We start from the raw sequence: 104,777 nt of genomic DNA on the forward strand, positions 1-104,777 counted from the left end.
GCTCCTCTGGGTCTACTCTAACATGGGTTTAAAAGGCTAAGGCCAAGGTTTCAGAAGGATCCGTTAATTTTGGGTGCCTCATCTTGAGATGTTCTAGATCCTAATTTCTAGAGTTGCTGAAGACCCCCTGCTCCATACTTTCTCAACACCTCTTGAAGTCAAAGCGAGGTGTGTCAAATTGGGCTCCTAAAAACGAAGGCCTTCTGTACCCCCAAATGAACGGCCAGTTTTGAAACTGTCGGCCTTAAAATGTGGATGACTGCTCTTCGCTGGGTGACAGTCACCCAGGTAAGCTCTCACTGAAGCTGGGATGAGAGCTTTCTGCCGTTTTGATTCCAGATATGTCCCCCTTGCGATTTTAAAGTTTAGCATAAACATCGGGAAAAACAAGAGAGAGACAATAGTGTGTGAATTAGTAATGAGGGGGGAGGGATTATACTGAAAGAAACAAGACAGGGACTTATGGTATCATTATTGTTGTTATTTATTTGCACTATGTAGTAGGGTGACCAGATGTCCCGATTTTATAGGGACAGTCCTGATTTTTGGGTCTTTTTCTTATATAGGCTCCTATGACCCCCCACCTGCTGTCCCGATTTTTCACACTTGCTGGCTGGTCACCCTAGTAGTGATCAGGATGGGGGTCATATAGTGTCAAGTACTGTACAGACAGACAGTAAAGAAAAGACAATCCCTTGTCCCAAAGAGCTTACCATCTAAAGAGACAAACAAACTGACCACAAGTAACTGGCCCAAAGTCACAGGGAGTCTGGCAGAACCAGGTCTGAGCCTAGATCTTCTGAATACAGCTGTGCAAAAAACTGATTTTTTTTGGTTCCCTGGCCAATCTGAAATAGTGAAAAGAAAAAAAAAAAAGAATGAAATGTTTTGCTCAACCCAAAATGAAATGTTTGGTTTCCTTTTTGAGTTTTTTAATTGGTTAAAAAATAAAATAGAAGCAAATTTTGAAATGGTAAGTTGTTTTGAATAGCAACATTAAAACGTTTTGACTTGTTTAGAATGATTGTTGGTTGGTTTCTTTTTCAACCAAAACAAGTCAGCCAATTCGATATGACATTGCAAAATGTTTTGATTGACCCAAATCTGCATTTTTCAGTGGACAAAAAGTTCCGGCCAAAAAATGTCAGCCTGCTCTAGTCCTGAGTCCTGGCCAGTGCTTTCACCACTAGGCCCTCCTTCCTCTCCATTCCTCCCTTGTCTTTTTTAAAAACATGATTTTTGAAGGGAATGGGACAGTCAAAGCATCTACAATTTTCCATAATATAAACATATTTAGAAATGATTAAATGGTTTTCCATTCTCCCGGGAAGAAGTGAGCACAGTGGGAGCATGAGGAATGTATTACTTGAGTTTTTATTAAATAAAAGAAAATATAAAAACAACCAACATGGAGTAGGGGAGGCAAAAAGTGTTTTATTGAAATTGATCATGAAGGGAGATACTGAAAAATTAGCCTCATTCAACATTACCCTCTGCCACAAGGCAGGAGGGCCCTCTAAGGGAATTGGGTTTCATCTCCACCCCTTTTGCAATTGACTAGCTGCCTCCCAAGTGATGAGTTTGTGTCCAGTGAGGGTAGGTCTTTGCTGCAATAAAAGACCAGCAGCAGCTGGCTCAGGTCAGTGAGGACAGCGGATCTCAGAGTCCAGGCTCCAGCCTGAACCTGACTGTCTACATTGCTATGTTTAGCCCTGCAACCCAAGCCCCATGAGCCCAGGTCAGCTGACCTGGGCTCTGAGACTTGGTGCCCTGGGTTTCTTATTGCAGTGTAGACGTAACCTGAGAGGCTGCCGGTCAGCTGGCCCTTAGATAAGAGTGATACCTGCAGGAAGCAGGAAGGCTCCAGCAGGAGGCAGGGCCTGATTTACCTGTTTGATTTATGTAGCGCTGAACTGTTTTGATTTTAGAGAAATAAAACTCAACCCTGAAGAGAAAGGCATGAACTATTGCTGGTGGTGGGGGTGATTTTTGATGCGCTCTCCAGTCAGGTGGCTTATAGTCTCCGTACCCCTCAACTTCCCGGTACCCAAGTGAGGGAGACAATCACTGGGCCAGATCCTCAGCTGATGTAAACTGGTGTAACTCCTTGTATGTCAGAGGAGCTCTGCCGATTCACACCTGCTGACCCAGCGTGTGACAACCCCTCAAAACGAGGGAGATAAAAATTATTCATGTGAGGAGACTTCCAGATGCTGTGCGGATTTGTTTGTTTAGGGTGAGCAACTCTCTCTGTAACGTCAGTTTCATGATTCCTTCTGATGTAAATTTCTTCTCCGCAATAAAAGTGAAGAAGAGGCTGCTTTGGGGTGGAGTGCAGGCAGTTCTGACATGAAAAGAAATGACATCCCTCAGGAGCAGGCACGCTTGAGAGGTTATGCTGCCCGGTCATCCTTGGGCTTCATGGGTTATTTGGTAAGTGGCCTGTGGTGTTAGCTGTATGGGGATGTGATTTCACAACAAAACATGGTTATTGTTAACAAAATAACTTACCAAAATCAAAACCGACTGGTGGGAGTGCTGAGAGCTATGGTAATAGACCAGACTTGACTCTGACTTATACATCCTCAGTCTGCTTAGTCCACATCCACAGGGCCTGAGCTCCTTTTTGCTGCATCCTGTTTTCCAGGCTCTTTGCCTGTTTAGGGCCCAGATCTCATCATACTTACACTGGGGTAAATCCAAAGTAACTCCATCAATGTCAGGAGAATTATACCTGTGGAAAACCACCAGCGCCAGGGAGATTGGAATCAGGCCCCTTATCGATGCTTGGCTGTAAAGTGCCATGCAGGCTATGGATATCGCCCAGCACAGTACTAATAACAACTGCTGCAGTTCATGGCTATTGCATAGCTGCAAGACACTGCAGTTCTTCCCTGGGGTCTGTTCCCAGCCTTGCTGCTGCGTCACTCTGTTCTTTGGGACTGATCACTGACCGTTCCTCATGCGTAAAATGGGGGTGATTGGACTGACCTGTGTTGCAGGAGTGCCATATCCGTAAAGCAGTTTGAGATCCAGAAAAAGTGCTCTCTATGGGCACAGTACTGATAAGCAGAACAACTGAGAACTGAGCACTCCACTCCTTTCCAAGTTGTGTAACACAGTACCTGGGGCTCTTACAGATTTACAACCTTCCCCAATTAGTCCTCACAATGCTCCTGTGGGGGAGGTAAGAACGCACCAAAATAGCTGAGAGTTTATATGGATTAATTTGCTGGAATAGCCTTTAATTTCTGTTTTCAGCTGTTTGTTCCCTGCCAAATCCTCTCTATCTGAGAATAAGCCTTCGGGGAGTGCTTGGGGTACTCTCCAACCCTCTTGAAACATTACAATAACCACTACAGTTATGGGAACAAAATAAACACAAGGGACTTAATAATATTGCTGTGTGCTGGAGGGTGCCAAGAAGAGCAGACTTATATGGGAGGCATGATCCTGCTTCCGTTGAAGTCAGTGAAAGTTTTACCTTTGATGGGAGCAAAGTTGGGCTTGTACAGCCTGAGCTTGCAAACCCAGCCATGACGTTAATAAAATTATTCGTAGGAGGCTCGATCTCTTGTGCCCTTGCCTGGAGCACCACAGGGCCTAGAACCAGCGTTCACTGAGGGTCTGCGCAGGTGCAGGGGGCCACCTGCGTGGTTCACAATACGGGACTGAGTTTGTAAGTTGCTTGGAGGCGAGATTGTGTCTTTCATTTGTCTGTAAAATGCTAGGCTGCAGTATGTAAATGCTGTTATGACGGGACTTACCAGGTGAAGCTGGGAAACATAGGGAAACATAGTCTTGCAAGTTCTTAGTGTTGGCGCACTGATCGGGTTCTGAAGACATGCTTGCGTTGTTGTCAGTTTTGTGATTTTGTTTCTTTTGGGGAGCTGTGGCAAGCAGCTGGGAAGTTTGATCTCTGCCTTAAACTCTTTAGAGTCAATTCTTGCTCCCTGGAAACTGGGCATCAGTGTTATGGCTGGGATTCTTGAAAGAGGGCATTGCCTACATGCTGTTTGTGACCATCCCTGTTCAAGGACTGCTGTATGCAGTCTAAAACAAGTTGTTCTAAGAATACACCCAGATTGTGTGTCACTGATTTCTCCTCCAATGAAGAGACAACCTACCGTGCTCCAAAATCTGCTACTGCTCAGCAGAGGGGTGACAAGATAATTAATAAGCTGAAGGACTTGCCATTTTATTGTACACCTATGGTGCACGAGGTTAAAATGAATAATGCTCTAGGAAGAAAAATTAAGCCTTGTTAATCGGATGAATCTGACTGGGGAAGAGGCTTTCCGTGATCACCAGGGAAAAAAGGAACAAAAAATAATGAAAATTGGGGGGAAATCCTTTTAATACAAATATTAAAATACTTGTACAAATGAATAAAACCGGAAATACATTCCAATCCTCTCTTAGGAATAATAACACCCTCGCACACCCCCAGCACTTTGCATCCTTGAGTAATTAACTTCTTCACAGGCCTCAGTGTCAGTCAAGGAGGGTTCTCCCCCTTTTTGCTGCTGGGGAAACTGAGGCACGGGTTGTACCAAGTAGAGGCTGACCTCCGCCATGTGACGTGGGGGCCACGTTTTGTACCCCTGCCTCATGACATGTGACTGGAACTAAACATTGATCTTTTGTAGCCCTCCTGTGCTTCCTTACACAGAGGTTATGTGATGCCAGAGGCAGTACAGGGAATCAAGATCAGAAGGTAGGAACACCTAGGTCCCGGGTCTCTGCTCAGACCCCTTCTCCACATGTCTCCCTATGAGCTCAGTGCTGAAAATGCACATGAGTCAATGGGACTAAATAAAATCACGCATGTGCCTGTTTGTAGGATCAGGAACTGTAACCAGAACTGTACATTGCAATTCACGGAGGCCCAGATCCTCAAAGGCATTTCGGTGCCTAACTCCTTGGAAAGACAGAGGGAGCTCATTCTGGTTATGTTATCTACAGAATTCGAACGTGTCTGAGTTCACAGTGGGGCTGGGCCTGTGAAGTGTCGAGCACCCTCCACTCCCAACATCAGACTTGTACGGAAAATCCATCTTCTCATAGCAGAGATTTCAAACCCCTTTTCACCAACGAAAGCAGCCCTGGCCTCACTCTCCAAATGTCTGGGATGGCCAAATGCCGACTGGCAGACATTAAACTGCCTGCACAGACTGTGCAGTTCTCTTTAAACTCAAAGCATATGCCTGGAGATAATTTAAGGACAGATCACAGTGCTGTGATTGCACTGACTGTAAGTCAGGAATAAACTACTTAGCAGGGATTCCTGAAATACCGCTGCCATTTTCCCTCATTAGAAGGAGGTAGGGACAGCACTAGCCAAAAAGCGTCAAGAATAAATCAGATGTGCCGTTCCAAAATTAAGCCCTTACGCTGCCGCTCCTTTGTACAACGCTGCGTTTTATTGGCCGCTTTTGTGCCCATTCGCATTGAACCCTGTAATTAAACACCTTTTTTTATTAGGGCTGGGTAGGTTTGGAAAATCCCGCCCAGGGAATGAGCCCTCTGTTTCTCCATAAAACTCAGCAAAGCTGCCAACCTGCAGCGAACCAGCAGTGGCCCCAGCTCCTGCTTCCATTGAAGTCAATGGCAGAACACCCACCAATTTCAATGGGAACCAGGCCCAGAGACTTTAAATATGCCTGGTTTCATTGCTAGGGCCTTTGCCATAAAGATTCATCTGGTATATGGCCCACAGAGCAGTTATTCTCTGCCCACCTTTCTCAACATCAGACGGGTGTCTATATGTTATAGCTACCTACCCACATCAGAGTGTGTTAGACCCTCATTAAAAATCACATGCACATATTTTAAAACTTCCTTATCTGTGTGTTGATAGGTACCTTTTAAACTGCAAGAGTTTTCAGAATCTGATTTCCTTGTCATTTTTAATGTAGTTTATTTTCTTTTTGCATCTACACCTCTACCCCGATATAACGCTGTTCTTGGGAGCCAAAAAATCTTACCGCGTTATAGGTGAAACCGCGTTATATTGAACTTGCTTTGATCCGCCAGAGTGCGCAGCCCCGCCCCCCCCCCCCCCCCCCCCCCGGAGCACTGCTTTACCGCATTATATCGGAATTCGTGTTATGTCGGGTCGCGTTATATCGGGGTAGAGGTGTAGTTTGGACAATGAAGCTGGATCAATAGGTTTCACTTTTCTGCTTGTTGTCAGTTGCACGTTTCTCTTTCTTGTCAGTTTCACCTTCCTGGTTCTCCTGTAGTACAGCTTGATGCTGCCATGTTTAGGCTGCAAACATCAGAAGGGACTGTTTAATCTGTTTTCTTTTAAATTGTTTTAATTGAAACTGTGTTTTGAAAAAATGTCGGGTAGACATTTGGAAGGATGGACTCAGTCATGCCTCTCAACCTGCTAAAATCGAAATGAAAGGTACAGTCTCTGCGCCTGATTGTTAGCGGGTGCAAATCGGCAAAACTCTTGTTTAAGTCAATGAAGCTGAACCAATTCACGCCAGATGAGACTCTAACCCCATGTGTGACAAAGCCCCAGAATGAGGGACACTAAAAAAATTATTCATACAAGAAACTTCAGCTGCCGTGGGAATGCCTTCATGTCACATAAATGGCTTGTTCTGAAATCTCAGTTTCATGCGTCTTTATTTCTGATGCAAATTATTTTCAGTGACAAAAGTGAAGGGATGCCACAACCGTGTGGAACTTTGGGATGAAAATTAGTGATGTCTCTTGAAAGGAGGGACCCTGGAGAGGAATGGGCCCACTCCTGCAACCCTTACAGGAATGTTCCTTTCTTGCATGACTGAAGTTAATGGAACAACTCGTTTGAGTGAAAGTTTTTCAGGCTCAGTCCCAAATATGGTAATTTTTTGAAATCAAAACCTATATGTTGTGTTTAAACTCCCCTACCTTAATCCCTCTAATATCAGTTCTAGAGGTGCTCAAGGATCATCTCTGTTCATTCTGAAAGAACATTATAGAACATCAGTATAATGCATAAATGCTGTTTGAATTCATTAGAAGGGGATTAGGATTTTATGGCTAGACCACAAACTTTCTCATGTGTACGTTCTGAAGCAACCTAGCAGTCAGCTGAAAAATGCAAAAGCTGCCTTTGAGAGCAAAGCTCCCAGCCCAGCTTTCAAAAAATCTCTTATTCTCCACTTCAAACAGAGCAAGAATTTGCTTTCCCGACGGCTGCTCGTGGGTGGGTGTTGATCTGGTACAGGGGCCTCTTCTCGACTGGCAATTTTTTCCCAGCCCAGCTATAAGTGGCCACACATTGGTGTAGCTGGACCAGTGCAAACCTCTAACGTAGACCAGGAACACTGTGAACTTCAGTGATGGAGCTCACCCCAGTTTTGAGCAGGGTTGCAAATCATGGCTTACCTTGTCTTCATTGTGCACTGGGCCAGCTACGTCAGTGTCTGGAACTGGGGCTAATCCCTAGTGTAGACAAGACCTAGATTTTCCTGTGATTTGACCTGCTGCCAGAGCTTGTCTGGTTTGGCCTCAGCCTGATGACAATCAGAGATGGGCTTAAGCCTTAAAAATCTAGAGCCACATTTCCATCACCCCAATGCTTGGTGGTGTTTAGATCTGGGGGATGAGGAGAGGGGGATGGTTGGGACCCCTTTCAAGTTAGGGAGCCCTCTGCAGAATTTGAATCTAGATCTGGGTTCCGATTTTGAACACCCACAAATATTGGAGGTGTTTGGATCCGCAGTTTTGGTTCAGACCAGTGTCTAGGTGGCTCAGAGCAGTGAATTCAATGAACCTAATGCAGGGATTGGTTAGACAAAATGCAAGGCTGCCCCCATACATGGTGCACTCAGCAATAGCTCGTGTGCCGCCTGGAACATTGCAACTGGCTTTACTGGAGGAGGAATATTGGTCAGGACCCTAGGGTGATCCCCTATTCATTTTGAAAAGCATTCTGGGATTTCTGTTTTCCACCTGGACAGCCAGCGGATATTACAGAATCATAGCAAGGTAGGACTGGAAGACACAAGAGGTCCCAAGTCCATCCCCCAGCACTGAGGCAGGATTAAGTATTCCTAGACCATCCCTGATAGGTGTTTGTCAGAAGACCGCTTGGTTTAATCTGAAGGATGGCACCTCCAACAATACTGCACCATGGGTTTGACACCGAATATGTCATTTTTCACAAGGGTGGGGATGTTAACTCAGGTGTCCTGGCCAAATTCTATACATTGGGAATTACGTTCTGTCTTTCTAAACTCCCCCCAGTGGCTTCAGTAGAATCTGACCTGTAGCCGCTGTGGTTCGAATGAGGGGGGCTGCTTTTCAGCGGTGTGCAAAGCGATTCCTGTCTATTTATAGATACAGGGCCTGATCCTGTGAGAATCTAGGAAACTCAAATTCCCACTGACCGAAGTGGAAGTGGAAGTGAAGTTCAGCATCTGGCAGAGATGGCTCTGAAATGTTTTAGTTTCATCATCCCGGGAATTGAAATGTCAAGAATGTGAGCATGGCCTATCTTGAACACTGGAAAGTTCTATGAACCTAGTGCCCAGAGGCCCCCACTGAGATCAGGGCTCCATTGTACACCCAGTAGTGTGGGAAGTAACTTGAGGGGGGAACACTCAAATGAATTCTGTAGTGTGGACACACCCTAAACTGTCCTTGCTTTGAAGAGCTTGCAGCAATCAATAGACAAAAGAAATATTGTCCTCGCGGCTTTACAGAGGGGGAATTGAGGCACAGACCTTGGGAAGTCTATGGAAGAGCTGTGAATTGGACCCAGACTGCCCGAGTCCCTAGGTGTGTTGAGACTGCAGGCCGGAAGCGTGACAGCAGCATGTGGAGACGTATGCAAGCCAGCTTTGATCCAGTGTGCATAACAATAGCGATGATATTGGAGCAGCACAGGGGGCTGCACAGACTAGCCCACCTGGCCAGGACCTGGAGTACATACTTGAGTGGCTGCTTCACTGCTCTGGTTACTAGAACTAGCTAGTTACACTAGGTCCGGGGTGTCTACATGTGCTGCAATCACGTCTCCCGACTGCAGTGTGGACATAACCTCTGCCAGTTTCTTCACCTTCCTCACAAGGAGCCCCCCCCCTTCTGTTTTAGTAGAAAATCTCAAAATATTCTCAAAAACCACATTATCTCTTCCAGTTTTTGAGGTTCAGACGAGAACTTCAGACAGATACAAAACTGTGCTTGAGAACCCAGGAACCAGCTGAGGCTGCATGTTACAGATAAGATGCAAACTCTTACCGCAGCGTCAGAGTGCTCACGCTAGACCAAAAAAGCCACTACCATTTTGTCTGGACAAGTTCTCCATTTCTATCCGTTCCAGCCCTAACCTGTTTCTGAACTGCATTATTTGCTCTCTCCCTGTCTAGGTTGAGGCTGGGAGTCTGAGTTTTAGCCGTCGTCTCAGACAGCTGACCAAGGCAGACAGACGCCTCCTGTTTGCACACAAACTTTGTGAGAAACTTCTGCAAAATGAGTTCATCCAATGAGATGATCACATGGCTTGGGAAGTTTGAATGAAACAGGGAGACCTGAAACTCTCTTTACACTATTAGTTAGAGCTGGGTGAACAGCAACAAAATTGATTAATGAATGTTCACTAAATAGCTGTGCATTTGATTTGTCTGTGTTCAAAGCCACCACGATCCAGCAAAACACTTATTCGCATGCATAACTTCAAGCATGTGAGGCTGAAGTCAATGGAAACATTGATGTGCGTCAATTGATGCATACGTGCTGTGTTAGATAGTAGCCTGAGTCCCCTGTGCAATTGCTTGCCACAAATATTTTAGAGCAACCAATCTTGCTGGCATGGGTGTTTGCTGAACCAGCTCTATTTAGGGAGCATTTAGAGCATAACAACTTTTGAATGGTAAATGTGAGCATTTGTACCGGTAACCTGATACTAAGAAATACATTCATCCAGTCAGGGATCGGAAGCAACACCATGTGACCTCTGCCTAGTCAAAACGCAAGACGCTGCTCCAACTTCGAATACCGGTAAAAAATCTGCAAGCCAAGAATTATTCATAGAAATGAAGCTGGTCAATAATTCCAAATAACAAATCAATCGAAAAATCCGAAGCAGCGGGAAGACAATTTACAACCAGAAAAAGAGGCTACTTTTGTCAAATAAATTCCCTGGGAGCTCCTTCACTGAGCTCTTTTAGGAGTTAAAGATCATTCCATGTGTCATTGGAAAGGTAATTTATTATTATTTCTGTGTATTAGGCTAGTGTCTGGAGAACCCAGACGAGATTGGGGACCCAGGGTGCTAGGTGCTGTACATATGCATAGCAAGAAATGGTCTTTGCCTGAAGATCTTACAATCTAAATAAGCAAGACAGACAGAAGATAGCAGGGAAACAGTGACAGGAAGTAACTTGCACAAGGTCACCCAGCAGGTCAGTGGCACAGCCAGGAATAAAACCCAGGTCTCCTGGATCCCAGACAAGTGTTCTAGCCGCTAGACCACACTGCCTTTCCCTAGGGGCTATGCCTAATTGTTGAATTTTTATCTGGAAAAGGGTGTTTCCAGGGCAGAGATGATTCATTCACAAGCAAACATGCTAGAAGGAGCAAAACAGTGGCAGCGCTCACAGAGCAAGGCTGTACTCAGGTTGAGCAAGGATGTCAGAATCTGGCCCTTTGAGGTCCCCAGAGAGGTGATGCTAGAGAAGAGCAAAGTGTCAGCAATAGAAATCCCTTCTGAAAAAGTTTTTTCCCCATGTGGTTTAAAAGGGGGAGGATGGATGGACTGAGTCAGACATCTGGGGAGAGCTCCGTCAACTAGCAGCTGCCACAGCAACTTGGTGTGCTCAGGACAAACTTACTTCTGGCAGCTTGCGCTAGGTTTTCGTGTGAAACTGAAACCGCTCGACCTCTGCGTGACGTTTTTACAAAAGGGATCTCTGCTGCTCCTGTCAATGCAAACTGCTGGACAGCAGTGGCCTATAAATAACTAGTCATTTCAAAAGTTGCATGTGGAACATGCTGGCTAAGTGTGTCATATTCCCCTCTACTGGCTGATGCACACAGAGACTAAGAGCCTACTACTGCTACCAGGCAGCTAATGGAGTTGCTCCTCTAACTTGAGTGGGAGGGGGCAGCTTGTTGTGCTGAAGATTCCAGGGGCTATCCTTGCTGGCAACCAAGGGGGACTTGTTATGTAACTATTTTACCTGGCGTGCACTGTCCCTCAGCAATACAATGACTGAGAGTCACAGGGGGTTTAGCACCACAAAGGAAGAGGCCCCAAATGACTGCTTTTCCAATGTGCCTTGCTCCTGACCTGGAGAAGCCATCTTCTGGGGTGAGACGGTCTGCCTGGCCCAGTCATTTTGGGGCCATTCTGTGTGGGTTGCCAACATTTGGTTCCAGTTGCGCTGATGTCTGTAGCGTGGGCACTGTGAACTGGCCTGACCCCCACCAAACACACTTCACAAAGGCCTTGTGATGGTAACAATTCGGGGTCACTATTGACTAGGGCTGGATTTGAGCAGGCCACCTAACCAAGAGACTCCCTGTCCCCTGAGCCATCCACGTCACCCAACCTCCTACGTTATTTTTTCCTAGAGTTTAAGGCCGGAAGAGACCGTTAGATCCTCTCGTCTGACCTCCTGTCCAGCACAGGCCATTACGCTTCACCCAGATACCCCTGTATGGATCCTAATGGCTTTACTTAAAGTATTTCAGTCTTCAGGAGATAACATTGTTGTATGCCACAGGCAGAAAACAATAGACACCGAGGGGCCACCAGTGCCTGAGGGTAGCCGCTGCAATGGCAGGGAACTGATTAGGTGAGCTATGCACACACCTATCGCACACACCTATTGCACACACCTGCGCACACCTATTGCACACACCTGCGCACACCTATTGCACACACCTGCAGGTTTTGGCTTGTACACCTGGGTAAGGATTCAAATTATGCCCATTGGAAACTTGGTCTGTTTTGTTTCAAAGCAAAGCCGAACCTTGTTTTTGCACAAATCTTTGTTTTATTTATGCCTACATCCGTGAAACGTGTTTGGTAACACATTGCCTGTTAGCCAGCCATGCGCTAGTCATTGTTAAGGTCCTGATTAACCACGGCCTTGAGCTGCGACGTTGCGATCGGTTCATCGAAATCAGCTATTTGGCCAGGAACTCTATGCGCAAAGGGAAATTAAACAGGACTCCTGACCAGAACAGGCTTTTTTAAAGAAATGGCGATTTTATTTTTAAGTGTGAAAAAGGAACAATCAGTTACACTAAGTGACACGCCGGCAGTGGAATCTACTGTGGTTAGAAGGCCGGGGTGTTGGAAAATGGTTTTCCAGACGGTCCTAATTAATGACTTTATTTAGCTCTTTCTGCCTTGTGCTTTTAGGCCGAGTTAATGAGCTGTGTTTGCTGGCGATTTCATGGTTTAATTTGTAACTTGTGTGATCACTCTGGAACAGTGGTTGAGTGCCTGGAAGAAAACAGTGAGTCTCGGTGCACATGCAGTCTGCTCATGCGCTGGGACACGGAACCAGATGCAGGTTCCTGATCGCTTTCCTCACATGTGTAGCTACTGATCTGAGACACGGGTAGGCCAGAAACTTCCATCTTGACTCACACTGAGTAGTAGCTCTCGGCGGCTAGTCCCGCTGCTTTCAATGAGGAGTAAGCTACTTACTAATCAGTGTAAGATAAGGGCCCATTGCAGTTAGTGTTGTTGAAGACCTGTTCAGCCCACTGATCACTGATCCCACAAGCCAGCTACCCTGCCAGTGACCCCTCAATAATGCAGCTAGCCAATTGCACAGTGCTATACATGGGGCCACAGATTCCTTCCAGGCGCCGGTGGCAATAAGTTTACACCCAAAGTAGGAAGTCTGGTTACCCTGCTAGAAGGCGCCGATTTTCAACAGAGAGGGCGATTTACCATTGGAACAACTTCCAAAGGGCTGGGGTGGATTCTCCGTCACTGTCAGGTTTAAAATCGAGATTGGATGGGGTTTGTCTTTTTTGAAGACCTGCTCTCGTTCAAACAGGAATTCATCCAGGGATTGACCTGGACCGGGTTATACGGGTTCGCAACGGGTCCGTCTGGCCTTAGAATCTTAAATGCAGGAACCCCGTCCAGGACCAGCGCGAGTGGGAAATGTTGGCGAAGGGGAATTTAGAGGAACCCTTTGGGCCCTGGGGAGTTTTATGGCCACATGTTGCCCTTCTATAAAAATGCAGCTGACTTCAATGGCATCAAGTGGGAATGATGCTGTCTGTGAGTCAGGCAGCGTGTCCAGCCCCGACTGGAGCTAGGTTAGATGTACCCTGCGTTCTGAGCGTACAGTAAAGGCAGGCTATCCTGTTGAAACCGGGCAAGACTTCTGCATCAGAAGCCCGGCCCGTCTCCCTTCCTGTCTGCCCCAAAGGCCTGATCCAAAGCTCGTTAAAGTCAACTGGAGGCTTTCCATAGATCTCAGTGTGCTTTGCGGCCGGCTGCCTAGTATCTCTTTCCATTTTGCCACACACAGTAGAGTGCTGGACACCCCGTGCGACTCCCTCCCGGAGGCTTTGCTCTGGCCTCTACCGGTGCTGCCTTTCCTTCCATTGTGGGTGCTGATCCCATGGCATAGTGACCAAGAATAAAATCCCACCTTTATTCCTACACCTGGAGCATGTGTGTAAGCATCAGATACTGACGACAAATGGGCCTGGTGGGTTAAAAAACCAAGGAAGGCCAGTTAGAATTGTCCATGATCCAAGCTGCAACACTCTCTTCTGTCAAGTCTCTGTCCATTCAGGACCGCCCCATTCTCCCGTGCTGTGCTGAGTTCTCTCTCTCTCCCTTTTCTTTTCCTTTCTTTTCCCATTCTCTCATTCATTTCTCTTTTGGAGGAACCTGTGCGGTCTTTTCTGCGTCTCGGTTTCTCGTTCTTCCTCTGCCTTATTTCCCTCCTCTCTTATCCTGCCCACAGCACGGCCAGCCCCCATATCTGAATGTGGACTCATTAAACTTCCTCTTGGTTAATTATGGCTCCCGGCTACTCACTGCCTTTTTGCAATCTGCACTTGAATGGGCTACACAGTCTGGGGCACTTCGAGTGGCTGCCCCCAGGAGATGAAGGAGGGGGTTCCATTAACATCTGGGAACAGTGCATAGAATTGGGATGCAGGCACATGTCCTTTCACAGTGACTATATTTGTCAAAGTGGGGCAATGCCCTAGATTCCCTTGGATACAAACTCCACTGATGTTACCCCTCTTGGCCCCGGCTTTGTCTTCGTCTCCTCTCCTTGGTTCTCTACCTTTTCACCTTCCTTATTCCAGTCCCTTTCCCCACATCCCCCTTCTGTTTAGATCAACTTCCCCACCCCATCCTACTCACCGGCTCTCACATTAAATATCACAGGGATCAATGACACGTACACAACAGCTGCTCTCATGGTACTTTTTCAGTAGAAAGTGCCCCCCCCCCTTCACACAAACACACACACAAACACACACACACTCTCTCTCTCTCTCTCCTGGCCCAGTGACCCATTCCTTGCTCCAGCAGAATGACCCAGAGATCTGTGCAGCAACCTGAACCGAGTGCATTTGAAATGCTCTCTATTAAAGCCATCCCAAGCATCCAGTCTTGAGTTTCCTAATTTCCCCAGGGTTGCTTTTGGAGTCAGTCGGTCGTTTTACATTCTACCTTTTGGTTCTGTGCTTGTATCGCACCTAGGCTGGGTCTCTGAGAGAAGTGACTAAGCACTATCGCAGTGCGAAGGAGAAGATCTTGCCCTAAATGGCTAGTTTTGGTCCTGCAGCTTGGCTTGTTCTCGTGCCATTTTCTCGCCATTCTTTCTCTTCCTCCTTTCTAGGATGAACCAGAGCACAGATTTTTGCCTGTAAATGTCATTTTGCAAGTTCTCTACCTGTCCTTCCTCTGCAGAAGAAATACCAGCTGACCCGAAATCCCTGTTGCCTTGCAAACTTTATCTGAATTTAAAGGAAATGCTGAAAAACCTCCCACAGATCAGTGCTCATAGGCTGGGCGATGTGACAAACCACATATACCAATAATAAACTCATTGTTATTTATACAGCACCCCTTCCATCCCCTCCCTTCCCCCCCGCCCATCCTCGCCGAGGCGCTCAGGGTTCTGCACGACAGTTCAAAGGCACTAAAACAACATAACCATGTTAACGGAAACCACCCTCTGTAAACAACAGAGATTAATCCAGTGGAGTCCAATGCAGGGGGGAAGGGGATGGGAGTGGAAGGAGATAAATATGGGGGCCTGTAGCCCCAAAATCATGGGAGTAGAAGGGGTGGTTTTAATGTGGGGAGAGTTGATGTCAAGAGGGAGTGGTTGACTCGCCCCTGGGCCAGCAAGAGCTTGATTGACTGCTGTCTTTGGGTCTTGAGGGGTACAACACTAGTTGGCTTCACCACCTCAGCTCCCAGGACCATGGCCCAGACCCTCAAAGATACTTAGGAATCAATGGGAGTTAGGTGCCTAAATACCATAGAGAAACTGGGTCCACGTCCTGAAGACACATTGGTGGGATTCTTAAAGGGCAAGCAGTATATGGGCAAAAATACACATCAGGGATGTCAAGGGCAAAACTCCCATTAACTTCAGCGGGGCCAGCGTTTCGCCCAAGGTCCTTGGCCTCTCAATAAGCAGGTGTGGCAGCCTCTTCTCTTGGCCTTCGCACCCGGGATTGATTGAACCAAAGACCTCCAAGCAGGAGCTTTTCCTGCTTGGGCTGCAGAGCCAGCCTCTGGCACATCCGGGGTCAATATCATTCAGCAATGCCCACAGGGGAGAGACCGATCTTGCAGAATCCACAGGGCAAGAGATGCCTAGTTCTCTATAGGCTTCTTATGCTGTGCTCATCATCAGCGCATTGAGAAAACTTTACTGCTCTAGCAGTGATCTCCCACTTCTGGCTCTGCACTGGCCCCTGTTCGGCGCAGGGCCCATGCGCTAAGCCTCTGCCTCCCAGTCACACATTACAGCAATTGGCAATGGGTCTCTGTGTCGTCCATGTTAAGAGGTGCTGTACAGAGCTGCAAGAGGTAGCAACTTAAGTGCCCAACAAGTTTTATTGATCCTGCTAAGCTAGGGTGACCAGATAGCAAGTGTGAAGAATCAGGACAGGGGGTGGGGGGTAATAGGCATCTATATAAGAAAAATCCCTGAATATCGGGACTGTCCCTATAAAATCAGGACATCTGGTCACCCTATGCTAAGCCCAGGAACTGTGCTACACAGACTTGAAAACCAGCTACCGAGACCTTATCTATTAACAAACTATTTACAGCTATACAGGAACAGAGCACTCCTCTAACGATTAGTGCGAGCTAGTGAGCTTCCTCTCGCTCGCTCTCTCTCTCTCTCTCTCTGTATCCATCTAGCGGCTCTAGCTTCAATCACTATATGCATAATGGTTAGAGGTGAGCAAAACTTTTGTAATGAAACCTGAAACTTTGCTTGGTCCAAGGTTTTGTTACAGACCCAACGCTGGGCTGCACTAGGCTGAAAAGCTTGTGAATGTTTGTGGCAGCTGATGGGGGGCTGAGTAGCTAGGCCTCCATTTAGGAAAGCACTTAAGCACATGCTCACGTCCACCCCACTCCAGAAAAGCACTGACACACATGTTGAACTTTAAACACCTGCTTGAATCCCATTGACTTCAATGGGACTTAAGCACATGCTAAACATTGAACACTTGCTTAAGTGGTTTCCTGAATTGGGGCCCATGTGATTCTGGACCTGATCCTGGGTGGTATCTGTTCCAATTTAGGGTTTGGGGGAAAAATCCATATGATCCTTTGCTGAAAGGGGCAATATAAATTCAAAATAATCTTAGTATTCAACTGTGGTTTTACCTGAATCCCACACTTAAAGCAAAACTTAAGAGATGTGAATCCCTATGGAGTAATAAATAATACTTACAATTGGCACATTCCAATTGTAGATCTCAAAGTGCCTACGAAAGAGTGAAAAATATTCTTGTCCTCATTTTATGGATGGGGAAACTGAGGCACTGCAAGGTTAACTGATTTGCCCAAAATCACACAGCAGGTTGGTGGTGGAGCCGGGAATAAAACATTCTTCTTCTGATTCCTTACCCTGTGCCTATGCTAATGGACCCTGATGCTTTCCTTCTTAGGAGTCCAAAATGGCTGAGTTTCACACAGCTTCACTTTTAGCACCCACATGGCTTAGAAGGTGATGACTGTTTCTGACTATAGGGGTGTTTTGACGACTGGCAGGAAGGTTGGACGTATTGACATTCACTCGTCTGCTACCCACTGATACTGCAGTCATTCTTTCCCCTGAAATCCCATCTCTCTTCTCCCCACCAAGACTTCTGATTTGTAGCATCGGATCCAATTACTGTCGGATCCTAAAATGCCTTTCCCAGAAGCATCCTTGCCCAGATCTGGGATTATAGTGTCCCCTTTTGATAGATGATTTACCCAGGTGGAGGTTCTAAGTAATCTGAGAATACCTGTAATTTAGGACACTTCTTTCCTGTCTCCTCTCTCCTCAAAATTTCAAACATCTAGATTAGAATGCTGGGGACTGAATTTTTGTTAACTTGCATATCAAAGATTTTTATATGATATTGCCAGAGCAAGGTATGGCTTTTGTTTCCTCATTTTTGGCTCTGATGGTGTGTTGGCGGCTGCATGATTTTAGCTGAACCCATCAGAGGTTGGTTTGGAAGTTTGCTGAAACATTTCTTGGGTGGTTCTAACTTTTAAGTGTCCTGTCATCCACAGACTAGTTATATGACTATGGTGTATTCACACATGGTTGCATAGCTGGTTTTGTTGGTTCTGTGCTGTACAGCTACCACAATGAAGAGGCCACAACATATGTTCGAGATGCCGTATTAAACTATAACATCATGAGTTATTTGAGCTTCCTGTTCGATACTAATAACTACAGCAGGTTACCACAAACCCTAGCCAAAATTTTCAAAAGTAGCTAGTGATTTCAGAAGCCTCCGTTGTGGGGTGACCCACTTGAAACACCTCAAAGGAGCCTGATTTTTCAGAAGATGGGTGCTTAACATTTACTGAAATTCAGGCTCCTTTTCAGGTATGTCAAGTTAGGAACCCCAAGCCTAAGCCACACAAGAACACTAGTTGCATCTCAAAATCTTGGTCATACTGATGGTTGCATAGGAGCCTAGGTGATTGCACTGGTATTTACTTTCTCGCCATGCACGAATGACTCTCTCAGAGTTCATTGTCTGGTCAGGATGAATGTGAAATCAATGCATCTATAGGGAGCAGACGGTGTTCTGTGATGCAATCCCAGACTTGTCCTGTGACCTTGATGAGAATGAGTCATTGGTAGACATTGAAGCATTGTATCTCTCTAGTGCTGGTTTCCTTAGTCCTTCCACATTCTCGTCCCTTGATCTGTCAGCTCAGTGATGTTACTATGAATGAAGAACAATGTATTCTGTTACTATACGTGTTGATAATTTGGTCAAGAGGACCTTCCATCCCAAAGGGCTTTACAAGCTTCACACTGCCCACAGGGGTCCCTCCCTACGCCACTGCAGTGCAGCCACCTCTGCGATGAAATATGGCAACTAGTTAGTAGGCAGGAACACCACGCACAGGGCCGGCGCTTCCATTTAGGCGACCTAGGCGGTTGCCTAGGGCACCAGGATTTGGGGGGGCAGCTTTTTGCCACCGTTGGCAGCAATTCGGCAGCAGGGGGTCCTTCCGCGCTCTGGGTCTTCGGCGGCAATTCTGCGGCGGGTCCTTCACTCGCTCCAGGACCCGCCGCCGAAGTGCCCCAAAGACCGGGAGTGCGGAAGGACCCCCCCGCCACAGAATTTCCGACGACGACTGGGAGCGCGGAAGGACCCCCACCTAGGACGCCAAAAACCCTGGTGCCGCTCCTGACCACATAACAGCATAGGTACTGGAACTAAGGGTTCTGGGGGTGCTGGATGATTTAGTTGGGGATTGGTCCTGCTTTGAGCAGGGGGTTGGACTAGATGACCTCCTGAGGTCCCTTCCAACCCTGAGATTCTATGATTCTATGCTGCACCCCCTAGTTTAAAGTGGTTTCCATCACATACAGGCTTTACAGATGGTTCAATGTCTCTCAGCACCCCCCGCTCTACAAATTGTTCCTGTGCAACGGTTGAGAGATGGCTGTAAAGAACGCTATGTCCCGTGGAAACTGCGCGGTGGATTTAGGGCGGCAGAATAGGATTATTCAATTGGAATCTGGCCGGAACACTGGGATTATCTCCCATTGCTCTTGAGGAAAGTGCCACCGAGTGTGCAATGACCTCACACAGGCAGGAGCCTGGTTTTTTACCTCCCATTACGGACATAACTTGGCAGGATTGTCTGGTGATTAGAGCTGGGGATTGGGAATTGGGAATGGAGGCTGCCATTAATTTGTTGTACAATCCTGGGTAAATCCCTGAAGTTTGCTGAGCTTCTGTTTCCCTAATGTGGCAGATGAGGATAATAGCACTGGTGTAGCTTTGTGTGGCTATGGGAGATCTTCTGACGAAAGGTGATATGTATGTGCAAATTACTGTTACAGCTGAAAGATGGCGTCTGCCACAGCCCCGTGTGCATCCTGGGGCACTGGCTGAGTGCAGAATCCCAGGGGAAGGCACCACCTACTGAATGACCAACTATCGTCATAGCAGCACCTTGGTGTTCCTTGAGGGTCACCTGACTAAGTAATGACCCAGCTCAATCCTGCCTGACTTGTGCCATCTGACGAGATCACAGTCTGTTGGAGATGGCTGCAGACTGCGCGGGTAGCGGATGTTCTGCTGGTGGATAGCATCCAAGGCCACTGTGCCAGGGCAGTTTCCTGAAAGCCATAGCAACCGGCTTGTACAAGAATTAGCTTTCTGTGTCCTTTCTGTGTCCAAGATTATTACCGTTATTTATTCGTATTAGCGTAGCCCCCAGGAATCCTAGGTATAGGCCAGGACCTCATTGTGTTCGGACAACAGATTTCCACACCAGCCTCAAATGGTGTCCTGAGATCCTACCCCTCTGCTGCACTGGATGCCAGGGGGGCACAGACTTTTTGATCTATGTTTCTATGACACCTGCCACAATGGGATCCTCATACACGATGGGAGCTCCTACGTGCTACCGGATTATAAATAATAAACTATAACTCGGTTTGTTTTGACTGCGCTGTACTTTTTCGTTGCCATGTGACTTTCACTTCCCTTTCTCTTATCCAGACATTTCCTCTTTTTCTTTCCTTTGGAATTTTTCTTTCTTGCTCTTTTTGGAGGGCTCAGCATATTGCCTTTGCAGCATCACAGGTCCTCGTCTACAGTGCGGATTTTAGGGACATCTCCCAGTGTTGCTTTACCCCCAGTGCTAACAACACTGGAAGTACTAATATAGCCTGGCTGCTGGTGATTTGACTATTGGGTCGACCACACCTGCTGTGAACAGAGCGAGACATCATCGGGTTCCAAATGCCAGTGGCTGGTTGACACTAACATCCTACAAAGCGACTGTAAGGGCGGGGGATTTGATACAATCTTGACTGCATCCAGAGTCAATGAGACTCAGATGTATCTGAGAGTCAGACATATCACCGTGTGGATTTCAAGGACTCTGGACTTACGCCAGTGTACCTGAGAGAAAAATCTGGCACAGCAGGTGCAAATGCATTTCAAGTTAGAATGTGGTGTTATTTATGATACACCTTTGAGGCTAATGGAGTCTCCACCCAACCATGAAATTCACCGCTTTCACGTAGGGCCCAGCTCAAGACCTTATGCACCAGTTAAATTCCACTTAAATCCATAGGGAAAGACACCCATTGACTTCAATGGGCTTTGGATCAGCCCCTAAATTCCCATTTCCATTAGCAATCCTTGATCGCTTTTGAAGGGGCTGGTCTGTCTTTAGGTGCTTTATAACCCTTCAACACAAATAGTTCATTTTCTTTTCATAAGCACATTCCTAAAAGAAAGTTGGGATTTCATTCTTTCATTATTTGAATGGCCTTACCCCTGTGCTCACTTGTTTAAATCAAGCATAAAGCTCGAACTGTTCTCTGAATATTTATGACTAGTTTTTATCTCATGCCATGCATACAAAACATACTTGATTCCTTTCCTAAAAGTTTTTTCAAGTGCAAAATTTTAAAAACATGTGGCTTTTATTGCAGGCAGGAATGGATAACAGCATTCCACACGTAACCACATTAAATGGAACAGTAATATTCATGTGCGTAAGGGCAAAAGCTGCCTTGTTTCCTATTTGCAATTGAACTCTGAAATTAATTAAGAACTAAAAAGGGACTGACAGTCATTAGGGTCTTTTTAAAAAGAGGGGAAGAAGCAGATGGGACCCACACTCAAAAAACCCCTCGACCTCACTGTCAATTGCACACAGAACGTGTACACGGAGCAAGTGTAACCTTCATTGTTATGTAGTGAAGGGGGAGGGTAGTTCTGATGACGGGGGCCTAACTGACTTAAAAGCACAAGTCTCAAGAAGTGGAACTGAGGCTTCTAAGTCACTTAGATACTTTTGAAAATCCCGCCAAAACAATCATCCATTTTGATTGGGTTTCAGATCATCTTAAACATTCATTCTAGGGCAAAAGGCAGAATGCTCACGCACTGTGACTGCTGTGAAGAAAGTAGCACCTTCTGGGCCCGATTCTCTTCGCCCTTATGCTCTTTACACATCGCCTGCCTTCTGTGGAGTTACGCCTGATTTATACCAGTGTCTGTGAGTAAAGAATTGGGTCCCAAATAGGCACGTGTGTGTATGTGTACCTGATTCTGCTGTTGCTGCCGTGGGTGTAAATCAGCAGTAGCGCCACTGAAATCCATGGAATTACACTGGTGTAAATGGGAGGAGAACTTGGCCCAAGGACACTGAGCCAGTGTATAAGCACAGTAAAGAATAGAAGGTGATTCTTCTGGCTCCCAGACACACATTTTAACCACTAGACCAAAGAAGATCTACTGGCCTTGCAAACACCTACGGTGAAATTCTGGCTCCACTGAAGTCAATGGAAATTTTGCCATTTACTTTTGGGGCCAGGATTTCACCCCTAGGATCTTAAGCTCCAGCTGGAGGGAGTCCTCCTACTTCTCACACTGCTGCTAATTACACCTCTACCCCGATATAACGCTGTCCTTGGGAGCCAAAAAATCTTACCGCGTTATTGGTGAAACCGCGTTATATTGAACTTGCTTTGATCCGCCGGAGTGCACAGCCCCGCCCCCCCCGGAGCGCTGCTTTACTACGTTATATCTGAATTCGTGTTATATCGGGTCGCGTTACATCGGGGTAGACGTGTATAAACATCCTTCAATTGGAGCCTGGCTGATGAGTCTGTTGACGACGCACCCAGCAAAATGGAACGGAGTCCCCTCTCTCAGAGGCCTACTGGCTTCTGAAGGGCTAATGGGAGCAAAGGCTTGGTGTTGATGGTCAGAAAAGCAGCTCTGAGAAGGGAGGCGGGCCCGTTGCATGAAAAAAGGACCATTCCCATGTCAGCCTGTTTTCTGGTGTAATCAATCACACAAACACTCCCGTTCAAGCCGATAAAGACTCTTTGGGACAAATGCATCGCTGCAGTTTCGGAGCACCATGCAAGTTCACTCAGTCAGTGGAGTTGTACATGGCGCTCCCAGCCCAGGAGCTGATTTCTTATTGTTTGCCTTGCCTAGACAAACTCCCATTGACTTTTGCTGGGTGCAAGGACTGTCTTTTAAGTCTGTGTTTGGGTAGCCCCTGGCACAGTATGGTTCTGATCCATCCCTGGAGCTCTTAGGCACTACCACAATTCAAATATTAACACTATCTGATCTTTCAAAGGTGGAGGCACTCTGGGGTTATAAAATGTCACAGCCTGTTCCCCATTGGGCCCCGCCTCTGTTGTTTGATTTATGAATGAATGGCACGTCCCTTTCCCCACATGCTGCTCTCAGTTCCCGTCCCTTAACTGCAAAACAGATCCAGACACCCGAATGGCCCTGCTGAGAGATGTTTGCTCCTGAGAGCTTTGGGACACAGTTTGCAATGAATTTTTAATAGAAAGCTTCCTATAGACCATGCATTTACTTCCTTGATGTTAAAGCAAATGGATCTGCTGCTAAATACCAGCTCAATTGAATTAAAAACTACAGAGGATATTGTAAGTGAAGTAATCCCAGCAAGCCGTGATTTAAGGGCTTGCTGACCTCCCTGACACAGGAACAGTAGCTTTAAAGTATTAAGTATTTTAGAAGCGGCACATGCAAATCCTAGGGCTTATTCACTATTAACCTTTTCTAAAATGCACTCGCTGCCAAGGGGGGAAAGCGTAACTAGTAAGAGCTCTAAAACCTATTTCCCACATGTCGATACTTACTGATTTGTGAAGGAATCAAGAATATGCTGAGAGGAGAGTGAAGATCAGAGACTAAACGAGGTCTGTCTGTAGCTCCATTCTTGCCATTTCCACCGCAGCCTCAAGAACGAGAGCTTGGAAAATTCAGTTTTCCCTTACAAAAGGCAGGAGTAGGCTGAGTTTACGAAAGATGCGTAAATTTCTCCCCACTGTAAAACACACATGGGGCCCGATTTCCCTCCCGCTTCCACTGGTATACATTGGGAGGAACTCCACTGACAAGAATGAGGACGTGCTCTTGTGAGTGAAAAGGGAATCAGGCCTGTAAGCGTCTTCTGGTGCTGAGGGTCTGTTGGGCCAGGGATATTCTCTGCGTTGGGGGTTTGCTTTGCATCCCCTTTGCAAAAGGAGCCACCAGGCTACCATGAATTGGGCACTGCGTGTCTCAGGATGGGCACCCGGATCCACTGGCCACCTTGTTGACCGCTGGGCCTGATCCTGCACGGCTTTGCACTTTGTGTCATTCAGACCATGGCAACCTGTGTGTAAAAGGCTCCCAGATCGGAGCCGGAGCAGTTGGCACCCTGGTGCACTCACTTGGCATGGGTGCAAATCAAGACATAAGGTGCAGGGCAATGGTGAATTAGGCTCCTGGGACCCAAGTCTACCCTCAGTTACACAGGTGCAAATCAAATGTCACCAGTGCATCTGAGTGCAGAATTGAGTCCAGAGGGTCTCAGGGAAAAGGATCAAAAGCCACTGATTTGAAATAGCTTGAATTTGCTGCCTTTCTAGGCAGGCTGCATAGCTCATCTTTTCCCCCCAGGCAGTTGAAAACAAGGGGGAGAAGGGACAGCAAACCAGAGCGGGGAATTGTTGGAGTGGGAGGAGGATTTATAAATAAAATAAAGGAGATGTCTTATCTCCTAGAAGTGGAAGGGACCTTGAAAGGTTATCAAGTCCAGCCCCCTGCCTTCACTAGCAGGACCAAGTACTGATTTTGCCCCAGATCCCTAAGTGGCCCCCCTTAAGGATTGAATTCACAACCCTGGGTTTAGTAGACCAATGCTCAAACCACTGAGCTATCCCTCACCCCCAGTGTTTTGAGTTGCATGTCTTGCTAGCACTGGGTTATGTTAAATTGTTCTGTCGCCCTTAGGGTATATTTGGGACGTATTTACAAGTTGCGTTCGGAACACCTAGAGCATATGTTAGATGCCCTTTTTAGCATGTGCAGAAAGCTAAATCAATAAAGTACCAATATGCTTCCAATGAAAACCCTATGATTGTTTATTATGAATATGGTGGCAGCACCTATGACGCTCAGTCATGGACCATGACACCCATTGGTCTAGGTGTTGAACAAATGCAGGACAGAGAATTTACCATCTAAACATCTACTGCATCCCCTCTGTAAATATGGACAGAAGGTAACCCATTGCCCTACAGCCCGTAGGCATAACTCCCATTTCTTTCTGTGGTAGATTGGTCTGTGGGATCACCTCGTCCAAAGTTAGGAATCTGGAGGCGATTTTCAAGGTGCTTCTCTTCTTTCATTTTGCAGGTTTCCCTTTAATCTCCTTACAGAAGCCACCTTGCCTTTCCACTTGCTCTCTGAGCTCCTACTTCCTTAATTCTGCATGTGCCCATGAAACCTGATAAACAGCTCTGTTCATCACACTTGTTACATGTGTGTTCTCAACAATGTGGTCATTGTCATGCAAAATGAATGGTCCTGTCACTTGTAGTTTCTATAAACAGGAAAACAGAACTGGTCACCTTTCTGTTAATAGTTTATGTCTTCTGGGGTGGACTGGTTAGTAGATGTTGTTTGTTTGTTTGTTTGTTTGTTTGTTTGTTTGTTTGTTTGTTTTGGCTTTTTGTGTGTGTCACATTTTAGGAATAACCCCTTAAAATTATGAGCAGAAACTGGCCTTTAAAGAAAACAGAAGGGAATTTAAAACAATCAAATAAACCTCAAATATCAGGATTTTACTTTTGAATCAGATAAACAGACACCTTTTAAAATTCTAACCTACTAATTTTTCTTCTGGAAATGCTGAAAAGGCTTTAATGGTCGGGTTTTCAGACACCCACAATAGAAGACAGATTATCAAATGTGCTCAGCACTCAACTTCCCCACAAGGTGTTCTGGTCTTTTGAAAATCTAACCACTTGTTTAGAGGCCTAAATGTGAGCTAAGCTCCTTTATAGATGGACTCTAAATGCTGTATTTTTTTTCTTTAGCTTTACCATTCACCCAACACAATCCAATTATATCTCTGATGATGTCCTTAAAGTTTTAAAATAGACCTTCGTTCTTAAAGGTAAATATTACTTTAAAACTAGATGATACAGTATTTGACAGTGCACACTCAACCTTCATTCTCATATAGTGATCACCGTTGAAATCACTGATAAAGGGCAACTAATATTTTTTAAATAACTTATTTAACTTGGCTGGCTAAATGGGATTTGTAGCTGCATGATTTTACCTTAGCACAACTTCTCTTATCCTGTTCTCCGTCAAGTCGTGGTCCTTTTGCCATTAACTTCAATGGGACTGGTATCTTCTGATCAAACTTTGAGCATCTTTCAAAGCTTCACAGTGGAAGCATGCAGCCTGACAAAGCAATACAAACCTGACTCCAGTGTGGAAGCAATTATTTAAGGCATTTAAACCAAACACCAACTGCCATGTACAATATCAGAGAGAAAAGATGCGGGTGGTAATATCTTTTATTGGGCCACCTTCTGTTGGTGAAAGAGACAATCTACCCAGAGTTCTTCTTCAGGTCAGTATCAAACAGTCCAGAGGCAGCCCCTTCTTGGCTATTTTGGGGTTTGATCTATGAGGTTCAGTGTTAAAATAAGGGTTTGTAAATTACACACAATAAAACAAATCTGTTTCTCTAATAGGATCATGCACAGAGGTTTCCTAAAGCTCGGGGAATTGCACCTTTCAGGTGACTGTCTATCTATCCTGAACTTAATCAGCTCTCTCTGAGTTACTCTCCCTGAGATATGACAGGCTGGAGGCTTTCAAAAAACAGCCAATGAAAAGGCCCAGAGACACAGACAGCTTCCATCTCCTGTCAGCCAGCCCTCCACCCCCGACCCTAAAGCAGGACACACCCTCTTCGTAGAGTGTGTTACCCAGTGTCTCTTCATGGGGATGGAGAGTGGGGTTTGTGCATTGGGCAGAAAATGCCTGAATAATCTTTCAGCTCCCCAATGTAACTGAACCAACCACTGGAAAAGACTCTTTCAGACAGATCAGAACCTACAGCCCTTGATGGGTTTAGCTAAAATCAGTGATTTCATCTAAATACCTTCCCAACTATAAAACCCATCCGGCTCCCAGCCACCCACCTTCTAGCAATTTACCCACAGAGAGAGGTTTTTTTTTAACTGTTTAGACTATAAAGGAGCATCGAAATATGTTAACACCTAAATCGCTCCTTACCTGAAAATAAAATCCATCTAGTACATTCCTCTATAGCCAAAGCAACAGGACCGATTCAACCAAAGGAAACTCCCGATGGGTCTAATTCCGAACTGCACCGAATAACGTATACACAGGTAATTCGGTTTAATCGAACATGTGTGTATATAATGCCTGCACGAAACAGGTAGAGCTGGCCTGGAAGAGGCTAATGAGGCGCGTGATTTAAATGCTCAATAAATTCAAGAATTTCCCTTGACACGAGTATTAAAATTATGGCAAATATGTTGATTTCTGTTGCAGAATAAGTCAACCTCTATTTTAAAACATAATAATGCATTCGGTATGCAGCAACTTGTTACTGAAGAGAAAATTGTTTTCGTGCTCGATTTATTCTTTGGGGGGGTTCTGATTTGTATTACATTATTTCCCCATAAATACATGCTGGCTAAGGAACGCATTGCCCGTAGGAGTTGGGGGTATAATAGGCGATCAAACCATAAAAGATTAACCCTCCCCTGTTTGCAGGATGCAAACAGGATCGCCACACCAAGCACGGCAGGTCGGCGAAAGAAAACGATGCACATGGCCCGGGGAGCTCCAGGGTTAGAAATGAAAACAGAAGGGGTGGGCGAAAAGTGTGTCTATTGCAGGGCGCATTGGAAATTGCATTGGCTTTTGCTAGGGTAAGGGACTGAAGGTGGTTTCATTCCATAGGGCATTTCTTCTCAAAACACCCCGGGCACGTACTGGGTTTAGCAGCGTGGCTCCTGCGGAGATGAAAAGAGAGCAAAGGCAGTTGGAGCGGTAGATTTCAAAGAATATTTGCTCCCCAAGCAGAAAGGGGATCGGAATTGCAATGGGGGGGGGGATATTTTAGTAAAAGCCTCCGTTACTCAGGAGAAACCTGTAGAGCAACTGAGAAATAAGGCAACTAGCGGAATCGCTGGAAAATGTGCTCCCTGCAACTGACTTTCTGCATGGTTTGCCATGTTGTATGTAAGAGCAGTCTGCCCTGTTTTGTATACAGTGCAGTCTGTAGCACTCTGTGTGTGTACACACACGCACCATATTGTGTATGTATTAGAGGGAGAGAGAAAACCAGCATTTATCTCTGGCTTCTCCAATAAACCCACTCAGGTGCATTAAACCCCTGGTGAAATTCTCGTGAGCTGCAGCGTATAGAAAATATTAGACCCGAGGGTCTGGGATATCTTATATTATTTATTTATTTATTTTAGGCGTGGAGTTAAAGTGCAGCGAAGCGTTTGAGGGGGTTAATTGGGGAATGCCCCGGGGCTGGCACTGGGAAAGTTTAGCTGTGAGCTTCGGCGAAGTCAATCACCTGGCAAATTTTATTTGCTCAGATTAGCAGATCAGAGCCGTTCACAATCAGTGAAAATATCAGCGATCGTTGGTGATTCACACCACTTAGATCTGGATCCTTCGAATCCGTTTCCACTGACGGGACGTTCCCAGCTGGTACCGACCATTTTAAACCGCTTCCTTTTGAGTTTAAGTAGCCTGCAGGGTTCGATCACTGGAAAGAGATTGAAAAATTAGACATTTCTTTTCTGCTTTAATCTCTAAAAACCAGGTGCTCCACAGAACTCGGCTTCTATTTAGGCTGCTAAATAAACCAGCCAGATTCTCCCCTGGCAGCTGCTGAGTGAGATTTTGACAATCTGGCAATTTCTGGGAGGTCAAATCGTGTATAAAACCTGCCCTGATCAAAACGTTCCTGTTAGAAAAGCAACTGAAGCTCACTGGAAAGAGACCCCCATCTCTTTCTCATCATATTAACCGGGAATAAATCGAGGGGGGGGGGGAATAAATGTATCTAGTTTAACTTAAAAACAAACAAATCCAGACAAATCGAGTTTAAATGTCAAAATAAATTCTGAAAGCCAGAGGAATGTTCCTGTATCCCCCCCTCCCGTGTGGTTGATCCCAAAGATTGCGGCAAATGAGCCTGTAACACAAAGTTTCCCTTTCGGGGGGGAAGTCTATGGAAGCTTTCACCGGGCAGATGAAAGAGACGGTGTCTGTGTCTCTCCAGTGGGGAGAGAAGGGTCGGTAACAGACTTTCCCGGGGCGCAGCGCCGGATCTTTGGGGAGCACGTGGGTCTGATTGGACAAAACTGGCGGGGCACAATGGGAACCTCCTGGCTGCAGAATGTAACAACCATCCTGCGGCTAGTATGGGACTCATCGAGGGAGCCAGGTTTGGGGGGCCGGGAAGGGGGATTGTTGGGGAGGCGTGGTGGGGGGCACACGGGGTGCGGTGGGTCTTTGATTCGGCACAGGATAGAAAACGGAGCCGCCCAGAGCTGGCAAAGCTGCTCCCAGCGGCCCGGGTCCCTTTGCTCTTAGGGCGGTTCAGAGACGTGGCTAAAGCGCCAACTAGCGGCTGAGTCGAAGAACTTCACTTCCTCCGCCGTTCAGCTTGGGTGTGGCTAACCCGCCCTTCCAGGTTTTCCAACGCGCAAACGTGGGTGGGGGTGACAACCCCCCCCCCACTCAACATCTGTGAGCCCCTTCCCCGCCCCCTCCCCCCAAACCACGCCCTTTAAATGGAGCCATGGAGGAACTTGGCTTCGTTTGAAGATACCCCTTCTAAAAAAAAATCTTTGGAAGAGACAGATCATTTGGGTCACATCTATCCACCCCCTGCTGCCAGGGCTGTATTCAAATCTCTCCCCCGTTACTGGGTTTATAAGTATAACCAGACATTGGTGCTTTCTGTGGAACATGGCTATGCCGATCTCTTTTGTTGTGGAAAAGAACAGGGATGAATCTACGGACCTTAGATTTTCACCTAAAAAGGGAAGGATTGCAGCATTGTTAAGAGTTGATTAGACACACACGTCAATTAAAATCACAGCTGTGAGACAAATAGAAATCTGTTCGTCTGGATTTCTCCCTTTGTGATTTCAGCCAGCCGTCCCTCCCCCCCTCCGCACCCCCATTCAATTTTCCACGATTGTGTTTCAAGATGGTCTACGTTTGAGGTTTCTTTTCATTTAATGTTCATTACGGAGAAGTCTAAACACACACACACACACGCACAGAAAAGCAACTTTCAACATGAGCATGTTTGGATCCGTTTTAATATATAACCAAACCATTCACAGAGATTTGGTTATTGAAAAATCATAAATCGGCTTGGAAAGCACAAGGAAAAAAATGTTAAGCTTAGTGAAATTGACATGGGGTTCTTCTGTTTAACAAACACTGCAATGTTGGCTCCTTAGTCAATTTTCTAGATTAGAATTCTGTAGGAAAGGATCAAAGTAAACAATCGTATGAAATGATATCGAGAAAAGGTTCCAGGGAATGGATAGAAATTGGAGGGATTTGGAAGACAAAAGCCCCTAATCGAGTTCAATGTGTCGGTGCTGCCGCAGCCTCAAACCTTCTTTCAGTATCTACGACCTCAAAAGAAAAGTGGCTCATAACCAGTGTTTATTTATGATGGGGGGTGGTTTTTTTTTTTTTACATAGTCCAACGAACAGTTTACCCAGCCCAGAATCTAAACAGTTTCTGATCTGGTGTAGACTGAATGGCTTGCTACAGAGAACATGCCATGTCCCATAAAGGAATTTGTAAAACCGACCAGCGAAGCTGTTGAAGTAAAGCAATCGATTCACCTCCCTGGACATGATGGTGCAGAAAAATAACGTCCTTTTAGAAATAAGTCAGCAGTTAAACTGTGTGTGATGGTGCTTTCATTTCCATTGGACACATTAGTAATATTTGTGTTCAAATGCGACAAAAACACTATTTTATAGACTATTCTGCGGTGCATTTCGTTGTAGCGGTTTTATATTTTATTAGAAAGACGACACATCTGTAAAAAAAACTGTATGCAAATATGAAACAAAAACTACAAACGATCAATTAATTTTATTCTCACAGAATCAGTATCATTTTGCCCCCTACAGATTTTCTTGTTAAAATTCCATTTTGAAAACATGTATTTCCCTGGTTTTAAATCCAAACAAATGCATTGGGAATGATCATGATTATTACTGTTTTAAGAGTTGCTAAAATAGACATTTTAAAAAAAAGGATAATGGTAAATAGGATTTTGTCCTGAAACGATCCGCTTTTCTATCTGTGCCTGTGTCAATTTCATTTTGGGAAAGTAAGATAGCGGAGGAAGCATGTTCATAAAATAAAAGCCCCCAAACTCCTTTGCACAATGTATTCTTAGGTCCAGATGTCAATGTCCGTCTGGAAATGCATTTCACACTGGCTAAAGCTATCCGACCTGTTGCGGGTATCAGACTGATCATGAGGGCTGTCGGTTGTGTCCTTTTGATGTTACATACACAGCAGTGAGTTGATAATTAGTAAATAATCTCTAGATCTTTTTCCTTTGGGGTTGGACCATTTTAAAAACGCCTAGCAAATCGGTCAGTCTCGCTGCCAGCTCGCTAGCGCTTTGCGAAAGCAGGCACCGCTCTGCGGTTTCTTGGAGAGGTCAATTCTCACTCGTTTCTTATTTTGACCCTTTATTTTGGAAATGGCTGGACGCTGTTTGGGGCGGCAGGGCTGCGTCTGGGCTTCAGACACGTTTCGCTGCTGGAGTTTGCAGGGTAGGATGCAGACGGGCATCTAGACGGACTCTGGGGTTAAGAGCCACGTGTCTCTGCAGCGTGTGAAAGTTTGGGGCGACTCAGAGACAATTGCCGCAGCGGGTGGCGTCCTTGTTGGCTCATTTGCTCCGTCCCGCAATAGGTGAGGCTATAAAGCAACGTTTTAATTGGCTCCGGCCTCTTAATGAAGCGCCGCTGAATGGAGCGCTCTGTCTAGGCGTGTTTTAATGTGCCACCGGTCCGCTAGGTGCGTGCTCCTTCCAGGCTGGGGCTTGGGGGGGCGGGGCTTCCCGCAGAGATCCCGCCCCCTCGCCTCCTCGCTCCGCCCCCTCCTCCCCTTGCTTCTATCGCTTTCCCAGGCAACGTGTGCAAATGGGGGTTCCCAGCCCTTCCTCTCCATTGGCGCTCCTCCCCGTCAGTCAGCGAGCCGCTCCGCCCCCTGGCTGCGTGGAGTAAATAGGGTATCTCAGAGTCTGCCTGCGGACACTTTGGGCTGGTTTCAGAGCTCTGAAGGGCTCTCTGGTGAAAGGGGGGCAGCGTCAAAAAACCAGCCCCCACCTGCGAGCCATAGAAGTGGGGGCGGGGGAGCCCAGGTGTTCAGGACTGGGGCCCCACACCCAGTGAGGAACGGGCAGGAGAGGACGGTGGAGCTGTTTCTGGGACGTCCCTGGCATCCCTTCTGGGGGTTGGCGGGGGCGCGTCTCCTCCCAGGCTCGCTGACTGGTGGCTGGGCCCTCGGGGGTCAACTCCCGCAGCGCTGCACCTTCGGGGGGCAGAAGTTTGGCTGGAGGAAAGGCCCCAGCGACCGCGCACCGGTTTGCAAAGCGGCTTCAGCACCAGAGAGGAAGGAAACCTCCCGGGACCGAGCGTGGGCTCCGGCCAGCTCCCCGGCAGAGCGCCCGGAGACCTGCCCCCGTGCCAAGGGACCCCGGGCGCGCCCAGGCTCCGTGGGCAGAATCGCCCAGATCCGGCAAAGAGGGGGACTCGCTGCCTGACTCCAGGGCCGGCTGCTGCGGGCAGGGAGGGAGGAGAGAGCCCAGGAGCTCGCCACCCGAGCCCTGTCTCCACGCGACGCCAGCCCGGCGCCGGAGCCCACGGGTGACCCTCAGGATCCGGGGTCCCCCTTCGCCCCAGCTGTGACTCGACCTTTCCCCCGGCTCCTTTGGCCTGAGGAGGAGGCGAAGGGCGCTGCGAGTCCCAGCCCCTGACACGGCGGAGGCGCGTTTCCTGAGCGCAGGTCACACCCCGACTCCCTCGGCCGCTTCTTCTTTTCCTGCTCTCTATAAAGCGCTGCCCCGAGAAGCTGCATCGGACCCGGCCGGCCCCTGGTTTGGAGAGGGCAGCTGCGCGCTCCGGGCGCCTCTCCCCAGCTCCCCCGGCCCGCCAGCCCCTCGCCCCCCGCGCCCCTCGCTCGCCGGCTCTCTAACGCCCGCTGTTGTGATGCGTATTCCCGTAGACCCCAGCACCAGCCGGCGCTTCACACCTCCCTCCACGGCCTTCCCCTGCGGTAAGATGGGAGAGAACAGCGGGGCGCTGAGCGCGCCGGCGCCGGGCTCCCGAAGTCGGCCCGAGGTGCGCTCGGTGGTGGACGTGCTGGCGGACCACGCGGGCGAGCTGGTGCGGACAGACAGCCCCAACTTCTTGTGCTCGGTGCTGCCTTCACACTGGAGGTGCAACAAGACCCTGCCGGTGGCCTTCAAGGTAAGCCAAGGGGCGGGGAGGGGGAGGCAGATGTTTCCAGACCAGCCAGATGTGGCTTCTTCCAAAGGGATGGGCTAAAACCCTGTCCGATCCCCCGGAGCAATGGCTGGGGACGGGAGGAGAAGGATGAGAGGCTTTTTTAGGGGCGAGGATACGTGGGGAGAATCTTACCTACGAAAATCAACCTTAATATTTACACTCCAGCTCCCGCCCCCCTTTCATTTTAAATCAATTCTGCCTTCACTTTCGGGGCGCGTATTTATTTTTAATCAAGCTTTCGCGTTGCCCTGCGGTTATAATATCTCCGATATTGCATAGGGTTAGGAGCTCTCAGGGAACTTTGAAGTTTAATGAGAGTCGAGGCTAATTACCTAAGTGGGAGGGGGAAGATCTGCTCTGAAATAATAAAGGGAAGAAGTGAACTGCAGAGACAACTGGGCTTCATTAAAGGGCAGCTTCTTTCCTTTCCATGTTGCTTCGTCGTTGCTTTTGTCCCAGTTGTAATTCACTCAGTCAGTTGGCTCCTATGGGATAGTTAAACATTAAAAATCGACCGGGTTTCTGTTTCTGGATGTATAGACTGAAGGGGGGGGGGAGAACTATGCGAGGAAGAAAGATAGCAGACATATGTGACAGTCACCTTACACAGACCCAGATCTTTCACCACGGATCCCAACTAAGAGACCACAAAAGTCTTTATTCTGGATTCATGATCAGGCCAAACAATAAAGGCGAAAATAAATCTTTCGCAGTCAACTTGAACGCAGATCCCTTAAGGATTTATGGAGTTTCTCTTCAGTTTCTTAGGAAGAATGGGAGGGTATTAAAATATAGACTTGGGGGGAAAAAACAAACAAACCAGAAACTGAGGGCTGGAGTTAATAAAGGACGAAAACCTTTCAGAGCACTGTTTTAGAGCGGTTATAGGCTAGCTAAGGAAAGGCTACAGAGAAAAGGTTCTTTATGGAGGACATGTAATTTTTTTGGCTATTGCAAAAAGTAATTATATGTGTGCGTTAGGGAGATGTGACTAGAAAATGTATCTGATCTGAATGTATGGGAAAAGGAGTTAATATAAAAACGATATAAAGAAACTGAAAACCAAACCCAACAAATTCAAAACTGTGTTGTCGTGTTTTGGGGGCGGAGGGAAGTGATGAATGATCTTTTAAAACTTGAGTTTAATTTCTTTGACTCAAATGATAGACCGACAAGAAAGCAGACTGAGCAATAGCAAGAGAGAAAACCAAAGGGGCTTGACATCATTGGTGCAGATAATATTTTAAGAGCACAAACGTTTAGCAAATAAGCCTGGGGAAATGATCAAAGTCAGAAGATACATTTCAACTCTCGGAGTGTAAATATAACGTTTGAATGTTGTCTCCCCTCTCAAATCAAGAAAAGGCTGAAAAAGAAAAAAATAATCCCTGCTTAAAAAACCGATGATCTTAAATAATATGGAGATCTCTCGCTACACGAGAGATATTGAAAGTCGATGGAAAAATATGAGTTCCTTTATTTCTGAGAGTCTGAGTTTTCCAAAATTCTAAAGCTTAACAGAGCTACATCCAACTGAAATCAAAGAAGAAACCTGGTAGGTTTCGATCCAAGGTAGTTAGAGGGAAACTGTCCTTTTGCATAATAGCAAAAATGATGTCGCAGCCCCTAAATTACGTGGCTTTTAAAATATTCTTCAGCTCCAGCGGTTTATTTGAATCCTTTTACAAATAGGTATTTATATAAACTAGCGTGGGGCAGAAAAACTCCCTTTAGCAATTATTTTAAAACGAATACAGGCTCGGCTGTATTTTATAGGACTGAAAGAGGATATTTTGTGTCGGCTGCCATAGCTGTTTAGAATAACAGATGCACCTGGCCCTTTTAAAGAATGAAATCTTGACAATATTTGGAATGATTCTGTGGAATTTTCTGTTAAAACTGCGTGTGTTGTGGCGTGTGTAATAGACAGCTTAGCTTCTGAAGTGGAAATTAAAGATGAAATCCTAGAGTATGTAACTGAGTTACATACAATGGAATTCTTGACATGTAATTCTCTTCCATACTTGGATAGTGCTATTAGCGATCATCGCAGGCCGATTATATAGAGATATATTTCTTACAAGAGAAATCCGACTGTTTTCACTCAGGCAAAATTTTCACTGAAAATTGTTTGCATTTTAACAATATTTTGACTCTGACTTTAAAAAAAAAAACAACCCAGGAATTTCAAAATATACAAATCCACCTATTAAGAAAACAGGGGGATCATTCAGCTATCAGGACATAATTTGCCAGTTTTATTTGATGAAAGGAACTTGAATTCTTTTGAATTTTCCCCCAAAGAAATATATTTCAGTTTTAATTAAAAAAAAAAATCAATACTTTTTTCTACTCAGAATGACAATTCCTCCTGTCTGGTTACAGAATGATGAGCCTGCTTTGATCAGCTTAATAATAATAATAATAATGAATAGTATCAAATAACTTTGTTGCACTGATCTTTAGGTGGTAGCCCTTGGAGATGTACCTGATGGGACTGTAGTCACAGTCATGGCTGGAAATGATGAGAATTATTCTGCAGAGCTCAGAAATGCCTCCGCGGTCATGAAAAATCAAGTGGCAAGGTTTAATGACCTCAGATTTGTTGGGCGAAGTGGCAGAGGTAGGTAACGGTCTCCTACGTAACTCTACAAGGCTTTGATTTTAAAGCAGCTGCAAATCAGCATGGAGATGTCTTTGTAGCTGTGGAATGGCCTTCTAAAGTGTGGGGAGGAGGGGAAATCATTTATAACTATATGTGATTTCATGAGAGGCACCAGAATTGCCAGCTTTGGAAATGAGCGATGCGGGACTTAATCATGCTCCCCATGAAGTCAATGGAGGTTTTGCCACTGCTTTCAATGGAATCAGAATTGGGCCCATTCAATTATTATTAGGGTCAGTATACGCTGGATTCCACTGTTTTGCATTGCATTATTCTTTTGGGCTTTACCTACATTTATGCACAAAAGTCATACGTCAAGAGGGAAAGCAATCTATTTTTAACATACGAAGCTGTTGATTATTGTAACCTAAATCTACTCGCTTTCGTTTCTCACCCTTCCACACTAAAATTGCACAAAAAGACACGTATCCATTTTTCCAGACTGCAGGCCTGATGCAAAGCCCATTAAAATCTATGAAAAGATTCCCATTGGATTAGTCCATAAATGGATAGCAGCGTAAAGGTCCAAATGGCTCTTCGGTACCACTTTAAACACAGTCACTTATGCTGCGTCTGTTCAGGATTTATAAGAAGGGAAGTAAATATTTGCAGTGACTAGACATAGTCAACACAAGCTTATAATTATTATTAGAGCTTGTAGATGGAGAGTTTGAAGTGTGACTAATACTATTCCCCTACCCTACCCTCACCCCTCAAAGAAAAGGAAGTTATTGGTAAAATATATTGTTGAATATTATAATCAATTTACGGTCCTTCCAGGTTCAATGCTAAACTTATTAGAAGACGAGTTAAACAAACAAACAAAAAGATTTGAAACTCTTGTGAGAAGAAATTCCAGAGTGCAGTATATACCCTGACATAGTGTCATATTCTAAAGGTATGAGACTAACCTAATTTGTTAAATTTAATAGTTATAGGACGTTAAAGCAAGACAAGTTCAAATTAGAAATAAGGCACAACTTTTTAACAGGAAGAGTGATTTACCATTGGAACAAACTACCAAGGGAAGTCTTCAGAGCAAGACTGCATAGAAGATATACTTTAGTCAAGCATGTTATTAGTCTTAATGCCGGACTAACTGGATAAAATTCTATGGCCTGTGATATACAAGAGGTCAAACTAGATGATCTAATGATCCCTTCTGGTCTTAAAAAGCTATGACACTATAATTTAACCTTAAACTAATCATAATGCATAATTTTTAAAAACAACCATCAATGAAATGACATTGTGCTATATCACTAACTACAATTCTAAACTATACAGCAGGCCAGACAACTTTTGAAGGCAAGTATTATATCCCTTACTGTCATGCATTATTCATTGCAGCCATATTTGACATAGAAATTTAAAATTTCATCACCAGTAAACACTGCAGATTTAAGCAGTTCGTTCTTCTCAAAAAGTTAAACCCAATATTTTAATGGCCATATGGCAGTGTTTTCTCTAACTTTTCAAATGTATACATACAAATGTCAAAGATATTTTGACTTCTCGGCATTAATTAAAACCAGCGATGTTAAAAATTATTTGCATGTAATAATTGTTTACTTGTTACTCTTTATGAAACTGGAATAGTTTACATTCTTTCAGACATTTCCGTTTTCCTGTTGGCTCCTTTTCCAAGTTGCAGATTTTCTTTAAAACTCTCCACTTAACTGGTTGCAGGTTGATGGATGGAAAATGTTTTTCTTTTATGAATTCAGCTTTCATTTCTGTAGTCAATTATTCTCTTAGGCTCTCTCTTTTGTTCATCTTTCTTACACACATTTCCAACCCGAATGAGTAAATGATGGATTCTTTGTAACTTGACGTTTTAAAACCAAGATTTGAGGACTTCAGTAACTCAGCCAGAGGGTAGGGGCCTATTACAGGAGTGGGTAGGTGAGCTTATGTGGCCTGGGATGTGCAGGAGGTCAGTCAAGAGGATCCTTCTTGCCCTATGAATCTAACCCAATCTCAGCCTGACTCTTGAATTCATTATTAATTTTCCTCCCCTGGGTTCCCATGTTCATGCCCTGAAACAACAGGAGTTCACTGTCTCTTGAAAGCACTTACATGTACAGTCTGTCTCCCAAACCATGGACCTGATCAAAGCCCATGAAAATCAGTGGAAAGACACCCATTGGCTTCAATGGGCTTTGGATCAGGCCCTAGGTGCACTTATGACTTAGACGCATATGTCAAGACTAGACCCTAACATGTTCATCTTGTGCTGACTAATGGGGACAGTCCTGCTTTCCTTGAGCAGCAAGGAAGTCAATAGGAGTTTGGGGAGGGTAGAAGCAAGAATGCACAACCTGGGCCCAATGGGCCAAATTCTTCTCCCTTCGATCTAAAATAACTCAACTGACCTCAGTGGAGTTACTTGGAATCTGCACTGGAATGTGTGTCCATTTTCTAATTTATCTATACCTCCCTTATCTATATGGTATGTGAAAGTACCTACGTACATGCTTAACTTAGAATCATAGAATCATAGAAGATCAGGGTTGGAAGGGACCTCAGGAGGTCATCTAGTCCAACCCCCTGCTCAAAGCAGGACCTAATCCCAACTAAATCAAAACTTCAAGCATGTGCCTACAATTGAACACCATGCTTAAGTGCTTTCCCGAATAACGAGGCTGAAAGCAGAATTTGGCCAAATATCTTTAAAAAAAATTAGTGATAGAAATGATTTCTGTCAGGTTTCTGCTTTCTCTGTCACACGTTGCTTCCTCCTGTTTGAGCTTTTAAATCTTTAAGAGGGCCAGATTCTGCGCTTGTCTACACCAACAGAAATCTGGAGTGTTGTATGCGAGCCGAATTTGGGCCTCTGATTCATGTATGTTTCCATATCAGCTATGAGAGAGATGCATGAACTATATGTGTAAAACGTGATTAGACAGAATCTACTCCAAGATCTCATCATACCAGATTCTGGTATATCATTATTATTATTATTATTATTATTATTAAGGTAACACTGATAGGCACCAACTGAGATCGGTACCCCATTATTCCATGAGCTGCACAAACATATAGCAAGAAAAAATCCCTGCCCCAAAGAGTTTACAATCATAGACAAGACGAACAGTGGGGGGAAAGAAAAATATTCTTACTCCCATTTTACAGATGGAGAACAGAGGTACAGAGAGATTGAATGACTTGCACAAAGACCCATTGAACATTATCTTGCTCTGGGAGTAGCCCCATTGAAATCAGTGGAACTCCTTATGGAGCAAGGTACTACTCAATGTGAGTAAGGACATTTGGAATCTGGCCCATAATTAGCAATTTGCCCGAAGTAGGAAGCTTGGAACGTGAATTGAGGCCTTCTTATGCAGTCAGACTGCCTAGAATGATTGATGTTGTGCATAATGGTGTGTCTGGGGAGGGAGATGGGTTGAAATTGCTCAAGTTGTACTTGTTCTAGTCTGTCACCAAAGAAGGATGGGAATGAGTAAATTGATTCTGAGTAATAATAATAATAATTTGCGCTATATAATGCAATTCATCTGAGGAGCTCTACAGTGCTTTAGAAACACTAAGCATCACATGTTGCTATCAGATGAATACAGGTTGCTCCCACTGAAGCCAATGCCCCCAGGGAGGGAGGAAAGTGTTATTATGAACCCTATGTTACAGAGGGTGAAACTGAAATTCAGGGAAGTCAAGTCATTTCTGTAAAATAGGCAGAGCTGGGAAGAGAATCCAGGGTTTAAATCTCCTAAATGTCTGGGCTAGGCATTAGACCAGACTGATAATCTGAACGTTATTGTTCATGTATTTGTGCTAAGCGTCGTACCAAATAATTTACTGGAAGGCTTTTGCCTCCTGTTCTAAATAAAATAAATTAATGGATATATTCCATCTCTTAGAACTGGAAGGGGATCTTGAAAAGTCATTGAGTCCAGCCCTCTGCCTTCACTAGCAGGACCAAGTACTGATTTTGCCCCAGATCCCTAAGTGGCCCCCTCAAGGATTGAACTCATAACCCTGGGTTTAGCAGGCCAATGCTCAAACCACTGAGCTATCCCTCCCCCCTCTGTTTGTGAATTGCACGTGAGCAGACAGAAATTGTCTCTAATCTTATTGCCTATCGTTGAACTTGCTCCATGAATAAATTCTGCTAATAATTCCTGATCTGTGAGTTGTTTCACTGAGAGTATTTTGCTATGGGATGGTCTCACTGTGCTGGCTAGTTCTGATTGGATGCAAAGGTCACGTCATGTTCTTTGTGTTTCCTACCTTGCATAAGTGGAACTCTTCAGCATAGGTTGTGAGTGCAAATACTTGCATTTGATACTGAAATTTACTTTGGGGGAAATTCACCTCTATGCAGAAAGCCAGTACAAGGTGTTTGCACCCTTTAAGTCCTAATCTGAGGTCTTAAGTGATACCTGCGCTCTGTGCTGGCTCTCTGCATCAGGGTGAATTTCACCCTCTAGTATCCACTTAAAATTAGCCATTTTCCATGAACAATCCTGCAAGGAAATATTTTCAGTAGAATAGATGTGAGACGTTAACCCACAGGGAGAGACTCCATCTTTTTAAAATTCAATTTGATTTTAGACGAATAAATCATTTAATTGCAATGTTTGTTTTTGTCACTGGTGTCTGGGGTGTGTGGAGTATTTGGATAGAGCATCCCTTTTAAATTATTGTAGATATCTAAAAAATGATATTGGAGCGAATGATTTTTTTTTTTTTTTTGCTGTACAGTGTTTGCTCAGCTATAGTGAAAACGTGTGTGTGTTTGTGTGTGTGTGTAATGAATGCACAAGGACCTAAGGGCAGTAAAATGGGATTTGTCCAGACGAGATATATGGTAGCAAAAGTGCTTTGTGGCTGGTAGTCAAGGTGAAACAGCTACAAGCTCATCCCGCAAACAGTCCTGAGAGCTGGCAAGAGTAGAGTCCATTATAACAATGGTTTTGTTAAATCCTGCATTCTGGCTGTGAGTCTGGTGATAATATCAGTGAGCTTCCACCGGTGCTGAGCGTAGTCCAATCCAGAAGGGCAGCTGTGATCTAATGGTTCGGGCATAGGGCCTGGAATCAGGACTTCTGGTTCGGCTGGTTTTCTCTTCCAAGCTCTGAGTATAGTCTAGCAGTCAGAGAAGGCAGTCGGGAGGCAGGATTCTTGGAGACAGATCTTCAGCTGGTGTCAACTATGGCAGTTCCCACCAGCTGAGGATCTGTCCCTTGGGTTGCAGCCTTGGTTATGGCAAAGAGTATTGTCTAGTGGTTGGAATGGTGGGGGAGGAGTTTGGAGACCTTGTTTCCATTCCTGGCTCTGCTGTCGTTGAGTCACCCAGTGACCTTGGCCAAGTCATTTAGCTTCTCTGTGTCTCTGTTTCCCCCTCGGTAAGACAAAGATAACGATAGCTCACCCCTTGGCAAAGTGCTTTCAGAGCTCTGGGTGAAACAAAGTGTGTCTATATCAGTGCAAAATATTGCTACTTCATTATTAACAAAGACACACGTTCCCCGAGCCGTTTGACAACATTATCCCGATTTAAAAATAAACGCTATTAACTTGAAAAATGTAATTTAATCCCTCATCCCTAAGACTGGTATTTTAAATCATTTTTCTGTCAGCCTGTCTCCTGATCTAGATCCCTCACCGCAGTACACCTTAGTGCTCTATAGACAAGTAAGCAAATGAGTACGAGCCCACAATCATCAGAGCCTCAAACCCTCCCTGGTCTGCTTTTGGTTTTGCAAAACTGAAAGCAAGGGGGATTGGTTTGTCTCCTGTTTCCTTTTTATCTTTGCCCCCAAAGTTCGGGGCCGTTCAGATGCAAGGTTCAGCTCTTACGGCTCCTGTCTCCAGATAATGAAGTGAAGAGCAGCAACAGAACAAAGAACCGAGGGAGGGTGGGGAAGAGCGGAAAGCAAGAGGCAAGAGAGGTCTGCTGAGAGAAGGACGTTCATTTAATTTCAGAAAGGGGAACTGTGCAAAAATGAGGAGGTTAGTTAAACAGAAATTAAAAGCTAGAGTGAAATCCCTGCAAGCTGCATGGACACTTTTCAAAGACACCATAATAGAGGCCCAACTTAAATGTATACCCCAAATTAAAAAACACAGTCAAAGAACTAAAAAAGAGCCACCGTGGCTTAACAACCATGTAAAAGAAGCAGTGAGAGATAAAAAGCATCTTTTAAAAAGTGGAAGTCAAATCCTAGTGTGGTAAATAGAAAGGAGCATAAACACTGCCAAATTAAGTGTAAAAATGTAATAAGAAAAGCCAAAGAGGAGTTTGAAGAACAGCTAGCCAAAAACTCGAAAGATAACAACAAAATGTTTTTTAAGTACATCAGAACCAGGAAGCCTGCTAAACAACCAGTGGGGCCCCTGGACGATCAAGATACAAAAGGAACACTTAAAGACGATAAAGTCATTGCGGAGAAGCTGAATGAATTCTTTGCTTCAGTCTTCACTGCTGAGGATGTTAGGGAGATTCCCAAACCTGAGTCGTCTTTTGTAGGTGACAAATCTGAGGAATCGTCACAGATTGAAGTGTCACTAGAGGAGGTTTTGAAATTAATTGATAAACTTAACAGTAACAAGTCACCGGAACCAGATGACATTCACCCAAGAGTTCTGAAAGAACTCAAATGTGAAGTTGCGGAACTATTAACTATGGTTTGTAACCTGTCCTTTAAATCGGCTTCTGTACCCAATGACTGGAAGATAGCTAATGTAATGCCAATATTTAAAAAGGGCTCTAGAGGTGATCCCGGCAATTACAGACCAGTAAGTCTAACATCAAAAAGTACCGGGCAAATTAATTGAAACAATAGTAAAGAATAAAATTGTCAGACACATAGAAGAACATAAATTATTGGGCAAAAGTCAACATGGTTTCTGTAAAGGGAAATCATGTCTTACTAATCTATTAGAGTTTTTTGAAGGGGTCAACAAACATGTGGACAAGGGGGATCCAGTGGACATAGTGTACTTAGATTTCCAGAAAGCCTTTGACAAGGTCCCTCACCAAAGGCTCTTATGTAAATTAAGTTGTCATGGGATAAAAGGGAAGGTCCTTTCATGTATTGAGAACTGGTTAAAAGACAGGGAACAAAGGGTAGGAATAAATGGTAAATTTTCAGAATGGAGAGGGATAACTAGTGGTGTTCCCCAAGGGTCAGTCCTAGGACCAATCCTATTCAACTTATTCATAAATGATCTGGAGAAAGGGGTAAACAGCGAGGTGGCAAAGTTTGCAGATGATACTAAATTGCTCAAGATAGTTAAGACCAAAGCAGACTGTGAAGAACTTCAAAAAGATCTCACAAAACTAAGTGATTGGGCAACAAAATGGCAAATGAAATTTAATGTGGATAAATGTAAAGTAATGCACATTGGAAAAAATAACTCCAACTATACATACAATATGATGGGGGCTAATTTAGCTACGACTAATCAGGAAAGAGATCTTGGAGTCATCGTGGATAGTTCTCTGAAGACATCCACGCAGTGTGCAGCAGCAGTCAAAAAAGCAAACAGGATGTTAGGAATCATTCAAAAAGGGATAGAGAATAAGATGGAGAATAACTTATTGCCCTTATATAAATTGATGGTACACCCACATCTTGAATACTGTGTACAGATGTGGTCTCCTCATCTCAAAAAAGCTATACTGGTATTAGAAAAGGTTCAGAGAAGGGCAACTAAAATGATTAGGGGTTTGGAACGGGTCCCATATGAGGAGAGATTAAAGAGGCTAGGACTTTTCAGCTTGGAAAAGAGGAGACTAAGGGGGGATATGATAGAGGTCTATACAATCATGAGTGGTGTGGAGAAAGTGAATAAGGAAAAGTTATTTACTTGTTCCCATAATATAAGAACTAGGGGCCACCAAATGAAATTAATGGGCAGCAGGTTTAAAACAAATAAAAGGAAGTTCTTCTTCACAAAGCACACAGTCAACCTGTGGAACTCCTTGTCTGAGGAGGTTGTGAAGGCTAGGACTATAACAGGGTTTAAAAGAGAACTAAATAAATTCATGGAGGTTAAGTCCATTTATGGCTGTTAGCCAGGATGGGTAAGGAATGGTGTCCCTAGCCTCTGTTTGTCAGAGGGTGGAGATGGATGGCAGGAGAGAGATCACTTGATCATTACCTGTTAGGTTCACTCCCTCTGGGGCACCTGGCATTGGTCACTGTTGGAAGACAGGATACTGGGCTGGATGGACCTTTGGTCTGACCCAGTACGGCCTTTCTTATGTTCTTATGTTCATGACAGTAAATTCAAAAAAATCAGGGCTTTGTCATGCAGCTATTGACTACTGGGTACAGTGCCAATGAAGTTAATAGAATTGCACATGGTAGTAAGTACTACTCTTGGTAGTAAATGTTTGCACAATCAGGCCTTTACTTTCTATCTATCTATCTATCTATCTATCTATCTATCTATCCTTATTGTCCAAATGTATGTCTCTATCATTTTAAAAATACTTTATTTTGATGGGCCCAATTCTGGAATCCTGACTCATGCTGAGAAGTTTGCTCAGGCCCTGAGCTCTCTCTGGGACCAGTGGCACAAACAGTGGTTGCACAATCGGGCCCTCGGTGCCCAGGTGCTGGGGAGCAGAGAGCTCCAGGTCTGAGAGTAATGACGGGAAGTGAGTTGACAGCACTGGGTTTCGAGGATGGATTTGCATGGGGAGGAGGAAATGCCCTGGCACATGAGAAGAAGGAAGCTGTTCTAGGTAGAAGGGAAAAATAATCCTGGCTGTTATAATGTATCAAAAAGGGTTCTGGCTTTGATTCTGAAATGGGCCCAGTTCTCTCAGTGGGAGGTTTGCCATTGACTCCAGTGGGACCAGGTCCAATTTCTTGGTACCTGCCAGCAACAAAAAGTGCCCCACAAATTTAAATATATGAATCAGATGCTCCCTTAGTTTCATTTGTACAGCAGCATTTGTGGCTTCATGATCATTTCCGAAATCTGGGCCTAAGCGTTCCAAGCCTCAGAATGCACTCTGCTTACTGAAGAAATCAACCCATGTGCATTTCCTCTCCTCTTTTTCTCTCTCCCCCTTTAGGAAAAAGCTTTACATTGACAATCACAGTGTTCACAAACCCCACACAAGTCGCTACCTATCACCGAGCCATTAAAGTGACTGTGGATGGACCCCGGGAACCAAGAAGTAAGTTATGTATTTTATTTGGAAGCGGGTGAGTAGGAGCGGGTGTGTGGAGCAGGCTGACGTTACCACATATATGTGTGTGAAAGATGCTTCCATGCCAGTGCGCAGCCCAGTCAGGTGGTTACGGTGCAGGTTGTCACAAAGCATTGGCCTTTTTATTGTGTTAAAGTGCATGCCAGTGCTGGCATGTCATGAGAGCGCTCGGAAGAGTCTGATTTGCAGCATGTGCAGGGTTTCTTTGGGACGGTGAACGTTGTAAGCACGCACTGAATATGTGTGTTGAAAGCTGCCTGTGTGCTTGGAACCCTGTGTGCTTACACAAATAGCACTATGAAGATGATTGATGGGATATGGTTTTACTGCTCCGTCCCTTATAGCCCTCGGGATGCAGACAAATGCTGTTGGCTTAAAAAATAACCACTGGCTCAAATCCTGAGCATTGCAGAGCACCTGCCAGTCTCATTGAAGCCAATGGTGCCCAGCGCCCCTTAGTAGACGGACCCTAAGCAAGCCCATTTCTTTACGTGTTTTTCTTAGATTATTAAAACAAAAAGGGCTTTAAAAGTCCCGTTTTCTTTTCATGGCTCATTTTCTCTATGCATTTCTCTCCATCAGAGTCATGCAAAGCGCTGAAGCCAGTTGCCCTCTTTCATTTATAGTCAGTTTCGCTTTCAGGTTCCCAGCACTGCGGCGTTCGGCTGGCGTGTGCTATTCATTTGTTTCAAAAACTCTCCGCACTGTTCAGCCATGGAAACACCTTTGTGGCTCTTAGGTTTTGTTTTGATCAAATGTAAATTCTGGACAAAGCTGAGTTGAGGGCATCTCAAATCTGCCTGCCCCATGTGACTTGAACCGAGCTGGTTTGGGCCTTCCTAGATTTGCATGGTTGCTCCATTGAATTTAGGAGCACTGCATTAATCAGATGGAAGAATTCTTCCAGCATTATTATTTATTCGTACTGCAGTAGCACCAAGGAGCCCCAGTCATGAACGGTGTGTGCAAAGGTGATGTGTGTGTGTGTGTGTGGGGGGGGGGGGGTGTCATGTGGGGTCCTGTGCCTCCCCACCCCCGATTTGTTAGTTGACTTGTAGTGAGCATGCTCACATGGACTGAGCTTGCTTAGTAACATCTGCTGAAGCCACTGCCCTCACTCTGCCAGGGGTCGTCTCTGGCTGAATGACACTATATGGGAGCATAACCCCCCCACCCCCGTTTACTTTGCATCACTTCTCGTATTTGCAGATCAAGCCCTTTCTTCCGCTCCTTAGCTCCCAGTGGCTGCCTTGCTGCTTTCTGCCTGGCATTGAACAGGAATGCTCTGCCCAGACCTTACATTCCTTTATTGAGGATTACGCAGTGCGACCCTCCTGGACTATAAGGCGGAATTTGTTCTCTTTGGCTGGAGAGCCGTCAGTGTCAAGACTAAAGGGGAACATTTTGATCCTTCTAAGTCTGCTTTAGAAAATATTTTCTGTTGATGCTGTGGCCATATGCTCCCCTGAATGCCAGACCAGGATCAGAGTGTAACAAGCGTCAGGGCTCCGTGTGAAATGGTTTGATTTGGTTTAGTTTTTGTGGGGGGGGTTGGGGGGGGAAGGGGTTGGTGGTGTTTTTTAAATTTTGGACAAAAGCGCAGAGGTTTCGAATGTCACCCATCGGGGCTGGCTTGATGTGGTAGTGATTGTTTGAAATGGTCAGAGTCCAGGTGATGCCCTTTTCTTAAGCAACAATGGTTTTTTTCCCTATTACAGTAGTGTTCTAACTGAAGCGTCTGGCGATGTACATACACATAGTAAGAAACAGCCCCGCCTGAACAATTTGGAATATAAATAGACAAAAGATGGGAGAGGCCTTTGGCTAAGGTCACCATCCGGTTCAGAACTTAGGTCTTCTGACAATCCAGCCCATGCCCAATCCACTAGGCCACGCTGCCTCTCTCGCAAAAGCTTTCATAGTTAATATTTTTACAATTTGGTTTTCTTTGATTGACCTCCAATAATCGGCACTTGCCAACAGTCAAACTGAATCATTTCCACTCTTCCTTTGAATTTCAGTATGGGGATTAAATTAAAGATTCTTAATGGTCTGAAGGTCACTTTGTGGTGTGTGGGCTAAGACTTCCTAACTGGCTGGGTTACTGTGGGCTTCAGCCAGAGGCAATCTCTCTCCTTGTTTTGTTTGTGTGCGTACATTGCAGTTACTTTGTTGTCAAACTCATGGCTTGTTATCATCCTCCTCCTCCTCTATGGGAGGTGGTGACTAGTGGGCAGAATCCTGGATTGGGACTCCTGAGTTCTATTCCTGGTTTCGATGCTGGGTGACCTTGGGCAAGTCACTTCACCTCTTTATGCCTCAGTTTCCCCCTCTATAGAATGGGGATAATGATACTGACCTCCTTTGTGAAGCAGTTTGAGATGTATTGATTAGAGCTTAATATTCTTATTATTAATCCCCTGTTTCTGGCCATTAGCTGATCACTGCAAGGGTAGCAATGGTCTCCCCTCACCCGCCCCATCTCCAGCATTGTACAGTTGGCAGAACGCTTTGTGTTTGTTCCTTCTCTTGCAGCACCAGGCGTCGGCCGGTGCTGGAAGCGGGGATACAGGGCTGGGAAGGCCACTGGGCCAGCCGGGTATGGAAAGAAAGCCATCTTTAGTACTAAAAGAATCAGCCATTTATATCAGTAGCCTGGGAAGTCCCAGGGTATCATCTTCTGAGATGGAGAGAGTTCTGCATTTTGTAGGGTTTTCAACCAGAAATACGCCCCAGCCCCTGTACACAATATCATCAGCAGCCTGCAGGAATGGGTGTGGAGTCTCCCATATAGGCTGGGACTGAGGATTTGATTTTTTCTTTATCCCCAGCCCCCATGTCTTTTGAACACTGAGCTTTGTCCTGGGTTTGGCTCTCTGCACCTGTATCCTCAAGCATATCTTTTAACTAGAGATGTGGTCAGACCCCAACCCCAGATCAGAACATCCCTGAATTTTAAGGAGAAGAATCTGCATCCAGGGGATTTCATGAGAAATTTTGAAAGTTTTTTGTTCCAGTTTGGAATGTAAACAAGTTTTGAAATGTCAGAATTTCCTGCAGAACTGAAATGCTGAGTTTCAGCCAGCTCTAAACCTATATCTACATTAGGTTAGACTAAAACCCAGGAGCTGCGGGTTGGGCTGGAAGTTGAAAGCTGGCCTGTGGGGTGACTGTTGCAGGGGAGGTGTCACAAATAACACGAGAATGTAGTAGCTGATCTAATGAGTTGCAGCCGTGAAGTTGGATTTGGGCATTTCTCTCATTTGCACCGTGCAGTTTTCCCCAGCAATCCGTCCTGTGTGCAAAACTGCTTGCGGGAAATGGGAGAGGGTTGGTTTTGAAAAAGAGGCCATTCAACGAACCTGATGGGAGCTTTTACAGCATGTATCCTCCCTCAATGTACCAGATCCTGTACTGTTTGCACCGGGAACGAGTTACTCTGAAGTGCCGCGGTTGTTTTCTTTTTCATTTATTTCTTGGATTATTGCGCTAAAATTTGTTGTGGGTTAGATCTGGAAATAACATTTTTCAAGCTGACACCTTAAGTTCTAAACAAATTGCACTTCAAGTGCCAAGTGTTGACATGCTTGTTCAAACAGGAAGTAATAAAATATTTGAACTTCCTGTGGAATTTCCTTTTTTTTCTTTTCTTTGCAAGCTCTTTATTTAGAGAGAGCCCAAACTTCGATAAACTGCAGTTTTTGTGCAGAACTTGGAATATCCACAGCAGCTAACAACGTAACCCACGGGAGGCAGAAAACGGAAAAATCAGTAGTCTGAATTCAGTAACATCGAATTCAACCCTGGAGTAAATTGGTACATCTACTATTGACAGTCCTGTTAACTGTACCTGCTTAAATCGGTGCTAAATTTGGCCCATAATATTGTTCTTAAAACAATCACTTTGAAATCTTTCTGGGACTGGACATTGATAGTGATGGTAATGGTATAAAAACCTGGAGAGATGTTAAGATTAGAAAGTGAGACAGGCAGCGAATTGTTTAATTTACCCTGCAAAACATAATGCTGAAGTATGGAAGCTGCCGTTACCCTGAATTTTGCAAACGAGTGTCTGAAATTTACCAGGGCAGTTCCTCATTCTTCATGTGCCATTCATGGCACTGTTTAACTGGCCTGTAAACTATTTCAGGCTGGGGGAAATGTCGCCAGATCGCAACCTGAGGTCACAACATGACATTTTTTTGCATTGTGTGATCACATTGTGTCATGAAGAGTCATGACTGGGCAGAAAAAATGTCCAGTTTAGATTAATTTTTTTTCGGATGAAAATTCTATTTTTAGGGAAACTCCTTCCTCCTGGTATGAGTTAGACAACCCATGTGTCATTGACTTTTTTTGTTTGTGTTTGTTTGGGAGCAGCTGAGATGTTTGACATTTTTTTACTTTTGTAAAATGTCATCAGAATTGCCAACCGCCACCCAAACACTCCAAGTCGGGAGGGCGGGTCACATTAAGAACAGTTCACACCGCAGCAGGAGGCTGGAACAAACTCCCCCCAAAAGCCACCAGCTGATCCCACTTCTGAGCAACCAAAACCCTCCCTCCTCACCTGGCACAGCTCCCTTCAGCATCCACTGCCAGCCCCACAGATGTTCAACATCTGTAGGTCAGCTCTTCTCCAAGAGGCAAGCAAACTTGGTTCCTTAGGGCCGGGTATGTGCAAGAGCCTTGTGAATGAATATTTGATTTTCCTTTTGGGGATATGGAGAAGATTAAGCCCCGCCCTCTTTCCTTATTGTCTTATAGTGTGAGACACTGGCCTTCAGAGTGGATTCAGCAATGTGAGGGTACCCCCTAATCCCACTCCAGCCAAGACATGACCTTCAGTCATCGGCCGGAAGCAAAGGCCATAGGTGGAGCTTTCCATACACCGAGTGCTCACGCTGTCCCCTGTGTAACCCACTTCAATTCGCCAGGGTTACATGGCTATAACTGAAGGCAGAAAAGGGGCTCACTATCTACTTAATCCTCACAGCTTGCCCTCTGTGGTAGATGAATACCATCACCCCCCTTTTAGGGGGGCAGAAATTGAGAACAAAGTTCCTGCTCTTAGTTACACATGCTCAACCCCAACTGACTTCAGTGGGCATGCACATGCGTCACCAAGGATTTGGCCTGGTGACGTTAAGTGATTTGCTCAAGGTCACCCAGCAAGTCGGTTTCGGAGCAGGATTAGAGTCTAGGTGCTTAAGTCTCCCAGTTGCCTGTCCACTAGCCTCCACTGTTCTTGAGAACTCTGCCGCCTGAGCCATAAGAGTTGGTGCAACCTTTCCACAGCACCGTAGTTGGTGGTGGTTATTTTTTACCAACACTGCGGTAGTGCCTACAGCCCTGTCCAAAGTCAGGGCCCAATTGTACATACACAGGGTAAGCAACAGTTCCTGCCCGGAAGCGTTTACAATCTAAATAGACAGGGCAGAGAAAGGAGGGGAGAAAGTAAGTGTTGTTATTCCCATTTTACAGGTCAGGCACTGTGGTGCAGAGAGAGATTAAATGACTTGCCCTGGGTCACAAAGAAACCAAGAATTTAACCACTAGAGCTGGCTGAAAAATGGAAATTCCGTTCGGCAGGAAATGCCGACATTTCAAAATCTGTTTTTGTTCCGAGTCGGAGCAAAGAGCTGACATTTCCTGTGGAATGAAAGTTTAAAAGAAAATCAATTTGGACCTTTTTTTACTAATGGCAAATCATTTAGATCACGCTGAATCATTCTAATATTAAATATAGTACATGTAAATATCCTATCATCTTAATATTGGGATATAATTTAAAAGTCTAAACAAAATGAGAAACAAAATGCTTTGACTTTATATTTAAAAAGTGTCAACGTTATCGAACCAGGAAAGCTGTAATGAGTCATTTTGACCTTTTCCCATCAAAAATTTCATTTTCTGACAGTAAACCGTTCCCCTGAAAATTTTTCAGCTCTATTTCTATTTCTATTTCTATTTCTATTTCTATGAAATTCAATAAGGACAAATGCACTCCACTTAGGAAGGAACAATCAGTTGCACACATACAAACTGGGAAATGACTGCCGAGGAAGGAGTACTGCGGAAAGGGATCTGGGGGTCATAGTGGATCACAAGCTAAATATGAGTCAACAGTGTAACGCTGTTGAAAAAAAAGGCAAACATTCTGAGATGTATTAGCAGGAATATTGTAAGCAAGACACGAGAAGTCATTCTTCTGCTCTACTCTGCGCTGATTAGGCCTCAACTGGAGTATTTCAGGAAAGATGTGGACAAATTGAAGAAAGTCCAGAGATGAGCAACAAAAATGATTAAAGGTCTAGAAAACATGACCTATGAGCGAAGATTGAAAAAAAACTGGGTTTGTTTAGTCTGGAGAAGAGAAGACTGAGAGGGGACATAATAACATTTTTCAAGTACATAAAGTTGTTACAAAGAGGAGGGAGAAAAATTGTTCTTCTTAAACTCCGAGGATAGGACAAGAAGCAATGGGCTTAAATTGCAGCAACGGCAGTTTAGGTTGAACATTAGGAAAAACTTCCTAACTGTCAGGGTGGTTAAGCACTGGAATAAATTGCCTAGGGAGGTTGTGGAATCACCATCATGGGGGATTTTTAAGAGCAGGTTGGACAAACACCTGCCAGGGATGGTCTAGATAATTAGTCCTGCCATGAGTGCAGGGGACTGGACTAGATGACCTCTCAAGGTCCCTTCCAGTCCTATGATTCTATATGATTTACCATGGTTAGGTAGCTGCCCGTCACGCTGATCAACATTGTCTCATTGTTTCCGTGTGCTTCCCCATCCGTGAGTATCCACCTTTTGTCTCCTGCCTTATATTTTGGTTGTGGGCGGTTTGGGGCAGAGCCTGTCTTTGTGTTCTTTGTCTGTACAGCGCCTAGCACCATGCAGTCCTGTTCCATGACGGGCTCCTAGGCAATACGATCATACGAATGAATGCTAATCATAAGCATTAATGGAGCCCATTGAACCCAGCTCTCCCCAGAGACCGGCCCGGTGTCTTATCACAAGACCATCCTTCCTCCCAAAAGGGGCTGGTAAAGAAACCCCGAGGAAGATTGACTCTTCCAGCCCTGAAAGGAGAATTGAACAGGGACAAAGGGATTTGCCAAAGGTTTCTTCTGGGAAGTGGAAATGCCGTGCAGCCGGTGCCTGTGAGATCTGATCGTTGCTGCAGAGGAACAGGAGCAGGCAATGTTCAAAGCCTTCCCTATTTGCATCGCGAGGGCTAAGACAGCTCCAAGCGTCAAGCCTGTTTCTAATGTTTACAGTCACAGTTGGAAAACCTGTTTAAAATAGATGTTCTCCCTCCAGCCAAAAACCCGAGTAGACAAGCAAGCAGGCTACTGTAATGAGAAATGCACAAAAATGGCCCAGCCTGCGTATTTATCCCAGGGAAGATTCTGCGTGATCCATTGCTCCTTCTATGCTAATGTCGGCTGAGTGGCCATAATGTTATTTTAATGTATGACGTTCATTTCTTTTCATTTAGTGGTTTGCTTTTCTGTTATTTATTAATGCTGGCCCAAAGGTAAAGGATTAAATGATATAAGAGGAAAATATAAAATCCTTCCAGCTCAGAATTCAGCTCCTGTAGAAGAATCTTTCCTCTAACAGCAGGTCTGTTGTAAAGTCCACAGATCACAACAGTATTTATACCTACTGCGTTGCTATTAATAATCAGACATGTTGAAAGATGAAATGATTTCTGTCTATGTTGCAATACGTTTCCTTTGCAAATTCAATATTCATGATGACTTAATGAATGAATTAATATTGTGCCATTCTCCTTGTCCACTGAAACAGTGGCAGGAATGAACTCTCCCTTATTATGAACAAATTAATGCATAGTAATGGCTATTTGCGTAAAATGGGCCTGATTCAATGATGATATTGTGCAGCTCCCACTGATTTAATATGTGCATGTAATACACCGACTTAGTGCTTGTGGTCATGTTTCTGTTAATGACTTGTGATGGCCACTCTAATAGCCTGAGTCTTACAGCACGTGCAGCTCCTGGCATACAGGCCTGTGTAACATGTTGGGTTTTTAAGTCATGACATGATCTATGGAAGAGCTATTTTTAGACGTTTGTGCAATTATTATTAGTTTCTCCCTTCTTCCACTAGTATGTTTGGATTCAGGTGGCTTAAGGCACTCTCTGTGGGTCAAGTTTTAGGACACTGTGAGGGGATTACAGAGCTATTCTGCTGACTCACCCTGGCAGCCGGATTAGATGGGTCACTTTAGCTCTGACTCAGGGCTATAAAAGGCAGGGAGGAACTCTGAGAGAGAGCTACAGGGATAGGAAATCCAGCTGGGAAAAGCCCCTTTATGTTTGTGAATCAGTCCTGATTAGGACTTCGTTACTTCAATACCTATCTGTATGGCGGGAGGGGAAGGGATCGGAATGGGAACTTTGCTTAGTCATGGCAGTCTAGCACTGCAGATGGAGGGATATAGCACATAGCACCATAAACTTCTTAAATACCTTAAATATCAGCACTCACTTGGGATGATCTACAGAACTAGTTTGTGGCTTTGCCATCCCAAACCTATGCCGATTAAAACCTTTTATATCGCACCACCCCATCCCGCAGTATATTTATATCAAAGGCAGACACGCCTCATTTCTTGCTGCCCACGCGCTCTGTATCTTATCTTATCTATCTCGGTTCTCATACCACACCCATTGTCATGAAATCTGAACACCTCACTGAGGTTTCTAGCGCCTTCTCCTTTGCCCATTCTTGCACATCGAAGGGCAGAATCTAGCCTGATCCCGAAGGAGATTCGGGAACTGGTGTAAAGGTCTCTTTTTAAAAAGCGCTATTGAAAGGTGTTGAAATGCTTTTTCTTTAAAAATTCTGTATGGCCCAGACTGTCTGAGTGGGAAGCCCAGCCCTTAAAGGCACCGTCCCCAAAATCACATGGCCATTCCACTTTTCTAAAGAATATTCTTATCTGAGTCTTATACAACAGTGATCCTCCGTGAGCCACATTAGGAGGGGGAACCATCCTGGGATTTAGCATACCCCACTATCCTTTGTGGCTGCAAAGGGTTCTGGGATTTGGGTCACAGAAAGAAAGACTTGGGAGATTTTTGGGTGCCGGAAGGTGGGGAATGGGGGTCGTATTGTACACAGCTGATTGAAACAGTCCTTGTGTACTGTACCGCACCCACTGTGAGGTTAACTACACGCATATGTGAGAGGAAAAGCTTCAAAGCACAAATTCACCTGACTTAATACAGCATATAGAACGTTCCGGAGTGGGGGGGATATTTAGAGCCAGAGGGGCCGGTTGGTCGTTTGAATAGAGATGAACCACGGAGTTTAGGGATGTTTGTATCCTGTTTTGGTTCCAGCTACAAATGAAGCATTGCATAAAGATCCATGTTGGTGTAAATCAGGCTAGCATTGTTGGCCTCATTAGATTTACACCAGCTGAGGAACTGGCCCGTAGAAGTGAGGTGAGAAGTTTGGACTTGGAGGTGCCTGGGGGGTGGGAGTGGTTGCAGAAGAGCTTCATCTCCCTAAGTACTTGGTAGATCCTTAAAACCAATACAAGGCACTGAGCTTTGATAGTGATGCACAGAACTATCAGTTTTCTTGATCATGGGTGTCCACCCAGCACCCACTAATCTCCTGCTCCAGGATGCACGGGGTTCAGCATGAAACCTGGGAGAATTTTTCTGGGAGGCCCTAACCCCTCAATGCAGGTTCTTAAGCCATGCCCATTGGCCTGCTGCAATTTTCTCAGCTTCGCTGTCTCTTTGTGCAGGATTAGCACCCAGGATGTTTGCAGCTCTAGGCTAGGCTGGCAGGCCACCCGCCCTTCTTTGAGTCCCCACAATTCCAGGTCAGGTCCTGGGCGGGCTGTGTCCCCAGAATGTTACAGAGTGTTCTCATTTCTTTTTTAAACAAAGAAGGGTTGTATGTTTTTTCACTCTATCCTCAGAGAGTTTTTAAAAAATAATCCCTCACCCGCCCCCCCCTTTCCCAATCTATTAGCCCGTCTCACAAACGTTCCACCACATTGACAGGAAATGCTGAACGGAGACCAGGGCCATTGTTTTCTCCAGACCTTTCATCTCAATTTTGTTTTCTGAATCTGAGCTCCGCACTGATTCATTCCTGCTTGGTGTCTTTCGCGAGAGCACTTGATCCACAGCCCCTGGATGCGCTCTCCGTCGATTTCAGTGGGCTTTGGCTCAGTCAGTTTCACACCATGTGGTTTTACCTTTGCTTTTGGTTACACTGGGAGAGCAAATGCCCTCCACCGTGTCACATGGCACCCGTTCGCCAAGCTCTGGTAGTATTTCTAGCAGAGCCAGAGTTCATCTTGGGGAGGTTATTAAAAGGCTCAGGCCTCGCAAAATCATTCTTTGACCAGCTTCATATTTTCATGCCTTAATGGCTTAAACACCATAACACATATGAAATGACTTGTTTAATAAACTGTAGGGTTGGTTGTTTCTTTGCCAGCTTTGGGCTTGGTTTTTTTTCCTTTCTTTCAAGAAACGACAACAATTATCAAGTCTGGCCAAATTTCTGACTCCTCGGTAATGACTAGTAACAAAGAGTACCTTTTTAGGGCTTCCTTTATTTGCACTGTGTAAAAAAAAAAAAAAAAAAGGTTCCAATTACCTCTCAGAAATATGACTGCATGGGGGTCAAACGATTAAATTAAATGGTGCATGAATGTACTCATTACATCCCCCCCCCTCTGTAAACTGCACTTCATTCAAGGCAAATTGCTAGCAGTTTTGAGAAACTAAGACCTCAGAGCCACACAATAGGTAGAGAAAATTTCTCAATGGGGCTGTTTACAGAACTCACAGTGCTTTAAGGAAGCTGTTCATTATTAGAATAGTTCTGCACTGTTTTCCACCATAGTATCAAACCTCCTCACATTGAATGAATGAAGTCTTGCCATACCCCTGGGAGGTAGATTATTTCTCCCCCTCCACCAGTTTACAGTGGGGAAACTGAGGCACGGAACCCATGGCAGACGTGGGATTGGACCTGAGTTAGCAGCCACTGCCCTAACTGCAAGGCCACTTCTCCACGCATGATGTTGCAGCTCTGATTAAGAACAACTGTGTTTTTTCCTCTCTTGATCCCATGTTAGACTTAATGGGCCGGATCCTCGGGTGATGTAAATCAATGTAGCCCCATTGGAGTCAATGCAGCTCCACTGACTTACGTGGAGGTCGGGGTGATGATTGACTCACTGTGGCAATCTTTAAATCATTAAACCAAACCAGGCCAGGTACAAAATCTATCCACCCCGGGTTGTCTGGGATGATGACAATCTAATGATATTTTGCTTGCCCGTCAGCCCAGGCGAAGCAAGCAAGTAGTATTTTAGGAAGGGTGATTGAAGGATATTTTTATCACATTGACATGCATTGAGGGCAGATTTGCATAAATCCACAGCACACTTCCTCCTCAAGGAAAACGGAATAATTTGTATAGTGATGTTATTACAGTTTGAAGCAACTTTAGAACAGACATGGAGCTGAATGCAGGGGACTGGACTAGATGACCTCTCGAGGTCCCTTCCAGTCCTACGATTCTATGATTCGATCTCTGTAGCATCTGGGCTCAATACAGGGTAAATAGCTGCAATTCATGGCCTGTCTTATACCGCATGTCCGACTAGATGATCCAATGGCTCCTTCTGGCCATAAATTCTATGATATAAAAAAATCTCTAGACATCCCTGGGATGTGGGGAAAGTAACGTGGCTTATGAATGAACAGCTGAAAGTAGCTGCGTGGAGAATAAGAGGATTGTAGTAAAGAATCTAGGCCTGGGGGTCTGGGCAAGGGTTACTGGTTTGGGGAGAAGGGCTGGATTAACTCTCCTGTGGGCCCGGGGTTACTAGATTTTGTGGGGCCCCTGTATACAAGTCTTTTTCCCGGGAGGGAGTTTGGGTGCAGGAAGGGGCTGGGGCAGGGGATTGGGGTGCAGGAGGGAGTGCAGGGTCTGGGAGGGGGGTTGGGGCAGGGGATTGGGATGCAGGAGGGAGTGCGGGGGCTGGGAGGGAGTTTGGTGCAGAAGGGGTCTGGGGCAGCGGATTGGGGTGCGGGGTCTGGGAGGGAGTTTGGGTGCAGGAAGGGGATTCTGATCTGGGGCACGGGGTTGGAGTGGAGGAGGGGGTGCAAGGTGCAGGCTCCAGTCGGGAGGTGCTTACCACCGGCGGCTCCCGGCTGGTGGTGCAGCCGGGCTCAGGCCTGCCTGCCTGCCTGCCATAGCCCCACGCTGCTCCCGGAAGCGGATGGCTCCTAGCACGTCTTTGCGGCCTCTGCGGGGAGGGGAACAGTATGTCTCCGGGAGCTGCCCGCACCCGCAAGCGCCGCCCCCGTAGCTCCTATTGGCCGGTTTCCGGCCAATGGGAGCTGTGAGGATGGTGCTGAGAACGGGGGCAGTGGGCAGAGCAGCCTCCCCCCAGCCACCAGGGGCCACAGAGACATGCTAGCAGTCAGCCGCTTCCGGGAGCGGCGTGGGGCAGCCTGCCTGAGCACCCCGCTGCACCACGGGACTTCTAGCAGCCCAGAGTTGGAGATCGCTGCCTGTAATTTATTTTTGCAGGGCTCCCCTTAAGCCAGGGCCCTGGGCTGCAGCTCCTAATGCCCCTGCATTAATCCGTCCCTGTTGGGAAGAGCAAGAACTTCCCTGAAGCTTCACTTGTGTTTAAACTGAACCTTGTTCTGAGATGCTCTTGTTTGTTTGTTTTTCCCACTCCTGATTTCTGGCTTAGGATAGGTAGTAGAATACTGTGGGATAGACTGTCCCCACTGTAATATTTTTGCATATAGCATATTATTCAATCACTAGATTTCTCTATATGCTGTATGGAGTTCCAGACAGGGTATGGTCCCTGGTAAACAAGGGAGACAAAGCTGGAACTCAAGCCATGTGGAAGAAGCCTGCTTTGTGGTTTCTGTCTATTTTCTTTAATAATAGCCTCCTGTTTAGGGTAGACTGTGATCCCATGTATTGTGTTATGCATGAGCTTGCCAGCCTCGCTTTTCCAGCCAAAGGGATCCTAGTCTGAAAGCTTATTCCGAACCAAGCTGGAGTCTGTGGAAAGGCCAGGAACTCACTCACAGTTTTCTGCAAATTGTCCCCCCATCACACCCCACACAGGAGTAGGGAGGGAATGGGACCTACAAAACCTGTGGGTGTCCTGAGATCAATGGGGGAATCCAATGGTGTCCTAGGGCCTTCGCTCTACTCTATGGACCTATCACCTCCCCTGTCAACAGAAGCATGGTTCCTCCTGCAGCTTTACTGCCACTCCCCCCGGCCCCAGCTACTGCTCCATCACCCCTCTCTGGGAGCAGGGGTTGTTATCAATGTGCTGAGTGTGATTTTGTGAAAGATGATGCTGATAAGAGCCGCCTTGCTTTTCCACAAGGAAATACCTGCTTGTTTGAAGGTAGAGGGGGCCACAGAGAACAGTCATTGCCCAGCCCAGCCATGCATACCCTTGATCTGTGCAGCCCCAGATCCACGGACTGGGGGTGCATCTGGAGGAAGGAGAGATGATGCTGTAGTGCCCCTCCTTCCCTGGTTGCTTTCTGCCCGGTTTAACGCCTCCCTGTTAGTGTCAGTGGCGGGGCGAAGCTGGGTCTTTCTGCTGAACATACCCAACTGTTTGTGTTATGCCCATAATCCATGTACAGCGTAGAACCCTAGAGTGATAACCAGGAGCATTTGCTGCCGCTTTGACCCGAGGAAATTTTACGCCACGTTGGTACCGTACCAGAAGACGGGATAATTAATACTGGAGGGGGGGCTGCTTCTCGGAAGCCTGATTTCAGACTCAGGATACAGGATGTATTGTGCCAATGCAGTACATTTCAAGATCTTTATCTTGGCAAAAAATAGTTTCTCAGGGGGATGAATTAAACTTGAACTTGAGATGTTTATGTATAATGGAGAGCAGGCGAGTTGCTGAAATGCTCCCCCAGGGTTGCAGTTTGGGATATTTTTAGGGGTTTTCTTTTTCTTCGTACCCTGAGCCAGATAAAAACATTTCCCAATTTGAACGGGAATTGTGAAAAACGGGAAAGCAGGGGAGGGGGAAAATCAAACAAACAAAATGAAATTGAATGAAATGACTGAACGCATTTCGCAGAGGGCTGTGTGTGGATAGAAAATTGCTACAATTGGTTCTACTTTAAAGTATGTAGAGTATTTAAAAATATGCCGATTTATCATTTGTTGGGACCCATCCTCTTCTCAGGGGTGGATGAAAAGGAAGCCTTGAATAACAGATGCTAGCTTCCCTGTTAATTCTTAGCTCTGGGAGGTTCTCAGCTACGCTGGTGAAGGGTATTAGAAGACAACACCGTGATTCTCATTTCTTACCCAGGCAAAGCAACTGTTGAAGATTGCTGGGCATGAAGTAGTTTTCCCGTCTTGCAAGATTTTTTGAGATTTGGAATTTTTTCCCCCATCTCAAATCAGAACAAAAAGCTGAAACCTTGAAAATTTTCTCCAACTGACAAGCCAAAAAAAAAAAAAATTCATTTGGGCCAATCAAAACGTTTCATTTAGAATTCGATGTTTCATTTCTTAGTTCAAACTTTTCCTTTTTAACCATTTTTTGAGGCTAAATTTACTAACATTTCTAAGCAAAAAGTCCTTTCTCACTCCAACCCTCCACACAAACTTTTCCTTTAGAAAGGACATTTTGACAATTATGAAACTTTTTCCCAGAAATGCTTGGAGCTGGGACATTTGTCAGAACTGACCCTGTTCCACAAACAAGTTTTGGATTTGACGATTTGGCATTTTTCAGCAAAAAAGAAACACTTCTCCAGAAAAATTCCTGACCAGCTATACTACTGAAGTCCCGCTGTTTACTGTGATCTCTTTGTCCGCCACTGAAATGCGGTCACCTCTGGGGTGTAACACAGCAATGGCTCAACAGTTCATAGCAGTACTACACCACTGTGTGGGACAGAGGAATAATTTGTCAAAATGGCAGGGAGAGTTTAGAGTAGTTGAATCTAAAAATGTAGATTGAAATTTCGCTAGGGGCTTTTTCACATGGTCAGCAGCTCAGTTTGACGGGTCTCCTGAATGACGGGACCCCAGCAGCATAGTGCCCCCTAGCGTCCTACTGGGGCACTGATCTCAGACTGACTGTAAGGTGGCCGAAGAGTGAAGGGGCATACGAATGTTTAGCATATCTGACATGTAAATACCTTGCAACACCGGCTACAAAAGTGCCATGCGAACGCCTGTTCTCACTTTCAGGTGACATTGTAAATAAGAAGTGGGCAACATTATCTCCCGTAAATGTAAACAAAGTTGTATGTCTTAGCAGTTGGTTGAACAAGAAGTAGGACTGAGTGGACTTGTAGGCTCTAAAGTTTTCCAATGTTTTGTTTTTGAGTGCAGTTAAGTAACAAAAAAAATCTACATTTGTAAATTGCACTTTCACTAAAGAGATTTCACTACAGGACTTGTACGAGGGGAATTGAAAAATACTATTTCTTCTGTTTAATCTTTTTACAGTGCAAATATTTGTAATCAAAAATAATAATAGCAAGTGAGCACTGTACACTTTGTATTCTGTGTTGCAATTGAAATCAATATATTTGAAAACATAGAAAAACATCCACAAATATTTATAATAAATTCCAATTGATATTATATTATTAACAGTGAGATTAATTGCGATTAATTTTATTTTAATTGAGTTAATTTGTTTTGAGTTAATCTCTTGAGTTAACAGCTATTCATTGACAGCCCTAATAATAACACCCCTTTCTTATGAAAGCGCTAAAATTTCCATGAAAAATGTTCAACAAAAATGGTGGATTTTTTGCAGTGGACATTTTTCATGGAAACTCTTCTTATCAGTTTTCCGACTAACTCTAGTCAGAAGGCATGAAGTTCATGGAATGCCTGAAGAAAGGGGGAAGGTCTTTCTTGCCTAGTGACTGCATTTGACAGCCAAATCGTCTGCCTCAAAATGTCTTTACTTAGAAGTCGTGCTTCTTCTGGATGGAGGCCTGGAAGTTCCTTCCTCACTTCCCTGTCCTGTTTGCTCTTTTAATGAAGACAAATTACAGGCAAAGAGAACGCGTGGACTGAGCTTTGCTGCCTTCTCCTCATGGTGTTTGCATGAGATGCTGTGGGGTTGATGAGCTGCGTAGGAAACTTAAATAAAGAAACCCACAAAGGCCAAATCTGCTATCATGACACTCCCTAGCCACTAAATCTGCCCTGCTTTAGGCCCTGATCCAGCAGGGTACTTAAGCACGGGCTTAAATTTGAGCATGTGTATAGTCCTATTTACTCCATTTGCTTAAATGAGTCATGCTGAAGTGTTTTGTTGAATAGGGGGTAGCCGCTGTGACCATCTTGTGCATAGCAACCTAAATGGGCCCTATCTACAACAGAGCTATGCTGATGTACACAGCTGAGGATCTGCCATTTGCATTGTTGTTGACCTCCGTTATGGAATAAAGGTAGAGGCCTGGTTCTCCTCTTGAAATGGTGTAAATCAGGAGTAACTGAAGTCAGAGGAGACTCTAGCTTAGGTTTCGGGAGCTTCCAGGTTAGCACAAAAGTTCTTGCAAATCAGTACTTGCTGGAAAGGACCATTCCTGTATTTGTATTCCCATTGCTCCTGTGTTTCGATCCCAGCGGGTGGGAATCAACCTTCCGTGCATGGCTGGCCTGGACCGTGCATTGTATTCCCACAGAAGTAATTTAGGTCTGTTGTTGATACATGTAACTGGAGAAGTTCTGTTAGCTGACATGAGCCTTCCATTTCTTCTCTTCCTGAGTCCAGGCTCCATGCACATATATTCATTTAACCCATATGGGCCTGACGCTGCATGGTGCTGAGTTCCCTCCAGTTCTACGGGAAGTTGAGGACAATAACCTCAAGAAATGAGCCCTAAGTAACAAAACCCGAAGAGAAGTAGAGAGTCATGGAGTTTAAGGCCAGAAGGGACCCCTTGATCATTCAGACTGACCTCCTGTACGTCACAGGCCACCAGCACTACCCAGCACCTGCACACTACACCCAGCAATCGAAATTACAGCCACAGGAGACTAAATTATTATATGGCACAAGCAGATAATAAGGAGGTACCGACATTTATAAACTGCACCAGTGCCCAAGGCCCCTGCAATGGCAGGGAACTGATTAAGTGAGATATACTCAGATAATCCTGGCAAGTGACCCACGCCCACATGCTGCAGAGGAAGGTGAAACCCCCCAAGGTCACTGCCGATCTGACCTAGGGGAAAATTCCTTCCTGATCCCACACATGGTGAGCAGTGAGACCCTGAGCATCTGAGCAAGAACCAGGCAACTAAGTGCATGAGAGAGAGAAAGCTGGGTGTGACCTCAGAGCACGGGCTCACTGGGTCCCGTATCCCAGCTTCAGCTGTGGCCAGGATAAGCTGGGGGAGAAAATATCCCTTCCTGACCTCTGCAGGTGACCAGCTGTAGCCCTGAAGCATGAGATTTTAGGAACATCAGACCTAAACCAGAAGAGACTGTCAGAGCTGCTCATCACCATGAGCAACGCTGTCATACAATCCCACTCATAAATTTGTCCAGCTCTCTCTTAAAACTAATTACGTTATTTGCCCCCAAAGCTCCTTTTGGGAGTCTGTTTTAGCACCTCATGCCTCTGATGGTTAGAAACCTTCTTCTAATTTCCAGCCTAAACGTGTTTATACCCATTTGTTTATGTGCCAACATTATCTTTTAACATAAATAACATTTCACCCAGCCTGGGGTTTGCCCCCTGATGTATTTATAAAAAGCAATTAGCTTCCCCTCTCAGCCTTTCTTTTGGCTAAACGAGCCAAGCTCTTTTAATTTCTTTTCATAAGACAGGCCCTCCAGTCCCCAGTCGTCCTAGGAGCTTGTCTCTGGACCGGTTCCACTTGGAATTCCTCTTTCATGGATGACCAGAATGGTACACAGTATTCCAAATGAGGTCTTACCAGTGTCTCGTACAATGGCATTAATACGCCCCTCTCTTCCCTGGAAATACCTTCGCTCATACATCTGAGGAGCCCATTTGCCCTTTTTGGAGGTGCATTGCATTGAGAGAAGTGCAGTCTAGTGTTTAGGGCCCTTGATTAAGTGTTAGGACTCTTCGGTTCTGTTCCCAGCTCTACCATTGACTGGTTATGTGACCATGGGCCTCAGCTTCTCCACCTGCTAAATGGGTATAATAATATTTGCCTACCTCAGTTAAGTTAGTTTTTGGTAGTGTGCTTTGAGATCTTTGTGTGAAAGGAGCTATATAGGTACAAAGGTTTATTATTTCTGAGCCTCTTCTGGAGGTGTATTGTACTGGTGTGCTATAATTCCAGGGTGTAATCTCAGCTTTAACAGAAATATTGAAAGACCATGATACGGGCTCCAGCGATTTCACCCCTCTAGCTATTTCATTTGCTGCATGGAGTTCACGTAGCAAATCCCAGCTTCCCTTTTATAATCACCAGCATATAACTAAAATGATTTCACTTAAAATTACCATCCTAAGCATCACCATACAATAGAACGAGCGAGCAGAACCGGTGTCGCTTGCGCAGTACGAAACCATCTTTCTATAGAATCCATCTGATTGCAACACTTCCTGCTTGAAAGCCTTTTGGAAACCCACAGCCAAGATCCTCAACCGGCATCAATTGGCACAGTCCAGCAGAGAATCTGTCCTAATATTCTGTTAAGGAGGGATTTAAAGGAACACAAGGTGGTGACTGCACTAGCGCTTTTGTCAGTAAAACTTTTGTCGGTCAGGGGGTGTGAACCCCCCCCCCCCCGACCAACAAAAGTTTCACCCACAAAAGCACCAGTGTGGACAGCTCTGTGTCAGCGGGAGACACTCTCCTGCCGACATAGCTACCGCTGCTCGTTAGGGATGGTTTAATTATGCCGGCAGGAGAGCTCTGTGCCGCTGTCAAGTCCATAGGGTAGACTTAGCCTTTGATGAGAAGATTTTCCCATGCCCGGGGGAAAGCGCAGAGGTACTTGAGGGAGAAGCCTACAAGCAAGACTGATGTCACTGATGAGCGAAGAGCGGGGTCGACGGTTCAATAAGACCAGGTCCGAATTTGACCCAACGTCTCCGTGCCTCGGTTTACCCATCAGGGTCAAATAGTATTTACTTACCTACGTCACAGAGGGTGTTGTGAATGTGCCTGAAGCACCGGGTGGCCCCCAACATGAAGGCTGGTGTAGAATTGAAGGGAATTGTTCAGGCCTATTTGGGAACGTATCTCCTAAGATACTAATAAGGTTATCCCGGCTTATGTTTGGCAGGATTAGCAAATCTAAGAGGATAATGCGAGAGCTGCGGAAAAAAAAACAGTCGATGCTAAAAGCAAGGTTTCATTTTGGGGAATACAACAGCTCAAGCGCCTGAGCTATCAAACAAAACCACAAGAGTGCCACAGATCTCAGGGCCAGGCCGGGTCCCTTGCTCTTCGAAGAGCGCAGCGGTTTGGCCAATAACTTCAAATGCTGTGGCAGAGAAAGGAAGAGAATTTGAGTCAGAGTGCGATTAAGTTGTTCCCAGGGCCCTGCTTTCCCACTGCAGGATACCAGAGGTTCCCTTTGAAATCAACGGGAGATAAATTGTATTCGGTGGAGGAAGGGGCTGAAAAATGATTTTGTGTTATTTTGTCTTCCTCTTTCCCATGAATCAATATCACGCAGAGAGGGGTGCAGCTAAGGGGTCAAATCCCTGGGGCTCCCCACCTGCCTCTCGTCTTCGTCCCATAAAGACCAAAATCAATGAATCACAGGGTTAGGAAGCAAAGATGCTGGAGACGCCGCCTGCAGGTTCCGATGGCACAGCAGGGGTATGGCCAGCGGGTCTGTGAACTGCACTGATCCACTGGAGCCCAGCCTCCTACGTGGGAGTGCACCTCTAAGGCAGCCTCTGGGCTGCTGGAGCGACTGAGCAGGTGTTCTGTGCTCTGCCCAGACTGAAGGTGGAGGTGCCCATTCATCACACCACCGACACAGTTCCCCATGCAAAGCGCTTTTATTCTGACTTGCATCATCAAGTGGGACTGAGACTCTTAAGTACCTAAATCCCTTCCGAACATGGAATGTAGGCTCCCAAGTCACTTCGGCCCTTTTGAAAATAGCACCCTAGGTGGACACGTAGACACCTGCAGCGGTGACCTGTTTTCTCAGGGTATTAAATAGGTTTTTTGGATCTGAGGCTATAGCACAAAACCAGCCAGAAGAGTCTACTCCATAAACAGCCACATCAGTCAGCAACGGCGGGGGTGGGGATGGCTGGAAGGAGCAGAGAAAGAGTTAAAGGGCTTCCCAACAGTTAAAGGCGAGTAAGGGGGCTACGGACCAGTCGGCTGGTTTTAAATTCAGCTAATCAGCACCAGGCTGTGTATAATGAACATCTCTCCCACTGTTCTCAGTTCAGACAGTAAAGACCTACTGTAAATGCAACATATCTCTCTCTGCTCCCTGCCAGCTGGCCTGGAGCCAACCTATTTCCTTCAAAAAGGGATATTTATTTTCATCCCTTTATAGGCAGCCATTCATCACAGACCACCACCGGCTAAAAAATCTTTATAAATTATCATCAACCTCTCCCGCCCGCCCTTCAATATTATTTTCCTTTGGTTGTTAAAGTCAGTGTAAATCTTCCGACAGAACAGGCGGGCTGACGGGTGTTGCGACACTTTGCTCTCTCTTTCAAGGCTGGAGAAAGACAGTAGCGGCAGTGTCTTGCGAAGCCAGGAAGAAGCCAAAGCAAAGACTCGGCGTGACTGATTCTCTTTCCAAGTGGCGTAAGCAAGCCAACTTCAAACATGTGCATAATGAGTTATCTGGGGTGGACTTTGTTGGGCCGGCGAAAAGACGGGACCGTCTCTTCCCCCTCCCTTGAACTTCTGGGCTTCACTTTAGTAAGCCAGCCAAAACAACACTGGCGCTTGCCATTTGCCATCCTGCGCAGATAGACTGATCTGCAGATGTGTGGACGGTGTATTTGTGCTCCTTCCAGCAGCAGAAGCTACGGTGAAGGCTGAGTTCCAATTTCGATTCTTTCCCTCCCGCATCTCTTTCAGTTGCTCATAACTTTCTCAACCCAAGTCCTCGTAGCGTGGCATCTCCCATGCTTCGTCTCAGCCCACAGGTGGATTTTTCTGAGTAAAAATCAGCAGCACCATTTTTAATTTCCGGGAGCGTGCAGATAAACCCCCTTTCCCCATCTGTTCTGATTGAGAATGTGGAGATCACATAACTCAGGCTCTACGGAGGCTACTCATTTCAAATAGAGCTTGTGTCTACACAGGTTTCAGAGTAGCAGCCGTGTTAGTCTGTATCCGCAAAGAGAACAGGAGTAGTCTCTACTCTCAGGTGCCACAAGTACTCCTGTTCTTTTTGTGTCTACACAGGACACCTGATTGTACAACCGGTGCTCAGATCGAGGTGAAGTTCACACCATGCAGAGGGCCAGCGCAACAGCTGTGTCCCACTGACGTGCCTATTTCGAGGTGTTAAGTGGGACGTAAGCTGGGTTTAGTCCTTGCACTGGCCCTCTGCACAGGAATGAATTTCATCCATTGGTGACCATTTACCACGTGTAATAACGCCGTTGAAATCAACAGAATGTCTCATAGAGCAAGGAACTAACCATTAGACTTTGCTGTTGGTATCTTAACAATGCCTTTGTTTAAGGGCATCTCCGATGAGAACACCTCTGATGGGGGTTCTTTTGGCGAAGTCTCCATTTAAGGATGGATGAATTAAGAACTTATCCACTGATGATGCCTCAGTTAAAGCCACTTCAGTTGAGGACAAGCTAGTTAAGGGGGCCTTGCAAGTTAGCAGGATATTTTACTTACCTCCCCACCCCCTTCTTCTTAGCGGAAACCAGGGGAACGAAATGCAAAAGCCACGCGTGCCCCCTCCCTTTCCTGAAAAAGCCCAACAATTTTAAAAGTTTGCACTGACCGACTTCAGCCGTGACAAGTCTTGGGGTAGAAAAACCATCTCCCCCTGACCACCAACACCCTGCCAGGGCCAGTGCTGATGGGGAGGTCACACTAAACGACCGTGACATCTGAATTCCAAAGTCACCGAGAGAAAGAATGTGTCGGGCAGTTCCCTTGCCCTTCACAGTGATACTGTTCGACATGGGTGTGGGCCCAAACCCCTGAGCTGAGCACCCAACCTTGGGGCTGCATAGCCATATTTTGCACATGGCTCCTCTCTTACTAATGGGTCAAACCAAAAACCGCAGAGCTGAACTTTGGAAGCGTTCAAAACCCGGATGGAGATTTTGAACCCGGGGTCTCTATTTCAACCTTTGGTCTAACACAGAATCAAGTGCTAGCTGTGCTCTGCAGTAGCGCAGACACGTTCAAAACGATGGTGATTTGGCTCCTTAGCTATCTAGGAAAACGAGATGCTTGTGTAGAACCCTGGGGAGACCCCCCCTACAGGCACATGAAAAGTTCCAATCAGGGAGTTTCTGAAGTCTTGTCAGTTTCCAAAGTTCTAACAGAAAGAGAAGGGCCTATTTTGCCTTTGAAATGTTTTAATGCAGAAAGCATGTCTTGAAAGCACAGCTTTAAGGGCTACAGTTTCATGGCTTGCATACAGTATTTCACTGTCGCCATTCCAAGGAAACACCCAGAACTTCCAACGTGCTTTTTATTATTGATCAGAGTGTCAGATTCACATCGATTCTTTCATATGGAAAATATTCAATGGAGTTGTTTTTGTTTGATGTAGTGATGCCGATCTTGTTACATCAGTGATATAAGGTGACCTGTCATGGTTAATATCATGCTGGATAGCAAAGTTACCTGACTGGGAAACTGCATCTTTGCGTCTTTAAAAACGTCTTCCTTGTTGACAAGAGGCAGACCAAGTCAGTAGCTGTCTGTGTTTTGTTACATCAGGACTTAACATTTCCATAAAGACATGAGTCACCATTTACTTGTATTTGTTTCAGAATGTGACTGCTAGGCTGGAGGAGAGACAGCTGGGTGACATCTGAGAGCAAAATGATATAACCTTGCGGGTTATCTGGTGGCAAAAATACACCCCAGCAGTGCAGTGATGGGTTCCGTATGCAAAAGACTCAACACCTCTTGGGATTGGGTTCTTGGGACTTGAGCCAGGCTCTTTGAAATCAATGGAAGGACTCTCACTGATTTCAATGGGCTTCAGGCGAAGGCCGGGGTTTGCAGAGCTTGGAAACTACCCACCTTTTCTGGGTGCAGCACTCATGTTAATTTGTCCGTGTGGGTTTCCTCTGTGTGTTGAGTGTGGTTTGATGGCGAAGGGCTTTAATAAAATGAGCCTCTGCAGAAATCAAAAGCCGAGGACGTTCTCATGAAAGGAGAACATTAATAGTGACTCCGCTCTTGCATGACACAGTCTGACGTTGCCAGCTCTAGCGAAAAGCGACAGGAAGTCTCAGCAGCACAGGGTGTGCAAAAATCTGCTTGTTATTTGTGGAGGCTGGGGTTGGGTTTTTTTTTAACTCGGGTGCTTCTTTCTTCAAATTGTTTTGCACAGTTGGGCCCTGCCTATAGGAATGGAGCTAAGCCACCTTTCAAACCCTAGCTAGAGGGTCAAAAGGCCAAAAACCAGTATAACAGAGTTGGCTTCCAACCATGCTTTAACATTGTCAGTTTCATCGGGTAGATGGGCCCTTGGCTTACATTTTTCAAAAGTGACTACTGATTTTAGGTGCCTCCTTTTGGGGGTGGGTGGGCTCAGCTCAAGACACCTTAAAGAGGCCAGATTTTCACTGCATGCGCCACCCGTCAGGAGGATGAGAGACCAAACGGGACAGATGTCAGTCATGTTGCTTAATGCACAACTGGAAGGTTGTATTTCGGTGATGAGCACAGTATAAGGCCCTGTAAAGACTAGAATAGACCTTTTTTCACTTCCACAGAGCTTGGAATCCATTTTTAACCATTTTTGCTTTCTGGTTCCCATTACTAGCCTGGTGTTGGGGCTGCAACACATCAGGAGAATGAGGGGGCAGAGAAAGAGGAGTGATTTAACATTGATTTAAAAAATGGCAATATTTTTATTCCTCTTGTTGTTATTTTGTTCCTTTCCCTGATATTGTTAAAACACCCAGATGTCCCTTTTATGACAAATCTAAGGAGGGAATTCTGCCTTTCAATAGATTGGTGCCACTCCCACTGATTTCAGAGGAAGTTGTGGCCATTTATTCATTGGCTGAATTTGGAGCTTTAAAGTGTCCCTTGAAACACGAGGTTTGAGTTTAATAACTATGATGAGCAATAAGAGATGTAAGACTATACATTTACAAGGAGCTTTTCAAAGTGAGGCTCAGATCCCGCACTCAGATCCCAGCAGCATCCTTCTCTCACCTACATGCTTGTGGAGTTCCATGCACAAAGCGACCGCAGAATGCAGACCTGAGTGAAATGAGACGAACCAATGCAAGATAGTGATTCAGTGGGCAAAAGATCTGTAAAGGGGAAGTGTGGGAACTACTTTCATTCGACTTGGCTGTAAATTGTAACTTGAGATACTATAACCATATGTGGGGGAGGGGGAGCAAATATGGAGCAGTTAATTTGGGGTCTTTAAGAGCTGAGAGTGTCCCTTTTTAAAAGCCAACTGAAGTTGCATTTCAGTCCCTGTATGTTACGTTATTTGGTTGCATCAGATAACGTGCAGCTGTGGTCTGCTGTGAGGCAGAAATCCTGGGTTCTGTTCCCAGCTCCGCTACTAACTCCTCGTCTTGCCTCGTCTTGAAACGGGGATAACGTGTTACCCATCTTTGCAAAGTGCTTTGAGATCCTTGGATGACAGGTGCTGCAGACGTGCAAAGTCTCGGTCCGTCCGGCGGACTCGTATACTTCAGCCCGAGAGCGTGCTGAGCAGGGGCCAGAGCCTGAGCTCAGTTACGCTGATGTCAATCTGAAACAACGCTGCTGGTTTCCCTGGAGTCACTCCAGGTGTGCGCGGGTGTAACTGAGATTGGAATCTGGCCCAGAGAGAGAGACGACGTTTCATGTTGACTAACACAGTCAAATGTGAAAATGGTGTGTCAAGTGCATTCCATGCTCCCTTTGCTTTGGCGTCAATTAAATGATTATCCCCCTGCTCTGGCAGCTTCTGCCTGAGGATTTCAGAGTACTTTACAAGCATTCCTTGCTCCGTGCAGTACCTCGCTGAAGCAGGTGAACATTCTCCCCATTTTACAGATGAGAAAACTGAGGCTGAGAGCAGCAAAGTGGATTCCCAAGGTCGCGCACACAGTGGCTGTCAAAGCCAGTTCTCCTGACTCCCACTGCTGTGGCTTAGCCATGCCATCTTTCCTTCCTAGTTCTCTGGGCACAGTTTGACTCCTGGAGACTGCAGTGAACTACCTCTGTCGTTTGTGCAATGAGCAAACACAACGAAGATGGTTTTAATTCAGCTTGTCCTTTACTTATTTCCCAGTCGTGCCAAGAAATGGCGTTTAAAATCATTTGCAGCTGTTTCCATTTCTTTTCCCGAATTAATTAAGAGCCGTGGTGAGGCCTGGTGACTAGGGCAACATGGAGGGCATCAGGACTCAGGAGACCTGGCTTCCTGTCCTCGCCCGGGCAGTGGGGGAGCTGGGTTTTGCAACCAGGAAGGCTGGGGTGAGAACTGGTTAAGACAAAAGGGAAAATGGAGAGCAGGATCCTGGAAGGTTAGGAGCAGAGGGGGTGAAGGTAGGGCTTTGGGACACAGAGGGGCAGGAGCACTAGGGCAAGGAGCAGATGGGGGCCACTTACCTGCTTGCTGCCTAGCTGCACAAGGGGGCCCCTTTTCTCGCGCTCGTCCAGCGAGAGGCCTCCTGGGGCTGGGCCAGGCTGTGGGCTCCTGCTGGGCCGGGCTCTCCAGCAGCATGGTCCATGCCGAGGCCTCTGCGCGCACTGTCTGCATTCTGCTGACACGTATTAGCCATTTGTTAACGTGCTTTGATCTGGTCCCATTTCAAAAACTGCCTAAGTTGCCTATGCCTAGAGCGGCCTCTGTGTATCATGTGCTGGAAAAGGCACCACACATACCACTAAAGGGGGCAGTCACCCCCTCCCCAGTCCCCTATTAGCTCCACCACTGACTGCTGGGGTGACCTTGGGCAAGTCACTTCCTCCCCCCTCTGTGCCTCAGTTTCCCCTTTCACTCTTGCTGTTTAGATTGTAAACTCTTTGGGACAGGGACTGTCTCTTACTATGTGTCTGTACAGCGCCTAACACAACAGGACCTGATCTCAGTTGGGGGCCTCTACATGCTACCGCAATACAAGTAATACGACCAAACTGTAAATTGTTGTACCAGTCTCACTTTTTATTGACAAGGGCTCTCTAGCCAAAGGGTGATTGATTAAATCTCGGATTTTCTCACAATGTTGCAGGGCACAGACAAAAGCTAGAAGACCAAGCCAAGCCCTACACAGACCGCTATAGCGAACTGGAACGTCTGCGCCAGTCTATGAGAGTTACCCCAACAACTCCCAACCCCCGAGGATCCCTGACCGCCCCAGGCCACTTTGGGTCACAGACTCAGACTCCAATACAAGGTAACCGGGTTGGGTTCATTAGCACTCACCTGCCTTGACACTTGAGTCCCTGACAGGGCCGGCTCCAGCATTTCTGCCGCCCCAAGCAAAAAAAAAAAATATAAAGCCGCGATTGCAATCGCGACCGGCGGCGGCAATGGGGGGGGGGGGAAAAAAGCCGCGATCGGCGGCGGCAGTTCGGCGGCAGGTCCTTCGCTCCTAGAGGGAGTGAGGGACCTGCCGCCCCCAAATTGCTGCACGTGCCGCCCCTCTCCCTTGGCCGCCCCAAGCACCTGCTTGTTAAGCTGGTGCCTGGAGCCGGCCCTGGTCCCTGAGGCCGACTTGAACAATGTGTCCCAGATTCTGCCGGGAATCTTCCTTGCGCAGTTCATGAGAGGTGGAATTCTCTCTCTCTTCCCAACCTTGAGCGTGCTGCCAGATGATGTATTAACTCTGCCCCCCATGTGGGAGGGGCCTAAGGTCCCCATGTGGGCGGGGTTAAACTGCTGCTGGGGAGATGGCAGGACTGAGAGTTCAGAAAGGAGCCAGCAGGGGTCAAAGGAGGTTGAAACAGGAGGGGATCTCTCTCACTGCACCAGCCAAGTCAGAGGGGGAGCGTTCCCCTTTAAATCCCGGAGCCCCGTGCCCTCTCATGATGGGAGGTCACATTAAATGAGAGAGGGCCCCCCGTGCTGGGAGCTGCACCCTAGCACTCCCTAGGTTTAATTCAGTGTGGTCATTAACAATCACGGGAAGAATGCATTTGCCTTCTTAGGCAGCAGCTCTGTGGGGGAGCTCTAGGCATGTACTTTAAACTGAGTAACTTTTTTAACATGAATGCACCTGTGTGTTTAGGCTGTTAAGCATGGACCAGAAAGAGTATATTGTACACTACATGATAATCAGAACGGTGTCTTGTCTGCTTGCATTGTGCTAATGCCAAGTCTGTAGACGGACTAACCCAACAAAAACAACTCCCCACCCAATACACACACAGAGTTTTCTGCAACCCTCATTAATGAGCAACACAGACAGACCTCAAGGTGTTGCACATGAATTTGCATCCAAGGTGTTTGCAAGTGAAAATGCACAAATCGCTACTTATGCCTATAGATAATTCACCTGGAGATGTCAGTGTGTTTATCCTAGCATGCACCGATTTCGGATTTCATCGCTAGATTGGGCTAAGCATTTGAAAATAGACTGTCCTGCATTGCAGCTACCCATCCCCGGAGACTTGCTTGTTTAATGTTCTACTGTGAGAGGGTTTTTTCTCCCACCTCTTACTTCTGTGATTTATAATCACATCATTTTCTCCCAGTGGAAATTAAATATAAAGTAATAAAAGGGTTGAATGAAAAACAAAATTACATTTTTAGCTAACATTTTGTTACTTTTTTTTCAAAATTCAAATTTTTGACGAAAAATTTGAAATTTCAAATTTTCTTTTGCTGGGGTAAATTTTTAAAAAGTGCCTAAGTCCCATTTCCAAAAGTGACTTAAGTGCTTAGGCCCAGACTCTAAAAATTATTTAGGTGCCAAACTCCCTTAGAAACCAATGGGAGTTAGGAGCCTACATATCTTTCAGGATCAGGGCCTACATCATTGACAGTCAATGAAACTTAGGTGGCTAAATCACTTAAGCACTTTTGAAAATTATACCCCAGCTCCAAAGCAGGTAAATAAATAAAACTAAAATTCAGTGAAAATTTTATTTAGATTCTTTTAATTGAAATTCTATTTTATTTTTTTTGACGAGCTCTCCTTGGAAATTTAATTAAGATTAATATCTCCTATTAAAGGGACTCCACCAACTTGTTTTAGAACCATTGTTTAAGTTTTGTTTAAAGGGGGGAAGTTTTAGAGACCTCATCGCTATAGTGCTCTTTCATGATTAAAAAAGATTCACTGTATGCATATATATGTATTTAAAAAACTGACGTTCCCCTGCTGAAAACCCATACATAACGGTTTCAGGCAAGTGCCTGAGAATCAGGTAGTGAGACTGACTCAAAATCAAAGTGAAACTGGCCAGGATAATTTCATTGAAATTCAAAAGGTCAAGCAACAGCAGAAATGGTGAAAAACAAATTAGGTGTATAACATTCTTTCCTTTTTGATAATCTAAGGTATCAGGAACTTTAACAAAATACACGGGGGCAAATTCTGTGCCCAGTTACATGGGTGTCAATTTGGAGTTACTGCATTAAAGTTAACAGAGTTACTCTGTATTTGCCCCAGGGTAAGCAGGAGCTAAATCTGTTTTATAACATTTTATCTTGAGAGTGTCCTTTCGACTTAACACAAACTACAACCAATAATAATAATAAAACCCCCTCACAGACACACGTGTGATTCACAACTATCATAATTTTTGCCCAAGCCATTAGAACTCAGCCTTGCCAAGAATAATACAAGAGTTAACAGGCCTGTAATTTTTCTCATGTCTGGGCACGTTCTTAGGTAACACGTATAAGAAGACGATTAGCTCTGAAGTATAAAGAGATGACACTTGGTGGGAGGGGCAAGAGGGAGATGCCAGAATCTATCTATGGTATTTAGACAGCTCCCATTATCGTAGCAGCTCACAATCTTGAAAGTAGACTCACAACACTGCTGTGTGGTAGGGCAGGGCCGTTATTCCCATTGGCTAGATGGGAAACAGAGGCACAGAGAGACTAAATGAGTTGCCCAAGGTTATACAGAGAATCAGTGGCAGAGCCAGCACTTGAAGCCAGGTCTTCCCAGTCCTAGGCGAGCATCCTGACCACTGGGAAATCCTTCTTCTCTGGGATATGATTTGGCTACCCAGGTGTGTTGCTGCAGATTGTCACTGGGGATTGAGTGAATCTTCTTTTTGGACCATAAATAGTTAATGGGCGCCTAGGTGCTATGACCCTATTCTGGGAAATGTGGGGCAAGTTGTGTGACTGTCACCAACAAAAGAAAATGGGCTAGAAGAGCAGCATTCGACTGTAACCTGAGTGGCCCTACACACAATCCCCTGGGGTGGGCTATGCCTGCTTGGAGTTGCACGGGGGACTTTTGAGCCGTGACTATCACTTGCTCTAGTCACTGGAGGATCAGAGTTCTGGGCCTGCCTGTGTCAGCCCCAACCCTTTCCCTCATTCACCCGGCCTTGCTCAAAGCGAGACAGAGCCAGTGCCATCTTAGGCCATGTTGAAAAACCCTCCCACCCAACTCCCACCGCTCCACGCTGCCTGCCACCGCCGAGGCATCTGCTCCTGTCTGTAAATTGCATAGAAAATGAACATACTGGTCCAGACCCTACTCTCCAGCTGAGGTTGATGGAGTGACTCTGGAGTTAACGCTGGGGTAATTTAGAGCAGAATCTGACCCTCTGCACAAGCCTTTCACTGAGGCAGCCCCTGGCGTTTATAAATAGCACCCCCTCCCCCGCCCCCGGTAAAACGATCATCCTGAGGTTAAATGGTCTAATCTCAAAATGAAAAACCTCCCAGGAAGAGAAAAACCTGATCATTTCTGGTGGGCTGGTGAAGAAGCACAGAAGGAAAGTTTGCCCACACCCGAGTTCAGAGCGGCTGATTTTCTTCTCACTTACGCCGGTTTCACACCATTAAATGCCATTCATTTCAGTGGGGTCAGTCCTGGTCTACACCAGCATTAGTGAGAAGAGAATTGGGCCCTTCATATATCTGCATACAACTGCAGTTTACTTCTGTTAACATCCCTCGTCAGGCCACGGTCTGCAGGGCCGCAGGGCTGCACTGTCTGCAGGGCCGGCTTTAGGCCGATTCCCCCGATTCCCTGGAATCGGGCCCCGTGGGTAAGAGGGCCCCGCGCCTTAGGCTCACCCGGCGGCGGTCCACTCTGGCGGCATTTCGGCGGTGGGGGGGTCCTTCAGTGCCGCGGAGCAGACCCCCCACCGCCAAAGTGCCGCCGAAGAATCAGCCCCCGCAAGTCCTAAAGCCGGCCCTGACAGTCTGCTTTCACTTGGCACCAGTGTAAATGCTACTGGAGACAAAGGGGTTGCTCTGGATTTACACCAGAGTAACTGAGATCAGAATCCGGCTCTGCAGTGTGTTAAATAAGAGAGGCAAGATCAGCAGCTCTGGAACATAAATCAGCATAGCGCCATTGACTTCAGCAGAGCGGAGTTCATTCTCCTCAGCTCAGTGGAAGATCTGGCCCGATATTTCTCGAGTGAGCCCTGTGAAATCTGAGGTTTTAAAATCCTGGCTCTCCCATGCACTGTGAAATGCCAAGCTATCATTAGAACGGTTTGAAAATTTTCCCTTATTATGGGGCATGCACAGACACGGCTCCGTGCTGCTAAATTTCCCATCTTTGTTTCTTTTTTCTTTTCTATTTGTTTTAGGTCCTTACCTTGCGGGCTTTGTCTCTTAGCTAGAATAGTTGATCAGCCTCCAAAAATGAAACGCTATGTTAAAGGAACATATGTCAGACTCCCTGAGGCTGTTCCGAGGTCACGTTGTTCAGTGAAGGCAGTCTGAATGGTAGCAAATATCTGTGGTACTAGGAAAAAATGTAACTGTCCTAATAGCTGACTAGCTTTCCTCGGGAGTCTTTCTTTCTCTCTGTCCAAAAGAAGGGCCTGGTTCTGCTCTACTGAAGTCAGTGGGAACGTTACCAATGAGTCAACAGGAGCAGGGCAGGGCCTGAGATACTACACAACCCAGCATTCTAGAGTACTAAGGGCTTGTCTACATGGAGAGTTATTCTGGAGCAGCTATGCCTGATTAACTGTGTGTGTGGACGCTCTTAGTCCAGAATGTGAGTGCCTTAATCCCTGGGTTAAGATCATTCAGAAGAAGGCACTCTTATTCCTGAACAAGAGCATCTACACACGGAGTTAATCAGGAATAGTTAATCTGCTTAAGGGCACGTCTTCACTACCCGCCGGATCAGCGGGTAGCAATCGGTCTATTGGAGATCGACTTATCGCGTCTAGTGAAGACGCGATAAAATCGATCCCTGATCACTCTGCCGTTGACTCCGGAAATCCATCGCGGCAAGAGGGAGCAGCGGATTCGACGGCAGCGCAGCAGCGGTCGACTTGCCGCCGTCCTCACAGCCAGGTAAGTCGACCTAAAATACGCAACTTCAGCTATGCTATTCACGTAGCTGAAGTTGCGTATCTTAGGTCGACCCCCCCGCCGTAGTGTAGACCTAGCCTTAAATTCATACTTTACTTTATTCTGGATTAATTTTCATGTGTGGACAAGCCTGAAGTAACACAAAACAGACTCAAAGCCAGTGGAGCCAGATGTGAGGCTTACGCTGAGGAGAAAGGACATCTCAGCACCTGTGCAATCCCTGGCTGCAGGACCAGGTCTTGGGAACCAGATCAGCACAGAATCAGCCCTGGTACTGGGGCACAAACGTCCCCCCACCTCCACCTAGCCACACCTTGGGGGCAGCTGAGAACAGGACAGCATGTTTTTATAGCAGACCACCCCAAAATGGGGGCTTTTAAAAATAATGATGCGTACGTGAGCGACGGATGTCACAAATCCAAACTCTTCCAGCCATGGCGGAACACAAGTGGATGGGGCGGCGTGCCTCTCGCCTGGCAGAATTTGGTTTTCCCATGTGGAATTTTCCAACCTTTTTAGAATTGAGACAAGACGCATCCTTACTGCAAACTGCCAAGCTGACCCGAACCCAGACCAAACCTCAAGCGCCCTTCCCCTCGTGCCAAAGACAGTGACAAAGCAAAGTGTGACATGATTTATACATGCACTTGCAACACGTTTCCTCTGGCTGCAGTCGGGGCCCCTGGGCTGTAGGGGCTTCATGAATGACTCACTGCCATATAACTGACATGGTTCTCGCTAGTATCAGTTGTTGCGGAGGTGGGGGGGAGGGGGAAGGCAGGGAGGCTCCTTTGAAAACAAGAAACGTTGTCACCTTCCTGTTGGGTGTTTCAAAATTGTTTCCCTGAACCCAAATGCGGAAGAACCTGACCCGGCTCTCATCCCATGGTTGCTAATGGGAAACTTTCCATTGACTTTGGTGGGTGTGGGCTCCGGCCATATGCCAGTGGTATTCCACAGAATGCTGGGGCGTGTTTTTTACAGGCACCGAGCAGTCCCCAGCTCCAGCTGATGTCAGTGGAAGCCGCTGAGCACCTGTGAGAATCCGGTTCGCGGCACCTAGCTCTTGACGTTTAAGAAGGCCTCTAAACCCCATCAATCCTTATAAGCAGCCCTGTGAGCTCATTATATTAATGGCTTGTGCTGGGTAGGAATTCAGGGTAGATAATTAGAGTGGTCCCTCCAAGTATTAATAGCCTGATTTTATAGCGGGGGAAACTGAGGCACAGAGCAATGTAGCGATTTGCCCAAGGTCACCCAGTAAGTCGGTGATAGAGCCAGGACTAGAAGCCAGGTCTCCTGAGCCCTAGGACTATGTTTAATCCATAAGGCAGTTCTTCCCCAAGACCAGGCTACTGCAGGTAACCCAGTGGGATTGGTTTGGGGATGGCTTATAAGCCAAGAAGTTAGCCTGGTTAGAAATGAATCCTGGGCAAGCCCTGTATCCAACTGCAGCTCACGAGCCCTACATTACATAGCAGGGACCCCTGGATTAAGTATCACAACCCCCTGCAACCCCATTTATCGGGGTGTGCCCGCCCTGCCTATCCAGTACAATCACAGCAGGGCCCCCTGTTATTTTTTTATGTTGATATTCAATTCAATGTATTTAATGTGCCCCCCCACCTCACCCCACCCCATCCACACACACCCCACATTTGCAGGGTGCTGCAGAGTTTGGCATTGACAAGGCATGACTGCCTCGTAGAAGCTGCTCGGAGGAAGGAGGATGGTTTGCAGGGGGGCTTAGGGTTTTCGATCCCTTGGGGAGTCCATTTTGGTATCCTGGGGACCATGAGACAAGGGAGGCTTTTGGGACACGGGGGATGGGGATGCATCTTCCCCGGTTTGGGTGGGGAATGGAGGCGACTTTAAATATGGTGCAGGGGAGTTTGAATTCCTCACGCCCCATCCCAAAACCTCTCAGGAGCTGCGTTACATCCCACCCCACCCCAACGCAGGCCAGTGCATCCAACAATAGTTCAGTAGCTGGCCAGTTCTCCTCAAATGGCCAGCAATGGAATAATTAACAAGGGTGACTTTTAAACAAGCCAAATTAGGGTTCAGCGTCAGGACCCCCGAGAGGATCCTGGAGGTAGCTCACACCTCTCCAAGTTATTGTTTCAAACTGCCTGCAGACTCAGGCAGACAGCGGTAGCAGCCAAAGGCTCCAGTCGAGATCGGGGACCCAGTTGTGCAAGGTGCTGTTCAAACACATAAAAGGAGACAGCCCCCACCCTGAAGAGTTCACAGTACAGTGTAAAGACAAGGTTCCATCAGGGAGGGCGAATATCACGCCTGCAGCAGGGCATGTGATGATACCAGTCAGAGGGACATGTGGTGATATAGACTAGCTGTGTGCACAAATAGGATGCGTTTTAAGGATCCCAAATAAAAATGAAATATAAGTCACCTCTCTTGCAAATCCCCTGGAAAGGACCAGGGAGACTCGAGTCTTTGCTACATTAGAACAATTGCACTGGTTTAACGAAATTGATCTAGTTAGAACCAGGGCAGCACCTTGTGTAAATGCACTTCAACTAGTTGAACCCCCAACTTAAATGGGTCTGGCTTATTTGGGCAATTTGCAAACCTAACTTTGCTGCCATTGAAGCCTAGTGGCCACTGACTTCAGTGGAAAGAGGGTGAGGCCAATGCTGAGCGCTTTTGAGAATCCCGTTCTCGGTGCAGCTACGTTAGGGATTCAAACCAGGTTGATTTTAAATCGATTTAGTTAAACCCAGGACAATTTTTCAAGTACAGATTAGGCCACAGAATCATAGACTATCAGGATTGGAAGGGACCTCAGGAGGTATCTAGTCCAACCCCCTGCTCAAAGCAGGACCAATTCCCAACTAAATCATCCCAGCCAGGGCTTTGTCAAGCCTGACCTTAAAAACCTCCAAGGAAGGAGATTCCACCACCTCCCTAGGTAACCCATTCCAGTGCTTCACCACCCTCCTAGTGAAGACTAGAAGACTGCTTTACCATATGCACTTAAAGAAAATCTTCCTTCCCCTTTTTTTATGTTTGTAAAGTACTGTATTCCTTTTAATAGGTCTCTTGGCATAGCCCGCTCGTACCCCAGTGTTTCAGGCGTGGTCTACGCTTCAAAATTAGGTTGACCTAGCTACATTGCTCAGGGCTATGAAAAATGTTGCATCCTGAATGGTGTAATGAGGTCAACCTAACCCTCTCCCCGCCCCAAGTGTAGAGGGGCTAGGTCAACTGACGAATTCTTCCATTGACCTAGCTCCCGCCTCTCAGAAAGATGGATTAACTACATCGACGGGAAAACCTCCTTCTGGCGATGTAGCAAGTGTCTACATTACGGCCCTGCAGCATCACAGCTGCTGGGCCATAGCTGGGCCATTGTAATGACTGTAGTGTTGACCCAGCCTCAGAAATGCAACGTGGCTGTTTTGAGGTTAAATTCTAAATTATAGACCTAGCCAATACATTTCATTTCTCCTCCCTTGTCCTCCAAGAGCCCATCCAGATTGACTTATAGTCTCTTTAAAATAGCTGTTTCTTAATGATTAAAAACATTCGACCCTAAGCAGCTACTAAATTGTTTCCAAAGGAAGTTAAGCAAGCATTAGTGGGAAGAAAATACAGTGTGGGCTAAAACTTTCGCCTCAAAGGAAGGAACACACCAAGATGGGTTTCCTGGCGTCTTTCTATCTCTGAGTATTCCTCTGTCTTTAAACTGCTCTTCTGAGCCAGTGAATTAGATTTGCACATTGGACAATATTCCCCGAAATGAATCGAGTTTCAAACGTTTAAAGATGGACTATAACCTAGTAAAGAAATGCAGCATCACGCTGAGCCACAATAATAGCACTTAAGCACTTTATTTCATAAAGAGTAGGCGGAGCAATCACTCACCTACCACTGATGTGCAGCCACCGCTGGATTAGAGCCTGGCAGCTGTTTACCAGCAACAGTTTATGAAGTGAAATAAAACACCTTCTTCCTTTGCAGCTGTGTAAGATCGAATGGAACTAGCCCACCTGGAATTTGGTTTTGACACTAGGGTTAACAGCTCTCCTCTTGCGGGTGGGCCGTGAGATCTTGAGTGGTCAGGATCTTGGTTTTGCTTCAGTCCACAACGACTTAGCTCTTGATGCTTCACTGACATCGTCTAGCACAGACCCCCTGGAAGAAGAGAATTGCACTGAAGTCGGTAGGATTCTGCCTTGTTGCACAGGCGGGTTTGGGGACCGTAGAGCAAACTAAGTGCTGCCTACTGATCACACTGACGTTCCTTAAGGGGTCTCCCCCTCCAAGTATTGACCTGACACACCGCTCGTGAGGTAGTCGGGCTGCAGGCTGTCAATCTCACCGAATACCAGCCAATCAGGGCTTTTGCTCCTCTTTGCAATACAGGTGCAGAGTGAAATGTGAGCTAGAATGCTGATAGCCTAGGCCCAGATTCACAAAGACACCTGGGTATCTCACTCCCATGGGAGATCCATGGGAGTGAGGCACCTAAATACCTTTGGGAATGTGAGCTCCAGTGCCCAGCAAAGCTGAGGTGTGTCAATGGAATGATATTTAAGGCCCTGGGAACAAAGAAGCGGGTTTGGGTGGATTTTGGTGAGTAGATCGGAGGGCTCTGTGTATGTTCATATCGCTCTAAATTTCAAGACATTTATAAAAACAGAAGGTTTCAAGTCGTAAATGTTCTTTACCCGCTAGAGCAAGTGCCCCTGAGATGCTCAGATAAGCTGTATGGTATTTCAGTCACAGCAGAGGAAGTAATCACATGTAGTTCATGAGTTAGTTATATCAGATACAGAACAACCGCTTTGCTGGTTGTTGCAACGGACGCTGTTCACACCTTGGCTTTTCAATGCCCCGAAATAAACTCTGTTCTGTTTTCTTTCCAGAAACATTCACCTTTTTTTTTTCTCACCTTCTTCTTTGTCGACTCTGACTTGAAAGTAAATGAACTCGCTCACAGATGTGAGAGGTGACAAGTATTAGCCATGAGAACTGGCATTTAAGGGAGGGTTTGGAATCCTCTCTAGAAAGCGGGTGGATTTGCTATTCTAGAGAACACACTGTCTCTCTCTGTGGACCACCTACTGCCCGTACTCCCAGGTGGACCAGGCATTAGAAGTACAAAAGAGCAGGGAGAGAAGCAAGCGAGAATAAAAACTAGAAGGGAAGGGGGGGGGAATCAGAGGCACAGAGAGATGTAGAGAAGCAGTTTTCTCCCCCACTACTCGCTGTCTTTCACAGACACAATTGTATACAGAAGTGTAAAATATCATTAGTGTTTACATTGTCATCAATCATCATGCCATATGGCAGGAAAGTAGATTTCCCCCCACCCCCCGGGCTGGATTTTTCATGTCAATTTTGCAAGGTATGTACATACACACATCACACGGCTAGAGTGAAGCTGAAAAAAATGTGTGGGCCTATAAACACACACACATACACACACACAGCGCTTTGCTGCTGACTTACTTGGGGAAGACATGTTACCTGTCTGTGCCTCTGTTTCGCCATCTATAAAATGAGGCTCATGACACTTTATGGTGGGCAAAATTTTCAAAAGCACCAAAGGGCGGGATTCACAAAAGGATTTAAGGCACTTAATGCCCACTGGTTCAGTAGGAGTTAGGCACTTAAAGACCCTTGTGAATGCCACTCTATGTGCCTAATTCACTCTTGAAAATGAGACTTGGGCTTACCAATCACTCTATGGCGAAGCTGATAGTTTTACCCGGTACCTTTGATGACGGGCAGTGCAAAGCATCGCTGCTTTCCCATTGGCTATTAGCCTTCACGGTAAGCCGTGTTTCCTAGTGGTCAGCCTACATTTTCTCTGCCCCCCCTTCATCCTCTGTACTCCTAGATTATTTATACCCAGGGACTTCCCATGGCCCCAAAATAATTCCTTCCTCCTTGTAACCTAAACCAGTCACATGTTCATCAGTGGCTTCCCTGTCCCCCCATGTGCCCTGAGCTATGGCTCCGCTTCAGTCAAAGGTCTGACTGGAGCATGTGCAGATGTCCCCGAGCTAGCTAGCACCAAGAACAATGGCAGGGAAGCCGCTGCAGCAGCGTGGGTATGTACTTGAGTGGCTAGCCAACGCTGCTGCGGCCTGAGCTGCCGTGGCTTCACCGCACTGCTACTCACTGTTGGTTTCGGCTCTCGCTAGATCCAAGCTAGCGCTGGTATATTGACACGTGCTGCAGTCACATCTCCCCAGTGAAGGCCGGCTCCCGTGTCCCAGAATGTTCCTGCTCGGCAGGGGATCAGGTCCGGTGGGAATGGTGCAGGCCCCGAAAGGCAGCGAGTTTGGGTTGCCCAGCCCTCCTGGGACAGATAGCGGCTCTTCGGTGAGGATGCAGAACTTTCCTCCCCGCACCAGAGACGCGCCTCCCTCCTGCTGCATGACACAAAGCAGCCCCGTGTTTGCTCCTCGCGAGCCGGCAGCTCCCACTGCTGACCTCCTAGGGCTTTGCTGCCATTAATAAGCAGGTATTTGGTACCGCGCTTGTCCTTTCTCTCCTCAACTCCAGCAAAGGCCTATATTGGCTCCCAAGCTGGTGGGACACTGTCACTTGGGCTCAGTTGCTTTAGCTGGAGAAGTGCTACACGGCTTTGAAAACTGGTTTGTCTGAAGCTTGGCAAAAGCAGGGGGGTTGGGGGGCTTTAAGACGTGCATATTGCATTGGCACAATTAACTAACAGGGTGTATTGCTGGCCTGCTCCTCCACACCATCCCGATGCCAGAACGAGCCCAACTACGAGACAGTGCCATTAGCAATCAGGGCTTTGACCTCTCCATGGCTTTTAGTTAATACACATTCCACGCTTCCCCAATCTCCCATCCAAAACACTGACATTTCCGCTGGGCGATTGGGTCAGATTTTGGAGTAGTTGGGCACTCGGTTCAATCTTACAATGGTTAAATTCTTACATCTAAATGGGCTTATTCAGTTAGTGCAGCAGCTGGTGTGATTTCGAGAAGAAAATAAACATTTCCTTCAAATATTTTGATTGGCAACTGGACAACTGAAATACTCAAGCTCAAATTGCCAGAGTCTAAAAAGCAAAGGGGCTGGACGGCTAGAAACCAAGTCAAGCCATCGTAAATTTGCAGATGCAAAGCGTTGCAGATGCGTGTTTTAGATGCAGTGGATTGTGTGTGTGTGTGTGTTAGATGCAGTCGATTGTGTGTCGGTGTGGGTGGGTGTGAGAGAGAGTTTAAAAAGCAGCTCTGATTTCAAACGGAGTGAAGGGCTGGTGAGGAGACTGTAACTACATGGTACTAACTCTGACTTTCCTGGCATGCGCCTAGCTGGTTGTGCAAATGGTATGTTCACTCGAGATTGCCCCTTGATCGCTTGTCTGATGTGACAGAAGGTTCCTTTGCTGTTGCAATAGGTGGTTATGGAACACGTTAATACAGCTGTTTTATTTGGAACTTGCCAAGGCTGTTATGATTCAGAACGTCAGGGGTGATTCTTCTGAGAGCAGACTAGGAACTCAGGCAAGATGAACATCCTTCCAAATTCCATTAGAGGACAATGATGCCCAGCAAATATGTAGGGAAAATTTTTAGCTTGGTGACGAATTACAGTTAATCGTTTGCTAACTAATTGTGCTTATTAATTGTGTAAAACTTCAGGCTGTTGTTGTTTGGTTTGTTCTTTTGGGATAGAGTTGGTTGAATGCTGCAGGAACACAGGTTCATCATTATACATATGACAGCAGTGCCTAGAGACCGCAACTGAGAGCGGGTCCCTGTTGTGCTAGGCGCTGTCCATACACATACTTGGAGAGCGTTCCCGCCACACAGAGCTCACAGTCTAAACAGGCGAGACCGACTCTGGATGGGGGAAATAAAATATTATTCTTATCTCCATTTTACGGGGGAAACTGAGGCAGAGGGGGACTAAGTAATGTGTTCACAGTGACGCAAAGAGGCGCTAGCAGAGTTGGGAACTGAATCCAGAGCTCTTGGACGGTGTCTTTGCCACAAGACCATCTTTTGTCGCCACTTGCAACCTGTATGTCATTGTGTAAAGTGTCTGGAATGGGGTCTGTGTGCACCACTGCCCTCTAGTGGACAGAATGTCAGGTCTCGTCCAGGTGTTGATCACTTTGCAGTGATATTGTCATCTGAGGCCTGATATAAAAGCGCCTATTGCTTCACAAGGAGATGTTCACCCAGCCTGGGAGAGCTGCAGTTTTGTAGCTGAGGGTCCTTTGGTCAAGTCCAAGTGGGGCCAGATTCTAGCTTTCCAATGTGAAAATAGGAACATTCTCCCCCAAATGGCCCAAACATACACCTCAACATCGCAGTAACTGACAGCTGAGTGCTGCGTGGCATCGGTCCACAGGGCTGCCTGTGCAAAGGAGATCTGGCGCCAAACGCTGCAGCGTGGGAAGAGCATCTAGGCACTGGACTGATTCAGTCTCAGGGTGGGCTCTGGGTGCTATCCACAGGGCTGTCTAGCCACATGATGCATGCCAGGCTTATGGGCTGGCTCTGACCTTGGCTAACACGCCACGGGTTGAACAGGAGCCTGGCGGGACGAATGGTAGGAGCTGCTACATCTGACGCTCCAGAGGCAAGGTTCCCTAGGCAGGGGCCGGAACGTACCAGCTCATATTATCCGGGGAACCTGTCGCACGCGGTCACCAGTGTGTTCCACCGGCATTGCGTTAGCTTCACTAAACAACCCCCACTTCTGTCGCTCATTCAGCAGCTGCAGTTTTGATGTCCTGGGGCAGGGTTTGGCTATCACTGTGGGGCAGTGAGCTGTAGGTACTATAGACACATGTCTCTCGGTGAGGGACAAAAAGCTTCAATCATTAAGGCCTGGCGGGTAATGCCTTTCCCCTCGGAAAACCTGAGCTTAAAGCCCTTCGGTGCCCCACCTTCCACTCAGCGTTTGTATTAACGCCTTGTTGGAATGAGTGCTATCACAGCCGGAAAGGCCCGACGATATCTAGTTGTACGTGTGGCTATGCAAAGCGGGGCCTTGCCCGTTCCGGGCGTGTAGGCTGCGGGCTCCCAAGCAGTCGGGGATATTCCGTGGGAGTGCTAATCCGCAGCACACCCGTTCTGATCCCTGGGAGGTTGTTCTACAACCCAACTGTGGCTATAAATAGAACTAACACTGTTATTCAGCACACCAGGAAACTTTTACCCGTCCCTCCAGCCTGTCAACCTCCCCCGTCTGCCCTAAGGAGATTTCCCACTTTCCCGTTGGCTTCGAGGCTGTGTAAAGTGGCTACAGTTCCAGGATGGAGCCATTTCTCTGCCTTTCTATTAGACAGGTGGGTGGGATGAGGGGAGTGGGGACTCAGAACACAAAGGCTGCCATTATACGGAGAGGTGGTGTGGTGTTCCGTGGCCACTGTTTGGATTTTCCTGGCGGGACAAAGCCCCCAGAGATGAAGGATGAGAATTGAAAAACAAACAATCAGGGCAAGTTTTACTGCTGCTCTGTAAAAGCTGAAACCTTTTTCCAGATAAGATGTTAAACCCAGGGCCTGCCCACTGTTTGCAAGCGTGATGTTAGCACAGGTCTCTTGGCTAACTTCCAGCGTGGGGAGTTAGGTCCAGCCCCTCCTGTTCCTCCCATAGTTTCAGATGGCCAAGATATTCATCTTCACTTCCTGCCTTTAAACCGCTCTGCGCTGTGGCACGCCAGCACTGAGGTGGCTGTATTTCGGTGGTCAGAGGTACATAGATATAGACTATTAGAGGCGTAGGTGTGTTGCAGCGAACCTGCAATGTGTACACTGTAGTTTAAGTTGACTCAGGATGAGACTCATACCACTACTTAACATGCAAAGACTCAACACTACTGAGCCTGCATTCTGTAAAGAGGGCAGCATACTGCTCCTGGTTTAATACCATTGCATCTGGCTCAGGGCCGGTGCAAGGAAGTTTCGCGCCCTAGGCACCCCCCCACGGTACCTTAATGATAGCACCGGCCCTGATCTGGCTCATTATCTCTGTGTCACTGGCTTGTTCTGAGGTGTAAGCGCTGACACCTGGAAAGCTAGCCGGATTCGCATGCCGCAGAAGGAGTTTCCATAGACCTAGCCATGTCCTTTTGCACAGAGCTCCCTGCACAGGGCCTGTAATTAACACTTTGATACTGTTGCGTCTAAATAGTAGCAAGTGTGGATTGCCAAGTGTTGCAAGTACAGACCAATAAAAAGTTGGCTTAAAAATAACCCCCTTTTGAGTGTATGATAGAGGCAAAGGGAAATGTGCCCTGAGAACTTACGTTTTATTTCAATTTGCTTTTTATGGAATGTTATTTATGGGCATATGAAACATAATGAAGGAAAGTAATTGCCTCTTGGCTCAGCTGTTGGGCCGTAGCTTGGTGCGGTCTGCTCACCATTTAATGTGAGATAGTCATCATCTGAATTGACCCATCGTGTGAAGCTGAATTCCCAGGGATGGCCTAACCCTGGGAGAAATGTAGCAAATTTGGAGGCTGCTTCCCTGAGAACGTGACAAAAGAGCCCAAAGATTACAAATGACATTGCATGTGCAGGAAGCAATGAGGGGACCGGGCTGTGATTCAATAGGTGGTGCTCTTCACCTTATCACGGAACGGCTCTGTTCCTTTTATGCAGCCATGCCATCTTCTTGTGTTGGGAACTTATCAGGTGTCAAAAGCTAAGCAGGTCTAGACAGCCCAAAGTTTGGATGGGAGATCTCCAAGCAACGCCTAGGCACATGAGGAAGGGCTGTTGGTGCTTCACGTCTCTTTTGTGGATTCATGGCTTCCTGGGAGGATATTGTGCTGCTAGAGATCCTGCCTGTAGGATGAGATGTAAAGTGAAGGTCTTTCTGTCATTTGCAATGGTTAACAATCGGACAGTGCCTCTCCCAGCAGCATAAGGGGATATAGCAGCAGGAGATACCGGACAAATTCCAACATGAGTCATTCCTTTCTTCTGCCCTAAGATCCCATTGCATTCATGGTAGGACAGGGCCCTCTTCTTCACTTCCTGTCCCAAACTGCTGAGTAACATTGCCGGGCTGTATTTTGGTGGTGGATGGACGGATTTTGTTCTGCTTTACAATATATACATATAATTTGTAAAGCATTTTGGGTTGAAAAAGCACCATCTGGGTTGGGCTTTATTTATTAGCCTCACATCTAAGAAAAAGGCAGTGTAACTACACTGCACCTCACATCCACCCCTGGGGAGCCTAATCTATTTCCCCGCCTTTAAAATAAGTCTCCACTCCTACCCACTTGCAAGGATCTCACTGTTATAATTCTTCTTCTGATATAAAGCTACAGGCCAGCTCTGATTGTGGTCTGTAGCTTTAGACCAGCTACTTAGACCAGTATAAATCAGGAGTGAAGCCTTAAAAGTCAGTAGAGTCACACCAGTGTAAGGAAGATCAGAAACACAGCTTCTAACTGTATTATTTCCCTCTGCCTAATCCAGTGACATGTCATTCTTTGGCATTCAGGAAGCTCATGTCTTAGGGATACAGTGCAACCTACAAAGCGCCCTCCCTGTACAGCCATGTATGGAGAAGGATCCCACCACTTGTATTTTGTCATTACAGAAAAAAGCTACCGTAAAAAACTACAGTATTCTGGTCTTGGGACTGACAAAGAGCAGCCAGGGTTGACCCGATGGGCCAGATTCAGAGCCGGTGTAAGGGGGTGCCACTCCATTGAAATCAATGGTGCTAGTCAGCCTGTGGCTCGGGCTGGGACTCTAAGGTCACGTTGCGTGGAGACCATGGATCTGAGGAGAGCTGCTCTGCACCGTAGTCTCACGCGAAGGTGGTGTTTTGAATGGGGCTGAGGGAAGCCCCTTTCTTGTACCTCCTTTGGCCGGCTCCATTCTCCTGCTGCTGCTTGGTTAGATCAGGAATAGTCCAAGGGCCCAGAAGTGGAGATGCTGGGAAGACGTCTTGCCCACTGTACAGCATGACCCGCCGGCAGGGACTGGGAGGTTGTAACTGGCCCACCAGCAGCTTTCACAGTTGGGTCAAGAACCATGAGGCTAAATCTTGCCCTCCCCCGCAATGAACTGCAGGAAGGTCAACATAGGGTGGGCAACGCTAGGCCCTTGAGCTCGTGGGCTTTGCAGTGACTCATACCACCTAGGGGTATAGGCTCATCTTTGCTTTGTAGCAGGTCCCCCATGCCCAGAGATGTGCTGGAATCCAGGGGGAAATGACACAGAACTTAAGGCAGCTGCCGAAGTCTGGTACATTCATGAGAAGGCTCAGTGCTCCCCTGGGAAACATGCCACCTTGGACTCCCTTTCCTAGCTTGGTCTGCCTGGGAAATCCTTTGGGTTTGCAGTGGTGAAGGGTGGCTCCATATCTCCTTGATCTCCCCCCAAACAGACGGGGGCTGCCCCAATGTCTGAGGGCATTAGAGAGGACGCCACTTTATATCGGCCTCACTGCCCCTCCATCTGACTTTTGGCCAGAAGAACCAAGTTTTCCACTCTTTATCCCAACAGAGGCAAAAAGCAGCAGGGACGTGGTGGCTCAGCTTGGGAGCTTTCAGCTGTGTGTTTATCAGCTCCATCCCCTGATGCTATCAGCATGGACAGGCCACCCACACGAAGGCTTAACGACCTGGCCTAGACTCCGGCTTTCCCTCCCTGGCTCTGTTTGTGCGTGTGTGTACACCAAGGGGGCCTGACTGACTGGCTCGGGGACTGGCTGTCTGGGGCCCTGTGCCGGTTTATTTGCTACACAGCCCACGCAATGGCTAAACAATTTTTTTGTGTTTATAACTTCTTTTTTTTTCTGCTGGAGACGGATAAACCGCTAGAGAAATAAGCTGATCCCCGTTCTTTCGTGGATAAGAAACAACAGCTTTTAGGGCAGGAAACCGGACTGGCCTAAACAAATGACTTTAGGACTTTTTTTAGCTTCCACAACTCTCCTTAACTGCAGATTTAGAATGTGCCTCTTACTGCGAATTTTTTTTCTTGTGCTGGAGACACAAGTACTACTGCACCAACACCAGGCTGTGTACCATGCTGTAGAGTACTATACAGTGCTGTGCAAAGATACCTCACCCATAGAACTCAAAGAGCTTTTACCAAGCACATTATCCCCATTTTATAGATAGGGACACTGAGGCACAGGGAGCTGAAGTAACGTGCACACAATCACTCGGCAGACCAGTGGCAGAGGCAGGCATAGAACCCAGATTTCCTAAGCCAGTGGCCAATGCTCTAGCCACTAGGTAACACTACTTTGTTACACAACTGCTGATTGGTGTTAGATCCCTACTTTGTGTTTTGTTGTTCACACTCCTAAATCGTTTATTTATGGGGCATAGGTTAGAATTTCTTCAGTTTCACGGACTGATTTGAGTAAAGGCTGCACTCCTTTTGCCATCTAGAAAGGCTAGCGACAGACCTAATGCTGGCTGCGAGGGCTGGTCTGCAGCCAGTTTTTGTATCACTTTTGTACCCGGTTTAGAAACCAATACCGTTAAGTCCGTGCTGTCCCTCAGTGTGGATGCAATCCCTTTATGGAGTCAGCGCAGCCCCATGGTGTGGATGCAGTTCTACCTGTATAAAGGTGTTTAGATCAGTGTGGCTTTTTTCCTGTTGCAGAGGCAGGAATAGACCTTTGGACTTGTTGTTCACAGGACCCTGTTTGGACAAATCACTCCCTCTGCGCGTGAAGCGTCAGCCCCAAGTACACCCTAAAGCCGCGCCCGTCAGCTGTGGGCTTCGTTTTCCAGCAGGCAAAGCCTAACCAGACAATGTTCTTTTTTCTTGCAAACAGGCACGTCGGATCTGAGCCCCTTCTCCGACCCACGTCAGTTTGATCGTTCCTTTCCCACGCTGCCGACCCTCGCCGAGACCAGGTTTTCCGACCCCCGGATGCATTACCCCGGCGCGATGTCAGCGACCTTCCCTTACACCGCCACGCCGTCAGCCACGGGGATCAGTGGCATCAGTATGACCAGCATGCCCACCACAACCCGCTTCCACCATACCTACCTTCCGCCACCCTACCCTGGCTCCACCCAGAACCAAAGTGGACCCTTCCAAACCAACCCCTCCCCTTACCATTTGTACTACGGTACGTCGTCCGGATCGTACCAGTTCTCCATGGTGGCAGGGGGGGAGCGCTCGCCCACCAGGATGCTGTCCTCCTGCACGAGTGCCTCGGCGGGCAACAACTTAATGAATCCCAACCTTGCCAATCAGAATGATGGAGTGGATGCGGATGGTAGTCACAGTAACTCGCCGACGGCCATGACGACCACCGGGAGGATGGATGAGTCTGTCTGGAGACCCTATTAGGAACGTGTAACTTGAACCGAATAAAACACCCACCAATGTGTTACTCCTGTCAAGCGCGAATAGAGCAAAATGAGGCCTAGCACGGGACGCCTCCCAATCTGAAGGCAAGTCAGGATCCTTCCTTCATCAATATAGGTCATTGGCAAGCAAAGACGGACCAGAGCTGTATACAGTTCAAGACACACGTCCACAAGGCTTGACTTGGTCACTCAGTAAGGTCCCTTTGGTCTCTTTGAAATGGGTGGATTGTATATAGGAGTGTGTGGAATCAGATGTTTGTTAATTGCGCAGCTATGGCTATGTTCAGAATGCCTATCGATCATCTCGCTCTTAATCAAAAAAACCCTGCCCTCCTGCAGAATCATAGGTGTTAGAGGAAATTTTAAAAAGGCCCCCAGAAATCAGCCAGTCCATCTCTCTGCAAATGCAGGAAGAATGAACTAAGACGCCTTAGCCACTCGCCCCCTCTAGAAAAGGGCCTTTAACCACCAAACGAACTCAGTAAGGATACCAGAGCTGCCCGCATCAGCTGAGACGTGAGTCTTGTTTACAGCAAAACAGATGTGACTGGCTCTCGCTGACGCAGTTAAGGCTCAGAAGAACATTGCTAGCGAGTGAGCAGGTATCAGCCATGTGAACAAGTGCTGTGATATGATTTTGAAAGTGGTTGTATTGTGATTTTTTGTTTGTTTTTAACAGTAACATGGCTGATCCCCCCAATCCCCTTCCCATATGTTTACATGAGATGTAATTTTTTACACAATGTGTTTTCCTTTTGTCCTGACATGGACATTAATTTCTTGCTACTCTAGTTAGTCTCGATGGTTGCGTCCGAGACGAAGAATGCGTTTGGGACAATCCAGTGTGTGAGGTGCACTTACAAACATGTTTGCTGCAAAGAGGACTCGGAAGCCTTTGGGGAATAATATGAAATCCAGGATAGCGGCTTCTCCTCTCTCATTTCCAAGTGGCACACAGGCAGCTGTGGCAATACTTAGTATTTATTTTATGGTTCTCTTCCATTTTTACACCCAGAGTGGCTCAACACACCATGCATTTGTGCTTAAAGAAAGGAGATTGTCAGCTGATTCTTAAAGTACTGACTGAGATTTGAATGACCCCTCAATTTTAAATAAAATGTAACTCCCTGTTTTTTTTGGGGGGGGGGGGTTAGACAAATGAAATCATAATCTATAGCACCTCTCATCTCAAAGTGCTTAGCATAATTATTCCTCATATCACAACCCCTGTGGTGATTTAGGGCACTATTATTATCCCCATTTTACAGACGGGTAAATTGAGGTAGAGGGATTTGTCTAAGGCCACATTCAGTGGCACTATTGACCCACGCGTACCACTGGTAACGGAGCAGCAGCTAGAGGCCTCAGCTGAGATTACGGCCCATCGTGCTGGGTGCTGCACAGACACATGGTGACCATCCTCCACAGTGACCTTACAACTGAAATAGACAAAGCGCAAGGAAGTAAACAGGGGACATCACACAGTAGCTCTGTGGCAGAGTCTGGGCTAGAACCCAGCATTCCTGGGATCTCCCTGGACCATACTGCCCCTCCGCATTGCTAGCTGACAAAAGTTAGCTCCCTGGCCTTCAAACAGGAATTAGGGCCTGATTCTAACACAACCTTACTCACACTAGTTGTTCCATTGAAGACAATGAGACGACTCCTGTGAATAAAGTACATTTGCCTGTATAACAGTTTGCCACATCAGCCTGCAACTGGGTTGTAAGAACTGCCACACTAGAAAACTGAACGTAGCACACCAGTGGCAGGGGTGGGTGGGACCAGAACCCAGGACGCGTGTGTTGCAATAGCTACTTTAAGCAGAGGGGGTCCTGCTCCCGTGTAGCAGTGAAACGTGTACACCCCTGCAAAATGGATACAAAATGCTACTAAACCAGACTGGAAGCATTTTCCCTCCACTTTGCACTGCTGGAAATGACTGCGCATGGCGACGGGCGGTTGAGAGTCAGGGCCTAGGATTCGATTCCCAGTCTTGTTAAATAGGACGGCCCCGTGGCAGCTGGGTGCGTCAGTATCTTTGAGGATCTGAACTAGAGGTCTCCTGTAGTTGTGTAGCCACTTCAGATGAGATGCATTAATAATAATGCAGACACTTAGTTCTAAGTTCATAATAACCCTGTGAGTATTTAACAAAGCAAGTGGCTGGAAGTAAGTATCTGTCTGGCAGGGTGATATAGGCCCAGAACTGCCCCTTTTTTCCCCTTAACCGATTATGAAACTGCTACTACTCAGTGGGGTTTTTTTAAAGTTATCATGAGAATTCTTTGGCATCTGGTGGCTTATGTTTGAGTGAGTTAAGGTTGAATTTCAATGAGCCCTTGAGTGCCTTTGAAAATCCCATCCTACGCACCACAGCTAAAGCAAAGATGGTTGGCTTGTCAAATCTCAGTGAGTATCTTTCCAGCAATCAAGTGACATATAATGCAGAGAAATTGCACTACCATTTAAATATGGGATTGAGACATCAACTCATACGCACCTGGATTTAGTTGTAAAGCTGCAATGACCACTCATGGATTTAAAAACTGCAAACTCCACTTGCCTTAGCAAACAGCAAGCCCAGGCCTCTTGATTGAGATCTGTCTGTCAAACTGGACAATGGCAGCCTGTCTTTTGATGCATTCAAGTTCATCAATACAATATTTCCACTGATAGAAAGCACAAAGAAAATAAGGAATTCTTCATACCAATTTAATGGTGTTCATGGAGTATTTAAAAACCAAAAAAAAAAAAAAAAAAAAAATATTTGCAACTATGTTCCTTTATGACATATTGTCATATGAAGGTGTAAATACAGACACCTCTATTTTATGCAAATGGTCGCAAGACTGGCCAAAAGAATTTGCTTTGCACTATCATTTGCTTTAAAAAAAAAAAAATGCACAATCGCTTGTCCAGTAAAACCTTTGTCTGGCTTACGAACTATTTAACTGTAAAATCTAATTTTTTTGGTCTTATTTGTTATAATAATATAATTCTTAAATATGTTGAAGGATCCAGTTCTTAATAATGCTTCCTATACTTGCGTGTGCAGGGTCAAAAACAGAACCAACCAAAAAGTGAGAATAGCAGAAAGCTCTTTCTGTAGCTAAAGATGGCCGAGATGGTTTATTTGTTTTGTTTAAATGGAATTTTATGATGGCCATTGCAAAAATGCTAGTAATACCAAATAATGTGGTTATTTGTGTAATATACCAGCCCTACTTGAAGGTAACTCCCTATATTTAATATGTAGCCCATCTTTTTACCTGTAGCACTTGTCACTGGGGAGGGAGGGGGTCTGCTCCCATTGAAGTCATTAGCAAAGCTCTCACTGAGGACGATTCTGCTGCTTTTAGCTTCAGTGAGCGCAGGATCGGGCCCCCTCTTCTTAGCCTATCTTGTGAATAGGTGGACTCGAGTTTGTAAGAAGCCATAGCGAAGTGGCCAGTTCTGCTTTTCTATTATAAACGTCGATGTTCTTATCAAATGTACGTGATTATCTTGTCAGGCATCTGTGTAATCATTTTAAGGCCTTTCCACATGGAATAATAAATGTATGGTTACAAGTCTCCGCGGTGCCTCCCGCCTGTTCGATTTCCTCGTGCTGCTCACCAGTGTTTGTGCAACTACCCAAACTCAATCCCAATGCTTCCCCCGTCCCCAGTGCCTGACACCTGAGGAGCTACAAGCATCTCAGAGACATGAGGTCAGGTCCTCAGCTCGTCCGCGGCGCGCCACTGACTTCAGCGGAGCTCTGCTGATTTACACGAGCTGGAGGTTTGGCCCACTACGGCATTTAACTCACTGTGCCCCTGAGAGGTGCGTAAGGATAATTGGCTCCATTTTACAGATGGGGAAACTGAGGCACAGAGCATCTACTCGTACTGAATTCGCATTGGAAAGCAGAGGGTGCTCAGCACCCAGTGTGGTCAAGCCCTGATCTCCAGATTGCCAACACACCAACACACACACACACACTCTCTTACTTTATTTTAAAAGTCCCCTTGGATGGCGTATGCGCAGAGAATGTGTGCAGTGGACTAGCTGGCGCGAGAGGGCCTGCACCTAACCTCACACGGGCTTTATGCTCATGTAACGCTGACTCCAATGGCATCAGCCCCGATTCACACCGGTGAGAAAAGAGAATCATGCCCAAGGAAAGGTGCCTGGTGTGGCATAGTGCTGAAACCCCCCCTTTTTCTCTATCACCATCCTCCCAAGAGAACGCATGGGCTGGGGGGTATCCCCTCCATGCCAAACAGCAGCCCCTACTCATTGCCAGAGAGACCAAATCAATCATTTCTCCTGAAACCTGGTTTTTAAGTGACTCTAGCCCATAGCTCAGCTCCACGCAAACTTGCGTGCACTGCAAAAGAGCTGAAATGCCCCAGGCCATGTAAAGAAGGAGTTGCTGAGACAGCTCCGTAGCTCAGATGGAAACTGGCTTCTCATTAGAGGCCTGATTTTCGACCACTCTCTTTGCAGAATTCGGAGGTACCGGATGTTTAGCTCTTTGTGTTTTAATAACCCACCGGCTCTGGAAATTCTACTGCGCTTCAACAGCAGACAACAATTGGGCCAAGCTCCCAATCTAAAATAAGGTGGTGTAAATCCGGAGCTATGCCACTGAAATCAATGGCATGACTCCAGAGTGACACCAGCAATTCTGCGAACAGAACTCAGCCCATTTATTAATGATACCTCACACAGCTGCTGTGAAGTCAATCTGCAGGATCGCTGCATTACCGACGGGTAGTAAACTGAGGCACGGCGTGATTGCGGGCCCAAGCTAAAGCCTAAAGAAATGAATGGAACGACTCCTACAGACTTCAGCAAAACGTGTAGCCAACCCTCAATCAGGGCCGGCTCCAGGCACCAGGCACCCAAGCTGGTGCTTGGGGCGGCACCTGGAGGGGGGCGGCGGCGCAGCGCTCCGGCCCCCGGGGAGAGCCGAGCCCCAGCCCGGGCTCGCTGCCCTGCCCCCGGCGCTCTGGCCGCCGGGGGGGGAGAGCCAAGCCCCCGCCGGGGCTCGCCGCCCTCCGGCCGGAGGCTTTTTCGCCTGGGGCGGCGAAAAAGCCAGAGCCGGCCCTGCCCTCAATGAATTGGCCAAGGCTACGCATGGTAGCATGTCAGTTGCAGGAAAATAAATGAATCGATGCCGGGGACGCTGCTGCCCAGCAGACTACTGTAACCACTATTCCCACTCCTAGTAAACAAGAACTAAGTCCCGCAGCAGCCACAAACACTGTGTCACAATTACAGCTGAAAAGCAACCCCACAGATTGCAGTGAAAACTTCTGCCAAGCTTCCTAGGGGCTTGGGCTGCTGCGAACCAGAGCCAACTCCTGCAACTCTTTTTATTTATTATTTTGCAGCACTGCCATGCCTAGATGCCAGCTGTGTGCTGCACAAACACATCTCAAAAAGCCAGGCCCTGCCTGGAGCGCTAAGGCGCTTGCACAAAATTAGGAGCGCGGCATGTGAGAAAGTTCTGATGCTGAGCAATGCTTCAGATACGCCTTTGCACGCGGTTGCATGACTTTAGCCCATGGTTGCATTTAGGGAAAAAACCCCAAAGAAACCACAATAAAAGCTGATATGGGTGAGAACTCAGCTTCACAGCCTCGGCCAACGGAAATGCGTTTCAAGTGAAGCCATAGGCGGAACTGCCTTTTTTTTCACAGCTACTGGAAGAGGAAGCACCCAGAGATGAAACTGGTCTTTACAGGAACGTTCCATTCCAAACTGATCCGAGCGACACGCAGCCCCGTTGAAAGCCGTACCGACAAAAAGAGTGAGGGGCCCTTTGTCGTGCTGGCATAGGCTGACCAGACAGCAAGTGTGAAAAATTGGGACAGGGGGTGGGGGGTAATAGGAGCCTATATAAGAAAAAGCCCCCAAAATCGGGACTGTCCCTATAAAATCGGGACATCTGGTCACCCTATGCTGGCATAAAATCACCATCCAATGGCCACGCGAGAGAGACAGCTCCCAAGCAGGATTGAAAGCTGCCAACAGTTTTTGCAAAGCTGATGTTGTCTCTAACCTGCCCCCCCTCCCCCCTTGAATGGGCTTCATGCAGTTGCTGCAGGTGATCTTTGCAGTCACGCGGGGTTTGTCAGGGTCCTAATGTGAAGCAGCAATTCTAAGGCATGCTGGTTAAACCTGTATCAGGTGATCATTTTTGGAAGCCTCTGGGCCAAGCCATCCCAATCAGGGTGGGGAAATGAATGAGGTCACTAATCAAGTAGATAACAGAGTAGATTGGAATGTTAACAATCTTAGATGTATACAGCACATGTCAGCCAAACACATTAATAGATTCTAAGGCCAGAAAGGACCACTGTCATCAGCTACTCTGACCTCCTCATCATACAAGCCACAGGACTTCCTTGAAATAATTACGGTTTGATCTTATTAGATCCTGTCACTGCTTATGATTATTTATGTAGGCCCCCACGCGAGATCAGGACCCTCTTGTGATAGGCAGTATACAGACACGGAGCTAGGATGGGTCTACACCGTTTTTGTACCAATTTAGCTAAACCAGTACGGGGGGAAAAAGATGAATTTTGGTCAACACAATCCCCTAGCGTGGGTGTAGTTATACCTCTAGGTGATAAAAAGGGGTTGAACTCATTTGACTACATTGTTTTTTCTATCGATTTAGTTAAATCACTGGGCCAGATGAGCAGACAAGCCCTAAGAGACAGACCTTGCTGGGAAGAATTTGCACTCTGAATAGACAAGGCGTGGGAGAAAAGGAAGTATAATTATTCCCATTCGATAGTCTGCAGCAGATGAAGGAACTGAATGCAGGTTTCCTGAGTTCCCAGCGTTCCCCCCTCCCCATCTCAAAGTGCTTTTGGACAAACTCTGTATGCTAACTGTATAAATCTACCCTATAGGATCACTTTCCCCATCCCGGAGAGTAAAAGCATCAACTCTTCAGCAGCACACAACAGCGGAGGTTTGGAATGGAGGAAGAACAATCTGCCCAACTGAAACTAGAGCAGCCTGTTAAGTCCTGGGATGGCGGGTGGCGCCTACCAGAACAACAGAAGGCCAGCCCCCTCAGCTGAGGGAGGGACCGCAGAATTTCAGAGATTGCGGGGGATGATAAATGGAGATGGGGGGGTTGCAAATAAGGGATCGGTGGGGAGAAAGCAGAGACCCCCGGAAAATGCCACTGATCCAAGAAGGAGTCTCAGTGCACCCTGCCTCGAGGAACTCTGCCCAGGTGCAAACATGAGCGAGAGATGGGGCATACTCCGCACAAGGCAGGATATAACTCACTTGAAATTAAATTTCATGTCAGTCAACAGACCACACCGTTAGCCATGCAGCCCCCCCCCCTAGCATCATGTTGCTGTAATGGGCCATTGTTGACTCAGCTGGAAGACTGTCCCCACTGAACCTCAGACATGCACGTCTCACAGGGGCAGCATTTCATAGACTCCAAGGCCAGAAGGGACCATTGTGAGCTGTAGAACAGAGGCCATAGAATGTCCCCCAAATAATTCCTAGCGCCCCCGTCTTCTAGAAAAACAGCCAATCTCAATTTAAAAATGATCAGTGATGAAGAATCCCCCATAACCCTGGGCAAATTGGTCCAATGGTTAATGACCCTCATTGTTAAAAGTTTACATCTTATTTCCAGTCTGAGTTTGTCTAGCTTCATCTTCCAGCCATTGGCTCCTGTTAGACCTTCCTCTGCAAGCCTGAACAGCCCATTAGTAAATATTTGTTCCCCAATATAGGCTGTAATCTAGTCATCCTTAACCTTCTCTTTGTTAACCTATAGATTCAGCTATTTGAGTCTATCACTCACTATGAGGCAGGTTTTCTAATCCTTTAATCATTCTCATGGCTCTTCTCTGCACCCTCTCCAATTTATCAACATCCTTCTTGAATTGTGGGCACCAGAACTGGACACAATATTCCAGCAGTGGTTGCACCAGTGCCAAATACAGAGGTAAAAAAAACCCCTCTCTATTCCTACTTGAGATTCCCCTGTTTATGCATCCCAGAATCGCATTGGCTCTTGTGGCCACAGACTTACACCGGGAGCTCATATTTACCTGCTTATCCACCACAACCCCCAAATCTTTTTCAGAGTCCCTGCTTTCCAGGGTAGAATTCCCCATTCTGTAAGTATGGCCTACAGTCTTTGTTCCTAGATGTATACATTTACCTGTATTAAAACACATATTGTTTGCTTGTGCCCAATTTACCAAAATCTTGTCTTCTTTATTATTTACCACTCCCCCAATTTTTGGGCCATTTTAAACTTTATCAGTGATGACTTTGTTTTTTTCCAGGTCACTGATAAATAGCATAAGCCCAAGAACCAGTTCCTGTGGGATCTTACTGGAAAAGCACCTGGATAGCTCAGTGGTCTAAGCATTGGTCTACTTGACCCAGGGTTGTGAGTTCAATCCTTGTGGGGGCCATTTAGGCATATGGGACAAAAATCTGTTGGATGATTTAATTGGGGATTGGTCCTGCTTTGAGCAGGGGGTTGGACTAGATGATCTCCTGAGGTCCCTTCCAAGCCTAATATTCTATGTTCCCTATTTACAATTACATTTTGAGATCTATCAGTTAGCCAGCTTTTAATCCATTTAATGTGTGCCATATTAATTTTATATTGTTCCAGTTTTCTAATCAAAATGTGGTGTGATACCAAGTCAAATTCCTTACAGAGGTCTATGACATCAACATGATGACCTTTCTCACCCAAACTTGTAATCTCATTAAAAAAAAAAGATAAGGAAGTTGGTTTGATAGGATCTATTTTTCAACAAACCCATGCCGATTTGCATGAATTACTTTACCCTCCTTTAATTCTTTATTAATCAAGTCCCATATCAACCATTCCATTATCTTGTTTGGGATTAATGTCAGACTGACAGGCCTATAATTACCCAGGTCATCCCGTTGCCCCTTTTTAAATACTGACACAATGTTAACTTTCTTCCAGTCTTCTGGAACTTCCCAGTGCTCCAAGACTTATTGAAAAACAACAACTCATGATTTTATCGCCAGTCTTGTGCTATTGGTTTTCCCTAAATCCCCAGCTCCTGGAGACAAGTGATTAGGTGAGAATCTCACTTTTCATTAAAAAACAAAGGAAGTTTGTAGCACTTGTGGTTATGGAGAAAAACCTGAAGACATGTCCTGAATGAACCCTAACAGCTCAGAAGGCAAATAAAAAGACCTATTTTTTTTTAAATCACATGCTTTTTAAGTCACTTTCAGGATTTTGAGGGCCCAGACCATGATTTCTGAACACTTGGAGGCAATACTACAGGGCTTCATGCAATAACCCTGGTAAAGTTCTAGTCATTGAATATGTCTGCATCTGCTTCCCAGCCAAGGTCATATTCATTTAGTAAGTCTTTATGAAACTGACCAAAAATGGCTCCCAAGTGGAGTTCTTTGCAGATTAAAATTCTATTAGTGCTAAAGTGTGACAGCGAGGATCCTAACACAGCTAGAGCATGTCATAACATAACAACGGTCATACTGGGTCAGACCAAAGGTCCATCTAGCCCATTATCCTGTCTTCTGACAGTGGCCAATGCCAGGTGCCCCAGAGGGAATGAACAGAACCTGTAATTATCAAGTGATCCAGCCCGTCACCCATTCCCTCACTGTTTACTGTTTTTTTCCAGATCATTTATGAATATGTTGAATAGGATTGGCCCCAATACAGACCCTGGGGGACACCAGTATTTACCTCTCTCCATTCTGAAAATTGATCATTTATTCCTACCCTTTTTTTCCTATCTTTTAACCAGTTACCAGTCCATGAGAGGACCTTCCCTCTTATCCCATGGCAGCTTACACTATAGCCACTGGGTCCCCCTTTTCCAGATGCTTGTTGACCCCTTCAAAGAATTCTAGTAGATTGGTGAGGCAGGATTTCTCTTTACAAAAACCATGTTGACTCTTCCCCAACAAATTATGTTCATCTATGTGCCTCACAATTTTGTTCTTTACTATAGTTTCAACCAGTTTGCCCAGTACTGAAGTCAGGCTTACCAGCCTGTAATTGCCAGGATCACCTCTGGAGCCCTTTTAAAAAATTGGCATCACATTAGCTATCCACCAGTCACCTGGTACAGAAGCTGATTTAAATGATAGGTTACAAACCATAGTTAGTAGTTCTGCAATTTCACATCTGAGTTCCTTCAGAATTCTTGGGTGAATACCATCTGGTCCTGTTTAGTTTATCAATTTGTTCCCAAACCTCCTCTAATGCCACCTCAATCTGAGACAGTTCCTCAGATTTGTCACCTAAAAAGAATGGCCCAGGTTTGGGAATCTCCCTCACATCCTCAGCCATGAAAACTGATGCAAAGAATTCATTTAGTTTCTCCGCAATGGCCTTACTGTCCTTGAGTGCTCCTCTAGCATCTCGATAGTCCAGTGGCCCCACTGGTTGTTTAGCAGACTTCCTGCTTCTGATGTACTTTAAAAAAAATTGCTACTACTTTTTGAGTCTTTGGTTAGCTGTTCTTCACATTCTTTTTTGGCCTTCCTAATTATACTTTTATACTTCATTTGCCAGAGTTTATGCTCATTTCTATTTTCCTCACTAGGATTTAACTTCCACTTTTTAAAGGATGCCGTTTTGTCTCTCACTGCTTCTTTTACTTTGTTGTGTAGCCACAGTGGCCCTTTTTTTTGGTTCTCTTACTATGATTTTTAATTTGGGGTATATGTTTAAGTTGAGCCTATATTATGGTGTCTTCAAAAAGTTTCCATGCAGCTTGCAGGGATTTCATTTTGGTGCTGTACCTTTTAATTTCTGTTTAACTAACCTCCTCATTTTTGTGTAGTCGCCCTTTCTGAAACTAAATGCGACAGTGTTGGGCTGCGGTGGTGTTTTTCCCACCACAGGGATGTTAAATTTAATTATATTATGGTCACTATTACCAAGCGGTCCAGCTATATTCACCTCTTGGACCAGATCCTGTGCTCCACTTAGGACTAACTCAAGAATTGCCTCTCCTCTGGTGGGTTCCAGGACTAGCTGCTCCAAGAAGCAGCCATTTAAGGTGTCAAGACACTTTATCATTTCATCCCATCCTCAGGTGACATGTACCCAGTCAATACGGGGATAGCTGAAATCCCCCATTATTATTGAGTATTTTATTTTATAGCCTTTCTAATCTCCCTGAGCATTTCACAGTCACTCTCACCATCCTGGTCAGGTGGTCGGTAATATATCCCTACTGCTATATTCTTATGATTAGAGCCTGGAATTACTATCCATAGAGATTCTATGGTACAGTTTGGTTCATTGAAGATTTTTACTTCATTTGATTCTACGCTTTCTTTCACATATAGTGCCACTCCCCCACCAGCACGACCTGTTCTGTCCTCCCTATATTTTGTATCCTGGTATTACTGTGTCCCATTGATTATCCTCATTCCACCAAGTTTCTGTGATGCCTATTATATCAATATCCTCATTTATACGAGGCACTCTAGTTCACCCATCTTATTATTTAGACTTCTAGCATTAGTATATAAGCACTAAGAACAGGAGTACTTGTGTCACCGTAGAGACTAACAAATTTATTTGAGCATATAAATATATATAAATATATATATATATAAGCACTGTCTGCCATTACATGATGTAATTGAATGAGACTCTTTTTCATTGGACTGTTTCTCAGCAGAACCTGCCCATATTTTATCTTTCTGCTCTGAGTCTCCTAGTCCCTTGCTTATTACTGGCATCTCTTAGGTAAGGGCTATTGTACTCAGCACCTCTCTAGCTCAAGCTCCTACTCACTGATCCCCTGGTGGACAGACTGAGTGCGCCCCCTAATGGAAGGAAGCGCTTACTGCTCTCCAGATTTCTGAGGCTCCCGCAGTAGAGGCTGCTAGCTTAATGATGAAGGACCATTTCCTTTAGGCAGCAGTAGGGCTTCTGCCTGCTTGTTGCATGTAGTTTAAGCCACCGAATTTTGTCTTGTGGGGTGAGCGCATGTCTCGGTGCTTTGTGGGAGGTCAGTGCATGGCTCAGTGCTTTGTGGGGTCAGTGCCTGGCTCATTGCTTTGCAAGGGTCAGTGCATTTTAGGGTCAGTGCCTGGCTCAGTGCTTTGTGGGGTCAGTGTGTGTCTCCATGTTTTGGGGGTGGGGGGTCCGTGTGTAGCTGCTCCTGGTTTTATTTGCTTTTACCTGCCCTAGCAGAATGAAGCCAGGGCACAAAGGACGTGGAACTAAGGGTATGTCTACTGAAGCTTGGCACGTGCTCCCCAGCAGGGGCAGACAGACACATGCTAGCGCTGCTCGAGCTAATGCACTAGGGTGAACAGATGGCCCGGTTTTATAGGGACAGTCCTGATCTGGGGTTTCTTTTTTATATATAGGCTCCTATTACCCCCCACTCCCATCCCGATTTTTCACACGTGCTGCCTGGTCACCCTATAGTGCACTAAAAATAGCAGTGTAGCTATTTGCCAAGCACATACCCAAGAGGTCCAAGGTGGTAGCCCACTGCTGCCATGTACCCCTCGTTACACCACTATTTTTAGTGCACTCGCATGAGCAGAGCTAGCACCTGTCTGTCCACCCGCTCTGGGCCGCACAGTCCCGGCTGCAGCGTCGACATAGCCTCAGGGCTGAACCTTACGGGCCTGGGATGGATTTTTCATGCGTTTGAGGGTGAGGAAAATTCCTGCCTGCCAGGGAAATAAGATTTCCTACACAAAGCAGCATGTGCACTTGCTCTGTCACTCGCTTTCTCCATTCCTTCCTTCCTTCCGTTCCAGCTCACTCCTTTCTTGCTCTTGTTTCCCGTGTAAGCAGCTCCCAACAGGCCTGACAAACTCACTACACTGCTTTCATGGTATTTAGCCCTAACTGTTGTCATGTGTGGTGGCTGATAAACACTTATGTCCGACTGGCCACATGATATTTAAGGAGATCTGTGCATAGGTACTGAAAATATTGTTTTAAAGTCTGTGTTCTCCATTCACTGAGGAAAGCCTTTGAAGAGCAGGGCGTGTTTATGAAAGCTTGGTTCCTGATGGACTGAAAACCAGCTAGCTCGGCGAAAGACTGAATCCTTGGGGATGGGAGACAGGGGAAATCTACTTTATTATATAGGAGAGGTAACTACTGATAAATGTCGCCCCAGATTTGAGTTTTATTTTTTGTTTTATATGTAAACATTTCTGTTTCCAGTATCCGTATTCACTGTCTCTTCATTCTTAGCCTTTGCTAATAAATTTGGGATTGTTTTCACTATAACTCTAGCTCAGTACGGGGATGTTCTAAAGAACCTGATCCTGAGTTGTACCAGTCAAGCTGGATGGATGCTGTTCCCTCGCGCACCGGTGGTAATCGGGTAGTAATTTCTGAGCGTGCCCAGTGACAAGGTCCGGATACTACGGGGGGGCAATTCCAGAGGGGCTCAGGGGCTGGGGTGCACCTACTGTTAGCCTGCAAGGCAAAGTAAGGGCTGGCAGAGCCCAAGGGGCTACCAAAGTGCACAAGCAAATTTTTCTCTTGCTGGAGGCAGGGGGATAACAAGGTGACTCACAGCCCACGCCACTCTGAGCAAGTGTAACAGACGGTCCGTCTACACTGCAATAAAAAACCCACAACGCCGAGTCTCAGAGCCCTGGTCAGCTGATTGGGCTTGTGGAGCTAAAAACCGCAGGATCGGGCTAGAGTCTGGGCCCTGAACTCCTCAACCCTCGCAGTGTCTCAAGAGCCCGGGCTGCAGCCCAAGCCCAAA

The 104,777-nt window shown here is 46.2% G+C and overlaps 1 protein-coding gene across 1 annotated transcript; it reads left to right on the plus strand.

Annotated features, from left to right (window-relative positions):
* Positions 1-32,681: 32,681 nt before the first annotated feature.
* On the plus strand, positions 32,682-90,985 carry RUNX3 (RUNX family transcription factor 3). Its single transcript, XM_024203687.3, has 5 exons — positions 32,682-33,096; positions 35,602-35,758; positions 44,856-44,960; positions 71,435-71,599; positions 90,462-90,985. The coding sequence occupies exons 1-5, from the start codon at positions 32,836-32,838 to the stop codon at positions 90,983-90,985; spliced, it is 1,212 nt and encodes a 403-aa protein (XP_024059455.1). The 5' UTR covers positions 32,682-32,835.
* Positions 90,986-104,777: the final 13,792 nt, after the last annotated feature.

This window comes from Terrapene carolina, unplaced genomic scaffold (genome assembly GCF_002925995.2).
Source record: "Terrapene carolina triunguis isolate 2854851 unplaced genomic scaffold, T_m_triunguis-2.0 Scaffold236, whole genome shotgun sequence".
Lineage (NCBI taxonomy): Eukaryota > Metazoa > Chordata > Testudines > Emydidae > Terrapene > Terrapene triunguis.

Coding starts and splice junctions, on each gene's coding strand:
- RUNX3 (XM_024203687.3), top strand. CDS start 32,836: ATGCGTATTCCCGTAGACCCCAGCACCAGCCGGCGCTTCACACCTCCC. Junction 35,759..44,855: donor TGTTGGGCGAAGTGGCAGAG/GTAGGTAACGGT, acceptor CTCCCCCTTTAG/GAAAAAGCTTTACATTGACA. Junction 44,961..71,434: donor TGGACCCCGGGAACCAAGAA/GTAAGTTATGTA, acceptor ACAATGTTGCAG/GGCACAGACAAAAGCTAGAA.